The sequence below is a fragment of the Ursus arctos genome, unplaced genomic scaffold (genome assembly GCF_023065955.2).
Source record: "Ursus arctos isolate Adak ecotype North America unplaced genomic scaffold, UrsArc2.0 scaffold_25, whole genome shotgun sequence".
In the NCBI taxonomy this organism is placed as follows: Eukaryota; Metazoa; Chordata; class Mammalia; order Carnivora; family Ursidae; genus Ursus; species Ursus arctos.
The window spans coordinates 29,816,925-29,938,056 of record NW_026622930.1 but is presented as its reverse complement, the minus strand read 5'-3'; the positions used below and the strand labels follow the sequence as shown (position 1 = coordinate 29,938,056).

At 39.9% G+C, this 121,132-nt stretch overlaps 3 protein-coding genes across 6 annotated transcripts; 1 reads left to right on the top strand and 2 right to left on the bottom strand.

The window, feature by feature from the left end:
• Positions 1-2,150: 2,150 nt before the first annotated feature.
• ADAM21 (ADAM metallopeptidase domain 21) lies at positions 2,151-4,352 on the top strand. The gene has a single exon (XM_026491019.3). The coding sequence runs from the start codon at positions 2,151-2,153 to the stop codon at positions 4,311-4,313; it is 2,163 nt and encodes a 720-aa protein (XP_026346804.2). The 3' UTR covers positions 4,314-4,352.
• Positions 4,353-4,525: 173 nt separating this feature from the next.
• Positions 4,526-118,916, bottom strand: MED6 (mediator complex subunit 6). 4 transcript variants are annotated; one of them, XM_026519631.4, is made up of 8 exons: positions 118,812-118,916; positions 113,548-113,707; positions 112,406-112,497; positions 110,370-110,452; positions 109,941-110,049; positions 108,315-108,430; positions 98,629-98,656; positions 93,789-98,016 (listed from the first exon to the last, which is right to left on the bottom strand). In XM_026519631.4, the coding sequence occupies exons 1-8, from the start codon at positions 118,831-118,833 to the stop codon at positions 97,886-97,888; spliced, it is 741 nt and encodes a 246-aa protein (XP_026375416.1). In that variant the 5' UTR covers positions 118,834-118,916; the 3' UTR covers positions 93,789-97,885. The 4 variants fall into 4 exon arrangements, with proteins under 4 accessions (XP_057174715.1, XP_057174713.1, XP_057174716.1 ...); XM_057318732.1 differs by lacking the exons at positions 93,789-98,016; positions 98,629-98,656 and adding an exon at positions 4,526-5,013; XM_057318730.1 differs by lacking the exons at positions 93,789-98,016; positions 98,629-98,656 and adding an exon at positions 57,684-60,223.
• ADAM20 (ADAM metallopeptidase domain 20) lies at positions 57,684-60,068 on the bottom strand. Its single transcript, XM_026519691.4, has one exon. The coding sequence runs from the start codon at positions 60,066-60,068 to the stop codon at positions 57,888-57,890; it is 2,181 nt and encodes a 726-aa protein (XP_026375476.2). The 3' UTR covers positions 57,684-57,887.
• Positions 118,917-121,132: the final 2,216 nt, after the last annotated feature.

Below are 121,132 nucleotides of genomic sequence, written 5' to 3'. Positions count from 1 at the left end.
CAGGTCAACATGTCCTCCCTATCTACCAGCACAGCAAATCTAGAATAAATAATAAACTTAAATAATACATATCAAAAAGGAAAAGATGAAGCCTACTTAGTTGACTAAGTCTGTGATTGAAAGGCAATCAGAATGTATTTTCAGCTGACACTATACATAAATGAGGAAACTCAGAATATTAGGGATGTGTAAATGCAATGTCCGGAAGAATGAAGAAAAGAGCAATAAAACATAGGAGGGTCTAAAATATCAGCTGACTTCTGGTCTCCATTTCTTAGGGTGGGGAGCCAGGACAAACCATTCCAGTTTTTCACACACATTGTTTTGAGATTTTTTTCCCCCTGCAGTAATGTATGGTAGTTTTGATATAGAAGTGGAAAAAGTACGTGACAGAATTAATCCAGGTTTTGTTCTGTTTGTTTGAAAAAATTCAGCCTCACAACTTGTTATTGGTAACAAAATAATTACATAAATAATTGAATTTCAGAAAACTTTTGTCAAGTCTTTTATATAGGAGTTATAATATTTCAGGGCATTTCAAATTTTCCTGTGTAGTGGCTAATTTGAACACTCTTGTATTGATGACTTTCATAAATCGCATTGCTAAAAACCTCCCAAGGGTTTATGGAGGTCTATATACTAAGAGTCCCTAAATCATAACCTTTATTAGCCTTAGATTAATCTGGTTCAGATCATATTATAATGGTCTGATTGCTTGTCTGTTTTCCCACAAACTCAGTGCTTCTTAGTCTCATTTTTGTCACTCAGTTGAGACTAGATGAAGTCTAAAGACACTCTCCTTAGCAAAAGGGCATAAAACATTTAAAAATATTAAGTAAAATCTTACAGGCCCCTTAAAGCTCATTCTTGCTCATACCACAATTTCTGAATTTTTTCAAACAAAAATTATCAAAACTAAATTGGTAATTTATTTAATGCCCTCTATTTTTATTTTAGATCCCTAGTATCTAGCACAATGTCCTGTACTTCATATGCGCCAAACACACAAATACTTGTTTAACGCATATAGAAATGCGTAAGTGTTGCTAGCCACAGTGCATGCCAGGTACAGAAATTACCCACTGTCAAAAGCTGTTGGTAAATATATTTGAGCAAACACTAAGAATTTTCCCTGGCAATCCTAAAATTCCAGGCACTCTGTGACTCTGCCCCAAGAAGACAAGTGTTCCTCTTCCCAAGCCTTTAAACTTTATAGATTCTCATTTTCTTTTCATGAGGCATTTTCTTTTGTCTGATATTCTCTTACAGATAAGTGTTGTTCTCCCCATTCTTTTAAAAGATGCCAGCTTTTTATGAATCTTTTTCCTCTTCTAAAAATAATAATCAAATACAAATACATTTAAAGTAGCATTCATCTATAATCCAAGTACTCCAGCACCCTCCCCACCCTTTTTTTCATTGTATAAAGAACTATACTAGGCATTATAGAGCATACTAAAATGAGTTAAAATCATAAATCCAGCACTCACTGTCCTTGCAGTCCAGTAGAGTAAAGAAGGCGAATACAGCCAGGAGACAAGTAAATAACTTGCGGTAAAGAATAAAGCAAATAATAAGACCAATGCAAACTGACATAATAACTGTGACTGTTTTGGATCTCTCCAGTTTTGATAGTCAAAAAGGGCAAGTATCAATAGTTATGCAGGGGCAACAGTCATAAATCAACATGGTCTTGGGCAGCTTGAGATATAGAGGCGTCCTACTCTAGTTTTGCTTTAACTTTTTATTGTGGAGACTTTCCTACCACCTACATGGATTGAGATAATTGTATAATGAAAACCCAAGTACCTATCATCCGACTTTCACAATTATCAACACATGGCCAATATTGTCTTATCTACTATACCCCTCTAAATTCCCACCTCCATTTATTGAAAGAAAATCCAAAGCATTTTCTTAATTCATTAATTGCTTTTTTGCCATTTGATTCTTTCCCACTTTCCTTACCCAATCCCACCACCTCCTCACCTTTTTATTTTCACTTTCAGCACTGCAGCTCTGATGCCCAACTCTGCCAGGACACAGATCCTTAAAGGTCAGCTCTACACAATGACCAATTTGGAGCAGCCAGACCAGCAGTGCCTCATGCTTTTTCTCTGGACAGATGGCTCTGTAATGGCAGCTCCATAATGGTGGCTGGTGAGGCTGAGGTGCTCATGAGAGTCGTTCTCCTGCTGTTCTGGGTTGGAATATCTCTGTCCCCTTCTGGCTTCTCTCAAGCTGGGCCCTCCCGATACCTCAGATCCCCAGAAGTGGTGACCCCCATGAAAGTGACTGGTAGGGGCAGAAGTGCAAAGACTTCAGGCTGGCTCTCCTACAGCCTGCAGTTTGGGAGCTGGAGACACGTTGTCCATATGAGGGTCAAGAAGCTCTTGGTTTCCAGACACCTCCCGGTGTTCACACACACGGACCAGCATGCCCTCCGCCAGGATCAGCCTTTTGTTCCTGATGACTGCTACTATCATGGTTATGTGGAAGGAATCCCTGAGTCCATGGTTGCCCTCAGTACCTGTTCCGGAGGTTTTCGGGGAATGCTACAGATTAATGACCTTGCTTATGAAATTGAGCCCATCAGGTACTCTACCAAATTTGAACACTTGGTTTATGAGATAAACACTAATGGGACACAATTCCCGCCTATGAGATGTGGCTTAACAAAGAAGGAGATAGCACTCCAACAGCTGAAATTTGAAGAGGTTAAGAAGTCAACTTTGAAACAAAATTCTAATGATAAATGGTGGACCCACTCATGGTTTCTGGAGCTGGTTGTGGTGGTAGATCACAATTTCTTAATTTATTCTCAAAGCAACTTCTCAATGGTGCAGGAGGATGTATTTCTTGTTGTCAACATAGTGGACTCCATTTATCAACAGTTGGGTACTTATGTGATTTTGATTGGGATTGAGATTTGGAATCAAGGAAATATTTTCCCAATGATAAGCATAGAACAGGTTCTGAAGGATTTCTCTCAGTGGAAACAAATCAATCTTTCCCAGCTACAGTATGATGTTGCACATTTTTTCATAAAAAATTCACTTATAAGTGTACTTGGTATAGCCTATGTTGCAGGAATATGTCGTCCTCCTATTGATTGTGGGGTTAATAATTTCCAAGGAGACTCCTGGTCTCTTTTTGCCCTCACTGTAGCCCATGAGTTAGGCCATACTTTGGGTATGCAGCATGATGAAGAATTCTGTTTGTGTGAGCAAAGTGGTTGCATCATGAATGCTATCAGAGTACCAGCAGAGAAATTCACCAATTGCAGTTATATAGATTTTACAAAAACCACTTTAAACCAGGGATCATGTCTGCACAATATTCCACGTCCAGGGGAAGTCTTTATGTTGAAGCGCTGTGGGAACGCTATAGTTGAAGGAGAAGAGGAATGTGACTGTGGATCTATAAAGCAGTGTGAACAAGATCCCTGTTGTCTGTTGAATTGCACTCTGAGGCCTGGGGCTGTTTGTGCTTTTGGGCTTTGTTGCAAAGACTGTAAATTTGTACCATCGGGGGAACTCTGTAGACATCAGGTCAATAAATGTGACCTTCCAGAGTGGTGCAATGGGACATCCCATCAGTGCCCAGAAGATGGATATGTGCAGGATGGGATTCCCTGTGGTGACAATGCCTACTGCTATCAAAAGAGATGTAATAGCCATGACAAACAGTGCAGGGAGATTTTTGGTGAAGGAGCAAAGAGTGCATCTCAGAGTTGCTATAAAGAAATCAACTCCCTAGGAAACCGTTTCGGCCACTGTGGTAGAAATGGCACAACATACCTAAAATGTAATACCTCCGATATCTTTTGTGGGAGAGTTCAGTGTGAGAATGTGACAGACATTCCCCATCTGAGAGATCACTCTACTTTGAGGCAAACTCACATCAATGGTGTCACCTGCTGGAGTATTGACTATCATTTAGGAATGGACACACCTGATGTTGGTGAAGTAAAAGATGGCACCATGTGTGGTCCAGGAAAGATCTGCATACACAAGAAGTGTGTCAGTTTGTCTCTCTTGTCACAAGTCTGCCTGGGTGAGACCTGCAACATGAGGGGGGTCTGCAATAATAAACATCACTGCCACTGTGGCTATGGGTGGTCCCCACCCTATTGCCTGCACAGAGGCTATGGAGGTAGTGTTGACAGTGGCCCAGCATCTGTCAAAAAAGTTTTCTTGCTACTAGTTGTGAGTCTTATTTTGTCTGTTTTGTTTTTACTGTCAACTGCTGTATTTATGTACCTTAGAAAACCTTTTTGCCCCAAGGAGACTAAGGCTCAGTCTTCAGGTTAGGAAAATGCCTCTAATTTAATATCCCATGCATAAGTTTTAGTCTCTTGGCAGTGGAAATGTTACTACATGCCTGAAGCTGAGGACATTTTTGACAGTATACAGAGAAATGCAGGGACCTTCCCTTTTGTCAGTATCAGAAACATCAGAAACATTGCCATTAAGCAAAGGTAATTCCTAACACCTTCCTATCTACTGTTCATTGTTTTAAGCAGCAAATAAAGCTCCATTTCCTCCAAATTAGTCCTCTTTCTGGTTTTTTATCTTTTTGTTTTGTTTTGTTTTTTGTGAGCACAAATATGACTCATCAGAAAGGCAGGAGACAGGCATCTGAGGATCCAGACTTCATTTACTTCCAAAATAACTTCTCAAAGGTCCAGAAAATGTATTTCTTGTTGTTGACAAGAACTTCCTGTTCCAGGGGCGCCTGGGTGGCTCAGTCGGTTAAGAACTTGATGTTCCATTTATCAGCAGTTGGGTACTTATGTGATTTTGACTGGGACTAGGATTTGGAGTCATGGAAATGTTTCCCCAATGATAAGCACAGAACAAAGAGACTGCCAAGTTCAGGTCATCAGGGGGAACTCTGTAGACATCAGGTCAATAAATGTAACTCTCCAGAGTGGTGCAATGGGACATCCCATCAGTGCCCAGAAGATGGATATGTGCAGGATGGGATTCCCCGTAGCGACAGTGCCCACTGCTATTAAAAGAGATGTAAGAAGAAGAAATTACTCATATGTTTCTAACATTCTGCTCCAAAATCTGAAAAGGGAAATGATAATAATGTTTATTCCACCCAACCTCTTGGGTTTATTTGATAACCAAAAGAGAGAAAGAAATGAATTTTTGTTAAAGTGTAAACAAATTGTTCGTTTAATAAAAACTCCTGACCCTATTCCTTCTGTGCTTCCTAGCCAGTGTTGTCTGCTCTCTTTGCTTTAATTTGGCAGTTTGGGTATGCTTGTGAGGTATTTGCTTTGAATATCAGAATATTATCTCTATGAGGTCAAGGTTGTTTTTATCTGTTTTGCTATTATATCCCAATACCTAGAACAATGTCTAATACAGAATAACTATTTGATGAATGAAGTAATTAATTTGAATGGATTAATTGCATTAAATTAATTAGGAAAAGGAAAAGTAATACTTTTGTCTTTTTTAATTAATTAATTAATTTGTTTTAATTCCACTAGCCAAGGTATAGTACAACCTTAGTTTTCCATATAACATTCAATGATTCGTTAGTTGAATATAACACCCAGTGCTCATCATATCGTGTGCCCTCTTTAATTCCCATCACCCAGTTACCCCATCCCCCCACTCACCTCCCTTTCCACAACCCTTAGTTTGTTTCCCGGAGTCAAGAGTCTCATATGGTTTGTCTCCCTCTCTGATTTCTTCCCATTCAGACAAATTGGGGACAAAAACTGGGCAGTACTAAAGGGAGCTTATAAATGCACATATTTTAAATATTCAAAGCAGTTCTCGCTCAAAATTCAACTGTGAATATTTAAAATATGTGCATTTATAATGTTCCCTTTGGTACTGCCCAGTTTTTGTTCCCAATTTGTCTTCTCCTCAGTCTATTCTCAGTGTTTTTGGAAATCCTTTCTCTTGAAAACACATGTCTAATCAGACACCTTCTGTATATGGTCCAGATAACTTCCGAATGCCACTCTTTGTAAATGGAGTCAAACAACCTTTCTGATATCATTTTCCATTGTGCTCTGCACATGTTGCATCCTCTGGCTATTTTCTATTTTGAATACTTGGCTATGTCACGACTGCACATCTATACATGTAATTCCCATTCCCAAAACAAAATGCTGTTTACCACCTTCCCCCATTCCCTTGCCCTAGGAAACTCCTATTTTTCTCTCAGTAGAGGTCAAACATCTTATCTTTGGAAAAGCATTTCCTTGTGAAACATTAGGTGTTCTACTTGTGTGCTCCCATCACTTTGTGGTCATCTCTTTAATGCACTCCAAGAATAGATGAGGAGAGAGTCTAACAATGTATCAGCCAGAGAGAGAAAGAGAAAAAGGCTGTCTAGTGCAGCCATAGAAACAGGGAATGATGAACCAAGAAGACAATCTGATTAAATCTGGCTTTAGAAGATAAGTCAGAGAAAGATTCACATGTTTTAAGCATATATACCCATATAGAGACAAAAGGCAACTGCTCCCATTTATTGATTCTCTTTTGAAATTATTTTTGTAAAAATAACAACATCAACAAAAAAAGGTTAAATTTGATTATAGTCAAATGTATTGATCTAATATTCTATTTAATGGGTTTTATATTTTTGCTTACGATTACTTTAAGAGAATCCTTTTTATTTTCTGTGATTATGTTGGCTTCAGTTGTATATTTAAATGTAGAATTTATTTTGTTATAAGGAATGAAATAGGAATCCAACCATATGTTTTTTCAATTGGCTAGCCAATTGTCCCGATTTATTTTTTTTGAATAAGCCATTGTTCACTGTTTTACTGGTAAATTAAGATTCTGCGTTATATTTTAAAATTAATTTGTTAGAGTCACATTATTTTACTTGTATATTTTTACAAGAAGTCACACCTGCAATATTTCTAATTTAAGGAAAAGTTGCATTGTTATTTTATGTTAGTTGAGTTCACTGGGGCTGGATCAGTCAATTATTTCAAGATTAGTGGGGAGAACTTAGCCTCCTTAAAACAAACATATATTGTCTTACCTATTGTCTTAATTTGGGTCCTCCAAAAAGCAGACACTGAGACCAGGATTTAGGTAGAGTTAGTTTATTTGGGAAGCACAACAAGGAGTATATTAATGAGCAAGTTTCCACTGTGGTGTCATCCCCTGTGAATTCTCTAAGAAGTCATGTGAAACATGCTTGGAATATTCCCCCGTGGTGCAGGAGAAAGCACTCAGGAAGAGAAGTGAGATAAAGCTGTTTTACTTTATTTCATTCGTGTGTTCACTGGAGTAGCACTTTCAATTTTCTTTAAGAACTTTTCCTTTGCATTCACAACTTCACTGTTCGGCATAATAGGTCTAGCTTTTGGTCTGTCTCAGCTTTCAACATGCTTTCCTCACTACGCCTAACCATTCCCAGCTTTTGATTTAAAATGAGAGACGCGCAACTCTTCCTTTCACTTGAACACTTAGAGGCCATTGTAGGGTTACTAATTAGCCTAATTTCAATTTTTTTGTGTCTCAGGGAATAGGGAGGCCCAAAAAGAGGGAGAAAGATAAGGGAGTGGATGGTCAGTGGATCAGCCAGAAAACACAAAACATTATCAATTAAATTCACCATCTTAAATGAATACGGGTTCATGACACCCCAAAACAATTACAACAGTAACACTGAAGATCACTGATCCCAGATCATCATAACAAATATAATAATGGAAAAGTTTAAAATACTACAAGAATTGGGGCGCCTGGGTGGCGCAGTCGTTAAGCGTCTGCCTTTGGCTCCGGGCGTGATCCCAGCATTCTGGGATCGAGCCCCACATCAGGCTCCTCCACTGGGAGCCTGCTTCTTCCTCTCCCACTCCCCTTGCTTGTATTCCCTCTCTCACTGGCTGTCTCTGTCAAATAAATAAATAAAATCTTAAAAAAAAATACTACAAGAATTACCAAAATGTGACACAGAGACATGAAGTGACCAAATGCTGTTAGAAAAATGGTGCTGACAGATTTGTTCAGTGCCGGGTTGCCACAAACCAATTTGTTAAAAAAAAGAAAAGAAAAGAAAAGAAAAGAAAAGAAAAGAAAAGAAAAGAAAAGGAAGGCAGTTATCTGCAAAGTACTGTAAAGAAAAGCAAACAAAGAAAATGAAGTATGCCTGTATACATCCCAAATCTTGCTTCAAAGCTATGTTAACTCTTCTCTTTACAATACAGTATGAAAATAATATCATCTTGACACTCCTCAGAACATCACGCTGGTCCACCGTATTGATGGAAGCATGCTAACCAAATCTAGAGAACAGGAAATGGCAAGTATTGTGAATGCATGTCAGAATATGGGAGAAAAGCTCCATAAATATGTAGAGGCCTGCTACACTGGGGATATTTTTAGGGGTACAACAGTATGGGAGCACACTAAGACATTCCCTTTGAGCTAAAGGACAAATTAATAAAACTCAAATCTCCTACCACTGATAGAGAAGCATAGAGCCTGATAGGTAAGTCACTCTGGCCCTGCCTCTTCTCCTCTTCTGCTTCCTTCTCTTTTTCCCCTGACATTCTTTTCCTTTTTCTCTTTGATTTTCAGTATTCATTTGAAAATAAAATTGTGAAATCACTTATAAAAATTTCTAGGCCTTAAAAAAATTCATCAAGGGGCGCCTGGGTGGCATAGCGGTTAAGCCTCTGCCTTCGGCTCAGGGCGTGATCTCGGCGTTATGGGATCGAGCCCCACGTCAGGCTCCTCCGCTGTGAGCCTGCTTCTTCCTCTCCCACTCCCCCTGCTTGTGTTCCCTCTCTCGCTGGCTGTCTCTATCTCTGTCAAATAAATAAATAAAATCTTTAAAAAAAAATTCATCAAAATGTTCCTGAAGATTTCAAATATATATAAAAGCTAGAAGAGTATAATTATGAGCTCCCACCAGCCAATTCAGCACACATCAAGATTTTGCCACTCCTGCTTTATTCCAATTTTGCTGTTGAAATATCTGTAGAACAAGTCCTAGATTTTATGCTCTTATAGTCCAATTCACTTCAGTATGCATATCTAGAATATGTTCTTATATTTTATGTGAAGTGGTAATAAATCAAATACTATATTATTTGAAAACAGACTATAACAAGTTAATGATGTATATTATAAACCCCAGAGGAACAACTAAACAATTTTTAAAAAGAGTTATTACCCTAAAGATACAGACATAGTGAAGAGAAGGGCCATGTGCACACCAATGTTCATAGCAGCATTGTCCACAATAGCCAAACTGTGCAAGGAGCCAAGTTGTCCTTCAACAGACAAATGGATCAAGAAGATGTGGTCCATATATACAATGGAATATTACTCAGCCATCAGAAAGAACGATTACCCAACATTTGCATCAGCATGGGTGGGACTGGAGGAGATTATGCTAAGTGAAATAAGTCAAGCAGAGAAAGACAATGATCATATGGTTTCACTCATTTGTGGAACATAAGGAATAGCAGGGAGATCTGTAGGAGAAGGAAGGGAAAAATGAAAGGGGGGGTAAACAGAAGGGGAAATGAACCATGAGAGACTATAGACTCTGGGAAAGAAACTGAGGGTTTTAGAGGGGAGGGGAGTGGGGAGGATGGGCTAGCCCGGAGACGGGTATTAAGGAGGGCACGTATTGCATGAGGCACTGGGTGTTACACGCAAACAATGAATCATGGAACACTACATCAAAAACTAATGATGTACTGTATGGTGACTAACATATCACAATAAAAAATAAGTAAAAATAGGTATTAGTAGTAAGCCAGTAGAGAAGACAAAATAAATTCAAAAAAATATTCAACCAAAGAAGGCACAGAAATAGAAAAAAAATGTTATGAAGGGCAAATGACACAAACAGAAAACCAATAGCAAGCTGATCACATTAGAGCCAGCTATAAAAATAATTATAAAAAATTTATATAGCCTGAATATACCAATTAAAGGTAGAGATTATTAAACTGGTTTAAAAAGTAAGGTGTATTCATACGGTGTCTACAAGAAACATTCTTTAAGCAAGTCATATAGATTAAGATACTAGGATGGTAAATGTTAGCTACATAAACACTAATTGTAAGAAAGTAGAATTGCTGGGGCGCCTGGGTGGCTCATTTGTTAAGCGTCTGCCTTTGGCTCAGGGCGTGACCCCGGTGTTCTGGGATCGAGCCCCACATCAGGCTCCTCTGCTGGGAGCCTGCCTCTTCCTCTCCCACTCCCCCTGCTTGTGTTCCCTCTCTCGCTGACTATCTCTCTCTCTGTCAAATAAATAAATAAAATCTTAAAAAAAAAAACAAAAAACGAAAGTAGAATTGCTAAATTGACATCAGAGGAAGCTGACCCGAAGGCAAAAAAATACTGTTAGAAATAAAGAGAGACATTTCATAATGACAAAAAGGGTCACTTTATCAAGAAAACATAACAATCCTAATTGCATAGGCACGCAATAATAAAAATACAATAAACATAAGGAAAAAATTGGCATATAAAAGGAGAAATACATAAATCCATTATTTGTGGATTATTTCAACACTCCTCTCTCCCTAATTGATGGAACAAGTAGATAGAAAATCAGTAAAGATATAGAAGCCTTGAGTTGCAGTATCAACCAACTTGACTTATGTGCCATTTATAAAACATTACACCCAACAGTAGCAGAATACATTTTCTTAAGAGAGAGCATGTGCACACAAGCAGGGGGTGGTGGAGGAAGAGAGGGAGAGAAAGAATCTTAAGCATGCTCCACATCCAGTGTAGAGCCTGAGGCAGGGCTTGATCTCGAGACCCTGAGATCACGACCTGAGCTAAAATCAAGTCAGTCACTTAACCAGTCGCTTACCTGACTGAACCACCCAGGTGCCCCAGAATACACATTCTTTTCCAGTGCACGTGGAAAATTCACGTGCTGGTCTACGAAGCAAGTCTCTAGAAATTTAAGAGGTTTAAAATTACACAAGGAATGTTCTCTGAACAAAATGTAAGTAAATTAGAAAACCATAACAAAAATATATTGGGAGAAACTCACCCAAATATATGGACATTAATCAACACCCCTTTACTTGTGGGTGACAGGAGAAATCATGAGGGAAATTAGAAAATATTCGAACTGAATGAAAATTAATTTATTTATTTGAGAGAGACAGAGAGCACCAGTGGGGGGTGGAGAGGGAGAAGGAGAAGCAGACTCCCTGATGAGCACAGAGCCCAATGTGGGGCTCAATCTCAGGAGTCTGAGATCATGACCTGAGCCAAAGTCAGATGCTTAACGACTGAGCCACCCAGCTGCCCTGAAAATAAACTTACTACATGTCAAAATTTCTGAAATGTAGCTTAAGCAATACCAATACAATTTCTAGCTACATTTTTGTAAATATAGACAAGTTAATTCTAACATATACATGGGAGGACAAATGAACCAGAATAGCCAAAATAATTTTGAAAAATGAGAGACTAAGTGAGGCTCTCCCATCACAGCAGCAGCATGGAGTGGCCCATCAGGAGGGAGAGGAGAGAGAGGTAAGATGGTGGAGGAATAGGGGATACTAGTTTCCTCTGGTCCCTGGAATTCAGTTAGATATCTATCAAATCATTCCAAACACCTGTAAACTCAACCAGACCTCTGCGAAAAGAATTGCTGCAATTCTACAAATAGAAAGAGGACCACTTTTTGCAAGGTAGGAGGTATAGAGAAGTGATTCCGAGGCCATACACAGGAAGATAAACCACGGGGGGGGGGGGCGGGGGGGGGGAGCCTCCATAAACCAGGTACCAGAAAGTGATATAAGCAGCGGAGCACAAAATCAGAACTTTTAGAAGTCTGCTCCAGTGAGGGACTTCCCTTCCTGAAAGGCACTCAGGTGGCAAAGCAGGGCAGAATCATAGTTGGGACAGTGTGGTCTTAGGATCCCAGGGGTCACAGAAAGAATGGGGGTGCCTGAGTGCGGCAGAGTTCCTAGGCATCAGAGCAGGGAAGCTGGCTGCAAACAGCAAGCCCAGGTGTGGGCTTTCTACTTGGTGTTGCCTTAAACCATGAACTGCAGCCTGATTGGGTCACTGCTCTCTGAGAAGGGGCCCAGCAAGAGGCAGAACTGCAGCAAGATGCCCCTCCCACTTCCCTGGGAGGAAAGTCACAGGTGCATGCTACAGGAGTCTACTAAGTTTGGAGACTCGGGGGTGGGGGAATGGGATAGACCGGTGATGGGTAGTAAGGAGGGCACGTATTGCGTGGTGCACTGGGTGTTATACGCAACTAATGAATCATCGAACTTTACATCAGAAACCGGGGATGTACTGTATGGTGACTAACATAATATAATAAAAAATCATTAAAAAAAAAAAGTTTGGAGACTCGAAACAGGGTCCCATGCCTGAGATAAAAATGGTTGGTCACAGGCTGGGTGAACACAGAGTGTGGACAGAAACCAGGGAGACAAGTGTGATTGACTGCTTTTCTGTGAGGGCACACTGAAGAGTGGGGGGTGTGAACATTGAGCTCTGGGGCTGGAGATCAGGGGGCAGCCATTTTCATCCCCAAAATCGGTGCTGAAAGCCTTCAGGGAACAAAAGCCACGTAGAGCAATCAGAAGCCGCTTACTTAGCCTGGCCCCCTGGCAACAGTGGTGCGGTTGTGCCGGTGCAGACACCTGAGAATCAGCATAACAGGCCCCTCCCCCAGAAGACCAGCAAGAACATCCGGCTAATACCAAGTTTACCAATCACACAGAACTGAAAAACTCCAGCGCTAGGGGAAAATAGTATAAAGAATTTGTGGGTTTTTCTCTCATAATTTTTTAGCTTTTCAGTTAAAATTTTTTTCCTTTTCAGCTAATTTCTTGTTTTAGCAACTCTTTAAGTCTTTTTTTTTTCAAAGATTTTATTTATTTATTCGACAGAGATAGAGACAGCCAGCGAGAGAGGGAACACAAGCAGGGGGAGTGGGAGAGGAAGAAGCAGGCTCATAGTGGAGGAGCCTGATGTGGGGCTCGATCCCACAACGCCAGGATCACGCCCTGAGCCGAAGGCAGACGCTTAACCGCTGTGCCACCCAGGCACCCCCTTTAAGTCTTTTTTAATCTTCATTTTTACATTTATGTTTTCATTTTTTGCTTCCTTTCATTGTATTCTATTTTTGTGTATATATAAGTTTTTCTTTCCAATTTTGGGAGTTTCTTCTAACAGACAAAAATACACCCATGATCTAGTTTATTGTTCTGTTCTGTTCACTTTGTTTGATTTTATGCTCCCTTTTTCTTATTTGGTTTCTGATCTCTTCTGATCTGTTTATAGTCTCTATTTTTCTGTGTTGTTGTTGCTATTTTTGAATTTTGTTCTTTCTTTCATCAGGTCTCCTCTGGACATCATGACAAGATAGAAGAATTCACCCCAGAAAAGAGAACAAGAGGCAGTACTCACTGCCAGGGATTTAATCAATATGGATATAAGTAAGATATCAGAACTAGCATTCAAAATAATAATTATAAAGATACTATCTGGCTTGGAAAAAGGCATAGAAGACACTACAGAATCCCTTACTGGAGATAGAAAAGAACTAAAATCTAATCAGGTTGAAATCAAAAAGGCTATTACTGAGATGCAATAAAAAAAAGAGGCTCTAACTTCTAGGATAAACGAGGCAGAAGAGACAGTCAGTGATACAGAAGACAAATGATGGAGAATATAGAAGCTGAGAGAAAGAGAGATAAACAACTAGTGGATCACGAGGGGAGAATTCAAGAGATAAGTGATACCATAAAGTGAAACAATATTAGAATAGTTGAGGCCCCAGAGGAAGAGGAAAGGGGGGAGGGCAGGAGGTTTATTTGAGCAAATTATAGCTGAGACCTTTCCTAATCTGGGGAAGGAAACAGGCATTCAAGTCCAGGAGGCACAGAGACCCCCCTCAAAAATCGATAAAATCAGGTCAACACCCCAACATATAATAGCAAAGCTTGCAAATTGCAGAGACAAAGAGAAAATCCTGAAAGCAGCTTGGGACAAGAGATCCTTAACCTACAAGGGTGGAAACATAAGGCTGGCAGCAGACCTATCCACAGAGACCTGACAGGCCAGAAAGGGCTGGCATGATATATTCAGAGTGCTAAATAAGAAAAATATGCAGCCAAGAATACAGCCAAGTCTGTCATTCAGAATAGAAAGAGAGATAAAGAGCTTCCAAGATAAACAGAAACTAAAAGAATTTGTGATCACTAAACCAGCCCTGCAAGAAATATTAAAGGGGATTCTTGAAGTGAAGAGAGAACCTAAAAGTAACATAGACCAGAAAGGAACAGAGACAATCTACAGAAACAGTGATTTTACAGGTAATACAATGGTAACTAAATTTATCTTTCAGTAGTTACTCTGACTGTAAATGGGCTAAATGTTCCAATAAAAAAACACAGCGTATCAGATTGGATAAAACAAAACAAAACAAAACAAACAAAAAAAAAAAGACCTACTGATATGCTGTCTACAAGAGACTCATTTTAGACCAAAAGACACCTCCATATTGAAAGTGAGGGGGTGGAGAACCATTTATCATGCTAACAAACATAAAAAAAAAAAAAGCTGGGGTAGCAATCCTTATATCAGACAAATGAGATGTTTAAACCAAAGACAGTAATAAGAGATGAAGAGGGACACTATATCATAATTAAAGGATCTACCCAACAAGAAGATCTAACAGTTGTAAATACTTTTGCCTCTAACGTGGGAGCAGCCAATTATACAAACCATTTAATAACACAATTACAGAAACACATTGATAATAATACCATAATAGTAGGGGACTTTAACACCCACTCACAGCAATGGACAGGTCATCTAAGGAGAAGATCAATAAGGAAACAAGAGCCTTGAATGACACACTGGACCAGATGGACTTCACATATAAATTCAGAGCATTTGATCCTAAAGCAACAGAATATACATTCTTCTCGAGTGCACATGGAATATTCTTCAGAATAGATCACACACTGGGTCACAAATCAGGTCTCAACCAGTACCAAAAGATTGGTATTATTCCCCGCATACTTTCAGACCACAGTGCTCTAAAACTTGACCTCAATCACAAGACAAAATTTGGAGGGAACACAAATACATGGAAGTTAAAGAGCATCCTACTAAAGAATGAATGGGTCAACCAGGAAATTAAAGAATTTAAAAAATTCATGGAGACAAATGAAAATGAAAACACAACTGTTCAAAACCTTTGGGATGCAACAAAGGTGGTCCTAAGAGGGAAGTATATAGCAATACAAGTCTTTCTCAAGAAACAAGAAAAGTCTCAAATACACAACCTAACCTTATACCTAAAGGAGTTGGAGGAAGAACAGCAAATACAGGCTAAGTCCAGCAGGAAAAGAGAATCAATAAAGATTAGAGCAGAAATAGAAACCAAAAGAACAGTAGAACACATCAACAAACCTAGGAGCTGGCTCTTTGAAAGAACTAACAAGATCGATAAACCATTACCCAAAAGACGACTTATCCAAAAGAAAAGAGAATGGACCCAAATAAATAAAATCATGAATGAAAAGGAGAGATAACAACCAACACCAAAGAAATACAAACAATTATAAGATAATACTATGAGCAACTATATGACAACAAATTAAGTAATCTGGAAGAAACATATAAACATAAAAACTACCAAGACCAAAACAGGAAGAAATAGACAATCTGAATAGACAAATAACTGGTAAAAAAATTGAAGCAGTAATCAAAAACCTCCCAAAAAACAAGCGTCCAGGGCCAGATGGCTTCCCAGGGGAATTCTACCAAACATTTAAAGAAGAATTAATACCTATTCTTCTGAAGCTGTTTCAAAAAATAGAAATGGAAGGAAAACTTCCAAATTTCTTCTATGAGGCCATAGATCCCAAAACGAAACAAAAACCACCTTGATCCCAAAACCTGACAAAGACCCCACCAAAAAGGAGAATTACAGACCACTATCCCTGATGAACATGGATGCAAAAATACTCATCAAGATACTAGCCAATGGGATCCAACAGTACCTTAAAAGTATTATTCACCATGACCAAGTGGGATTTATTCCTGGTCTGCAAGGGTGGCTCAACAGCCACAATCAATGTGATACATTACATAAATAAAAGAAAGGACAAAATCTGTATGATCCTCTCAATAGATGCAGAGAAACCATTTGACAAAATACAGCATCCTTTCTTGATTAAAACTCTCCGGAGTGTAGGGATAGAGGGAACATACCTCAATATCATAATAGCCATCCATAAGAAGGCCACAACAAATATCATTCTCAATGGGGAAAAACTGAGACCTTTTCCCCTAAGGTCAGGAACATGACAGGGATGTCCACTCTCACCACTGTTGGAAAACATAGTACTAGAAGTCCTAGCCTCAGCAATCAGACAACAAAAGAAATGAAAGGCATCTACATCAGCAAAGAAGAAGTCAAACTCTCACTCTTCGCAGATGACATGACACTCTTGGGAAAACCCAAAAGACTCCACTGAAAAATTGCTCGAACTCATACAGGAATTCAGCAAAGCCGCAGGATACAAAATCAATGCGCAGAAATCAGTTGCATTTCTATACTCTAACAACGTGATTGAAGAAAGAGAAATTAAGGAATCGATCCCATTTACAATTATGAAAACCGTAAGATAGCTAGGAATAGACCTAATCAAAGAGGTAAAGGATCTGTACTCTGAAAATTGTAGAACATGTATGAAGAAATTGAGGAAACACAAAGAAATGGAAAAACATTCCAGGCTCACAGATTAGAAGAATAAATATTGTCAAAATGTCTATGCTACCCAGAGCAATCTACACATTCAGTGCAATCCCTATCAAAATACCATCAACATTTTTCACAGAGCTGGAACAAATAATCCTAAAATTCGTATGGAACCAGAAAAGACCTCACATAGCCAAAGGAATATTGAAAAAGAAAACCAAAGCTGGTCGCATCACAATTCCAGAATTAAGCTATATTACAAAGCTGTAATCACCAAGAGCGTATGGTACTAGCACAAAAACAGACACAGATCAATGGAACAGAATAGAAAACCCAGAAATGGACCCTCAACTCCATGGTCAACTAATCTTTGACAAAACAGGAAAGAATATCCAGTGGAAAAAAGACAGTCTCTTCAATAAATGGTGTTGGGAAAAATCAACAGCCCCATGCAGAAGAATGAAACTGGACCATTTCCTTACACCATACACAAAAATAGACTCAAAATGGATGAAAGACCTAAATGTGAGACAGGAATCCATCAAAATCTTAGAGGAGAACATAGGCAGCAAACCTTCCAACCTCAGCTGCAGCACCTTCTTGCTAGACGTTTCTTCAGAGCCATGGGAAACAAAGCAAACATGAACTACTGGGACTTCATCAAGATAAAAAGGTTTGAGAGGGTGGAGTTAAGATGGCGGAGGAGTAGGAGACACCGTTTTCAGCCGGTCCTCCGAGTCGAGCTAGATAGGTACCAGACCAGCCTAAACAACCACGGAACCAGCCTGAGACGCAGGAAGACGCATCTGGATCTCTACAAATGAACATCTCCAGCGCTGAGTATTGAGGTACGAAGCGGGGAGCCATGAAACTGTGCACAGATATCGGAAGATAAACGGAAGGGGGAGGGAGCCGCCGTGTTCGGGTGCCGGGAAGCGGTAGCCACTTGCACGGGAGAGCGGGCGGGGCTCGCGGACGGCACCCGCAAAACAGCAGACTGAGACCGTGAGCCGGGTGCACGCGCGCCACCAGGCATCTCGCGGAACACCGGAATCCCGGTGCGCTCACGGGATCTAGACTGAGACCGGGAGATCCGGGAGCGGGCGCGGGGCGGCTGGCGGCATTAGAAACACAAAGGACAGAGACGCGCCGGCCCTGGAAGTGAGGGCTGGGACGCCGGGTGTGGGGCGCACATCTCGGGACGCTGCAGGGTTGAGCAGCACCAACAGAAACAGAGTTAAAGTGGCCAGAACATTAGTAGAGAACGGGCCGCAATCCCTCTGTTCGGTGACAGAGGCTGAGATTCGGCCGCTGCTGCTCTGACTCTCAGAAGAGGCACAGCAAACCGCCAGGGAAAGCCGCCAGAGAACAAAAGCCTGGAAATACCGGCTCAGGGAGTGCCCATCCCCATCCCCCCTCGCAGGGGACGCGGAGACTCTACCCAAACAGGGCTGCCTGAGTATCGGCGCAGCAGGCCCCTCCCCCAGAAGGCAGGCTGAAAAATCAAGAAGCCCACAACCCGGGCGCCTGGGTGGCGCAGTCATTGAGCGCCTGCCTTCGGCTTAGGGCGTGATCCCGGCGTTCCGGAAAGGAGTCCCTCATCGGGCTCCTCCGCTGGGAGCCTGCTTCTTCCTCTCCCACTCCCCTGCTTCTGTTCCCTCTCTCGCTGGTTGGCTGCCACATAAATAAATAAATAAATAAATAAAATCTTTAAAGAAGAAGCCCACATCCCTAAGATCCCTATAAAACAAGGGGCACGGCCTGGGACCCAGTCAATAATTTGGGCTCTGGACAACCCCGCAACCTCTCCTCATCAGAATGACAAGAAGGAGAAGCTCCCCCCCCAGCAAAGAAAAGACAGTGAGTCTGTGGCCTCTGCCACAGAAATAATGGATATGCATGTAACCAAATTATCAGAAATGGAATTCAGAGTAACGATGGTCAAAATGATGAGTAGAATTGAAAAAACTATTAACGAAAAGGTTACTGAGAATATAGAATCCCTAAGGACAGAAATGAGAGCGAATCTGACAGAAATTAAAAATTCTATGAGCCAAATGCAGGCAAAACTAGAGGCTCTGACGGCCAGGGTCGCAGAAGCAGAGGAACGGGTTAGTGAATTGGAGGATGGGTTAATAGAGGAAAAAATGAAAATAGAAGATGGTCTTAAAAAAATCCACGCCCACGAATGTAGGTTACGGGAGATTACTGACTCAATGAAACGATCCAATGTTAGAATCATTGGCATCCCCGAGGGGGTGGAGAAAAACAGAGGTCTAGAAGAGATACTTGAACAAATTGTAGCTGAAAACTTCCCTAATCTAGCAAGGGAAACAAACATTCGTGTCCAAGAGGCAGAGAGGACCCCTCCCAAGCTCAACCATGACAAACCTACGCCACGTCACGTCATAGTGCATTTCGCAAATATTAGATGCAAGGATACAGTATTGAAAGCGGCCAGGGCAAAGAAATTTCTCACGTACCAAGGCAAAAGCATCAGAATTACGTCAGACCTGTCTACACAGACCTGGAATGAGAGAAAGGGTTGGGGGAGCATATTTAAAGCTCTTTCAGAGAAAAACATGCAGCCAAGGATCCTTTATCCAGCAAGGCTGTCATTCAGAATTGATGGAGAAATAAAGACATTTCAGAATCGCCAGTCACTAACCAATTTTGTAACCACGAAACCAGCCCTACAGGAGATATTACGGGGGGTTCTATAAAAGTAAAAAGGCCCCAAGAGTGATACAGAACAGAAAGTCACAGCCAATACAAACAAAGACTTTACTGGCAACATGGCAACATTAAAATCATATCTCTCAGTAATCAGTCTTAATGTAAATGGTTTGAACCATCCCATAAAACGCCACAGGGTTGCAGATTGGATAAAAAGAAATGACCCATCCATTTGCTGTCTACAAGAGACTCATTTCAAACCCAAAGATGCATTCAGACTGAGAGTAAGGGGATGGAGTACCATCTTTCACGCAAATGGACCTCAAAAGAAAGCTGGGGTAGCAATTCTCATATCAGATAAATTGGATTTTAAACTACAGACTATAGTTAGAGACGCAGAAGGGCACTATATTATTCTTAAGGGAAGTATTCAACAAGTGGATATGACAATTATAAATATATATGCCCCCAACAGGGGAGCAGCAAGATACACAAGCCAACTCTTAACCAGAATAAAGAGACATATAAATAAAAATACATTAATAGTAGGGGACCTCAACACTCCACTATCAGAAATAGACAGAACACCCTGGCAAAAACTAAGCAAAGAATCAAAGGCTTTGAATGCCATACTCGACGAGTTGGACCTCATAGATATATATAGAACACTACACCCCAGAACCAAAGAATACTCATTCTATTCTAATGCCCATGGAACATTCTCAAGAATAGACCTTGTTCTGGGACACAAAACAGGTCTCAACCGATACCAAAAGATTGAAATTATCCCCTGCATATTCTCAGACCACAACGCTCTGAAATTGGAACTCAACCACAAGGAAAAATTTGGAAGAAACTCAAACACTTGGAGACTAAGAACCATCCTGCTCGGGAATGACTCGATAAACCAGGAAATCAAAAATCAAATTAAACAATTTATGGAGACCAATGAGAATGAAAATACAACAGTCCAAAACCTATGGGATACTGCAAAGGCAGTCCTAAGGGGGAAATACATAGCCATCCAAGCCTCACTCAAAAGAATAGAAAAATCTAAAATGCAGTTTGTATATTGTCACCTCAAGAAGCTGGAACAGCAACAGAGGGACAGGCCTAATCCACGCACGAGGAAGCAGTTGACCAAAATTAGAGCTGAAATCAATCAAGCAGAAACCAGAAGTACAGTAGAGAAGATCAACAGGACTAGAAGCTGGTTCTTTGAGAGAATCAATAAAATTGACAGACCACTGGCAAGACTTATCCAAAAGAAAAGAGAAAGGACCCAGATTATTAAAATTAGGAATGAAAAAGGAGAGGTCACGACGAGCACCATTGAAATTGGAAGGATTATTAGAAATTTTTATCAACAGCTATATGCCAATAAACTAAGCAATCTGGAAGAGATGGAATCCTTCCTGGAAACCTATAAACTACCAAGATTGAAACCGGAAGAAATTGATTCCTTAAACAGGCCAATTAATTATGAAGAGATTGAGTCAGTGATAAACAACCTTCCAAATAACAAAACTCCAGGCCCGGACGGTTTTCCTGGGGAATTCTACCAAACATTCAAAGAAGAAATAATACCTATTCTCCTAAAGCTATTTCAAAAAATAGAAACAGAAGGAAAGCTACCAAACTCATTCTATGAGGCCAATATTACCTTGATCCCCAAACCAGGCAAAGACCCCATCAAAAAGGAGAATTACAGACCAATTTCCCTAATGAATATGGACGCCAAAATCCTCAACAAGATACTTGCTAATAGAATCCAACAGTACATTAAAAGGATTATCCATCACGATCAAGTGGGATTCATACCTGGGATGCAAGCGTGGTTCAATATTCGCAAATCAATCAGCGTGATACATCATATCAACAAGAAAAGACTCAGGAACCATATGATCCTCTCAATCGATGCCGAAAAAGCATTTGACAAAATACAGCATCCTTTCCTGATTAAAACCCTTCAGAGTGTAGGAATAGAAGGTACATTTCTCAATCTTATAAAAGCCATCTATGAAAAGCCTACTGCAAATATTATTCTCAATGGGGAAAAGCTGGAAGCCTTTCCCTTAAGATCAGGAACTCGACAAGGATGCCCACTCTCGCCACTATTATTCAACATAGTACTAGAAGTCCTTGCAACAGCAATCAGACGACAAAAAGGGATCAAAGGTATTCAAATCGGCAAAGAAGAAGTCAAAATGTCTCTCTTTGCAGATGACATGATACTCTATATGGAAAACCCAAAAGAAGCCACTCCCAAACTATTAGAAGTTATAGAGCAATTCAGTAACGTGGCAGGATACAAAATAAATGCTCAGAAATCAGTTGCATTTCTATACACGAATAACGAGACCGAAGAAAGAGAAATTAGGGAATCCATCCCATTTACAATAGCACCAAAAACCATACGTTACCTTGGAATTAACGTAACCAGAGACATAAAGGACCTATATTCTAGAAACTATAAATCACTCTTGAAAGACATTGAGGAAGACATAAAAAGATGGAAAGATATTCCATGCTCATGGATCGGAAGAATTAACATAGTTAAAATGTCCATGCTACCCAGAGCAATCTACACTTTCAATGCTATCCCGATCAAAATACCAAGGACATTTTTCAAAGAACTGGAACAAACAGTCCTTAAATTTGTATGGAAACAGAAAAGGCCCCGAATCTCCAAGGAACTGTTGAAAAGGAAAAACAAAGCTGGGGGCATCACAATGCTGGATTTCGAGCTGTACTACAAAGCTGTGATCACAAAGACAGCATGGTACTGGCACAAAAACAGACACATAGACCAATGGAACAGAATAGAGAGCCCAGAAATGGACCCTCGGCTCTTTGGGCAACTAATATTTGATAAAGCAGGAAAAAACATCCGGTGGGAAAAAGACAGTCTCTTCAATAAATGGTGCTGGGAAAATTGGACAGCTACATGCAAGAGAATGAAACTTGACCACTATCTCACACCATACACAAAAATAAACTCCAAATGGATGAAAGACCTCGATGTGAGACAGGAATCCATCAAAATTCTAGAGGAGAACATAGGCAACAACCTCTACGACATCGGCCAAAGCAACCTTTTTCATGACACATCCCCAAAGGCAAGAGAAACAAAAGATAAAATGAACTTATGGGACTTCATCAAGATTAAAAGTTTCTGCACATCCAAGGAAACAGTCAGAAAAACTAAGAGGCAGCCCACGGAATGGGAGAATATATTTGCAAATGACACTACAGATAAAGGACTGGTATCCAAGATCTACAAAGAACTTCTCAAACTTAATACACGAGAAACAAATAAACAAATCAAAAAATGGGCAGAAGATATGAACAGACACTTTTCCAATGAAGACATACAAATGGCTAACAGACACATGAAAAAATGTTCAAAATCATTAGCCATCAAGGAAATTCAAATCAAAACCACACTGAGATACCACCTTACGCCAGTTAGAATGGCAAAAATTGACAAGGCAAGAAACAACAATTGTTGGAGAGGATGTGGAGAAAGGGGATCCCTCCTACATTGTTAGTGGGAATGCAAGTTGGTACAGCCACTCTGGAAAACAGTGTGGAGGTCCCTTAAAAAGTTAAAAATTGAGCTACCCTATGACCCAGCCATTGCACTACTGGGTATTTACCCCAAAGATACAGACGTAGTGAAGAGAAGGGCCATATGCACCCCAATGTTCATAGCAGCAATGTCCACAATAGCTAAATCGTGGAAGGAGCCGAGATGCCCTTCAACAGATGACTGGATTAAGAAGTTGTGGTCCATATATACGATGGAATATTACTCAGCTATCAGAAAGAACGAGTTCTCAACATTTGTTACAACATGGACAGCACTGGAGGAGATAATGCTAAGTGAAATAAGTCAAGCAGAGAAAGACAACTATCATATGATTTCTCTCATCTATGGAACAGAAGAACTAGGATGATCGGTAGGGGAAGAGAGGGATAAAGAAAGGGGGGGTAATCAGAAGGGGGAATGAAACATGAGAGACTATGGACTATGAGAAACAAACTGAGGACTTCAGAGGGGAGGGGGGGTGGGGGAATGGGATAGACCGGTGATGGGTAGTAAGGAGGGCACGTATTGCATGGTGCACTGGGTGTTATACACAACTAATGAATCATAGAGCCTTACATCGGAAACCGGGGATGTACTGTATGGTGAATAACATAATATAATAAAAAATCATTAAAAAAAAAAAGATAAAAAGGTTTTGCATGGCAAAGGAAACAGCTGACAAAGCCAAAAGACAACTTACAGAATGGCAGAAGATATTTGCAAATGTCTTATCAGATAAAGGGCTAGTATCTGAAAATCTATAAAGAAATTATCAAACTCAACACCCAAAACCCAAAAAACCCAGTCAGAAAATAGGCAGAAGACACTGAACAGACACTTCTCCAAAGAAGACATACAAATGGCCAACAGACACATGAAAAATGCTCAACATCACCAGTCGTCAGGGAAATTCAATTCAAAACCACAATGAGATACCACGTTACACCAGTTCGAATGGCAAACATTAAAAAGGCAGGAAACAACAAATGTTAGGGAGGATGTGGAGAAAGGGGAACCCTCTTACACTGCTGGAGGGAATGCAAGCTGGTACAGCAGCTCTGCAAAACAGTATGCAGGTTCCTCAAGATGTTAAGAAGAGAGCTACCCTATGACCCAGCAATTGCACTACTAGGTATTTACGCCAAAGATACAGATGTAGTGAAAAGAAGGGGCACCTGCACCCCAGTGTTCATAGCAGCAATGTCCACAATAGCCAAACTGTGGAAGGAGATGAGATGCCCTTCAACAGGGGAATGCATAAAGAAGATGTGGTTCATATATACAATGGAATATTACTCAACTATCAGAAAGGATGAATACCCACCATTTGCATCGACGTGGATGGAAATGAAGGGGATTATGCTAAGAAGATAAGGAACAGCACAGAAGACCATAGGGGCAAGAAGGGAAAATTGAAGGGGGGGAATCAGAGAGGGAGACAAACCATCAGGGACTCTCAACTTCGGGAAACAGACTGAGGGTTTCAGAAGGGAGGGGGCTGGGTGGATGGGGTAGCCAGGTGATGGGTATTAAGGAGGCATGTGTTGTGATGAGCACTGGGTGCTATGCGCAACTACTGAACACTTGAACACTACATCAAAAACTAATGATGTACTATATGGTGGCTTCTGAACAAAAGAGAAAAAAGAAACACCAAACTGGGGGCACTGGTGGCTCAGTCTGTTAAGTGTCTGCCTTTGGCTCAGGTCATGATTCCTCAGGTCCTGGATAGAGCCCCTCATAGGGCTCCCTCCTCAGTGGGGGTCAGGGGGATCTGCTTCTCCCTCTGCCCCCTCACCCCACTCACGGTCTCTCTCACAAATAAATAAATTAAAATCTTTTAAGCATATCTTCTGCCCATTTTATGATTTGTTTGTTTCTTGTGTATTGAGTTTGAGAAGTTCTTTGTAGATCTTGGATACCAGTCCTTTATCTGTAGTGTCATTTGCAACTATATTCTCCCATTCCTTGGGCTGCCTCTTAGTTTTTTGGACTGTTTCCTTAGCTGTGCAGAAGCTTTTTATCTTGATGAATTCCCACAAGTTCATTTTTTCTTTTGTTTCTCTTGCCTTTGGAGATGTGTCATGAAAAAGGTTGCTGTGGCCGATGTCCTAGAGGTTGCTGCCTATGCTCTCCTCTAGGTTTTTGATGGATTCCTGTCTCACATCAAGGTCTTTCATCCATTTGGAGTTTATCTTTGTGTATGTGTGAGAGAGTGGTCAGGTTTCATTCTTTTGCATGTAGCTGTCCAATTTTCCCAGCACCATTTATTGAAGAGACTGTCTTTTCTACTGGATGTTTTTTCCTGCTTTGTCAAACATTAGTTGCCCAAAGAGCCGAGGGTCCATTTCTGGGTTCTCTATTCCGTTCCATTGGTCAATGTGTCTGTTTTTGTGCCAGTACCATGCTGTCTTTGTGATCACAGCTTTGTAGTACAGCTTGAAATCCAGCATTGTGATGCCCCCAGCTTTGTTTTTACTTTTCAAAACTTCCTTGGCATTTCGTGGCCTTTTCTGGTTCCAAAGAAATTTAAGGGCTGTTTGTTCCAGTTCTTTGAAAAATGTCATTGGTATTTTGATCATAATGGGCAGAAGATATGAATAGACACTTTTCCAATGAAGACATACAAATGGCTAACAGACACATGAAAAAATGTTCAAAATCATTAGCCATCAGGGAAATTCAAATCAAAACCACACTGAGATACCACCTTACACCGGTTAGAATGGCAAAAATTGACAAGGCAAGAAACAACAATTGTTGAAGAGGATGTGGAGAAAGGCGATCCCTCCTACATTGTTTGTGGGAATGCAAGCTGGTACAGCCACTCTGGAAAACAGTGTGGAGGTCCCTTAAGAAGTTAAAAATTGAGCTACCCTATGACCCAGCAATTGCACTACTGGGTATTTACCCCAAGGATACAGACGTAGTGAAGAGAAGGGCCATATGCACCCCAATGTTCATAGCAGCATTGTCCACAATAGCTAAATCGTGGAGGGAGCTGAGATGCCCTTCAACAGATGACTGGATTAAGAAGTTGTGGTCCATATATACAATGGAATATTATTCAGCTATCAAAAAGAACGATTTCTCAACATTTGCTGCAACATGGACGGCACTAGAGGAGATAATGCTAAGTGAAATAAGGCAAGCAGAGAAACACAATTATCATATGGTTTCTCTCATCTATGGAACATAAGAACTAGGAAGATTGGTAGGAGAAGAAAGGGATAAAGAAAGGGGGGGTAATCAGAAGGGGGAATGAAGCATGAGAGGCTATGGACTCTGAGAAACAAACTGAGGGCTTCAGAGGGGAGGGGGGTGGGGGAATGGGATAGGCTGGTGATGGGTAGTAAGGAGGGCACGTATTGCATGGTGCACTGGGTGTTATACGCAACTAATGAATCATGGAACTTTACATCAAAAACCGGGGATGTACTGTATGGTGACTAACATAATATAATAAAAAATATTATTATAATTAAAAAAACAGAAAAAAAAAAGTAAAATCTTTTAAGCAAGTAAAAAAAAGAAAAAGAAACAACCAAAATGTTTTCCAAAGAACTCTATAGTTTTCCATCCCCACCGGCCATAGATGAGACTTAAGTTGCTGCATATTCTCATCAGCCCTTGGTTTTGTCAGTCTTAACACCTTTTTTTTCCATCCCAGTGGCTATGTAGTGGTATCTTAATGTGGTTTAAAATGTTTTCTGTATTTGAGACAGTCGACACACTAGGTTACATTACTTTCAGGTGTACACTAGGGTGATCGAACTTCTCCATACGCCCCCCCCCCCCCGTGCTCCCCACAACTGCAGCTACCATCTGTCACCACACAGCGCTATCACAACATCATTGACTAGATTCCCTATGCTGTGCCTTTTCTCCCCGTGATTTATTCATTGGTGGACGGTAGATACTGGTGCTGAGTGCAAATGCAGGAACACAGGTTTGACAAGGGCGTAGTAAACAGGGGCTCAGATCTGTCGTGGATGAAGATCCAGACTACTCTACCACATACGCCCCCTGGACAAGAAGGTAAGAGAGCTCCAGAAAAGACAGACAGATTACAACGGCACAGAGTGGCACCCTTGTTGAGTCTGTCTTGCCGTGTCTTTCCCCGTCCCTTTGGCGCTATTCTCACCTGTACTGCGTATTTTCCGAAAGGAATTGGATCTGAGGTCTGAGGCATTTACACAGCACGAATGTACCACATGCCCCTTATGAGACCGTCTTCTCCTTCTCTTGCACGATATCTGAAGCGACTGCTTCCGGTTTCCTTTTGTGTAAATTTTTTCTCTGTACATGTATCAGACAGTCAGTTCCACCCAGTACTTGACTGACAGGCTGTGCTCAGGCAAGTCCTAAGATTTTAAATGTGAGTTACTGCGACTTCAGTAATCAGAGGCCTTAAGCAATGATGTATCAGTCAGTGATCCACGGCTCCTCCTGTGACGGTTTCATTTCTAATAAACACACCACGCCAAACTCTTTCTACTGGAATACCTCAGGTTTAGCATAGCCCAAGAGTAATAATGAGTAACGGCACGTATTAAGTGCATCACATGTTCCAGGCCCTTCCTGGGTGCTTTCTTTGGATCGATACAAAATCCTGGCCAAGTGCATTTCATCTCCCAGTGTAGCATGGACCTTGAAACTCTCACGGCCTAAGACCTTGTTCAAGAGTGCTACTTGGCAGGCGGTAGATCTGTTTGCACCCCTGGGCCTTGACGGAAAAGTTCTTACTGTCCTACCGTATCTTCCAACTGTCCCTTTGAATGCTATTTGTTTACCAGGAGCAACAAAATGAATAAGTAACAGAAATCTAGTATATAACCAATTGGGAAGTGGTCCAATAACCGGTTAAAACAAGTGCATCCCAGTGCAAACAAGATTTGCTCCACGGGCATCTGTAAAACACCGGAATCCACATCTTAATGTATTGAAGAGTCTCTACTTTCATCTATAGGAATAGGAAGACTATGACTAGACAGGAAATGTTACATAAATTTAACCCCGCAGACCTCAAGTTAAATTGGCAAGTGATTTTATTTTAGGGTGACAACCTCAGAGTAGCTTTAGGATTATGTAATCATTGGAGTGATTCTCGTCATTTCTCCCAGTACATGCCAATACGATTTTCTCCTTCTGGCTCATTCCAGTCAGTATTTACTCGCGTGGAGGTCATTCTGCTTTGTTAGCCTCTTCTTCTGCCTTCATTCCTAAACGAAGAAAGACACCAGTGATGCCTGAAGTCACTAAAGCAAGTATGCGAATAATCAGTAGAAGTAATGCATGGTTAATATTACCAATTATTTTGGCTTGAAGGCCATATTCTCTGTCAGGTGGAGGGCCACTATCTATACTACCACCTGCTCCCCTCTCTTCACAAGATGGGGGTTTCCAACCTCTCATACAGTGACAATGTTTCTTGTTGTTACACACCCCTCGGAAATTACATGTCTTGACATCGCAGTCAAACCCCAGGTCTTGAACAAAAGTACAATTCTGTTGAAAACAGTATCTTCCTGGGCCACATGTGGCTCCATCCATGACAAGCCCCATTTCTGGCAGATCTGTCCCATGGTGTGCATCGTATCCAAAGCATAACTCTTCCTTAACATCACGTACTATTATATGACGAAACGTAGTGTGGTCACCTCCACCAGGAATTTCTTCGACATCACGACAGTGCAGCAATCCACAAAGAACATCATCAACTTCACATTTCACAGGTTTTCCTCCTCCTCGTATCAACTTCACCCCACAGTTCCCAAATCGGTCACCTATTACATTCAATTTTTCATAGCATACTGGTGCTGCATCTTTTATTTGGTAGCCAAAGAGGGATTGGCACTGCATATCACGATCACTGCAGTTTCCTCTCACGCAGACAGCCAATGCTGAACATGGGGTTCCATCCTGGGTGTAAAAGTCATTAGGACAATTATGCGATCTCCCATCACAGTATTCTGGGAGATCACAAATACCAAGCATATCTCTGCAAAGCAATCCGGGTTGAGCATATTTGCAGTTAACACAGCAGGGTCCTCCATTGCAATCACTGCCAAGGGAGAGGATACAATTGCTCTCGCAACACTTATCTGTAGAGCACTGTTTTAAGGAGCCACAGTCACATTCTTCCTTCTGATCTACAGTCAGGTCACCACAACGACCAGTTACATAAGGATAATTGGTGTATGGTACATTTGGTATGCTCAAACAAGGATCCCAGATAGTGAGCTTGTGATGTATTCTGTCGTAGGTACAATTGCTCAGCATATCCAAGAAATCAGGCTCAGGAGCCATGACGCAGTGCTTTCTTCGAAAGCATTGACAACCGGGTTTATCATGCTCGATGCCCAAATTATGAGCTAGGGCATGTGCTGCAACAGACGCACACCAAAATATGTGATATCTTGCCATATATACATACGACACGCCCCAGTTGGGGTTGCACACTCCATTGTATTGGCCATAATATGAGGTCCCATAGAGCTTATGTCCTGTAAGAAGCATTGAAGTATCATGAGGAATAGATTCATACCAACCCCAGTATTTCCACACACCAAAATAAGACAGCAAGTCTTGAATTCGTATGTATTCCTCATAATCCATCATGTCTACTCTATCCCATATGCACAAAACACGTATGTTGACATCTAAGAGAGTTGGTTTGTAGATGGTATGTATTATGTTGTTGAAAATCACTACATTCTCTACTATACGTGTGATATTAGTGTTCAACAGAAATAATGAGTGAGAAACTGTGTAGTGGATTTTTAAGTATTTCTTATGTGGCCACCACAAATACACAGGGGCTGCTCTAGGAGTTCCGGCAAGGACTGCCTCTTCGTATTCTTGATTTGTATCTTGCTCTTCAATCGTACACCTTTCAGCCTCTGACGATCTTCTTTCTGACACAAGCAGAGAAACCACATGCTCAAATTCGGAAGAAGCCTCCAGTGGTTTTATTTCATAAGTGAAGTCATCCACCTGCAGCATGCCGCGCAGACCCCCGTAGCAGGTGTCCAGTGTGCCCATGGAGCCGGGAACCCCTTCCAGGTAGCAGTAGTAGTGGCAGTCTCGAGGGACAAAGGGATAGTCATCCTGCATGGCGCCCTGATCATTCTCGGTGATAACAGGAAAATGTCTGGGCAGCAGGTTCTTCTTGATTTTCATGTGAAGCACATGTCTTTGGCCCCTGAAGTGAATCTTATAGGAGAGCTGGCCTTGTCTCTCAGTTCCACCCACCCTGTGGGACACCTTCCTGGGGATCACAACCTCAGAGGAAGTGAAGCGCCATCTTGGGAGGGCATGGGAGCAGCAGGCTGGGGACAGGAGTAGCCAGAGCAGTGGCAGCCAGTGATCACCTGTCAAGTGGGCCCGGGCCCAGGCTGGCCCCATGAGTGAAGGAGCCTGTGACCACAGAAGATGCAGTTGGGTGGGAGGTAGGTTAGATGATCCCCCAAACAGCAACTTTTCTAGCAGTGGGGTCCTGCGGAGAGCAGAGAGGGACTGGGGTCACAGCCTTCCCAGGGAGGGGGTGGGGAGTTATTACCTAATAATGGTGTGCTCATCAGGGGAGGCTGTGCTCAGTGAGTTGGGCATCCTAGCACAGGGGACCTAGGGAAGAGAAAAAAATGGGAGGAATTGGGAACAGTAGTGTGTATACCTGGGCCAAAAGGTCCTATGGTCTCTCAGACAGCGAAAGAATAAGTGCATCTGGTGGTATTTTCAGTGAGGGAAGGACTGTTCTTTCTCAACCCTAAATGGCATAAGGTATCAACGGCAATTAAAACAGAGGATGGAGAGGAGAGTGGAAGCTTCTTCAAGAAATTGTTTTTTTTTTTATTGTTACTGTTTTTTAATTATGGTAAAACACACATAACATAAAATTTACCATTTTAACCACTTTGTGTGTACAGCATCGTGGTATTAGGTACATTCCCACTGTTGTATGACCGTCCCCACCATCCATTTCCAGAACTCTTTTCATCTTGCAAAGCTGAGACTCTGTTGCCATGAAACACTACCGTCCCACGCCTTGCCTCAGCCCCTGGCTCCCACCATCTATGTTCTGTCTCTGTGATTTTGACTCCTCTAGGGACCTCCGATAAGTGGTATTGGTCCTTTGAGAATGGCTTTTGCACTGAGCATAATGTTTTCAAGGTTCATCCATGTTGTGGCAGGTGTCAGAATGTCCTTCTTCTTTAAGGCTGAATAATATATAGTCCATTATCTGTTCATCTCTGGATCGGCACATACCTTTTGGCTATCATGGATAATGATACTATGAACATGGATGGGTAAATATCTCTTTGAATTCCTGTTTTTAATTCCCGTGGGTAGACACCCAGAAGAGGAATTGCTGGGTCATATGGTAATTCTATTTTTAGTTGTTGAGGAACTGCCATCTGTTTTCTTTTTTTTTATAATAATATTTTTTTATTATATTATGTTAGTCACCATACAGTACATCCCTGGTTTTTGATGTAAAGTTCCATGACTCATTAGTTGCGTATAACACCCAGTGCACCATGCAATACGTGCCCTCCTTACTACCCATCACCAGCCTATCCCATTCCCCCACCCCCCTCCCCTCTGAAGCCCTCAGTTTGTTTCTCAGAGTCCATAGCCTCTCATGCTTCATTCCCCCTTCTGATTACCCCCCCTTTCTTTATCCCTTTCTTCTCCTACCGATCTTCCTAGTTCTTATGTTCCATAAATGAGTGAAACCATATGATAATTGTCTTTCTCTGCTTGACTTATTTCGCTTAGCATTATCTCCTCTAGTGCCGTCCATGTTGCAGCAAATGTTGAGAAATCGTTCTTTTTGATAGCTGAGTAATATTCCATTGTATATATGGACCACATCTTCTTAATCCAGTCATCTGTTGAAGGGCATCTCGGCTCCCTCCACGACTTAGCTATTGCGGACAATGCTGTTATGAACATTGGGGTCATATGGCCCTTCTCTTCACTACGTCTGTATTCTTGGGGTAAATACCCAGTAGTGCAATGGCTGGATCATAGGGTAGCTCAATTTTTAACTTCTTAAGGGACCTCCACACTGTTTTCCAGAGTGGCTGTACCAACTTGCACTCCCACCAAGAATGTAGGAGGGATCGCCTTTCTCCACATCCTCTCCAACAATTGTTATTTCTTGCCTTGTCAATTTTTGCCATTCTAACTGGCGTAAGGTGGTATCTCAGTGTGGTTTTGATTTGAATTTCCCTGATGATTTGAACATTTTTTCATGTGTCTGTTAGCCATTTGTATGTCTTCATTGGAAAAGTGTCTGTTCATATCTTCTGCCCATTTTTTGATTTGTTTATTTGTTTCTCGTGTATTGAGTTTGAGAAGTTCTTTGTAGATCTTGGATACCAGTCTTTTATCTGTAGTGTCATTTGCAACTATATTCTCCCATTCTGTGGGCTGCCTCTTAGTTTTTTTGACTGTTTCCTTGGCTGTGCAGAAGCTTTTTATCTTGATGAAGTCCCACAAGTTCATTTTTTCTTTTGTTTCTCTTGCCTTTGGAGATGTGTCATGAAAAAGGTTGCTGTGGCCAATGTCGTAGAGGTTGCTGCCTATGCTCTCCTCTAGGTTTTGATGGATTCCTGTCTCACATTGAGGTCTTTCATCCATTTGGAGTTTATCTTTGTGTATGGTGTGAGAGAGTGGTCAGGTTTCATTCTTTTGCACGTAGCTGTCCAATTTTCCCAGCACCATTTATTGAAGAGACTGTCTTTTTTCCACTGGATCTTCAAGGAATTCTGAGGCGAGAATTAGATTCTCTCATACTTTACAACAATTGAGTGCACTTGGGATTATTGGTGGGAAGAAAGAGGAAATAGAGGTCATGAGTAGAATAATTAGCGTCTGTAGCAATCGTTTCTTATAAAGTTAACCTTGTATATTCCTTATGTCCCAGCGATCCTGGCCCTAGGAAACTACCCACAACAACTAGTATATGAATGTCCAGTGCAGCGGGATTCATGAATTTATTCCACAAACTGGGAATAAACAACCAGCACTTAACAGATGAATGAATAAACAAACTGGCATATTCATCCAGTGGAATAATTCCTCTTAAATCAGAACTAACTTGTGATCTGTGTAAGAACATGGATTTATCTTACACATATGATGATGACAGAAAGAATCAGACCTAAGGAACTTAATACAGGATTTATTTTGAATCGATTCTGGAATAGTCTAGAATGGGCTTAATTTAGGAGACTAGCATTTGTTTTAAGGCTTTTTATTTACTTTTTGAGAGACAGAGAGAGCAGAGCATGCGGGAGAGAACACAAGTGGGGAGGAGGGGCAGAGGGAGAGGAAGAAGAAGACTCTGTGCTGCGCGGGGAGCCAGACTCGGGCCTTAATCCCAGGACCCTGAGATCATGACCTGAGCAGAAGGCAGATGCTTAACAGACTGAGCCACCCAGGTGCCCCTGAGACTACAATTTAAATCAGTAGTTTCCTGCTGTGGCAATGGAGGAATGGAGGGAAATTTCCTGAGTGACAGGAAACTTGTGTATCTTGATGGGGGGGTGCTGTGGATTGAATGTTTGTGTCCCTGCAAAATTCATGCGTTGAAATCTTAAACCCCAGGGTGATGGTAGTAGGAGGTGGGGCCTGTGGAAGTTCATCAGGTCATGAGGGTGGAGTCCTCAGGAATGGGACAAAACCACTTACAGAAGCTTTCAATCCTTCCCCACCTCTATTTCTCCCACGATCTTGTTCTATCAGAAGCAGGTGCTCTAGTCTTGCTACCAAAACTTTTCCAGGATTGAGCTTCTGTAGTTTCCTTCTCTCTCATTTCTTGGGACAGGTGTTTTTCATTGTTAATCATCCCTAGAATAGGAGCAAATTTTATCCACCGAGTTCAGTTGCAGACAAGACTTTTTGAATGTACCTTTCTTAAGACAGGGGTGTCTCCCAGTCAGAATGGCTAAAATTAACACATCAGAAAACAACAGATATTGGTGAGTATGTGCAGAAAGACTGTTGGTGGGAATGCAAACTGGTGCAGCCACTCTGGAAAACAGTATGGAAGTTCCTCAAAAAGTTAAACATAGGGGCACCTAGGCAGCTCAGTCAAGTGAGTGGCTGACTCTTGGTTTTGGCTCAGGTCATGATCTCAGGGTCCTAGGATTGAGCTCTGCATCAGGCTCCATGCTCCGTGGGGAGTCTGCTTGAGGATTCTCTCTGCCCCTCCTCCCACTCCCACTCTTTCTAAAATAAAATTAGTAAATCTGTTTTTAAAAAGTTAAACTCTATGGTCAACTCATCTTTGACAAAGCAGGAAAGAAAATCCAATGGGAAAAAGATAGTCTCTTCAATAAATGGTGCTGGGAAAATTGGACAGCTACGTGCAGAAGAATGAAACTTGACCATTCTCTTACACCATATAGAAACATAAACTCAAAATGGATGAAAGACCTAAATATGAGGCAGGAATCCATTAAAATCCTAGAGGGGAACACAGACAGTAACCTCTTCGACCTCAGTCACAGCAACTTCTTGCAAGACATGTCTCTAAAGGCAAGGAAAACAAAAGCAAAAATGAACAACTGGAATTTCATCAATTTAAAAAGCTTCTGCACGGCAAGGGAAACAGTCAACAAAACTAAAAGGCAACCTATGGAATGAGAGAAGATATTTGCAAGTGACATAACAGGTAAAGGGTTGGTATCCAAGATCTATAAGGAACTTCTCAAACTCAACATCCAAAAAACAAACAATCCAGTGAAGACATGGGTAGAAGACATGAACAGACACTTCTCCAAAGAAGACATACAAACGGCCAACAGACACATGGAAAAATGCTCCACATAATGTGTCATCAGGGAAATACAAATCAAAACTACAATGAGATACCACCTTACACCAGTTTGAATGGCTCAAATTAACAAGATAAGGAACAATATGTTGGCAAGGATGTGGATAAAGGGGAACCCTCTTACACTGCTGGTGGGAATGCAAGCTGGTACCGCCACTCTGGAAGATAGTATGGAGGTTGCTCAAGAAGTTAAAAATAGAGCTACCCTATGCTCCAGCAATTGCAGTACTAGATATTTACCTGAAGGATACAAATACAGTGATCCAAAGGGGCACACACACCCCAATGTTTATAACAGCAATGTCCATGATAGTAAAAATAGGGAAAGAACCCTGATGTCCATCAACAGAGAATGGGTAAGGAAGATTGGGAGATATATATATATATATATATATATATATATATATATATATATATATTGGAATATTATTATTCGGCCATCTGAAAAAGAAAACTTACCATTTGCAAAGATGTGCATGGAACTATAGGGTATTATGCTAAGTGAAATAACTCAATCAGTGAAAGACAATTATCATATGATTTCTCTCATATATAGAATTTAAGAAACAAAACAAAGGATCATAGGGGAAGGTAGAAAAATATGAAATAAGATGAAATCAGACAGGGACACAAACCATAAGAGACTCAACTATAGGAAACAAACTGAGGGTTGCTGGAGGAGAGGGAGTGGGAGGATGGGGTAACTGGGTGATGGGCATTAAGGAAGGCACATGATGTAATGAGCACTGGGTGTTATAAACAATTGATAATTCACTGAACTCTACCTCTGAAAGTAATAATACATTATATGTTAATTAACTAAATTTAAATAAAATTTAATTTTTAAAAAAAGAAAAATGAAGAGAAAGAAAATTAAACTACCCTATTTGAAGATTTATTACAAAGCTACAGTAATAAAGACAGTACAGTACTGGCAAAGGGAAAAACGCACAGATCAGTGAAACAATAGAGTCAAATTGACATATACAAATATCACCATATGATCTTTGATGAAGTTGCAAAACCAATTCAGTGGAGAAATCTATTTCAACAAATGGTGTTTTAACTTTTAAACATCCTTACACAAAAAAAGTGAACTTTGACTTAATAATCCTTACACCTTCTACAAAAATTAACTCAAAATGGATCATAGATTTTAATATAAAATTTAATCTGTCAACCTTTTAGAAGAAAATGTAGGAAAATCTTCGTGTCCTGCAGTGAGGCAGAGTTCTTAGAATTCACACCAAAAGCAACAGCCATAAAGCACAGGTAGGACTTCACCAAAATAAAAATCTTTTGATCTATGAAAGACACTTTCAAAAGAGTGAAAAAACAAGGCAAAGTCTGGAAGAAAATATTTGCAAATCACATATTCAGTAAGGGACTAGTATATAAAGGAATCTCAAAAGTCAACAAGAAAAACAACCACCAATTTTTAAAAGAGCAAAGGACTTGATAAAAATACTTTATCAAAGAGCATAGAAAGATAATATTATTGTTTACTGTTTAAGATCATTATCTAGTAAAGAAATGTACATTAAAACTCATGAGATACCACTACACACCCATCTTGATGGTTAAAAAATAACTGACTATATTAAGTGCTAGTTGAGGATACGAAGCAATTGGAACTCTCATTGTTGGTAGAAATGTAATTGTACAGTCTGGAAGATAGTTTGGCAGTTTCCTGTAAATTTAAACATTTACTTACTATGTAACCCGGCAATCCCACTCCTGGGTGGCATTGGAAAAATGAAAGCCTATGTTTACACAAAATTCTGTATACTAACTAATGCTCTTGGCAGCTTTATTTGTAATAGTGAAAAACTGGAAACAACCTAGATTCCACTCAAACAGTGAATAAACAAATGGTGGCACATCTATACCACAGAATACTACTCAGCAACAAGAGGTGTGAACTCTTGATACAGTCAAAAACTTGGAGCAACCTCAAAGATACTATGCTGTGTGAAGGAAGTCAGGTGCAAAAGCTTACACACTGTATGATTCCATTTATATGACATTCTGGAAGAGACAAAATGACAATGACAGAAAATAGATCCCTGGCTGGTGGGAGTTCTGGTTGGAGGAAGGTATGACTATAAATAGCAAAAGGGAGGTTTGGGGAGGTGGAGTTGTTCTGTATTCTGATTGTGGTGGCAATTGCAGGAATCTCTACATATGTTGAAATTCATAAAACTATATACTAAAATAAAGTCACTTGCATTGTATGACAATTTAAAACTAAAAATTAAAAAGAAATCAATGTGGGGCAACCGGGTGGCTCAGTTGTTAAGCGTTTGCCTTTGGCTCAGGCCATGATACTGGTCCCTAGATTGAGCCCCACATTAGGCTCCCTGCTCAGCAGGAAGTCTGCTTCTGCCTCCCCTCCTCACCCCCTGCTCCTGCTTTCTTGCTCTCTGTCAAATAAATAAATAAAATTTAAAATAAATAAATAAATAAATAAACAGATAAATAAATATCAATGTTATTCACTACATTTACAGAATAGAGGAGAAAAATTCTAAAAAAAAAAAAAGAAAGAAAGAAAAGAAAAATTCTGTAATTGCCTTAATGGATGCAGCAAAACTATTTGACAATATTTAACCCTCATTCATGATTAAAACTGTCAGCTAACTAACTAACAAAAGGATATTTTCTCAACTTCAGAGGGCATGCATGAAAAACCTACAGATAATATCACAATAATGGTAAAACACCAAACATTTTCTGTATGACTGAGAGCAGGGCAAGGGAGTCTGCTTCCCCACTCCTATTTATCATTATACCTGTGGTCTTAGACATGCAATAGGCCAAGAAAAAGAAAGGTATAGAGACTGGACAGGAAAAAATGAAACTCACTTTTATTTTGCTTTTTTATTTTTCTTTAAAGATTTTATTTACTTATTTGACAGACAGCAAGAGAGGGAACAGAAGCAGGGGGATGTGAGAGGGAGAAGCAGGCTTCTTGCTGAGCAGGGAGCCCGATGTGATGTGAGGCTTGATCCTAGAACCCTGGGATCATGACCTGAGCTGAAGGCAGACGCTTATTGACTGAGCCACCCAGGTGCCCTGGAACTCACTTTTATTAATGAAGATACAATTGTATAAACTGAATTTATAAAACAAACAAATAAACAAACAAACTACCCAAAAACCATATAGAACTAATGGGTAAATTTAACAAGGTCACATGATATAAGGTCAATATGGAAACAAATTATATTTTATGTAGAGCAACTATTTGGAAAATAATGTTAAAACAATATCTGTTAAAGTGGAATAAAATTTTTAAAAACACAGGGTTGAATTTAACAAAATATGTGTAAACCCTGTACAATTAAAAATACAAAAAATACTGGGAGAAATTTTAAAAGACCACAATAAATCCCTGGTTGTGGATTAGAAAACTAGATATTGTTGAGGTACCAGGCCATTCTGAACACCCACGGAATCAGCCTGACATGTAGGAAGATACACCTGGACCTATACAAATGAACATCTCCAGTGCTGAGTATTGAGGTACAAATCGGGGAGCCGTGAATTTGCGCACAGATATCGGAAGATAAACGGAAGGAGGAGGAAGCCTCCGGTTTGGGCACCAGGAAGCGGTAGCCACCTGCACTGGGGAGCAGGCAGACTCACGGACCGGCACTGGCACCTGCGAGAGAGGAGACTGAGACCGTGAGCCTGGGAACGCGTGCGACCAGTCTGAAAACCGGAGCTCCACAGTGCGCAGGGGTGGCTGGCAGTGGTGGCTGGCAGTGTTGGAAACACAAAGGACAGAGACATGCCGGCCCTGGAAGTGAGGGCTGGGACGCCGGCTGTGGGGCACACATCCCAGGACGCTGCAGGGTTTAGCAGCACCAACAGAAACAGAGTTAAAGTGGCCAGAAGAGCTCAGTGGAGAGCAGACTGCAATCTCTCTGTTCTGAGACAGAGGCTGGGATTCGGCCACTGCTGCTCTGACTCTCAGAAGAGTCACAACAAACCACCAGGGAAAGCTGCCAGAGAACAAAAGCCTGGAAATATTGGCTCACATTGTGTCCATCCCCATCCCCCCTCGCAGGGGACCGGGAGACTCTACCCAAAGAGGGTTGCGTGAGTATCAGCGCAGCAGGCCCCTCCCCCAGAAGGCAGGCTGAAAAATCAAAAGCCCACATCCGTAAGGTCCGATAAAACAAGTGCACACTGCCTGGGTCCTGGTCAAAAATTTGGGCTCTGGACAACCTCACAACCTCTCCTCATCAGAATGACGAGAAGGAGAAATCCCCCCCAGCAAAGAAAAGACAATGAGTCTGTGGCCTCTGCCACAGAACGGATGGATATGGATATAACCAAATTATCAGAAATGGAATTCAGAGTAACAATGGTCAAGATGATGTGTAGACTTGAAAAAAGTATTAATGAAAATATTAACGAGAATACAGAATCTCTAAGGGCAGAAATGAGAGCGAGTCTGGCAGAAATTAAAAATTCTATGAATCAAATGCAGCCAAAACTAGACGCTGGGATGGCCAGGGTAAATGAGGCAGAAGAATGAATCAGTGAATTGGAGGATGGGATGGTAGAAGAGAAAGCTAAAACAGAAAGTTGGCTCAAAAAAATCCAATCTCAAGAATGTAGGTTACAGGAGATTACTGACTCAATGAAACGTTCCAATGTCAGAATCACTGGCATCCCCGAGGGGGTGGAGAAAAACAGAGGTCTAGAAGAAATATTTGAACAAATTGTAGCTGAAAACTTCCCTAATCTAGCAAAGGAAACAAGCATTCATGTCCAAGAGGCAGAGAGGACCCCTCCCAAGCTCAACCATGACAAACCTACGCCACATCACGTCATAGTGCAATTCGCAAATATTAGATCCAAGGATACAGTATTGAAAGCGGCCAGGGCAAAGAAATTTCTCATGAACCAAGGCAAAAGTATCAGGATTACGTCAGACCTGTCTACACAGACCTGGAATGAGAGAAAGGGTTGGGGGGGCATTTTTAAAGCTCTTTCAGAGAAAAACATGCAGCCAAGGATCCTTTATCCAGCAAGGCTGTCATTCAGAATTGATGGAGAGATAAAGACCTTCCAGACCTGGCCAGTCACTGACCAATTTCGTAACCACGAAACCAGCCCTACAGGAGATATTAAGCTGGGTTCTATAAAACCAAAAAGGCCCCAAGAGTGATACAGAACAGAAAGTTACAATCTATAGAAACAAAGACTTTACAGGCAACATGACATCATTAAAATCATATCTCTCAATAATCACTCTCAATGTAAATGGCCTAAATGCTCCCATAAAACACCACAGGGTTGCAGATTCGATAAAAAGACATGACCCATCCATTTACTGCCTACAAGAGACTCATTTTGAACCTAAAGATACATCCAGACTGAAAGTAAAGGGATGGAAAACCATCTTTCATGCCAATGGACCTTAAAAGAAAGCTGGGGTAGCAATTCTCATATCAGACAGATTAGATTTTAAACTAAAGACTATAATTAGAGATACAGAAGGGCACTATATTATTCTTAAAGGATGTATCCAATAAGTGGATATGACAATTATAAATATCTATGCCCCCAAAAGGGGAGCAACAAGATACACAAGCCAACTCTTAACCAGAATAAAGAGACATATAGATAAAAATACGTTAATAGTAGGGGACCTCAACACTCCACTATCAGCAATAGATAGATCACCTAAGCAGGAAATCAACAAAGAAACAAGAGCTTTGAATGCCATACTAGACCAGATGGACCTCATAGATACATATAGAACACTACACCCCAGAACAAAAGAATACTCATTCTATTCTAATGCACATGGAACATTCTCCAGAATAGATCATGTTCTGGGTCACAAAACAGGTCTCAACCGATACCAAAAGACTGAAATTATTCCCTGCATATTCTCAGACCACAATGCTTTGAAATTGGAACTCAATGACAAGGAAAAATTTGGAAGAAACTCAAACACATGGAAACTAAGAACGATCCTGCTCAAGAATGATTCGATAAACCAGGAAATCAAAAATCAATTTAAACAATTTATGGAGACCAACGAGAATGAAAACACAACAGTCCAAAACCTATGGGACACTGCAAAGGCAGTGGGGAAAATACATAGCCATCCAAGCCTCACTCAAAAGAATAGAAAAATCTAAAATGCAGTTTTTATATTCTCACCTCAAGAAGCTGGAAGAGCAACAGAGGGACAGGCCTAATCCACGCATGAGAAAGCAGTTGATCAAGATTAGAGCAGAAAATCAATGAATTAGAAACCAGGAGCACAGTAGAGCAGATCAACAGAACTAGAAGCTGGATCTTTGAAAGAATAAATAAAATTGACAGACCACTGGCAAGACTAATCCAAAAGAATAGAGAAAGGACCCAAATTAATAAAATTATGAATGAAAAGGGAGAGGTCACAACCAACACCAATGAAATTGGAAGGATTATTAGAAACTTTTATCAACAGCTTTATGCCAATAAATTAAGCAATCTGGAAGAGATGGAGGACTTCCTGGAAACCTATAAACTACCAAGACTGAAACAGGAAGAAAATGATTCTTTAAACAGGCCAATTAATTATGAAGATATTGAAACAGTGATAAAAAAAACCTTCCAAAAAACAAAACTCCAGGCCCAGACGGTTTTCCTGGGGAATTCTACCAAACATTCAAAGAAGAAAAAATACCTATTCTCCTAAAGCTATTTCAAAAAATAGAAACAGAAGGAAAGCTACCAAACTCACTCTATGAGGCCAATATTACCTTGATCCCCAAACTAGGCAAGGACCCCATCAAAAAGGAGAATTACAAACTGATATCCCTGATAAATATGGATGCCAAAATTCTCAACAAGATCCTAGCTAATAGGATCCAACAGTACATTAAAAGGATTATCCATCATGACCAAGTGGGATCCATACCTGGGATGCAAGGGTGGTTCAACATTCACAAATCTATCAGTGTGATAGATTATATCAACAAGAAAAGAGTCAAGAACCATATGATCCTCTCAATAGATGCAGAAAAAGCATTTGACAAAATACAGCATCCTTTCCTGATTAACACCCTTCAGAGTGTAGGGATAGAGGGTACATTCCTCAATTTCATAAAAACCATCTATGAAAAGCCTACAGCAAATATCATTCTCAACGGGGAAAAGCTGGAAGCCTTTCCCTTAAGATCAGGAACACGACAAGGATGCCCACTCTCGCCATTATTATTCAACACAGTACTAGAAGTCCTTGCAACAGCAATCAGACAACAAAAAGGGATAAAAGGTATCCAAATCGGCAAAGAAGAAGTCAAACTGTCTCTCTTCGCAGATGACATGATACTCTATATGGAAAATCCAAAAGAATCCACCCCCAAACTACTAGAAGTTATAGAGCAATTCAGTAATGTGGCGGGATGCAAACTCAATGCTCAGAAATCAGTTGCATTTCTATACACGAACAATGAGACTGAGGAGAAAGAAATTAGGGAATCCATTACATTTACAATAGCACCAAAAATCATACGTTATCTCGGAATTAACCAGAGACGTAAAGGATCTATATTCTAGAAACTATAAATCACTCTTGCAAGACAATGAAGAAGACACAAAAAGATGGAAAAATATTCCATGCTCATGGATTGGAAGAATTAACATAGTTAAAATGTCCATGCTACCCAGAGCAATCTATACTTTCAATGCTATCCTGATCAAAATAACAATGACATTTTTCAAAGAACTGAAACAAACAGCCCTTAAATTTGTGTGGAACCAGAAAAGGCCCCGAATCGCCAAGGAAGTGTTGGAAAGGAAAAACAAAGTTGGGGGCATCACAATGCCGGACTTCAAGCTGTACTACAAGGCTGTGATCACAAAGACAGCATGGTACTGGCACAAAAACAGACACATTGACCAATGGAACAGAACAGAGAATGCAGAAATGGACCCTCGGCTCAAACTAATGTTTGACAAAGCAGGAAAAAACATCCAGTGGAAAAAAGACAGTCTCTTCAATAAATGGTGCTGGGAAAATTGGACAGCTACATGCAAAAGAATGAAACCTGACCACTCTCTCACACATACACAAAGATAAACTCCAAATGGATGAAAGACCTCGATGTGAGACAGGAATCCATCAAAATTCTAGAGGAGAACATAGGCAGCAACCTCTACGACATCGGCCAAAGCAACCTTTTTCATGATACATCCCCAAAGGCAAGAGAAACAAAAGATAAAATGTTATTTATGGGACTTCATCAAGATTAAAAGTTTCTGCACAGCCAAGGAAACAGTCAGAAAAACTAAGAGGCAGCCCACAGAATGGGAGAATATAGTTGCAAATGACACTACAGATAAAGGACTGGTATCCAAGATCTACAAAGAACTTCTCAAACTCAATACACGAGAAACAAATAAACAAATCAAAAAATGGGCAGAAGATATGAACAGACACTTTTCCAATGAAGACATACAAATGGCTAACAGACACATGAAAAAATGTTCAAAATCATTAGCCATCAAGGAAATTCAAATCAAAACCACACTGAGATACCACCTTACGCCAGTTAGAATGGCAAAAATAGACAAGGCAAGAAACAACAATTGTTGGAGAGGATGTGGAGAAAGGGGATCCCTCCTACATTGTTGGTGGGAGTGCAAGTTGGTACAGCCACTCTGGAAAACAGTGTGGAGGTCCCTTAAAAAGTTAAAAATTGAGCTACCCTATGATCCAGCCATTGCACTACTGGGTGTTTACCCCAAAGATACAGATGTAGTAAAGAGAAGGGCCATATGCACCCCAATGTTCATAGCAGCAATGTCCACAATAGCTAAATCGTGGAAGGAGCCGAGATGCCCTTCAACAGATGACTGGATTAAGAAGTTGTGGTCCATATATACAATGGAATATTACTCAGCTATCAGAAAGAACGATTTCTCAACATTTGCTACAACATGGACGGCACTGGAGGAGATAATGCTAAGTGAAATAAGTCAAGCAGAGAAAGACAATTATCATATGATTTCTCTCATCTATGGAACATAAGAACTAGGATGATCGGTAGGGGAAGAGAGGGATAAAGAAAGGGGGGGTAATCAGAAGGGGGAATGAAACATGAGAGACTATGGACTATGAGAAACAAACTGAGGGCCTCAGAGGGGAGGGGGGTGGGGGAATGGGATAGACCGGTGATGGGTGGTAAGGAGGGCACGTATTGCATGGTGCACTGGGTGTTATACACAACTAATGAATCATCGAGCCTTATATCGGAAACCGGGGATGTACTGCATGGTGACTAACATAATATAATAAAAAATCATTAAAAAAATAAAAATAAAAAATCATTATAAAAAAAAAAGAAGTTAAAAATTGAGCTACCCTATGATCCAGCAATTGCACTACTGGGTATTTACCCCAAGGATACAGACGTAGTGAAGAGAAGGGCCATATGACCCCAATGTTCATAACAGCATTGTCCACAATAGCTAAATCGTGGAGGGAGCCGAGATGCCCTTCAACAGATGACTGGATTAAGAAGTTGTCGTCCATATATACAACGGAATATAACTCAGCCATCAGAAAGAACGAATTCTCAACATTTGCTGCAACATGGACGGCACTGGAGGAGATAATGCTAAGTGAAATAAGTCAAGCAGAGAAAGACAATTATCATATGGTTTCACTCATCTATGGAACATAAGAACTAGGAAGATTGGTAGGAGAAGAAAGGGATAAAGTAAGGTGGGTAATCAGAAGGGGGAATGAAGCATGAGAGGCTATGGACTCTGAGAAACAAACTGAGGGCTTCAGAGGAGAGGGGGGTGGGGGAATGGGATAGGCTGGTGATGGGTAATAAGGAGGCCACGTATTGCATGGTGCACTAGGTGTTATACGCAACTAATGAATCATGGAACTTTACATCAAAACCAGGGATGTACTGTATGGTGACTAACATAATATAATAAAAAAATTATTATTAAAAAAAAGAAAACTAGATATTATTAATATGTATTCAGTTCTTCCCAAATCCATCTACAGATTCAATGTCATGCCAATAAAAATCCCAAAAGACTTTTATGTAGAAATGGACAAGCTGATTTGAATACTTACGGAAATGTAAATGACCTATATTTGCCAAAGAATGTTGAAAGAAACTAGACAATAACCCTCAAATTCTCTTATGCCCTTCAGCAGCTAACTCTTGACTCCTTACCTTACGCAGCTACTGATACGATTTCTGTCACTATGGAATATTACCCATTTTAAGATTTCATAAATTCAAATAATATGTATTCTTTTTAGTCACTTTTTTTTCACTCAGCACATTTTTTAAGTTTAATTTAAATTCCGGTTAGTTAAAATACAGTGTATACTAGTTTCAGGTGTAGAATTTAGTGATTTAACACTTCCATACAACACATACATGCATTCATGATACTGTACGTAAATTATACATGAATCAAGTTGATTAAAAATCATGAATTCCATACGTGGAATTTAAAAGACAAAACAGAGGATCATAGGGGAAGGGAGGGAAAAATAAGACAAGATGTAATCGGAGAGGGAGACAAACCATAAGAGACCCTTAACCATAGGGATCAAACTGAAGGTTGCTGGAGGGGAGGAGGGTAGAGGGATGGGGTGACTGGGTGATGGGCATTAAGGAGGGCACATGATGTAATGAGCATTGGGTGTTATACACAACTGATGAAAATCACTGAACTCTACCTCTGACACTAATAATACACTATATATTAATTAACTGAATTTAAATTTTAAAAATGAGTTCATATTAACATTTTCTTTCAAAATGACAGATTATAAAATTTTATTTGGCTTCTTTGTTTACTTGACTGTTTTCACCTGTTTCCCCACCCACCTCCCCTCTGGTAATCATCAGTTTGTTCCCTATAGTTCAGAGTCTGTTTCATGGTTTTCCTCTTTCTCCCCCCACCCGTTTGTTTGTTTTGTTTCTTAAATTTCACATATGAGTGAAATCATATGGTATTTGTCTTTCTCTGACTGACTTATTTTACTTAGCATAGTACCCTGTAGCTCCATCCATGTTGTGGCAAATGACAAGATTTCATTCTTTTTTATGGCTGAGAGACCACCACACACCTGCCAGAAAATTGAAAATTAACAATACTGGACACAACAGGTGTTGGCGAGGATGCAGAGAAAGGGAAACCCTCTTAAAACTGTTGGTGGGAATGCAAATTGGTGCAGCCACTCTGGAAAACAGTATGGAGATTCCTCAAAAAGTTAAAAATAGAACTATCCAGCAACTGCCGCTACTACACATTTACCCAAAGGATACAAAAATACTAATTTGAAGGGATTCACGCACCCCAATGTTTACAGCAGCATTATCAACACTTGGCATATATTTTGAGACTCATCCATGCTACTTATTCATCAAGACTATGTAGAACGTGCATAAACAAAGACACACAGATCAATGAGACAGAAGAGGGAAAAAAAAAGAGGGATTCAAGAAAGAGATCCGTACATAAATACTCCATTGACTTTATGGCAAATTTGCCAAGGTAATTCAATGAAGAAATGAAAATCATTTTAATAGTGACGCTGGCACAACTATATATTCTTATTGGGAAAAAAAGTGCCACCATTTTCCATAGTGTAGAGAAATAAACTCAAGATGCATCACAGATGCAACTATAAAAGTTAAAACAATAGGACTTCTCAAAAAATAGGACTTCTTAAAAAATCAAGATAACACTAGGATAAGCAATGACTTTTAATACAGTGTATAAAGAGCATTAACCTTAAAATAATTTGTAAATGGATTTAATCAAAATTAAAATTCTCTGCTCTTCTAAGGACATTGGTAAGAAAATGGTTGGGAGAAAATATTCAACTACATGTCTATAAAAATACTTTCAAAAGAAGATATAAAAATAGTTAACAAACACATGAAAAAATATTCAACATCATTAGTCATCAGAGAAATGCAAGTTAAACCACAATCACATACCATTACAGACTCACTAAATTGGTAAAGATTAAAAGTCTGATGGTACCAGGAGTTTGGGGGATACAGCAATTGGAGCTCTCATCCATTGCTAGTGGGAGTGTAAATTGCTACAACCACTTTGCAACACATTTTTTGGCAGTTTCTTGTAAAATTAAATATACACTTATTGTATGTCCAATAATCCTCCTCTTAGATGTTTACCTAGCAGAAATTAAACACATGTTCTACAAAAGACTTGTATATGAATGTCCATTGCAACTTTACTCATAAAACAGCCAAAATACCAGAAACAACCCAAAGATTCATTAACAGATGGCTGAAAAAAAAGTTTTGTTACTAACACAATAAAAAAAGTTTTTTAAATTAACAAAAATAAAAAGAATCATGTAATGGAATACTGCTCAGCATAAAAAAGGAACAAACTACTGCTACAAGCAACAACATAGATGAATTTTAGAGAACAGCAAGACTCAAAAGAATAATACTATTTGAATTTATATGAAATTCTAGAATAGGCAATGTTGTATAGTGACAGAAATCCTATCAGTGGCTGCATAAAGCAGAGGATAAGAGGACTGACTGCTAAGGGGCACAAGGAAATTTGGGGGGATGGCATTGTTTTACATCTTGATACATGTGCATACATGTGTCAAAACTCATCACCTGGCTACACTTAGAAAGGGTGCATTCATGATACTGTATGTAAATTATACATGAATAAAGCTGGTTAAAAACCATGAGTTCATATTAACATTTTCTTTCAAAATGAAAGATTTGAAATTTTTTTTCACTTGATTGTTTACTTATAACTTTTTTTCTCACATTAACTTTGCTATTTTTGCTTTATCCTATATCATATATCAAATATGTTCAAAATAATTATACCAACATTACTACTAACAATAAGACAGTGTTTGAAAGTCACTTGAAACAATTCTTTTATATGTATGGTTATGTCATCAACATGATATGCATTAAGTTTGTTTTTTTCAGTTTATTTTCCATTTTGAGTAATTTGTATTTTGGGAATCAATTTTTGTTTAAATGTGATTTACAAGATCCTAAACTGAAAGCATATAAACGATGTTCTTCCAATAAGTATTACTTCTATCCTAGATTCTCCCTTATTTTACTTTCTACTCCCCTCTAAGTAATCACGTTATTAGCTTTTGATTTATTTATCCACCCTTTTTTTGCAAATATAAACAAACGAGTGTGCCATATTCAAATCAATCCTCTTTTTTACAAAAAAGAGTAGCAGCATATTATATATATCATGGATCTGGCTTTTTATCCCTAAGAACAAGTCTTGGAGATCATGTCATATCACTGTAAGGAAATCTTATCTGTTTTTAAAGTTGTATGTATCCACTGTGTGGAAATACCATATTTTATTCAATCACTCTTCTATGGGTAGGCATTGGTGTGGCTCTGAATATTATGCTATTATATGCCGTAAACAACCTTATACCAAAGTTATTTCAAAGTTTTGAATATATCTTTGTGATAGAGTTCCAGAATAAGAATTGCTGGGTCAAAGACTAAGTGCACATGTTTTTTCCACTGAATATTAACCAATTCGACTCCATAGAGGTTCCACCAGTTTCCATTGCCCCTTGCACTGTATGGGAATCTATGTTCTCCATAATCTCACCAACAGAGTATGCTACATTTGGCAGATTAAAGAAGGCTGCAAATTCTTTGACATTCCACCCCTTGAGATGTAAAGTCTATATAACATCCCTGTGATGGTTAATTTTATGTGTCATCTTGACTGGGTTAAGAGATGCCCAGACAGCTGGTAAAATATTATTTCTGGGCGTGTCTGTGATGGTGAGATTAGCATTTGATTCTGGAAGAGATTAGCATTTGAATCAGTAGGCTGGGTAAAGAAAGTCACCCCTCACTAATGCAAGTGGGCATTATCCAATCACTGAGGACCTAGATAGAACAAACAGGCAGAGGAAGGGTGAATTTGCTCTCTCTGCTGGTGCTGAGACATCCATTTTCTCCTGCCCTTGGAAAACAGTGCTCCTTCAGATTTGGATGGAATCTTAAACCATCAGCAACACTGATTCTTAGGCCTTTAGACTTAGAATGATGGGGCACCTGGGTGGCTCAGTCGTTAAGCGTCTGCCTTCGGCTCAGGGCATGATCCCAGAGTCCTGGGATCGAGCCCCACATCAGGCTCCTCTACTGGGAGCCTGTTTCTTCCTCTCCCACTCCCCCTGCTTGTGTTCCCTCTCTCGCTGGCTGTCTCTCCCTCTGTCAAATAAATAAGTAAAATCTTTAAAAAAAAAATGAATGAATTATACCACCAGCTTTCCTTGTTCTCCAGATTGCAGATGGCAGATTATGGGACTTCCTGGCCTTCGTAATCATATAGGCACATATCCTACTGGTTCTATTTCTCTGAAGAACTCTAACACAGATTTGATACCAGGAGTGGAACAAGGATTTGAGGAACAGAATTTTATGGATGAGTTTTCTGAATTGGTTCTAGGGGTTTCTGAAATTGGCTCTCTAATCTGATTAGATTTAAAGACTATTTCCAGCAGTAAAGAGAACACTAATAGTCCATGGTGAGCTGTCTATAGAGATACATAAAATATCTGCACTGGATACTCCTGATAAACTACTATATGAAGCAAAGAGATAAGTGATGCCGCATATGATACTTTTGAATATTTTTGGAAAACTAAGGGATTATGCCATTGGTTGGTTACCTCTAAAATTGCTGGACAAATAGTGAAAGAAAAAGATGAACTCAGGGATTCCAATTCTCAGCTCAAGCATCCCATAAATGACCTAAGAGCTCTTATGTATGTCCTGAAGGAGAACCTTAACTCTTGCAGCCACAGGGCTGAAACTGGTGAAAATCAAACACAGAATCTCATCTTGTGATTAGCTGAATTATAATGTAAGCTGAACTCCCAGCCTCACAAGGTGTCTACTGTTATAGTGAAGGCATTGACTGGGGAAGAATGAGATCCTGTAAGTTGGACTGTGGACATATGGGAAGACTTTGATGAAGCTGGGGACGTTGAGCCCCTGTATTCTGATGAGTCTTCTTTGCCAGGGTAAGAGCTTTTTCCACCCCCAGTGGAACTGGTCTCCCCACCTACAGTGGTAGCAGCTTCTCCAACTACATCTGAGGGGTTAACCTGGCATTACCTGAGGAAACAGTAATGAACTCCTCTGAGATAACCACCATACAAGACAGTGCTGATTCTCCTCAGGACCCATCCTCACCACCCCACTTTGCTTCTAAACCTGTAACTAGAGTCAAATCCCAGAGGACCCCTAATGGTGAGATACAAAACATGAGGAGGTACAATACACTCCAAAGGAACTATTTAAATTTTCCAATTTATACCAACAGACATCCAGGGAACATGGATGGATACTGAGGGTATGGGATAACATGAAAGAAGCATAAAGTTGAGTCAGGCTGAATTTATTGATATGGGCTCATTAAGAAGACATTTTGCATTTAATGATGCAGGGAAGTTAGAAAGGGCTCTAATAGTTTGTTGGTTAATTGGCTGAAGCATGGATGAAAAGAAGGCCAATCATGAGCCAAATGTAAATAGTTGACCTGCCTTATTTTAAGATAGAGGAAAGGATTCAGAGGCTTAAGGAGACTGGAATGTTAGAGTGTGCTTGTCATTTAAGACCTACTCACCCACACTGAGGGTCCGGAGAAATATCTTTCACTTATACTCTGAGAAATAAATTTGTGAGGGGAGCCCAGCATCCTTGAAGAGCTCTGTGATGGTTCTTCTCTGTAGGCTAGACTTAAGAGTGGGAGCCACAGTCATTCAATTGGAAAACCTTAAAGTATTGAGAAGATATGGATCCCAGGGCAACAGGGGCCAAGGGGCAGCACTAACCACTAAAGATGAGGTAGGCATGGTTACCAGAATGAACAAGAGTCAAAGCAGCAATCACAATAGACTGACTCATGCACACCTGTGGTGTTGCCTAGTGAATCATGATGTTCCTAGAAGTGAAATAGAAGTTCTCATTTGATCTATCTTAGCAAAAATTTCTATGTCAAGTCAACAGAAAGTCTAACTCAAATCATAAAAGCAATGAATCACAGTCCTTCAATCAGTTCCCAAGTTGAATCAGTTTAGAGACCAAGAACCTCTTGAATGAATGTGAGGTCAGGTACACTTTAGGAAGGCCCCTGATACAGCAATGAAGATTTATATGGTTAATCTTTCTCCCAGTCTTCCCCAGAGGGACGGATGGCCTTTTAAGGGGTGTACATTAGGGAAAAGTCATACCTTTCAGAGACTACTGGACACTGGCTCAGAACTGACACTGACTCCAGAAGATTCATAACGGCACTGTGGCTCTCCAGTCAGAGTAGGAGAGCTTGTGAAGGTCAGGTGATCAATGGGTTTTTTAGCTCAGGTCTGTTTCTCAGTAGGTTCAGTGGCTCCCTGAACCCTTCCTGTGGTTATTTGCCCAGTTGTAGAATGTATAATCGGAATAGACATACTTAGCTGCTGGCAAAATCCTTACATTGGTTCTTTGACCTGTAGAATATGGGCTATTATGGTGGAAAAGGCCAAGTGAAAGCCATTTAGTACCACATCCCTAGAAGGATTACAGAGATTAGTGCCACCATTTGAAAGATGCAGGGGTAGTGATTCCCATCACACTACCACTCAACTTTCCTATTTGGGCTGTGCAGAAAACAGATAAATCTTAGAGAATGACAGTGGATTATTTTATTGTAAGCTTAATCAGATGGTGACTCCAATTGCAGCTGCTGAAGGGGCTTCATTGTTTGAGCAAATTAACACATCCCCTGGTACCTTGTATGTAGCTATTGATCTAGCAAATGCGTTTTTCCATAAGGCCCGCCAGAAGCAGTTTGCTTTCAGCTGGTAAGGCCAGTAACACACACATATATATATCTCTTTAGGGTTATAGCAACCCTCCATCCCTAGGCCATAATTTAGTTTGCAGGGATCTTGATTGTCTTTCCCTTCCACAAGATATCACTCTGGTCCATTACATTGATGACATTATGCTGATTAGACCTAGTGAGTGAGAAGCAGCAACTTCTCTAGGCTTACTGGTAAGACACTTGCATATCAGGGTGGAAAATAACTCTAAAATTCACTTCTACTTCAGAATGTTTAGGGGTCCTGTTATGTACAGCATGTTGAAATATTCCTTCTAGGGTGAAGACTAAGTTGTATTTGGCTCTCTTACAACCAAGAAAGAGGCACAATCTCTTTGGATTTTAGAGACAACATATTCCTCATTCGAGTGTTATTCTAGTCCATTTACCAAGTGACCTGAGAAGCTGCTAGTTTTAAGTGGGGCCCAGAAGAAAAGGCTCTGCCATAGGTCCAGGCTGCTCTGCAAGCTGCTCTGCAACTTGGGCCTTATGATCCAGCAGATTCAATGGTGCTTGAAGTGTCAGTGTCAGATAAAGATGCTGTTTGGAGCCTTTGACAGGTCCCTAGAGATGCATTGCAATGCAGGCTTTTAAGATTTGGGGGCAAGACTCTGCCATCACCTTCAGATAACTACTTTACCTTTGAGAAACAGCTCAGCTCTTGGCCTGTTACTGGGCCTGAGTACTGACTGAATGTTTGCTCATGGGCCGCCAAGTTACCACGTGACCTGAGCTGTCATGAACTGGGTGTTCTCCGACCCACCAACCACAAAGTGGGCTTGCAGACCAACACTCCATCAAATAGAAGTGATATACATAAGATCAGACCTGAGCAGGTCCTGAAGTAAGTTACATGAAGAAGTGGCCCAAATGTCCAAAGTCCCCACTCTTGCTCCACTGCCATCTCTCTCCCACCCTGCACATGAAGGGTCACGGGGAGTTCCCTGCAATCAGTTGACAGAGGAAAAGACGCAGACCTAGTTTACAGATGGTTCTGCCTGATATGTAGGCACAGCTGGATGTGGTCACCCAGGGCACTGCAGTCCCTTCAGGGACAGCCCTGAAGGCAGTAGTGAAGGGAAATCCTCCCAGTAGACAGAACTTTGTGCAGTGCACCTGGTTTTTCACTTTGCTTGTAAGGAGAAATGGCCAGATGTGGAATGACATAACAGTTCATGGGCTGTGGCTGCATGGTCAGGGACTTAGAAGGGGCATGATTCAAAAATTAGTGACAAAGAAATTTGGGAAAGAGGTATGGTTTCACTCATTTGTGGAACATAAGGAATATCAGGGAGATCGGTAGGAGAAGGAAGGGAAAAATGAAGGGGGGGTAAACAGAGGGGGAAATGAGCCACGAGAGACTATGGACTCCAGGAAACAATCTGAGGGTTTTAGAGGGGAGGGAGGTGGCGGGATGGGCTAGCCTGGGGATGGGTATTAAGGAGGGCACGTGTTGCATGGAGCACTGGGTGTTACACGCAAACGATGAATCATGGAACGCTACATCAAAAACTAATGATGTACTGTATGGTCACTAACATATCATATTAAAAAATATATATATATGTATATGTATATGTATATATATATATATATATGAAGGAAGGCAGTCACAGACCACATATTATTGTATGAGACATTTTTATGAAATGTCCAGAAGAGACAAATCTATACACAGAAAGTAGATTAGTGGTTGCCAGTGGCTGGAGTTGGTGGGGAACAGGGGATGAATGCTGGAGTTGGTGGGGAACAGGGGATGAATGCTAAAGGGGACAGAGTTTCTTCTTTTTTTATTTTTAATGTAGTTTCTTTTTCAGTGTTGAAAATGTTCTCCTTTTTTTGATGGTGGCACAACTCTGAATAGACTAAAAACCATTAAATCGTACACTTTAGGTGAAAAAAAAAAAAGAAATGCACCCCATAGTTTTCATTAATCTCCATGTGTTATACGGTAGTTTACATTTACTTCATTTAGATAATAAACATTTGGTACAATCAAAAAAAAAAAAGGTATGTGGATAGACCTCTCTGAATGAAACATGAACGTATTTGTGTCCCATGTGAATGCTCACCAAAGGGTTACCTCAGAAGAGGATTTTAATAAGCAGACAGAATATGTACAATGGAGTATTACTCAGCCATCAAGAAGAATGATATCTTGCCATTTGCAACGATGTGGATGGAACTAGAGGGTGTTAGGCAAAGCGAAATAAGTCAGTCACAGAAAGACAAATACCATATGATTTCACTCATATGTGGAATTTAGGAAACAAAACAGATAAACATAGGGGAAGGGAAGGAAAAATAAAATAAAACAAAAACAGAGAGGGAGGCAAACCATAAGAGACTCTTAACTATAGGAAACAAACTGAGGGCTGCTGGAGGGGCGATGGGTGGAGGCTGAGGTAACTGGGCAATGGACATTAAGGAGGGCACTTGATGTAATGAACACTGGGTGTTGATTCCATCTACCTCTGAAACTAATAATACAGTATATGTTAAATAAATTGAATTTAAATTAAAAAAATAAGTGGATAGAATGACCAGTCAGCCTCTTTCCCCAACCCGCCCACCATGACCCAATGGGTTCATGAACAAAGTAGCTATGGTTATAGGGTGGCACTTACACTTGGGCTCAGCAACACAGACTTCCACTCACCAAGGATGACCAGGCTACGGCTACCACGAATTGCCCAATCTGCAGTGGCAGAGACCAATATTGAGCCACCAGTATGGTATCATTCTCTGGGGTAATCAGCCAGCTACCTGCACATCAGAAGGTGATTCATTATATTGGACTGTTTCCATCATAGAAGGGGCAACGTTTTATCCTTACTGGAGTAGACACTCTGGATACAGACTTTCCTTCCCTACACACAGTAACTTCTGCCAAAACTACCATCCATGGACTTACAGAAAGCCTTATTCACCAATGATAGTGTCTACACAGCATTGCTTCTGATCAAAGAACTCACTTCACAGCAAAAGAAATGCGGCAATGGGCCCATGGTCATGGAATTCACTAGTGTTATCATGCTCCCCACCATCCTGAAGCAGCTGTCTTAATAGAATGGGGGAACAGCCTTTTCAAGACTAAGTTACAGTGCCAGCTAGGAACCAATACCTTGCAGGGCTGGGGCAAGGCTCTCCAGAAGGCTGTATATGCCCTGAATTAGTGTTCAATATATGATGCTGTTTCTTCCATAGACAAGATTCATGGGTCCAGGTATCAAGAGGTGGAAATGGGAGTGGCACCACTCACTATTAACCCTAACGACCCACCAGCAAAATTTTTGCTTCCGCTTCCTATGACTTCATGGTTTGCTGCCTTAGAGGTCTTAGTCCCAGAGGGAAGAATACTTCTGCCAAGAGACAAACAATGATTCCACTGACTGGAAGCTAAGATTGCCACTTGGCCACTTCGGGCTCCTCATGCCTCTGAATCAACAGGCAGTGAAAGGAGTTATGATGATGGCTGGGGTGATTGATCCTGATAACTAAAGGGAAACTGGACTACTACTTCACAGCACGGAAGCCAGAGTTAAAAGGTAGGGAAAAGTGTCTGGAATATAGGAGATCCCTTAGTGTGTCTCTCCATACTACCATTTCCTATGACTAAGGTCATTGGAAAAATATAACAACTCAATCCAGGCAGGACTACTAATGGCCCAGACCCTTTAGGAAGGACGGTTTGGGTCACACCACCAGATAAAGAACTATGATCAGATAAAGTACTTGCTGAAGGCAAAGGGAATAGAGTGGATAGAAGATGGTTATAAATACCAGCTGCAACCAGGTGACCAGTTATAGAAACAAGGGCTGGAAGGATCATAACTCTTTTCTCTTTATTTTGTTATCAATGTATTTGTATTCATATTTCCTATTGTCTTCTTTCCATTTTCCTCTTTCTTTCCTTATTCCTTAATCATGTGGCATGGGATAATTATATTTATATCATAGTATTTGGGTATTATTAATTTCACATCATAGTATTTAAGTTATAGGATATCAAGAAGAGTAAAAATAACTCAAGGGACTTACATCTTCTTCTGGAGAAGGGGTAAATACGTAAATGCCATATCCTATTGGTTCTGTCTCTCTGGGGAACCCTAATACAGATACCATTCCAGGATGGACTGTATGCACTGAACCAGAAATCTTTTCTTGGGTCTGGGAACAAAGGACTGGAAGCCAGAGTGGCACCATATACCACTATTCCCTATGACCCACTGGGGTGGTCTGTGCTTCTTGCCCCCTTCAACTTTGCAGGTTCTGCAAAGGGGTCACATTTTCACCAGGGGACAGAGCTAGAGTCCCAATGGAATTCTTGGCTAAAGCTGCCACCTGGGCATTTTGGGCTCCTGTGTCCCTTTATCAATAGCATGAAGTGGTGTCACAGTCTTGGCAGGTGTAACTGAGCCTAATCATTTAGAAGAGGTAGGGCTGCTTTTATATCATGGAAATGCAGGGAATATGTGTGGAACCCAGGTGATCTCCTTCAATGTTTGTTGGTATTCTCTAGCCCCATTGTGACTGTAAATAGATAGATTCAGCAACCCCAGTCTGAGAATGGTGACTAAACACTCAGGTGCTTTGGAGACAAGGACCTGAGTAATGACACAGGGTTATCATCCAAAGCCAGCAGAATACTATGTAAAGGTGAGAAGAAAGACAGTAAGTATCAGTTTCAGCCCCAGTGCCAAACATAGTAGTAGGAACTGTGCTTCATCTCATTAACTTCCCTCTTACAAGGTACCCCACAGGCAGAGATGCCTATTAGAATCCTGGATGAGCTGTTCCCAGAACATATATGGAAAAGCAGATCAGAGCAGTGCAAAGACTAGACTGTAGACTATCCAAATAGGCCACTTTGATTCTTCTTCAGAGAAAGTTTGCTGAGCAGCTACAGGGATTACAATCAGCAGAGAGCCTCCAGATGTCAGCTCTTTGGGAAAGCCTGTTACAGAGAAGTGTGGCTAACCTCTTGCCATTCCTAGGGCACTCCAGATACAGTGTATGAGCAAGGGAAAGTATGAAAACCAGGCCATTTTCACCCAATTCAAGACAAATCTTTCAGGCAATATTTTTCCAGAGCTCACTGCTGGGTTGGCCAAGACTGCAATGCAGTACCATTTCTCATCTACACAACTGACTCCCTCACCGTTTAACAGTGGTTGGTCCCTATCAAAATCTTGCACTCTAAACTCTAACTCAGTGTCTGCTTCTAGAGATCTCAGACTATCACAATGAAATGACTAGTGAAAGCATTGATAGCCTTAGGGCTAGGGGAACACAGGGAAAGAAGGTGGGTTTATCAGAGTGGTGGTGATTCAAGGAGTCTGGTGTAGGGAGGAAAAGCATTTAACCCTCTTGAGGTCTCCGGCTTGGCCTGAGAATTAGCAGGAGAAAAACGCACAAGTTTATTTAATGTAAGTTTTCCATAACATGAGAGCCCTGATAAAGAGAACAAAGACCCAGAGAAAGACCCTCTGCAGAGCAGGGACCAAGGCCTTTAAGGAGCACAAGTGACAGCTGCTAGGCAGAACTCAGAGGAGGACCTGCTAACCTCAGAGCTATAAGTCAGACCTCTGAGGGTGTCAGTGACCAATCAGTGCTGGTACTTCTCAGCAAGAATGAAGGGGCCTAAAGAGCCAACAAAACTGGAGTCCAAAACCAAACAGGGCTACCAGAGTGCATGGCCCCAGCCAAAATGACAGTGAGAGTAACTTTTAGAGCACGGGAAAGTAAATGCTAGGTTACTTCTTCTGCTCCCTTTAGGTACAGTTACCCTGAAAAGAATAGGCAAAACAGAAATGAGGTCTGCAGCAGCACATCCGGGAGTACAAAGGTGGGAGGAGGTTTAGAACTGATAGACATCAGCTTAAAGACGTCTCTCTGCTGTGACTTTGCCCAGAAAATAAAGAGACAACCTCCAGGAAAAAAAAATGAAGTTTTAATATGGCTTATAACACTGAAGAGTAAGAAAGTACATGCTAGAAATCCTTTGGTGTGGTATTAATGCTTATAATCCTGATGTGAAGGATCCTTAAATTTTTCTTTAAACAGTCAGACATGCCCTAATGTTTCTCTACTATTGAAAGAAGAACTAGGGATTTGTTTAATGAAGCAGGAGACTTAGCTTTCCTCTTCTTCCCTCTCTCTTTTTTTTTCTGGCTTACAAAGTACACGAAGGCAAAATAAAACGAAAGCAGTAAAAGGAATAAGCCACAATAATGACAGGTAACCCAACATCGCCTTTGCTTCTACCAATATCACGGGCTTCCCGGGAGGTGGCCCACTGTCAATACTGCCTCCATAGCCTGCGTGCTCGCAGTAGGGAGGCTCCCATCCACGGTTGCAGTGGCAATGCTCTTTATTATTGCAGACTCCGTGCATGTGGCAGGTCTCATTGGTCTGACAGTCTCGTGGTGGATAGGTCGTATTAACACACTTCTTGTGGATGCATATCTTTTGTGGACCACACACTGTGCCATCTTTCACTTGACCAATATCAGGTATGGACATGCCTAAATGATAATCAGTGCCCCAGCAAGTGGTGTCATTGAAGTGAAGCTGATGCACTGTAGAATGCTGGATCAGAGTAGGAATCACTCGCACATTTTCACACTGCACTCTTCCACACAGAATATCAGGGGCCTCACATTTTACATATATTAGGTCTGTGATACCACAATGACCAAATCGATTTCCTTGGGTGTTGATTTCTTTGTAGCAATTCTGAGATGCACTCCTTGCATCTTTGCCAAAAATCTCCCTGCACTGTTTGTCATGGTTATTACATCTCCCTTCATAGCAGTAGGCATCGTCACCACAGGGAATCCCATCCTGCAAATATACATCTTCTGGGCATTGATGAAATGTCCCATTGCACCACTCTGGAAGGTCACATTCATTGACCTGATGTCTGCACAAAGTCCCTGATGGCAGGAACTTGCAGTCTTTGCAACAAATTCCAAAAGTACAGGTAGCTCCAGGCTTCAGAGTGCAGTTCAACAGACAGCAGGGATCATTTACACACTGGTGTACAGTCCCACAATCACACTCCTCTCCTTCTTCAACCACTAGGTTCCCACAGTACTGTACCCTAAAGATATTCCCTGGATGTGGAGGTGAGTGAATACATACTCCACTAGTGAGACTAGTGTCCCAATACTGGGCATAACTGCAATTGCTGAACCGAGTTGTTGCCACCTGGGAGGGATACATTATGCACCACTGAAGCCCACACACACATTGTTCAGTATCATGAGACATACCCAAATTATGACCAAGTTCATGGGACACGGTAAGTGCAAAAAAATACAGACTGTCTCCTTCAAAAACATCAACTCCACTGTTAAAAGGACGCTGGCATATTCCTCCAACGTAGGCAATTCCAAGCTTTATGCCAAAATATTTTTTAATGAAAAGATGGGCAGTATCATGGTGCAGTCGGGCATCAAGATTGAAAAACTTCCAAATAGCAAAATCCTCCACAAGCTGCTCCATGTTATCGGTGGCAACTAGGTTTCTTTCACTCCAGATTTCAATCCCGGTCAAAATTATATCAACCTCCAAGGGGTAATATAAGATATCTATTATATTGACAACATCAAATACTTCACGCTGTACTACTGTCACATTACTTTCATAGTAAAGGAATCGAAAATGGTCCACAACTACTACCAGCTCAAGAAACCGCAAATGGGTCCACCAGCCCATGTAAGAACTTTGCATCAGAGTAGAATTATATGATGCCCTCAACTGCAAATGGCGTGCTATTTCCTCTTCTGTTAACCCACATCTCATAGGTGGGAACTGTGTATCATCACTGTCTATCTTATACACCAGGTGTTCAAATGTGGCAGAAAACCTCATTGGCTCAATTTCATAAGCAAGGTCATTAATCTGTAGCATTCCTCGAAAACCTCCAGAACAGGTGCTGAGGGCAACCAGGGACTCAGGGATTCCTTCCACATAACCATGATAGTAGCAGTCATCAGGAACAAAAGGCTGATCCTGGCGGAGGGCATGCTGGTCCGTGTAGGTGAATACCGGGAAGTGTTTGGAAACCAAGAGCTTCTTGACCCTCATGTGAACAATGTGTCTCTTGCCCCCAAACTGCAGGCTGTAGGAGAGCCAGCCTGCACCTTTCATACCTCTGCCCCTGCCAGTCACCTTCAAGGGGATCACCAATTCTGGGGAGAAGTGCTGGGAGGGCCTTGCCTGAGAGTGGCCAGAAATGAACAGAGGCATTCCTACCCAGAGTAGCAGAAGAGTGACCCTGATATGCACCAGGGCCTCACTCACTGCCATTACGGAGCTGTAATTATGGAGCCATCTGTCCAGGGCAGAAGAGGGCAGGGTGTGAGGCACTGCTGGTCTGGCTCCTCCCTCTGAGCTGCTTAGGGTGCAGAGCTGACCTTTATGGATCTGTGTTCTGGAAGAGGTGGACCATCAGAGTTGCAGTGCTGAAAGTGAAAATAAAAAAAAGAGCTAGGATGGAGTTGGTGGGGTAAGGAGAGTGGGAGAGAGAGAAGAAGGGGAGGTAAAAGTGATTCTTCAGTTGGAATGTGGCTTGAATTAATAAAATGCCTGAGATTGTCATATACATATATACATATACATATACATACATACATACATACACACATACATACACACATACATACATATATACATATACATATACATATGTATATAGGCAGGGGGTGGGGGAAGGACAGGTTTCCAGAGGAAGAGATAAAGGAGGTGTGTCGTAGATGGATAACGGTTGAAACTGGATGGTGGATACAAAAAATTACATACTCTTTTCTAAACATGTAAATTGGCATGAAATTCTCCATATTAAAAAGACTGACCATCTGACTCCCAGATTGCTCCTCCTCCCAAAAATCTACCAGTACCCTGCTATCTTCACCAAGCATGTGGACAACCCACCCATACCCCACAATTCTTCTTGTCCCTTTATTCAGTTTATTCCACCTCTCCTTTCCTGTGCAGACATCCTATCTAGCCCCCATTCTGTCTGACATTAGCAGTCAAAGTAATCCTTCCTTAAGGGACTTATTAATTTTAGGAGACCCCTTCAAAACAAGCCAAATTTTTATTTTATAATGCATTCTTATCTGTAGAAAAACTCTGGACATCCAAAGAAAGGCAGCCATACTGATGGGAAAACAGGAAATGGGCTGCTATTTCAGGGCAGGGCAAATAGCCCAAATGCCCCCAAACACAGCATGCAGGCAGCAGCCTTCGCTCCACCCAGCCCAGCTGCACCATGTTTTCAATCACTAAGAGATTCAGATGTGTAGATATACATTCTAGTCTATATTTTTTCATGGCTGGTGAGTTAGCTGAATTCTCTGGAGAAGGCTGGATTGAGGAGCTTATACCTAGAGTCAGTTCATTAAAATGTTCAAAAGGCCACAATTCAAGTGGACTTACGTCATTCCTGTTGAAGACATAAATTTTTAGCTCAGGTAAAAGTTAACTTTGCTTATTCACTGACTTTTAGTTAAAAGTATCAATGATTTGTTTAATATTTGAAAGCAAAAATTAAAATAAATTTGGAGACACATCTGAACACATACTGGTGACATGAGTATTCTACATAAGGACACAAATGGGATCAGTAGTATAGAGTATGGGAAATATCTTCAGCATTATAATGTTGAGAATACCTGTATACATCTGGATACTTTTTTGGAACTAATGGATGGCTACTGGAAGCCAAGAATACTAGATGGATCCTCTTAGGGAAAGCATCGCTGGTGGAGGTGAAATCCTAATTACTGGATTTCCTCTCCATTTCTCTCTTCATGATATACTTGGTATATGATAAACAGATCTGGGAATATTAAAATGAGAGAGTGTGATTTGAAAGAGGACTATTAAAGATAAAGCATTATAAAGAGGAAAATAACCTATATTAAGCTTTGTCAGAAATATGATCTGGTAATAATAGAAAAGTTCATTGCTGAGAATCTTTGAGACACGCAAGTCTGTCACCATTGTGTGGCTCCAAAAACAAGCCCTGAGGGAAGAGTGCATGACCATGAATTATGTAAACTGATATCACTCCAAAGCCCTTCCTTTCTACCATTACCAGCACTTCAAGCAGTGTGAGATTTTCCTCTGCATGAATTCTTAGCTCTTCTATTTCCAGCACTATTTCAAATTTCTCAAAACCCTTATCTTGCCAAGTCTCCTCTCAGGCTCAATCACAGCCTCAATTTCACTGTTTCTCAAACTTAGGTCACAAACCAAACAGGGTCACAAAATCAATTTAGTGAGCCACAACTAACTGAAACAATACTAAATGTCAGGGTGCAACAGTACCACATATCAGAGAGCTTCACACAGATCAGTGTCACCTGCTGTTACCTGTCACCATAGAAGCTCCAGCAGCATTCTACTGACACTTCTTATGCTGATTATCAACTATTTCCTGAACTCCAAAACTAAAATTTATACTTTGTCTATGAAGCTGGAGATGGGAATCTGCACATTATATTTCCATTGTTATTTGGCTTTCTTAAGTTTTATCAATAAGGACACAAAAGAGAGAATAAAAGGCAAAAAAAGAGGACAAGGGATTTGTAATTACTTATTTGCCTGCTACTTTCATGAATCCCCAGCTCTGGTGCCTTGCTCTGGTAGTGAGAGTTGGTTACCACATTCCCAGAATCAGCTCCATCAAGACCTAACAAAGGTATGAGTACCCGATGAACAGTGTGCCCTCCTCAGAAGTGTGAGTACAAGATGTTCAGAACCATTCTCCAGTACCTGGCGCAGCCCACACCAGCTGTGTCCCTTTTTCAGATGTTCCAGGCACACCACAAAGAACCCTGATACAGGCCCCACATGTGTACCAATTGTCTCTCTGATATCTGAGTCACAATTTTGGAGGACCTTCTTCCAAGTTCCTAAGGAACCACTACCAGCTCCTCACACGAAGTACAGCTATTATCTCTACAGAACCCCTTTTCTGATTTCCCGTTACCAACATGACCTGAGCAATGCCCTGTCTTCTACAGTCCAGATCTATCAGGCCCATTATGAAAGTATCTAGTTATGATAACCCCAGCCTCTTCCCTTTTATCCCCCAATCTTAGGGGTAGGGCTTCTTCTTGCAACTCGTACCTCTATGTACCTCAGTGTTCTCTTTCCATCTTTTCGGTCCTCTAAAATCTTTTCAAGAGTTTCTTTATATTAAATACTCTTGGTGGGTTTTTCTTTTCTGGACTAGATCTTGACAGATACAGAACTTAGTACCAAGAGTGCTGCTAAGAGAGACAGACAAAATGGGACTCCAGGATTGGTATGGGCAGGTCCGTGGCTTTACACACTGCTGAACTCCTGTCCAATGGGGAATGGGCATGCAGTGGCATCACAATGAATTAAATTACCACCCAGTGTTTATTATGATGAAGTGCACAATTGAAGCAAATGTGTGGGGGACCAAGGGTGATGATGACAGTTAAGTACCTCAAGGACTGTTCTACCACAGAATTTGCACAGTGAAGCTCAAGGCTCTAAACTCTCAGCTCAGACAGCTGATAATGGTAGACCTAAAAGAATCCCTCATTTGTTTTAGGCACAGAGTCAGTCTTACAAAAAAAAAAAAATCAAACTTTACTTGTGGAGTTACAGAATCACAATGTAAGTTGAATACATAGATTTGCCAGGACTCTAGTGGGAAAGTTAGGACATTGATTGAGAAGGGAAAAAACCTTGGCACTTGCAAAGAAAAATTCCAGGTAGACATGACTGATTTTGAGTATCTCGATCCTTCCAAGTATCCCTGAGTCTCCTTTACCAGAAGAAGCCAGACTCCTCCCATCTGAAAAGCTTAGCCACCTAAAGCTTAAGACCCCAATATTATCTCTTCTGGGAAAGTTACCCTGCAAGGAGATACCTAGTCTCCTCAAGACGTACTCCTACCATCCTTTATTGGCTCTAGATGCAAATCAGAATCTAATTCAACATGCTCCAGAGAAACAAATTCAGTATCCGAACTGAGAGGAAGGAACACCTACTCCAAAATAATATTTTACTAACTTATATTGGCAAAAGAAAGTGGGGGAAACAAACGACATTAATAGTAGAAAAGATAAAGTAGTTACAGAGATAAAGATTCATTTAGTATGATAAAATTCAACAGAGATGGGGCACCTGGGTGGCTCAATCGGTTAAGTGTCGCCTTTGGCTCACTTATGATCCCAGGGTCATGGGATCGAGCCCTAAGTCGGGCTCCCTGCTCAGCAGGAAATCTGCTTCTCCCTCTTCCTCTCCCTCTGCCCCCCTCCCAGGCCCCCCTGCCCCTGCTCATGCTCTCTCTCTCAAATAGATAAATAAAATCTTCAAAAAAAAATTCAACAGGGATTTTTATCTATTTATTAAATAGCTTCAAAATATATAAAGAAAACATTGAGAAATCAAAAAGGAGAAATACAAAAATCCAAAATCTACTTGCAGATATTAACATACTTCTCTCAGCGACTGAGAAAAATCAGACAAAAAAATTAGTAAGGAAATAGAAAATATATGCAAGGTTAATCAAATTAACCTGACACACATGAAACAGTAGAGTCAACAATTGCAGAACACCTATTAAGTTCAACTGCACATGAGATATTTAGCAAAGTAGATAATATCCATGGTCATAAAGGGAGTCTCAAAATGGAAAAATAAAAATTGCATAATGTATATTCCTTAACTCCAGAACTTTTAAAAATTGTATAGGAAAAAGAGCTAGAAAATAGTAATTTGCTTCAAAATTAAAGAACGGCCTTTTAAATATGCCATGGTTCAAATACGACCAAAATGTTTAATTAAAAATATTTTGGTCTGAATGAAAATACAACATATTAAACTTGTAGAATGCAGTTAAAGAATGCTTACATGGAAATTTCTGGATTTCAAGGTATATATTAGAAAAGGAGAGAGACTGAAAATATTTTATATAGCTAGAAAGATAACAGCTAATTAAACTTTACTAGTAGGTAAAATTTAAAAATAAAGATGGGAGTACAAAACAATAAAACATAAAAAACATACTAAAAAGGGGTGCCTGGGTGGCTCAGTCGTTAAGCGTCTGCCTTCAGCTCAGGGCTTGATCCCAGCGTTCTGGGATCGAGCCCCACATCAGGCTCCTCCCACTCCACCTGTTTGTGTTCCCTCTCTCGCTGGCTGTCTCTATCTCTGTCAAATAAATAAATAAAATCTTAAAAAAAAAAAAAAGAACTAAATTGAGAAAACATAAATTGCCAGTAAGCATTCCTATAATAGCTTCTATTTTTTTTCATTTTTAAAGATTTTATTATGTTATGTTAGTCACCATATAATACATCATAAGTTTTTGATGTACTTTTCCATGATTCACTGTTTGTGTTAACACCCAGTGCTCCATGCCATACATGCCCTCCTTAATATCCATCACTGGGCTAACCAATCCCCCCACGTCTCACCCCTCTGAAACCTTCAGTTTGTTTCCCAGAGTCCATAATCTCTCACGGTTCATCTCCTCCTCTGATTCCCCCCCTCTTCAGTTTTCCCTTCCTTCTCCTAATGTTGTCCATGCTATTCCTTCTGTTCCACATATAAGCGAAACCATATGATAGTTGTCTTTCTCTGCTTGACTTACTTCACTTAGCGTAATACCCTCCAGTTCCATCCATGTCGATACAAATGATGGGTATTCATCCGGTCTGATGGTTGAGTAATATTCCATTGTATATATGGACCACATCTTCTTTATCCATTCATCTGTTGAAGGGCATTCAGCTCCTTCCACAGTTTGGCTCTTGTGGACATTGCTCCTATGAACATTGGGGTGCAGGTACCCCTTCTTTTCACTACACCTGTATCTTTGGGATAAATACCTAGTAGTGCAATTGCTGGGTCATAGGGTAGCTCTATTCTTATTTTTTTAAGGATTTATTTATCCATTGGAGAGAGAAAGAGCGTGAGTGTGCACACGAACAAGGGGAGGAGGGGCAGAGGAAGAGGCAGAAGGAGCGACAGAGAAGCAGACTCCCTGCTGAGCGCAGAGCCCCAACATGGCATTGCTGACCCCATGACCCTCAGAGCATGACCTGAGCTGAAATCAGGAGTCGGATGCTTAATTGACTGAGCCACCCAGGTGCCCCTGTAATAGTTTCTATTATAAGATAATAATGAAAATTTAAACATGGGAATAAATTCAACAGTAAATTTGAAAATTTAAGCAACGTGGGAAAATTCCTTGGAAAACCAAACTAACAAAATTAACAAAAATAATAGAAAAACAAAATAGTTCTACATTATTGAACCTGTGAATCTATATGGGCATTGAATATACATAAAAATATAAACTAAAAACAATACACCTTTTCACCAAATCTCTGGTATAGGGGGTTCTCAAAATGTTTTTGAGGTAATACAAATGACTGGAAAGTGATAAATCAGAGATATATCCTAATCAAGCCTTACTAATTAAGCTTCAACAATAACTTCAACAGTAGTAACCTAAGAGCAATAACTGAATGTTTGGGAATTACAGACATCTGTGCCATGATCAAATGGTTCAAAGATACAGGGATAATGATAACCAATCACACCCATATTTAACTCGCCTGTTTTGCATGTGCAAGTGGTTTGATCTTGAAGAGTTACTACTAATTTTCCTAAACTAGGCAGGGGTAATTATACTTACACCTGCTATTTCAGTTGTGATTTCTTTACTAAACAACCCAACACAACCAAATCTATTATGTAGCTAGTTATGAAGGTTTGAAAGCAAAAGATAAATCGTATGAACTCTAAGATATGAAAAAGTAAACAGTGCATATATTAACAAAAATAAATCTGATGAAAATATATTAGAAGATAAGGTGAATAGAAATGTTGGATCACTATATTGTACACTTCAACCTAATACAATACTGTACATTAATCATACTGGAATTAAATTTTTTTTTTTGAGAAAGAGCAGGGGAGGGGCAGAGGGAGGGGGAGAGAGGGAATTTTAAGCAGGCTCCATGCCCAGCACAGAGCCTGATTCGGGGGCTTGATCTCACGAGCCTTAGATTACAACCTGAGCCAAAATCACGAGTCAGACAGCTTAACTGAGTCACCCAGGTCCCCCGGAATTAAATTTTTTTTTTAATTTAAAAAAAGATGACAAGGGAAGTATTGACAAAGATAAAGAGGTATTAATCAAGGTAAAGAAGAATATATTTAAGAAGGATCATTCCAGGGGCGCCTGGGTGGCACAGCGGTTAAGCGTCTGCCTTCGGCTCAGGGCGTGATCCTGGCGTTATGGGATCGAGCCCCACATCAGGCTCTTCCACTATGAGCCTGCTTCTTCCTCTCCCACTCCCCCTGCTTGTGTTCCCTCTCTCGCTGGCTGTCTCTCTCTCTCTGTCAAATAAATAAATAAAATCTTTAAAAAAAAAAAAAAGAAGGATCATTCCATAGTATTTCATAAGCACCTAATAGCAGAGCTTCAAAATATATGAAGCAAGAGTTGAGAGGTCAAAGAGAAGAAATAAAAAATCCAGGATCATATTTGGAGATATTTACTCAGAACAAGCAAGTAGAAAATAAGACATAGACTTAAAATGACATTAATCAAACTGACCTAATCGATACATATGGAACACTGTAGTCGGAACACTGCAGGATACACATGCATTTTCAAATGCATGTAGGGCATTTACCAAAACTGATGATATTCATAGCCATAAAGCAAATCTAAAACAATACAAATTGTACAACAGATGCACTTCTGGTTTCTGCTCTGGCATGTAAAAAGCTTACAAGTCATAACTCCCACCTACACAAAGATAAAAAGGCTAAAGAAACTGAAAAAAGTCAATGACCTTTCTTAGGTGCATCTGACAAATGAGACTGCAGGACAGACTGGGGCGGCAGGCTGATACAGAGGATATGGATGAGCTTCTCTGAAGCAGAAGTGGCTGGAGCCAATGAGACTTCAGTGGTGACTTCGGTGAATTCCTGGAGTGGCGACTAACATCATTATTAAAAACTCTTGGGGACTCACTCCAAAGGCAGTCTCTATACTGTCATAAATCTAATCTCCAAAAAACCTACCAGGTACTCATAGTAAAGATCAGGGGGGGAAAAGTCACCAAATGCTTGATCAAGAAGAGTCGAGAAAAGTGACTTTTGGAAATATGGTGAAGGTAACAGTAACCATCTTGAAACACACCCAGAGTGTCCTCAAAACAAAGGTCTAACCAGCAAGGGGAAGACTTCACCAAAGCCTTATTCAACTGAGGGAAGTAAAATTACCCAACTCCAGCCCCCTCTTGCCCTCCTATGTCACCTCAGTTTGGGGATGGGGAGATAGGGGAACTTAAATGCCAGTGTGAACTTCAGAGCCGAGGGACACAGGACCACTACTAGACAGAGACCTAATCTCAGACCAAAGAATGTTTCCCATCTTCCCACTCCTTTCACCACATCAAAAGGGCTTCTGTATAAGTGAATTACACCTGAAAGAACTATAAAACTATAAAACACAGACTCTAAGAAGCAGTTTCTCAGGAAATCCTAAGACAATATGGGAGACAAAAACAGGGACACCAGAGGAAATTGAAACTTCTGACACTTGCAGCTACAGGTAAAAGTAAACACAGCCGAACTACTGGTCAAATAAACACTAAAGCCCTATCTACCTCAGTATCTATTGCCCAGGTACATCATGTCTGGTTTTCAACAAAGAATTACAAAGCATGCTAAAAGGCAGGAAAAAAACACAGTCTTATGCTGAGCGAAATAAATCAATCAGAAAAAGATAATTATCATATGGTTTCACTCATACGTGGAATATAAGAAACAGCACGGAGGATCATAGGGGGAGACAAACCATGAGAGACTCCACTATAGGAAACAAACTAAGGGTTTCTGGAAGGGAGGTGGGTGGGGGGATGGGGTGGGGCATTAAGGAGGGCATGTGATGTGATGAGCACTGGGTATTTTTTTTTATGATTTTATTTTATTTATTTGACAGAGAGAGAGACAGCCAGTGAAAGAGGGAACACAAGCAGGGGGAGTGGGAGAGGAAGAAGCAGGCTCCCAACGGAGCAGGGAGCCCGATGCAGGGTTCGATCCCAGAATCCTGGGATCATACCTGAGCCAAAGGCAGATGCTTAACCACTGAGCCACCCAGGTGCCCCGAGCTCTGGGTATTATATGCAACTGATAAATAACTGAACGCTACATCTGAAACTAATGATGTACTATATGTTGGCTAACTGAATTTTTAAAAATATGGAAAACGACCTCAATGACCAATAACAAGAGTGTGACAAATGTCGAAAAAAACCTTAAAATGCAAAACAACCTTATCACTGGAAAGGAAGCTTTCCATTGTACTCAACACTTACTAGAGGACTTTATCTGGTTCTAGGTTCCACATTTATTTTTTTTAAAAGATTTTATTTATTTATTTGACAGAGATAGAGACAGCCAGCGAGAGAGGGAACACAAGCAGGGGGACTGGGAGAGGAAGAAGCAGGCTCATAGCGGAGGAGCCTGATGTGGGGCTTGATCCCAGAACGCCGGGATCACGCCCTGAGCCGAAGGCAGGCGCTTAACCGCTGTGCCACCCAGGCGCCCCTAGGTTCCACATTTAAAAGCTATATACAAAAGAATGAAACTTGACCACTCTCTCACACCATACACAAAGATAAACTCCAGATGGATGGAAGACCTCGATGTGAGACAGGAATCCATCAAAATCGTAGAGGAGAACATAGGCTGTAACCTCTTTGACATCGGCCACAGCAACTTCTTTCATGACACGTCTCCAAAGGCAAGGGAAGCAAAAGAAAAAATGAACTTTTGGGACTTCATCAAGATAAAAAGTTTCTGCACAGCAAAGGAAACAGTCATCAAAACAAAGAAGCAACCCACAGAATGGGAGAAGATATTTGCAAATGAAACTACAGATAAAAGGCTGTTATCCAAGATCTATAAAGAACTTCTCAAACTCAATACACAAGAAACAAATAATCAAATCAAAAAATGGGCAGAAGATATGAACACTTTTCCAATGAAGACATATAAATGGCTAACAGACACATGAAAAAATGTTCAAAATCATTAGCCATCAGGGAAATTGAAATCAAAACCACCTTGAGATACCACCTTACGCCAGTTAGAATGGCAAAAATGGAGAAGGCAAGAAACAACAATTGTTGGAGAGGATGTGGAGAAAGGGGATCCCTCTTACACTGTTTGTGGGAATGCAAGTTGATACAGCCACTTTGGAAAACAGTGTGGAGGTCCCTCAAAAAGTTAAAAATAGAGCTACCCAATGACCCAGCAATTGCACTACTGGGTATTTACCCCAAAGATACAGATGTAGTGAAGAGAAGGGCCATATGCACCCCAATGTTCATAGCAGTGATGAGGTTGTGGGATATAGATGAGGTTCGGCGGGGTGGAGTCCGGAGCCAACGACCAAGAAAGAATTCTTGAAACGTCTTTGGTGCAAAATGGTGGTTTATTGAAGCACGGGGACAAGACCCATGGGCAGAAAGAGCTGCTGCCCCGGGGTTGTGAGGGGTGGCTGATTGTATACTATGGGGTTGGGGAAAGGTAAGGAAAAAGGGAGGTTGAGAAAGTACTTTCATACGTTAAAGAAGACTCAGAGGATACTGGAGGCCTTGCCATTGTCAAGTTAAGGTTGTGTACCCCTCTAGTAAGGCATTAAACATGAAGGTAGTTGGGAACTTCCTGGAGGCTGCAGATTATAAGGACATTTAATTGTATCTATATTTCCTTCTGGAAGCTAGGTTATTAATAGAAATGCTTTGTTCTTGTAGATCGCTAAGACATTTGTAAACTGAGGGAGATTCAAGTGTTGCAGGATTGTGGTCTCCATAGGTTAACTATTTCTTTTTCCTTTAGGACAGCCAGGAGTACCCGAGGAATGTCACATACATCCCACTGGGGTTGCAGGGTGTCAGTTTCTCCTTTGTCCTCAGCTTGCCTTCTGTTCCCTCATCAGCAGCATTGTACACAATAGCTAAATTGTGGAAGGAGCCGAGATGCGCTTCAACAGACGAATGGATAAAGAAGATGTGGTCCATATACACAGGGGAATATTACTCAGCCATCAGAAAGAACGATTACCCAACATTTGCAGCAACATGGACAGGACTGGAGGAGATCATGCTAAGTGAAATAAGTCAAGCAGAGAAAGATAATTATCATATGGTTTCACTAATTTATGGAACATAAGCAATAGCAGGGATATCGGTAGGAGAAGGAAGGGACGAATGAAGGGGGGGTAAACAGAAGGGGGAATGAACCACAAGAGACTATGGACTCTGGGAAACAAACTGAAGGCTTCAGAGGGGAGGGCGGTAGGGAACTGGGATAGGCAGGTGATGGGTATTAAGGAGGGCACATATTGCATGGAGCACTGGGTGTTATACACAAACAATGAATCATGGAACACTACATCAAAAACTAATGATGCACCGTATGGTGACTAACGTAACACAATAAAAAATAAAAATAAAAAATAAAAAAATGAGAACAACAACCCTGGAACTTGAGGAGGGAATATCTCAGACCTAGGGGGTCTGAGAGCGACATTAAAGATTTTTATCTTTCAGAACTTCCACTGGAAACTTCCTCATGAAGGACATTGTCCTACTGCAGCTCTGCCAAGCTCCTGCAGGCATCTAAAATTCAACGAGCTACTGAGTCTGCCATCCCCTACGAGACAGCTCTGGCCATGATGTGACGACCTTACCTTTCCTTACCTTACTGAGAAATCTATTGGAAAAAACAGAAGTGGCCCCAATTCCTGCACTGTGCAAAACACCTGACAACACCTTCAGATGCCTCCTTCACCCCCACTCTATAGCTATCACTGATTCTTGGAGGTGGGGGAATACCACCTAACTGGTGGGGTAGACAAACAGGACAAATCGGAGAACTGTCTTTAGTGCCTGCAAACACAGGACTATATTAAATTATTTGAACTGAATGGAGAAACATCGGGCTTATCAGCTACTAGAAAATCATCCTGGAGGTACTCTCAAACTATACTCTCTGATTGACTTAAGTGCCATGTGAAAGGACCTTAAAATGGTAATCAACATTTTGGGGGCATTTTGTGTACCTCTGTGGTATAATTTTTGTGTATACCAGGCGTAATTGGCCTCTCACCTGAACACGTTCATCTTAGGGATGGTCCTAAGGGGTCTCCAAGTGCTAAGGAAACATGACCAGTAGGCCATGTAGCCCTCAAATGATGGCAGAGCTTTCTCCAAAATGAAGATACTCTCCTTCATTTGGGGGATAGATTGCCAGAGAAATAATTGACTCACTTCTGCACATATTCAAGACAGCTTCCACACAATGCTGAGAAATTTGTTCCAACTTTTAGCTAAAGTGAGCAATGACACCACCAAAGCACTGGAAGACAAGAAAATCCACCAGTTGGAAATGTTTCCTGGGAGGGCCCAGAGGGCATCACCAAATCGTTAAGGAACAGCTGGGGAAAGGGACACCAGCAACCCTGAGCAGCTCAGTAGTAGCTATCTTCTGGAAGACTGGGCTGATACTGCCACGGACCTGGACTCCGGCTCTCACTGGAAATGACAGAATTCCAGAATGGCAGGGGCCACAGGGCAGCATTGAGACATCAAAGGCAAAGCGTTTGTAATTAATGTATCATTGATCAGATTGGAATGTCCACCCAGGAACCTTTCAGCCACAGGATGATGTCTACTAGAACGCGATATTGCTGCAAGCGAGACAGATGGGAATCCATGAGGGCAAGCACGATCTGTGCGAGCAAAAATCTCTCAAGAACCATCCGCTAACCAAGATGTTAGCGACCGCAATGGAAAACCGTGACCCCCTCACCCAGTTGCCAGACCTGGACCAGTTCTCAGACCCGGACCCATTGACTGAAGTGGAAGCACGAGCACCTCAAGCAGAGACTCTGAAGGCAACCATGCACGTATTCATAGAACCCATTCCCTCACTCCTTCCTCAAATGATACTCAGATCCTGGAGCAAGGGAACTACTCAGATCTTACCAGCAGTTCTCAGATACAGGGTCTGAGCTGCCACTGATGACGAGGCAGACAAATGTGATGGTGAAGGTCCATTAGCGTGGGGGCAGACGGAGGCAAAGTAACAAACTGATTGCTGGCACAGGTCCTCCTCACGACCTATGCCGTGCGTGTTGTCCTCTTCCCAGCTCTTCGCTGAAAACGCAGCAGATCTACTTAGCAGCTGGCAGAATGCTCTCACGGATTCCCTGACAGAGGGAGGCGGGCTCGCCATAGCAGCAAAGGTCAAGTAAAATCCCCTCCAACTGCCGCCTCCACCAACACAGGAGCAATATGCAAGTAAGGCAGTAACAGAGATCACGTTTACCTGAAGGACTTGAGAATGGTGGGCCATGTTTCTTCCTATTGCAGATCTTTGTGTGGTCCCTGAGAAAACCTTCCTGGTTATGGCAGTTGCTTGTTCTGTGACCTCATCAGGTCACCCTTCAGGGGAGTAGTCTACTACAGGCAGCACAGCTGATCAACAGTCTCCAGTTGTCTTCCCTTTGTGGCTGTGGGAAATTTGCCCCAGGCCATGGTCCTCTTGGGAAGCTCCAGCCAATGTCTGAGCACCGCGGCAGGGAACAGGGCCACTACTGCCCAAAGTAGGAGGCTGTAAAGGGTCACTCTGCCTCAGGGGCTCCCCGCTGGCCTGGATGAACGGGATTCACACCTACTCTGATGTCTGAGGCTCTTCCAATGCGATCCTACCTTTCCTCTCTCCTCAAGCAGGAGAGGTATTGTGGCCCAAAGGCTCTCTTGGTGTCCTCGTACTCCTATCCCTTTATCTTTAGAGATGTTTCTTCCATGAACCTCCTGAAGGTCTAATCCTGTCCTGACATCTACTTCTCCAAACACAGTGGTGCTGACAGTGATCTGACAAAACAGCAAAGATGGGCTTGGGGCCATGCTCAGTCAACACTCAAGCTGGCAAGGAGGACTCTCTCTTTCCCAGAGGAATGTGAAGAAAAGATAATCCCTAGCACAAGGTGGTCAGTAGCCCAACAACTGTGCCCCTTTGCAGACAGTGCCCTCCCTCCAGCCCCTGGCAACCACCAATCTGTTCTCTGTCCCCATTGTTTAACCTTTTCCTAATCGTCACATTAAATAGAGTCAGACAGTCTTGCGGTCTATGGGTCTGACTTCTTTCACTCAGCATAATCTAGAGATCCACCCACGTTGCTGCATGAGTAACTGACTCCTCCTTATTGCTGAGTAGCAGTCCATTGTGTGGCTAGACCACTGTTTGTTGACTCATTCACCGTTGATGCGCATTTGGGTTGTTTCCAGTTTGGGGCTATTACGAACAAAGCTGCTGTGAGCATCTGCATACAGGTCTTTGTATGGACCTGTGTTCTCCATGCACTTGGAGAAACATTTAGAAGTGGGATCGCGGAGTGTATAGTCCAGTGTATGTTTACCTTGATAAGAAAGAGCCAAACTACTACAGAACACTTATGAAAGAAATTGAGGAAGACATAAAAAGATGGAAAAACATTCCATGCTCATGGATTGGAAGCATAAAACATTGTTAAAATGTCTATACTGCCTAGGGTAATCTACACTGTCAATGCCATCCCTATCAATATACCATTGGCATTTTTCAAAGAGCTGGAACAAATAACCCTAAAATTTGTATGGAACCAGAAAAGACCCCAAATCACCAAGGGAATGTTGAAAAAGAAAAACAAAGCTGGGGGCATCACATTGCCTGACTTCATACTTTATTACAAAGCTGTGATCACTGAGACAGCAAGGTATTGGCACAAACACAGACACACAGATCAATGGAACAGAATAGAGAACCCAGAAATGGACCCTCAAATCTATGGTCAACTAATTGTTGACAAAGCAGGTAAAGAATATCCAATGGAAAAAGGACAGTCTCTTCAATAATTGTGCTGGGAAAACTGGACAGCCGAATGCAGAAGAATGAACCTGGACCATTCTCTAACACCATACACAAAGATAAACTCTAAATGGATGAAAGGCCTCAATGTAAGACAGGAATCCGTTAAAATCCCAGAGGGATACATAGGCAGTAACCTCTTTGACACTGGCCACAGCAACTTCTTGCAAGACACATCTTCAAACGACAGGGAAACAAAAGCAAAAATGAACTTTTGGGACTTTATCAAGATAAAAAGCTTCTGCACAGCAAAGGAAACAGCCCTAAAAACTAAGATGCAACTCATGGAATGGGAGAAGATATTTGCAAATGACATTACAGATAAAGGGCTGGTATCCAAGATCTATAAAGAACTTCTCAAAGTCAACACCCAAAAACAAATAATCCAGTGATAAAATGGGCAGAAGACATAACAGACACTTCTCCAAAGGAGACTTACAAATGGATAACAGACACATGAAAAAGTATGCAATACCATTAGCCATCAGGGAAATTCAAATCAAAACTACAATGAGATACCACCTTACACCAGTTTGAATGGCAAACATTAACAAGGCAGGAAACAACAAATGTTGGCAAGGATGTGGAGAAAGGGGAACCCTCTTACACTGTTGGTGGGAATGCAAGTTGGTACAGCCACTTTGGAAAATAGTATGTAGTTTCCTCAAAAAGTTAAAAATAGAGATACCCTATGACCCACCAATTGCACTACTGGGTATTTACCCCAAAGATACAGGTGTAGTGAAAAGAAGGGACATATGCACCCCAATGTTCATAGCACCAATGTACACAACAGCCAAACTGTGGAAAGAGCCAAGATGCCCTTCAACAGGTGAATGCATAAAGAAGATGTAGTTCATATATACAATGGAACATTACTCAACCATCAGAAAGGATGAACACCCACCATTTGTATCGACATGGATGGAACTGGAGGGTATTATGCTACGTGAAGTAAGTCAAGTAGAGAAGGACAATTATCATATGGTTTCACTCATATATGGAACATAAGGAATAGCATGGAGGACATTAGGAGAAAGAAGGGAAAACTGAAGGGGAGGAAATCAGAGGAGGCGATGAACCATGAGAGATTATGGACTCCGAGAAACAGTCTGAGGGTTTCAGAGGGGAGGGGGATGGGGGGATGGGTTAGCCCAGTGATGGATATTAAGGAGGGCACATGTTGTAATAAGCACTGGGTGTTATACGCAAACAGTGAATTATGGAACACTACATCAAAAACTAATGATGTACTGTATGGTGACTAACATAAATAATAAAAAAAGAAAGAAAGAAAGAAAAACAGAAAGCAATACAGTAATAGTGGGGGACTTCAAGACCACACTTCCATAAATGGATAGATCACTAAGACAGAAGATCATTAAGAAACATCGGGCTGAAACTACCATCAGAGCAGATGGGTTTAACAGGCAGTAACAGAACATTCCTCCAAAAGCAACAGAACACACATTCTTCTCAGAGCACATGTAACATTCTCCAGGATAAATCATATGTTAGGCACAAAATATCAGTCTTAATAAATTTAAGATTGCAATCATACCAACCATCTTTTCCAACCACTGCTGTATGAAAGCAGAAATCAATTACAAGAAGAAAAGTAGAAAAATCACAAATATGTGGAGATTAAACAACATGCTACTGAACAACCAATGAGTCAAAGAAGAAATCCAACGAGAAATAAAAAAAATATCTTGAGACTAATGAAAATGGAAATAAAACACGCCAAAACATATGGGATGCTGCAAAAGCAGTTCTAAGATGGAGGGTCATAGCAATAAAAGCCTGCATTAAGAAACAAGAAGAAATCAGTGCTTGGGTGGCTCAGTTGTTTAGCATCCAACTCTTGATCTCAGCTCAGGTCTTAATCTCAGAGTCGTGAGTTCAAGTCCTGCACCTACTTAAAAAAAGAAACAAGGAAAATGTTAAACAACCACACTTTCCACCTCAAGGAACTAGAAACAACAACAACAAACTAAGCCCAAAGTCAGCAGAAAGAAGGGAATAACAAAGACCAGAGCAGAAATAAGTGAAACACAAACTAAAAAGACAACAGCAAAGATCAATGGAATGAAGAGCTGGTTTTTTGAAAACTTTAAACAAACTTTTAGCTAGACTCACCAAGAACAAAAGGAGGACTCAAATAAGTAAAACTAGAAATGAAAGGGGAGATGTTACAACTGACACCACAGAAATACAAAGGATCATAATAGATTACTATTGAACAATTATATGCCAACAAATTGGAAAATCTAAAAGAAATGGGTAAATTCCTAGAAATATACAACCCGCCAACACTGAATCATGAAGAAATAGAAAATCTGAACAGACCAATTACTAGTAAGAAGATTGAATCAGTAATCAAAAACCTCCCAACAAAGAAAAGCCCAGGACCAAATGCCTTGACTGGTGAATTCTACCAAACATTTGAAGAATATCAACCCTTCTCGAGGTCTTCCAAAAACAGAAGAGAAGGAACATTTCCAAACTCATTATACAAGGCCAGCATTACCCAGTATCATAACCAAACAAGGACACTACAAGAAAAGAAAATTACAGGCCAATATCTCTGATAAACATAAACGGAAAAGTACTCAACAAAATATTAGCAAACTGAATTCAACAAGACATTAAAAGGTTAATACATCATTATCAAGTGAGATTTATTCCGGGGTAAGTCAGACAGAGAAAGATAAATACAGTATGATCTCACTTATATGTGGATCTAAAAGAAACTCATTGATACAGAGAACAGATTGGTGGGGGTGGGTGAAATGGGTAAAGATCAAAAGGTATAAACTTCCCGTTACAAGACAAAATAGTCCTGGGGATGTAATGTACAGGATAGTAGCTGTAGTTAACAATGCTGTGCTGCACATTTGAAAGTTGCTAAAAGGGTATATCTTAAAAGTTCTCGTCACAAGAAAAAACATTTCTAACTATGTGCTATGAAGGAGGCTAACAAAACTTATTGTAGTAATTATTTTACAACATATGCATATATCAATTTATTATGTTCTACACTTCCAACTAATGCAATATGTCAATTATATCTCAAAAAAGAAGTAATAAAGATCTTAAATTGATTATTTCAACTTCCACCTCAAAAAATTAGAAAAAGTCAAACCGAAAGTAAACAGATGACAGAAAATAAAGATCAGAATCTAAATCAATGAAATAGAAAACAAACAAAAAAAATGAGAGGAAAACCAAAGCTGACTTTGTGAGAAAAGCAATAGTATTCACCTACCTCTCATCATACTGATCAGGGGAAAAAAAAAAAAAAGAAAAAAAAGAAAAAAATTACCAATATGAAGAATGCTTAAAGGACAATGCCACAGATTCTATGGTTACTGAAAGGATAATAAGTGATAATTATAAACAAGTTTGTCTGTTTTTTAAAAAGATTTATTATTTTAGAGAGCGAGAGAACAAGAGGGCAGGAAAGGGGCAGAGAGCAAGGGAGAGAGAGAATCTCCAGCAGATTCCCCACCGAGTGCACAGCATGATGGGGGCAGGGGGGCTCAATCCCATGACCCTGAGGATCATGACCCGAGCCAAAATCAAGAGTTGGATGCTCAACCAACTAAGTCACCCAGGAGCCCCAAACAACTTCATGTGTATAAATTAGACAACTTAGGGATGAAATGGACGCATTTCTTGAAAGACACAAACTATCAAAGTTTATACAAGAAATGAATAGTCTAAATAGCCCTGTATCTTTTAAAGAAATTGAATTTATAATTTAAAACTTTCCCACAAAGAAAACTCCAGGGCCACACTGATTTCACTTCTGAATACTACCAAAAATATAAGGAAGAAAAGATAATTCTATACAAACTCCAAGAAAATTGAAAAGGAGGGAATATGTCCCAAGTTGTTCCTCATAGCCAGCATTACCCTCATGTGAAAACTACATAAAAACATTACTAAAAAAAAAATTCAGACCAATGTCCCTCATGAACATAGATGGCAAAATCCTAAGAAAAGTTTAGCAACTGAATTCAAGTATAATATATCATGACGAAATGAAGTTTTTCCTATGAATACAGGATTGATTTGAAATTCAGTGTAAGTTACCATATTAACAAACCAAAAATGAATCATCATATGATCACATCAAAAGATCAGGAAAGTCATTTGACAAAATCCAATATCCATTCCTAATAACTTTAAAAAAACTGGCAATAGAAATAACTTTTCAACATGATAAGGGAATCTATGGAAAAAAATCTAGAGCTAATGGTAGCTTTTAATGGTAAAAGACAAAGTATCTTCCCCCACCCCAAGATCAGGAACAAGAAAAGAATGTCTACTCTCACAACTTCTTTTTTTTTTTTTTAAGATTTTATTTATTTATTCGACAGAGATAGAGACAGCCAGCGAGAGAGGGAACACAAGCAGGGGGAGTGGGAGAGGAAGAAGCAGGCTCATAGTGGAAGAGCCTGACGTGGGGCTCGATCCCATAACGCCAGGATCACACCCTGAGCCGAAGGCAGACGCTTAACCGCTGTGCCACCCAGGCGCCCCTACTCTCACAACTTCTATTCAACACCACACTACTAAAGATTTTGGCCAGTGCAATCAGGTAAAAAAGAGAAATACATGGCATCCGGATTAGAAAGGAAGATCTAAAATTATCTTTATTTATAGATGAGACTTCTAGATCTTTATGTAGAAATCTGAGGGAATTTACAAAAAAAACAGCTACTAGAACTAATAAATTAGCTTAGCAAGCTCAAAGGATACAAGATGAATATACAACCATTTTATTTTTATATACTAACAATGAGCAGTTGGAAGTGATATTTATTAAAGAATACTATTACACAGCAACAATGCATATTTAGTACTTCGCAATAATTCTGACAAAAGTCGTGAAAGATCTATAACTGAAAACTACAAAATATCACTGAGAGAAATTAACAATAGCTTAAAAAAGTGGAGAGACCTTATTCACTGATCTGAATAATTAACATCAAGATGTCAATTTTCTCCAAAATGATCAATAAAATCCAACATTTTTCCAGCAGACCTTGACATGCTTATTCTAAAATTTACCTAAAAATGCAAAGGATCTAAAATAGCCAAACTAACTTTGAAAAAGAAGCTGGAGGACTACCACTACCTGATTTCAAAACTTATTATAAAGGAACAACACTCAAGATAGTGGGGTATTTGTGTAACAACAGGCAAACAGATCAACAGACCAGGACAGAGAGAAGAGAAATAGACCCACACAAATATGGACAACTGATATTTGACAAAAGTGCAAAGGCAAATCCCTGAAGAAAGGACAGTCTTTTTAACCAATGGTGCTGGGACAACTGAATGAAAAACAAAAGAAGTACTTCATTCAATACCTTGCACCACATAAAAGGTAATCCAAAATGGATCATGGACTAGCATGTAGCATGTAGCATGTAAAACAAAACTATAAAACTTCTAGAAGAAAGCATAGAGGAAATCTTTTAAACCAAAGGTTAAGCCAAGATTTATTAGATATGGTGGAGAATACACAATATTCATAAAAATAACAAAATAAATTGAACTTCATCAAAACTACAAAATTCTCTTCAATAAACTTTAAGAGAATGAAGAGACAAGGCACAGACTGGAATAAAATGTTTGCAAAGTATATATGTGCAAAAGGACTATTCAGAATATATAAGAACTTCAAAACTCAGTAAGAAACAGCCCCTCAAGAAATGGACAAAAAAATCTGAAAATACACTTAAAGAAGATACAAAGACAATTAGCAGCACAGGAGAAGACGCTCAACATCACTAGTCGTAAGAAAAATGCAAAGTAAAGCCACAATGTGCTATTATTATATACTTATTTGAATGGTCAAAATAAAAAATACTGGCCATGCCAACTGATGGCAAGGATAGAGGGACTGGAAATCTTAAACACTGCTGATGGAAAAGTAAAATGGTACAACCACTTTGGAAAACAGTCCGGCAGTTTCTTAAAAAGTTAAACATCCACTTATTATATGATCCAGTCATTCTACTCATTAAGTTTTTACCCAAGAGAAAGAAAGCTCAGGCCCACACAAAGATTTGTGCATGAAGGTTCACAGCAGCTTCGTTTGTGATAGTTCCAAACTGGGACAAACCAAATGTTCATTAACAGGGGAATGGATAAGCAAATTATGGTATATACATACAATGGAATACTATGTGACAATAAAAAGGAGTGAACTATTAATGTGCACAAACACATAGATAATTCCCAAAGTCATCAGTCTGAGTCAAAGAAGCCAAGAAAAGAGTACACACTGCCTACCTCCATTAACATAAAACTCTAGACGAGTTTTATATTAACTAACCTATACTGGCAAGAGCAGATCAATAGTATCCCAAAAGGAAGAATTACTGAGGGACAGAAGGAAACTTTTGGGGGTGGCACATATGTTCACTATATTGATTGTGGTGATGATTTCACAAGTGTATACACTTGTTAACACTTAAACACACAAGTTATATATGTGCAGTCTGTTGTAGGTCAGATAAACCGCAATAAAACTGTTGGGTTTTTTTAAATAAAATTGAAAAGTAACAAGGTGATGGGTGCCTGGGTGGCTCTGTTGGTTAAGCATCTACCTTCGGCTCAGGTCGTGATCTTGGGGTCCTGGGATCAAGCCCCACATCAGGCTCCCCGCTCAGCAGGGAGTCTGCTTTTCCCTCTTCCTCTGCTGCTCTCCCTGATTGTGCTCTCTCTCAAATAAATAAATAAAATCTTTTAAAAAATTAAAAAATAAAAGTAACGAGGTGAAAAAAATACACTGTATTAGAGAATTCACTCTCTCTCTCTCTCACACACACACACCCTATTTAATATTTACCCTAAGAGTTTAACAAAAAGCAGCAACACTCTCTTAGTCTTTTTAGAAGAAATCCAACATGCTTGGGCCCAGCCCGAGTGGTAATTCAGCAGAAGGATCCTGAGCCTGCAGCACTGGCTGATCCTTCCACCTGTCCCTTAGGGGATCACCTACAGCCTGCTCTTGGAGGTTCATACCCTTGTCCTTTGTCTATAGCCTAAGAAGCACTTGGTTTCCAGAACCTACCAGTATTCCCCCACACAGAGCTGTGCGCCCTCCACACAGATCAGTTCTTTATCCAGGATGACTGCTGCCATCATGGTTATGTTGAGGAGCCCCCTGGAGGAGCTCCCTGACTGTCCTCAGGACCTGTTTAGGGACCTTGCGAGGGATTTCGATAGATAAATGACCATAAGGCACTCTACCACATTTGAAAGCTAATTGTATATGACAGGTAGCAATGAGATTCAATTCATAGCCATGAAATACAGCTTACCGAGATGACAACATCAGAAGCTGGCATTCAAGGTAGAGAATTCACAACTGCCCCAAAGTTCCCACAGCTGATAGACCCACACTGGCGCTTTGTGGGGTCGGTTATAGTGGTGGACAACCGTAGTTTCAATTACTCGAACAGAAATGTCTCAAAGGCAACAGAAGATATGTTAAATGTGATCAATTTAGCAGATTCCCATCTGTCCACATGTAGGCCTTCACGTTTCTTTAATTGGGGTTGAGATTTGGAACCAGGCAAATTTATCAATGTCGAACAAGTCAACTCCTTGACAGTTTCAGTGACTGGAAAAGTGTTCATCTTTATCCTCCTTTGCCACATGATTCTGGGCATCTTTTTGTGGCCTAGGATTTTTCTAATATATTTGGATTGGTTTAGATCTCAGGAGTATGTTACTGTCATTTGGGGCCAGCAGTTTGTAAATTCTTCAAAGAGGATCGCTTCCATTTTATAATAGTCATTTGCTCACCAACTGGGCCATAATCTTGCTATGTCTCATGTAAAGGAATTTGGTTTATGCAGGAAAAAACACTGCATTGTGAGTGCCCATAATACAACACCAGTGCTTTTAGCAACTGCAATTATGGAAGTTATTTTAACCTCATTAACCACAGGCGAGTCTATCTGACGGATACACCTGCTTCTTGAAATGTTATCCCATTGGAACAATGCAGTCACAAGGTAGTGGAAGATGATGAAGAGTCTAACTGCGGGTCAGAACGTCGGTGCAGAAAGGATCCTTGCTGCGGCTCCAATTGTAAACTGAAAACTTGGGCGGTCTTTGCTTTTGGGCCTTGCTGTATAAAATATAAGTTTGCTTCTCCCAGAAAGCTCTGTAGAGTACATATCAGTGACTGTGACCTTCTTAAGTGGTGCAGTGGAAGCTCAAGGTGATGCCCTGAGGATGCCTTGTGGTAACAGTGCCTACTGTTAACCCAAAATGTGCAAGAGTCACAATAAACAACGTCTGTCAATATATTTTGGCCAAACAGCAAGGAATGCCTCCGAGCTGCTATAAAACAATTAATATGCAAGGAGATCATTTTGGCCATTGTGGTATACAAGGTTTATAACATATAAAACATTCCCGCCTTCAAATATTTTGTGTGGGAGAGTGCAGTGTGACAATGTAGAAACAATTCCCCATCTTAAACAACACAATGCCATAATTGAGATATGTTAATGGTACCAAGTTTGGGGAACCAACTACAACTTTGGGAGGGATATAGCTGATATTGGACAAGTAAAAGATGGCATCTTCTGTGGTCTAGGCAAGACAAGACATAAGATATGTTTAAGAAGGAGCCTCGTCAATCATTTGATCCTCAACTATAACTGCAAATTAGAAAAATGTCATAAGGGAGAAGTATGCAACAATGAAAAACTGCCACAGCACCTATGGGTGGGCTTCTCCCTAGTGTGAGTTTACAAGCTATGGAGGAAGCTCAGACAGTGGCCTAGCTCCAAGAGGCAGACCCCTTCACCCACTATTAATAATTCTTGACACAGTAATTCTACTCAAACTCTTTTTCCCTGCCTCTATAGCTTATGCTTTTATCAGAATACTATTTTTAATAGAGACCCTACTCAAGAAAATATCCTTAGAACTTAAAAAAAGAAATAGCAGGATTACAAAATATTCACTGGTTCCAAGAAAAACATCTTTGGAAAGGAAAGCCACTGCCCGGTCATTGTCCAATCGTTGTCCAATGACCCACAGTTCACTAATTTAGAAAGTCTGATCAAAGGCAAATTTTCTTGGTTCTTTATGTTTAATTAAAAGATTGATAGCCAGTTAACTTCTGAAATTAAATGTTTTTTGCCTTTCCATTGTTAAGTACTCAGTTCCTTCCATTTAAGGTACGGTGGCACTCAGGAGGAAACCCTGAAAATGTGTCCCAATGCTTTCATCATATTAACACTGTGGCTACCTCCTCTAACCAGGCAAAAGGGAATAACTGTGTGGCATAATCATGGAGACAAAACATTAAATGGTACAGGCTCCCTTTGTCATATCTGAAGGAAAAATGGTACAGGAAATCAGAAGAAAGAATGGGACAAATACACAAAATAGCCAGAAAAGAGACCAACAAAAATCCTTTATAAAGAGATATAAAAAGGCAAAAGTCATGGAGTCAAAGGAAAGCAAGGAAAATCTGCTCTCTGTTTTCAGGGTTTTCATGAAAGCAGGTAATTTTTTCATGAAAAAATCTCCAGTGAATTATTTTACAAAGGAATCTGGTAAGGAGAAGTGTAGTCTAAAATACAAATAATATATAGGCCAAATGTTATAGTTACTATCCTGCTAAAAAGGAAGCCTGGAGACCCTAGCTGCCTTTAGCACCCAGTTAGATGTTTCTGGGTAGTGGTGCTGATGAATTACCTTTCAAACATATTGTGTGTGTGTGTGTGTGTGTGTGTGTGTGTGTGTGTGTGTGTGTAGTGCCAAGTACACTCTACAGAATTGTGGGGACTCTCCTCCCCTTAGCTAGGTACATAAATGTGAGAATACAAAATTACACTGGCAGGATAAATGCTATGAAGACAGTGTGCACAGAATTCTTGGAAGCATGGTTATTGGAGCAGAGGGGAGGAGATCAGAAAGGTCCTCAAAAGTAAGGACAGCTGAATTACCTCAGCAAGAACAGTGATAATGAAAATAGCTCACCCTTGTGGGGGTGCTTACCAAGTATCAGGTTCTAATCTAAAATAATATTTTTTAAAAGATTTATTTACTTTAGAGAGGTGGGGAGAGGAGAGGCAGAAAGAAAGGGAGAGAATTTCAAGCAGATTCCTCATTGAGAGCGGAACAGGATACAGAGCTCAATCTCATGACCCTGAGACAATGACCTGAGATGAAATCAAGAGACGGCCTCTTAACCAAGTGAGCCACCCAGGCACCCCTAATCTAAAACAATATTAATTAACTCATTTAACTTTCACAACCTTGACAGGTTGGTATTGCTATTATCCCCATTTTAGAGTTGGAAAAATCGAACACAGAAGGTTTGGATAACTTAGTCAAGGACACAGCTGGCAAAAAGTGACGAGGCTTTGCTTTTAGTCATTAAGCTAAGAGTAAGAGTTTAAAAATCTGCAAGGTCAAGAAGACAGTGCCTAGACTGAAGTTCTGCCACTTAGAAGCAATAATACCTGGAACACACTTTCAGCTCCACCAAATTTTACTTCCTTGATTGCAACACGGTTAGGAGTAGCTTATAAGGTTGGTGCCAACATTGGAGACAGCATGTTGTGAATGTAAAATACAGGTAAAAACCTGTGAAATATCCGTCCTAGAGTAAGGATGTTAAGGACAGTGGTGTTGCTCAAATTCCAAAGGACAGATGCGGCCACGGTTTTTAGAGTGGAGTTTTCTGAGGCATCCTAAAATATGCCAGTCAGAGTACACATGGACATGATTGTTCATCCGTTCAGCCTTTTGTTCGATAAATATTTACTGATGTTGGGCCCTATGAGAAATGTTGGGGAGACAGCAGTGAATAAGACTGACATTGCTGGTGGAAGTTAAAGCCCAGTAGAGGAGCCAGACTTTAAACAGATAATTAAGTATAACCACGTGAAGAACGCCCAAAAGAGAGTGAGGGCCTATGAAAATGTATAAACTAGTCTGGGAGTCAGAAAAGGCTTCTGTGAGGACAAGGCACTTGATTTGCGACATGAACATGAAGTAAAAATAAGCAAGCTGGGAGGCAGAATGTGCAAATCCCATTCAAAGGGTGCACTATCTGCAGGAAATTATCATCAGCATTTGACAGAGTGGATCACATCCTCCTCCTCGAATTGCTTTCTTCATTTGGCTTTCAGAGGTTCACCTCACTAGCTGCTACTTCTCATCTTCATCGCTATTCTTTCTTATCCGCTCCAACTCTAAATGTTGGAGTGTTTTAATGGACATTTTTTCCCCTTTTCTACACTCATCCTGTTGGTGATCTCATCCCTTTCATGGTATTAAAGACCATATGGGGCGCCTGGGTGGCACAGCGGTTAAGCGTCTGCCTTCGGCTCAGGGCGTGATCCCGGCGTTATGGGATCGAGCCCCACATCAGGCTCCTCTGCTGTGAGCCTGCTTCTTCCTCTCCCGTGAGCCTGCTTCTTCCTCTCCCACTCCCCCTGCTTGTGTTCCCTCTCTCGCTGGCTATCTCTGTCTCTGTCGAATAAATAAAATCTTTAAAAAAAAAAAAAATAAATAAAGACCATAGATACACTGATGAGTGTGTGTGTGTGTGTGTGTGTGTGTGTGTAGATAGATATCTATTTATATATATCCAGACTGGCATTTCTTTAAAATCCAGATTCATGCCTCTGACTACTTGGCATTACCACTTGAATGTCTAACTGGCATCTCAAAATAAATATGTTCAAACTGAGTTCTTTATCTCCCCCTCCCAACCTCACCCCTAAACCTGCTTGTGCCAGTTTTCCTCATCACAGTAACAGTTCTATCCTTTGAGATGCTCAGAACAAAAATCTTACAGTCATCTTTGATTCCTCTTTGTGTCATACCTCACACATCCAATCTGTCAGCAAATCCAATCTTCAGAATATATACAGAATCTGATCACTTCTCACCACCCCCACTATCATCAGACTAGTCAAAGCTACCATCATCTCCCACCTTGATTACTGCCATAGACTCCTAGCTTGTCTTCTGCTTCCATCTTATCCACATCACTCAACTCCCACACAGGGACAGAATGAATTGTTACAATGTAAGTCGTATCAGATCATATTATATATCCTATCATCACTTTGCTCAGAATCCTCCAATGGTTTCCCATCTTATTCACAGAAGTCTACAGAATGTTCTACAAGGTCCTAGCCAATACACCTCCTGCCACGAGTACCCGCCTCTCCCTCCTCATCTCTCTGATTTATCTCCTACATATTCTGCCATTTTTTTCATTCCATTACAGCTGTTCTCCTTGCTGATGCACTAACACGCCAAAGCATACTCCTCCCTCAGGATCTTTATTCTTGTTACTTGTTACTCCCCTCACCTGCGCTGATTGGGGTTGGGGGTGTAAATAATTGGTCACAAATTCAGCAGAGAAGTCTGATCCAGATATATACATTTATGAGTTTCCAGCACACAGATGGCAACTAAAGTCACAGCAGGGTTAAGACTTCCTGTGGAAAGTAGAGGGAACAGAGAAAAGGGCCCAAGAGTGGGGGACACTGACAAAGAACAGCTCACAAAGGTAAATGAAATGAAGCAAGCAGAGAGCCAGTAAGGTAAGGACAGATGGATAAACAGATGAATGAATGAATGAATGAATGAATAAATAAAGGAAATTATGATGCTGCAGAAAGCAAGGGCAGAAAATGTTTCTAGGGAGTAACTAGTGTTGAAGGCAAGGCAATCTGTGCCTCAGGTAACCTATGACTGACTACCAAGAGAGATGGGGAAATTATCACACCCAGAAGACTTAGTACCTAAACATCCCATCCTACCCCCAAATCACCAGAGGAAAAACCTCATTCACTGACACACACATATTAAACAGAAGTTTAACCTGAGTAAATATATTGTTTGATATAGATCTGCAATTACAAATATGAACAACCATGATTCACTGAGTAAAAAAAAAAAAAAAAACACAACAGAGAAATCAACAAAACCATGGTGAAGTCACCTTGGCCACTCTGGAAAATCTATAGCAGTCTTTAAAGTTTAACAGATACCCTTAGCCCAAGTGATTAACTAAACTTTCTTTGTATATCTATAGATCACGCATCCTTTCCCAGAAAAAGCAGAGGACTTCTGTACTCACAAAACAGAAACCAGACCCCCTTGCAAGACCCCCGGGTACCAAGGAACCAGACCCCTCTGCACAATCTCCAAGCACCGAGATAACGTCTGTAGCTGGCGCCATTAAATCTGCATGTAATCAAGGAATGTTATGGACCCTTGCACTGCCCTAAACCCCTTTAATAATCCTTGGGCTTGGCAGAAACCTTGGAGCTGGCCTTTGGACAAGAGTCCACCTTCTCCCCATGTGGCCAGCCTCCTGAACAAAGCTCATATTCCTTTCCAGTCGAAACTTGTCTCTTCAGTATTGGACTTTTCAGCAACAGGCAGCCGAATCTGGGTTTCGGTAACAATGGTTCTTTGAAAAGGTTAATAAAATGAATGGAATATTAGCAACACTGGTCAAGAAAAAGAGACAGAAAAGATAAATGATAACTATCAAGAATGGAAAAACGGGGACCACCGCAGATCCTGCAGACATTAAAAGATCACAGAATATAGGCAGTATAAAACTATAAACTCTAAAATTCACACGGAATCTCAAGAGATCCCAAATAGCCAAAACAATCTTTGAAGAACAGTTCTGAGGCCTCATACTCCTGATTTTGAATTGTGCCCCACAGGGTTAATGAGGTAAAAATTAGAAGAAAACTTAAAGCTTATTTTTCAGAGAAATGTTTCGCCCTAATCAGCTAGCTACTGTTTCTTTTCAGACCCCACTACCAAATACACCAGCCTTCCCTGCAGTAGCCTGGACTCAAGGTCAACTAATATGGTTCCAGCTTATGAACTAGCAAGGCCTACATTCCTTATCCTGAATAGTCTTAGACCACAGAACAGACTGCCTACTAGCAAACCAAGAACTATGTAACCTAAGCCAAACTAAACCAGCTTAAGCTCAGCCATTACATCAATGCCTGCACAGATGAGCCAAGAAGGGTTCCAGTTCCTCTGCTTCCTTATGTTAAAAGTCTCGGGGCGCCTGGGTGACTCAGTCGTTAAGCGTCTGCCTTCGGCTCAGGGCGTGATACCGGCGTTATGGGCTCGAGCCCCATATCAGGCTCCTCTGCTGGAAGCCTGCTTCTTCCTCTCCCACTCCCCTGCTTGTGTTCCCTCTCTGGCTGGCTGTCTCTCTCTGTCGAATAAGTAAATAAAAATCTTAAAAAAAAAAAAAAAAGATAAAATCTTAAAAAAAAAAAGTCTCCACCCTAAGAGGAACACAAGCTTCGTTAACGTAACATATGATGCGTAGAGTCATGTTTTCTAAGTAAGCCTGCGCAACTTTACACCTGCCTTTACATGCCACGACAAAGTTCCCCTTTCTGAATATTCATCCTAAACCGTAAATTTTAAAAAACCCTGCTCACCCTCTGCTCGGGGAGTCACAGCTTTGGAAATTATTCCCCATGATCTCATTTGCTGCAAATAAAGATTACTTTATGTGACAACTCTACCTGGTGCAATATCTATCTGAAACTCACCAAGGAGCGAACTCTCATTAGTCCAGTTATAAATTCAAAACTTACTACAAAGCTATAGTAATCAAGTGTGTGACTGGCATAAAAATAAACATACAGATCAATGGAATAGGGAGCCCAGACCTTCACATAAGCCTTCATATATGTAGTTAAATGATTTTCAACAAGAGTGCCACTACTATTCAATGGGGAAATGAGTCTTTTCAACTGTATATCCACATGCAAATGAATCAAGTTGTAGACCCTTATCTAACATCAAATATAAAAAGTCACTCAAAATGGATCACAGGCCTAAACTTAAGAACTTGAAGTATGAAATACTTAGAAGAAAATGCAGGGGAAAATACTTAATGACACTGGATTTGGCAATGATTTCTTCAAAATGACACCAAAATTAGAACTGTGCCCCATAGGGGTAATGAGGTTAAAACTTGCCACCAGTAAGACCCCTACTGACATCCCTTCTTCTTCACAGGAATGTTAAGTTTATCTTTTAGAGATAAACAACAGGAAGAGCTCCACAGGCCTAACCAGTTTGAGACTGACCATACCAGAGCAGGTGGACCATAGAGTGTCTGACAGTTACCTCTACCTCATTATACCATTAAACTCCACCCGAGGAGGAGCACAAGCTTCATTAACATAACACAGGATACATGTATAGGCATGTCTTTGAAGCAGCCTGTACAACCTATGTCCACCTCTCCATGCAATAACAAAGCTCACCTTCCTATTCATCCTAACTCTAAATAAAAGAAACACACTCACCCCCCTGGGAAGTTATTCCCTGTGATCACCTTATATGTTACATACAAAGTTTCCTTTGTGTGACAACTCCACCAGTGTAATCTTTATCTGTAACTCACCAAAGAGCAAACTCATGTTAGTTGGTCACAAAAATCACAGGTAACGAAAGAATAAACTAGACTTCATCAAAATTAAAAACTTTTATACATCAAAGAATACTATCAACAAGGTGAAAAGCAACCCACAGAATAGAAAATATTTACAAATCATGTATCTGTCAAAGGATTAATACCCAGAATACATAAAGAACTCCTAAAACTCAACAACAAAAAACCTAATTAAAAAATGTGCAAATAACTTGAAACATTTCCTGGAAAATATAGTTACCCTATAATTTTGTGAGATTATTTTTAATAAAATACTTCAATTTAAAAAAAGATACACAAATGGTACATGAAAAGAAGCTCAACATCCCTAATCATTAGATGGGTGGAATACTGTGATTCTAAATAAGAAATATATTTTTTTCATGCCCTTCCTGGCACAGAGCTCTTAAAAACCTTGGGATTTCCTAAGTGAGGAGAGCCATAAAGGTGCCTTTTATGTTATGAGGTGACTTCTGGAATGCCCTGAGGTCACCTGAGGTTGAGGGCTGGTCACCTGAAGAACCAACCATGTGGCTAGAGGGTTGGGATTTTTCAGTCCCACCCCCACCCCACCTCAAGAGTAAAAGGGATGGAGAAAGTTCAATCGCTAATAGCCAATGACTTAACCAATCATCTCAATGTAAAGAAGCCTTCATAAAAGCCCAAACGGACAGGGTTCAAGGAGCTTCTGAGTTGGTGAACACGTGATGATTTGGGAAGAGTAGCACATCCAGGAAGGTCATAGAAAGCAGCTCTGTACCCCTTCCCACATACCTTGCCCTACACATCTCTTCCAACTGGCTGTTCCTGAATTATATTATCAACTTTCATAAAAAACTGGTAATCTAGTAAGTAAATTGTTTCTCTGAGCTCTGTGAGCCACTCTAGCAAATTAATCTAACTGGAAGAGGAGGTCATGGGCACCTCTTATAGCCAAGCAGTCAAGAGACCCAGGAGAAAACCTGGACTTGTAATTGGCATCCAAAGTGGGTAGTCTTGTAGACTGAGCCCTTAACCTGTGGATGTGACACTGTCTCCAAGTAGATGGTGTCAGAACTGAGATGAACTGTAGGACACCCAGCTGGTGTCTCAGAGAATTGCTTGGTGGTGTGGAAAAAATACACACATTGGAATTGATGTCAGAACTGTATGAGGTAAATGCAAACCAAACCCACAATGAGATACCACTTCACATCCATTAGGATGGCTAATTTCAAAAAAACAAAACCAAAAACAAAACAAAAAAACTCCCAATAACCAACAAGTGTTGATGAGGATGTGGAGAAAACGGAACCCTTGTACATGGTTGGCTGGAATGTAAAACGATGCAGCTGCCACGGAAAACAGTATGGCAGTTCCTCAAGAAAACACAATTACCATTTTTGGGTGCACACTCAAAAGAACTGAAAGCAGGAACTCAAACATATTTGTACATAAACATCTATAGCAGCATTATTCACAATAGTCAAAATGCGGAAACTCAAATGTCCACTGACTGAATGAACAGAATGTGTGTGAATACACACATACATACATACAATGGAGTATTACTTAGCCTTAAAAACAAAATTCTGACACTTACTTGAATATAGATGAACCCTGAACACCTTAACTAAAATAAACCAGACACAAATAGACAAATATTGTATGATTCCATTTGTATGAGGCACCTAGAATAGCCAAATCCATAATGACATAGTAACGCTGGTTAGCAGGGTCTGGGGAAGGGGCAAAGAGGAGTCACTGTTTAATGAGTATGGAGTTTCAGTTTGGGATGATGAAAAAGTTCTGGAGATGGATGGTGACAGTTGCATAATAACATGAATGTACTTAATGCATCTCAACTACATACTTAAAAATGGCTAAAATGATAAATTCTGTTATTTCTATTTTACCACAATTTTTTTAAAAGGTATAAGACTGAAAGGAAATAAAACTCTTTTTATTCCCAGGTGACATTATGGATGTAGAAAATCCTAAGCAATGTACAAAAAAACCTACCAGAACTAAAAATTCAATTTAGCAAAGTAACAGGCTACAAGGTCAAATATACAAAAAAACACAACTATATGTCTATATACCAAGATAAAATGTAAATTAAGACAATTATCATGTGGTTTCTCTCATCTATGGATCATAAGAACTAGGAAGATCGGTAGGAGAAGAAAGGGATAAAGAAAGGGGGGTAATCAGAAGGGGGAATGAAGCATGAGAGACTATGGACTCTGAGAAACAAACTGAGGGCTTCAGAGGGGAGGGGGGTGGGGGAATGGGATAGGCTGGTGATGGGTAGTAAGGAGGGCACGTATTGCATGGTGCACTGCGTGTTATACGCAACTAATGAATCATGGAACTTTACAACAGAAACCAGGGATGTACTGTATGGTGACTAACATAATACAATAAAAAAATATTATAATAAAAAAAACAAAAAAAGTTTTAAAAATCTTTTATAACAGTATCAAAAAAACATGTCTCAGAATAAATTTATTATTTTTTAAAGATTTTATTTGTCAGAGAGAGACAGAGAGCACACACAAGCAGGGAGAGCTGCAGGCAAAGGAAGAAGAGAAGCAGGCTCCCTGCCAAGTAAGGAGCCCGATGCAGGACTCAATCCCAGGACCTGGGATCCTGACCTGAGCCAAAAGCAGATGCTTAACCAACTGAGCCACCCAGGCATCCCTCAGGATAAATTTAACAAAATGTACAAGACCTGTATTCTCAAAACTCTGAAATTAAAGAAAACCTAAATAAATGGAGAAATATAGCATGTCTGTGGTTCTGAAGATGTGATATTGCTAAAATGTCAGTTCTCCCCAAATTGATCTATAGGTCAATCCCCACCAAATGGATCACATTCCTGAATGTGAAATGTATAATAATGGGGCTTCTAAATAGACATAGGAGCACATCTTCATAAACTCAATGAAGAGAAAAACCTCAAATAAGACACAAAAAGAAAAGATTGATAAACTGAGCTACATTAAAATTAAGAACTTCTACTCATTTTTAGGCTACGATCAATAAAAAGGCAAGCCAGAATGGAAAAGATACATTTAAACACAATACATATAAGGGACAAAAGACTCTTAACCAAAACATACCAAGAACTATTAAGACTCTGTATGACGAAGGGAAAAAAAAAAAAACAAGAACACCCAGAAAAATGTGCAAAAGACACACTTCACAAAAACAGGTATTCAAATAGCCAATAATCATGAAAGGATGCTTAATGTCATCAATACCAGGAAATACAAATTTCAGCTTCAATAAGGTATCACTGTACACCCATCAGAATAACCACATTTTTCTTTAATTGATAGTATCAAGGGCCAACAAAGATGGGGAACAACAGGAAGTTTCATAAACTGCTGATTAGAGTATAAACTGATAGAGCAACTCTGAAAAATAGTTTAGCATTATCAATGGAAGTAGTATAAAGGCATACTTGTGACCCAGCAATGTGAGTAAGACAGTAACACGAACACATGTACCCTGGTTTCCTAGGGCTCCCAAAACAAAGTACCACAAACTGGTGGCTTAAAGCAATAGACATTTATTGTCTCAAAGTTCTGAAGGCTAGAAGTCCAAAATCAAGGTTGTCAGTTGGGCCATGCTCCTCCTGAAAAGGGAAATTTTTCCTTGCTTCTTCCTAGCTTCTGGTGATTCGCTGATAATTTCTGGAATTCCAAGGCTTGTTAGATGGATCACTCCAGTCCTTCATCTTCACATGGTGTTCTCCTGTTGTCTCTTCCCATGGCCTTCTTTTTTATAAGGACATCAGTCATACTGGATTAGGGGTCCAGCCTAATTAAGATTAGCATGACCTCATCTTGGTTAACTACATATGCAATGACCCTATTTCCCAATAACGTCACATTCTGAGGTACTGGGGGATGGACATACAATTCAGCCTATGATATAGGAAAGTACAAGAATATTCATAAAAGCAGTTTTTCACAATAACCAAACACTGTAACAATCCAAATGTCCACCACCATTAAAACACATTTTTAAAAGCTGTGACATATTTATGTAAAGGAATGCTACACAGAAATGAAAAGAACTACAATAACATGAAACAACTTTGATGAACCTCATAAAAATAATATTGAACAAAAGAAAACATACATGAAATACTGAATCCATTTATATCAAAAATAAAAAGGCAATCAAAACCATACAATTATTTGGAGAAGCATGGTTACATAGTAAAAATTTAAAGAAAACAAGTGATTAACCATAAAACTAGGCTAACAGTGATCTATGATCAGAAGGACAAGAGTTGCGATTAGAAGAGGACATAATGGAGATTCTGGGGTATCGGCGAGGCTCAACTTCTTCACCTGCGTGATTTACACAGGTATAATGAGCTGTACTCTTATTACTTTGTGTACTTTACTGTAAGTGGTATTTATTTTATAATATAGTTGAAAGAAAAGCTGTGCTGAAAAAAACTGGAAAAATACTTGAAGCAAATATGACAAAGAGTATCTTTATGTCTCAAGTTCATGCTGAAATAAATGGAAAATAAGCAAAGTGCAAAATTTTATAAAATACGTTGCCCTTTATGTGAGGGGAAATGAGAAAATATCTATTCCTTTGTAGAAAAGAAATCTAGTAAAGGTAAACTAGAAACTATCTGGTTATTTTGGGGAAGTAGGAATGGAAAAGACAGAAGAAATGAATGCAGGTGAGGAAGAAGGGGTGTGGTACTGAGAATCTCTTTTGGACAGCTCTGACATTTAGAACCACATTAGTTATCTCATACAGCTCAAAACAATACTACAACGACAACAAAGCAGAAAGAATCAATAAGATGAAGCGGAAAACTAAACTGGAATTAAAAACAGAACCAAATGTAATGAACCATTTAATAAGTGAGTAATGTAACCACTATGAAGAGGAAAAAAAATTAATCCAAGTAATTTTTAAACACAGTATATGAACTATATATATAATCCTTGAGCCAAACAAAAAGAACCCTAAGCAAATACTGAACTCTTACAGGTCTCTTTTTTGCATTATTATAGGTTAGCAATTCTAAAACTTTGTTATTCTAGGATTAAGCAAATAAATAACATTACAGAGAACAGAAACCAGAATTCTCATCAATGTGGAAGACAGTTACAAATATGGAAGAGAACAGTGAACCCAGTGGTCATGAATGCAACTGATGGTATCAGTGTGAACAGATGGCTTTTTATACATACAACAAACAGATACTGATGTGTGTGGATGTATTACGTATTCATTCACACATGTATGTATGTATCTATTTCTTAATTGTCAACTGAGAAGGCCTAGAAGCAATGACACCCCAGTAGCAAATGAGCATATGTAGCACACAGATCTTGGGTTTCCAAATGCATTTTCCACCAAAAGTACCAGGGATCCTTAGAGAAACGGCTGTCTCCAGGGTTAGAATAAGCCTGAAATATGTTATTGTGCTAACACATAAAGTAAATGCTCAATAAATGACAGGGTCATTTCAAAAGGACACAGGAATCAGCTTGAAGGGACCCCCATTGGCCCAATCTGAGAATGTGAGCAGCAATGTAAATAATGATAGTAAAGAAATATAACTTGTTGAATATATTAAAAATCCAGGAGTCCACAAGTCCACAACGGTATAAATAAGCAGGGAAGAAAAAGCTATTCTTTATAGCAAAAAACAAACAAACAAACAAAAAGAGAAACCAAAAAAACCCCAACAATAAATGTAGAAGAACTGATGGAAGTAGAAAATGGACATTGGGCAACCATCATAGTAATAAATGATCCAGAGGAAAATGATCAATGGATGCTAACTACTGGGTAAGAGGTTGAGAGTAATAGGATATTTACAGAGTCTTACACTATTTCCCCCACAAGATACCTATAAATTACAGAAGGAAAAAATAGTAACTTTACAGTGGAGTAATCTAACAAACATTACTTTAACCAAGTGATCAAAGTTAACATCACTAGAAATGGGGCAAACTGACAGCATGTGGCTCCATAAGCACCTTTTTGTGGTATTACTGACAAAAACGCGTGAGGTGAATTTAATCATGAAAATATATCATACAAACCCAAACTGAAAGACAGTCAACAAAATAACTGGTCTAAACCCTTTAAATATCAAGTCATGAAAAACAAGGAAGATTAAAGAATTGTTCCAGATCAAAGCAAACTAAACACACAGGGCAACTAAATCCAATGCATAATTTCAAGATATTCTTTTGCTGTGAATTTATTATTTTGCTGTAATTTCTTGGCACCACTGGCAAGATCTAAATAAAATCTACAGATTAGATAGTAGTACCATGCCAGCTTAATTTTGATAATTGTACTGCGGCTATGTAAGTGAATGTCCTTGATTTTAGGATATGCAACAGACTCTCAATATGAAATTAAAGGTGTAAGTATATGTATTATATATATACATATATACATATATAGAGAGAGAAAGCAAATGACAGTAAAAGTTGAAAGAAATTAAAGAATAAAACAAGTGTGGAAAGATGTTAATATATGAGGAATTTGGGCAAAAGATATATATGTAGGAACTTTTTATACTATTCCTGCAAATTTTCTAAAAGCTTGAAATTATGTAAAAATAAAAAGCTAAAAATCTTACCACATAAAAAATCAGACATTTCATAAAAGCAAAATCAAAGATGAGAAATTATTCAATCACTTAAAACGTTTTTTTGCTACTTAATTGGCACTAAAAACAAAAATGCAACGTTCACTGGTAGCCAGATTCTGGAGAAGTTGGTAATGTCATACTTCACTGTGTGAATAACTGGTTTCCAAACCTTTTGAGAAAAACATTTGACAATATGAACTTAGAGTTAAAAGAAAAACAGAGAGAGAGAGTACAGATTCCAGTGATTCTACTGGTGGGACTCTATCCTAAAGAAAAAACACTAAAAAAAGCCATTATACACAAACGTAATCATTACAGCCTTACGTAGAATACAGGGAGAGTTTGAAGAAAACAGAATCATTCACGAGATTATTCAGTCACTAAAATAAATACTCTATTAAAACTAAGTAAACATGGAGAAGTACTTACAAAAGACATAGTAATACTATACAAGTAAAATTGCATGAAGAGAATAATTACAAGCTACAGTTTTAAAAATAACTATGCACAAAGAAACTTCACAGCACTGTTACAGTATTTGTAGGAGGAGGTTTTTCCCTTTTCTTTATCTTTCAAATTGTAACTTTATTATTTTAATACTGAGAAATACACAATAAAAGAAAATGAGTTTAGTTACTACCTTCACATTGATCTTTTATGTTTACAAAGTGCATCTGGAAACATTTCAGCGAGAGAAATAAAGGGAAAGTCATGAGAAAGTGATTTATACAAATACCTTTATTTTGTTTTTAGATGTAAGCAGTATACATTTGAGTAAGGAAGCTTCTCAAGTCCGATAGGGGAAAGGTTACAAAACATACATAAAAAATATTCATATCAAAAGCATGAGGATCCTTACATCTTTTTTTTAAAGAACAAGCACATTCATACAAATGGAAGGGTTGTGACAAAGAATTTTAAAGTTCAAGAGTCTGTCACAGTAATGAGGTATCAATAATGTGCAAGAGGAGTCTTGCAAGCTTCTCTCCTATCCATTGCTCACTGAAGTCTCATTCGTTTTTCAGGGGGGCCTTTGGTGCTCACTATCTGTTGGACGTTCTTTGTGGTCTCCTTCTCCTCAGATTTTACAGTTTCTGGTATAGGTTCTGCCTCTTTCTTTGTCTGATCCACTAGACATCAAAAGCAAATATTTTTTGGAGGGAGAGGAAGGCGGAGGGATGAGATCAATTTAGACAACAGTAATGTGACTAGTTTAGGCTCAAATTCATTTAGAACTGCCTATCTCAAGTTCTAAATTTAGCTGTTTTATCAGGCAGATATATAAGAACCTATTTACAAACCTAAAAACCTGATAACCCAGGCAAATTTGTGATCATGGAGAAAAACACGTGTCATTTAAATAAGACACTACCCATAAACAAGATACATAGTCTCTCCCAGGCTGAACAGATACTTCAATACCTATTTTCAATGATGAAACAGAACACCTCCTTTCACACTGAGATCTGAACTAAAAACAAACTCAAATCACCTTGGCTTCTCCACATCTCCTCAATACTTACTCTTCCCACTCCAACTGATCTTTTAAATACTCGTATCACTACCACAAAACAAAAGCACCATCTTTTGGCAGTTCAAGAGATCTCAAAATTAGGAGTAACAAATTACCATGAGAGTCTAGAAGGACAAAAGGACCACAGCTCATCTTATGTGCTATAGTTGTTACTGAGTTAAACAGACTGGTTTTATTTCAAGTTTCGTAAGAATATCAGGAATCATACCTGGGACAGGCTTTTCTCCAGACTTTTGCTATAATTAAAAAAAAGGGGGGGGGGGAGAAAACAGGGGAGGTCAGCAAAGTTTTCTTCTTCTTGACTTCATAATTCTTATTAAAATTACACCTTCATTCAAATTATATCAAAAATGACTCCACCATGGACTCTGGAAAACAAACTGAGGGTTTCAGACGGGAGGGGGGTGGAGGATTGGGCTAGGCTGGTGATGGGTATTAAGGAGGGCACGTATTGCATGGAGCAGTGGGTGTTATACGCAAACAATGAATCATGGGACACTACATCAAAAACTAATAATGTACTGTATGGTGATAAACATAATAAAAAATTTTTTTTAATAAATGACTCCATAAAGAGGAACTACTATTCACGTACCATAAAAAGTAAATTTATCATTTTCTCTACTTATCCCCTTGTTCCAGAAAAGACACAAAACTAAAACTAGAACAAAAGAGTCAAACATAAACAATCCTCTCTTGAACATCTATCTACAGAGCCCTCTGTCTCTGCACCCATGCTATAATGTTTCACAAAAAGTAGCTAAGTAGGATCCAATGGGAGAGAACAATGGAGTCTTTCAAGACTCCAGAGGCATATTTGTTTAGGGGATATGAGCTTGAAGAAAGCAGAATAAAATACAGATGAACACCCCAACTTACAAAGATGGCAGGTATGGGTAGCAAAGAGGAAAAAGGTATTTTTCTATGAATATAAGGCTTCTGACAAGAGTACTATTAAAAATCAAACTACAGGGGTGCCTGCGTGGCTTGGTCGGGTAAGCATGGGGCCTGCTCAGTGGGGAGTCTGCTCCTCGCTCTCCGTCTGCCCTTCCCACCAGCTCATGCGCTCTCTCGCTCTCTCTCAAATAAATAAAATCCTTAAAAAAAAAATTTTTTTTTTAAATCAAACTTCAGTAAAAAAATGATAGGGATATTACGAGTCAGGAACAAGGTCAGATCCTCCATTCTGTACAGCAGTTCTTTTATTTGATTACACTGTCATCTCCCTTTTCCTATTACCCAACTTAAATGCTTTAAAACACTTTCCCCCTCCTCCCTCCTCAAGGCTCACAACCTACCCTTCACTTGCAGCCAATGACTCTATATTCTACGTTTTTAAAAAAAGGATGTCAACACTCCAATTCCCCTCCCATCTATCTCCTTCAAACTCATGATTCCTTTTCCTATAAATGCACACATAAATACACATCAGAAGAAAAATGTTCTCTTCATTTTTAAGGTTAATGTTTCCAGGCATTTTCTGAATTTACATGGCCTCCCTAAGCTTTCTCATCTATTCCTATAACTAAAGACTACAAAATTTCCTGATATCACATGTTCCAGATTCATGCTACGACTGCCTACTAGCCTGTTTCAACTGCAAGTTCAAGGAAGTTACATTTAGTAAGATGAAAACTGAGCTCCATATTATTATCCGTTGTACAGAAAAGATTAACATAGAAAGCCTGAGGCTGTTATCCTTAGAAAAGCCAGCTTGCAAGGCTGGCCCTTGCTGATGACAGTGAACCTGCTGATGACTAGGAATTTTGGAATGTTCCCATCATTCCCTGATAGTGGTGTCTCACTGTTTGTAGACTGTACAATGTTGTTTAGGCTTGACATTTACTTCCCTTCCAGGAATGTGAATTTTGGTATGAGCTAGACAGAGTACCTACATGATGAACTCCTTCCCCTCTACCCAAAAAAACATGGGCACCAAGTCTCTTTAATGGACTTCCTTGAGCAAAAATACCACATACATGTTGCCTCAATTTCATTGTTGAAAGAAAAATGCACTTTGTGTAATCCCTAATGGGAAAGAGAGGATATAAGGAAGCCTGCACACGGGCCCCTCTGAACTCTACTTGTCTTCTACCTTAAATCTGGCTGTATATCCTTACTATGTCATTGTAATAAATCCAGTGGGATTTATTTTTTAATAAATCCTTTAAGCAAATCTCCAAACACGAGGGTGCTCGTGGAAACTTGCAACATAGCCACACTATCACACATCTTACGAATGTATTAGGATTTAAACATGTCTAAAATAATCTGAGGGAACAAAGAGTTTTTCTTACTTTGTAACAGGAGAGGAAATACATGGCATAACTGAGGAAGTGAGGAATTGAGAAATTGAGAGGGGGTTCTCTTCTACTGCTAGCACTAGAACCATCTGAACTATAATGGACACTGGAATGTATCTGGACATTTGAATAATGTTATTATGTACCCAATCCACTCCCTCATCTTTTCTAGTGAATAGTGTCAGACAAACTAGTAGGATATGGTTTCTACTGCTAGCACCAGAACCATCTGAACTATAATGGACACTGGAATGTATCTGGACATTTGAATAATGTTATTATGTACCCAATACACTCTCTCATCTTTTCTAGTGAATAGTGTCAGACAAACTAGTAGGATATGGTTTCAGATAGGAAAACAGAATGGGGCAACTTTCTGACAAAATTTCATCAGTAACCTTGAGATAAACCTAGCTGAATACTATGGTGTTCTAGCAGCTTCTGAAAACAGCACTGAAAAAACATTCATGGTAAAAGGCCCTGAACTCCCAACACACCAGTATCAGTGTTAACTTTCAGTAGTAACGAGAATTAAAATATGGATAAAGGAATTCCAAGGAAGCAGGCAGAACTTTTCTAATATTCTCCTGAGCACTTCTCATAGGGGCAACCCAGAAGCTCAACTGTCAAATACAATGGTTAAGTCCTGAGCTACAAATAGTTCTGGGAGACACAATGGGTAAAAAGGGAGTTCATAGAAGACTTCAAGTAAACCAAGAATCTATGTTCCTCTCTAGATCTGAGGAGAAATGTTTTAGGTAGAAAGAGCAGAGGGATTAACAATTCTAGAAAAAGCCATCTTTCTCCTAGTTCTGTTACATAGAGTTGGATACTCTCTTTGGGAGCTGGCTTTGGCCCTTGGATGGTTAAAAGATAGGTGGGGTTCTAGAAAATGACAACTGAAGTAGGATTACAGCTAAACCTTTAAAACAAAAATGGGGGCGCCTGGATAGCTCAGGCAGTTGAGTGTCCCACTCTTGGTTTCAACTCAGGTAGGGATCTCATGGGTCGGGAGATCAAGCCCTGCGTCAGCCTCCATCAGCCTCCACACTCGGTGGGTACTCTGCTTGAGATTCTCTCCCTTTCCCTCTGCCCCTCCTCCCTTTCATATGTGAATGCGTGCCCTCTCTCTCTAAAATAAATAAATCTTTAAAAATAAATAAATAAAAAGAAAAATGTAAAAAAAACGCCACTGAAATGATATGGACTCTACAACCTGCTTCAAAATAATCGGGAGGAAGTAGAGAAAGAAGATATAAAACAAGACTGGCCACGTTTGATTGCTGAAGCTAGGTGACAGGTACATGGGGTTTTGTTTTTAATTATTCTCTTTACTTTCATATGCTATTTTAAATTTCTGTAACTTTCTATAAAGCAAAGTGTTTTTGTTTTAAGATTCAAGAGAGTCGGAAGTTTTCTACATTGTCCAGCCTAGCTCATCAGGATAGAAAAGCATGTGGGATTTCAGGCAGGAGTCCTAGCCAGAAAAAAAGAGGTCATTCAGCTGGAATACCTCAGAACCCAAACACAGCAGTAAGTTACTGATATTCTGGAGAATGGTCAATGAAAATAGAACCCTTAACAACAAATATTTAAGCCACTAATATTTAAGTCACAATCTTTCTTTTTCTATATTCTAAATTTTGGTTATCAATGAAAACCAAGTCTAAAACTAAGCCTGATCCAAATCGGCAAAGAAGTCAAACTCTCACTCTTCGCAGACAACATGATACTCTATGTAGAAAACCCAACAGGCTCCACCCCAAAATTGCTAGAACTCATATAGGGATTCAGCAAAGTCACAGGATATGAAATCAATCCACAGAAGTCAGCTGCATTTCTATACACTAACAATGAGACAAAAGAAAAGAGAAATTAAGATGTCGATCCCATTTACAATTGCACCAAAAACCGTAAGGTACCTAGGAATAAACCTAACCGAAGAGGTAAAGGATCTGTGCTCTAAAAATTATAGAACACATATGAAAGAAATTGAGGAAAACACAAAGAAATAGAAATACATTCCATGCTCATGGATTGGAAGAACAAATATTGTTAGAATGTCTATGTTACCCAGAGTAATCTACACATTCAGTGCCTATCAAAATACCATCAACATTTTTCACAGAGCTGGAACAAACAATCCTAAAATTTGGATGGAACCAGAAAAGACCCGGCATAGCCAAAGAATGTTGAAAAAGGAAACAAACTGAGGGCTTCAGAGGGGAGGAGGATGGGGGATTGGGATAGGCCGGTGATGGGTATTAAGGAGGGCACATATTGCATGGAGCACTCGGTGTTATACACAAATACACAAATAATGAATCATGGAACACTACATCAAAAACTAAGGATGTACTGTATGGTGACTAACATAACATAATAAAAAATTATTAAAAAAAAAAATTGTGGAAGCATCACAATTCCAAACTTCAAGCTGTATTACAAAGTTGTAATCATCAAGACAGTATAGTGCTGACACAAAACAGACACAGAGATAATGGAACAGAATAGAGAACCCAGAAATGGACCCTCAACTCCCTGGTCAACTAATCTTTGACAAAGCAGTAAAGAATATCCAATGGAAAAAGGACAGTCTCTTCAACAAACGGTGTTGGGAAAACTGGACAGCCACATGCAGAACAATGAAACTGGACCACTTTCTTATACCATACACAAAAATAAACTCAAAATGGATGGAAGACCTAAATGTGAGACAGGAATCCATCAAACTCCTAGAGGAGAATACAGGCAGCAACCTCTTTGACCTAGGCTTCAATAAATGGTGTTGGGAAGACTGGGCAGCCACATGCAAAAGAATAAAACTAGACCAGTATCTTACACCATACATAAAGATGAACTCAAAATGGATTAAAAACATGAACATGAGACCTCAAACCACAAAACTCTAGAAGAAAACATAGGCCATAAGCTCCTTGACATCAATCTTGGAGGTAATTTTTTGGATTTGACACCAAAAGCAAACACATCAAAACCAAAAATAAACAAGTGGGACTACATCAAACTAAGAAGCTTTTTTTTTTTTTTTAAAGATTTTATTTATTTATTCGACAGAGATAGAGACAGCCAGCGAGAGAGGGAACACAAGCAGGGGGAGTGGGAGAGGAAGAAGCAGACTCATAGCGGAGGAGCCTGATGTGGGGCTCGATCCCATAACGCCAGGATCACGCCCTGAGCCGAAGGCAGACGCTTAACTGTTGTGCCACCGAGGCGCCCCCAAACTAAGAAGCTTCTGTACAGCAAAGGAAACCATCAACAAAATGAAAAGACAACCTACAGAATGGGAGAAAATATTTGCAAATCCTGTATCTGATAAGGGGTTAACATCCAAAATACATATAAAGAACTCCTACAACTCAACAGCAAAACAAAACAAAAACCCCAAACAACTCAATTAAAAAATGGGCAGAGGAGGTATGCCTGGGTGGCTCAGTCAGTTAAGCATCAGCCTTTGGCTCAGGTCATGATCCCAGGGTCATGGGATCGAGTCCTGCATCAGGCTCCTTGCTCAGCGGGGAACCTGCTTCTCCCTCTGCCTGCTGCTCCCCCTGCTTGTGCTCTCTCTCTGACAGATAAATAAATAAAATCTTAAAAAAAAAAAAAAAGGGAAGAGGAACTGAGTATTTTTCCAAAGACATACAATTGGCTAACAAGTAGCATTAAAAGGTGCTCAACATTCTAATCATCAGGGAAATGCAAATCAAAACCAGAATGAGATATCCCTTCACACCTATCAGAATGACTATCATCAAAAAGACAAGAGGTTACAAGTGTTGGCGAGGATGTGAAGAGGGAACCCTGATACACTGTTGGTAGGAATATAAACTGGTACAGCCAGTATGGAAAGCAATACAGAGGAGTCCCAAAAAATTAAAAATAGAAATACATGATCCAGCAAGCCCACTTATGAGTATATATCCAAAGAAAATGAAAACAGGATATTGGAGATAACTGCATTCCCACGTTTCCTGCAGCATTACTCAACAATAGCTAAGATACAGAAACAACCTACAATCTGTCAAAAAATGAATGGATAAAATGTGGTATGAAACTGAATATTACTCAGCCATCAGAAAGTAGGAAATACTGCCATTTGCAGAAAAAAAGATTAATCTTGAGGGCATTATGCTAAGTGAAATAAGTCAGAAAGAGAACGTGAAATATTCTATGTATCACTTATACGTGGAATCTAAAAAGGCCAAATTCATAGAGAGTAACATGATGATTATCAGTGGCTTGAGTGGTTGGCAGGGGAAATGGGAAGGTGTTGGTCAAAGGGTATAAATCTCCAGTGAAAACATGAATAAGTTCTGGGGATCCAATTACAGCTTGGTGGTTATAGTTAATAATACTGTATTATATACTCAGAAGTTGCTAAGAGAGTGAACCTTAAATGATCTCACCACAGTAAAGAAATGGTAATTACGTGACATGATGGAGGTGTTAGCTAATGCTACGGTCATCGTTTTGCAATACATAAGTGTATCAAGTCAACGCACTGTATACCTTAAACATACATAATGCTGTACACCAGTTATATCTCAATAAAGCTGAAAACAAAGTTTACTACTAAGTATTCTTTAATGCTATTGTTAATGGAATTGCTTTCTTAATTTCCTTCTCAGTTCATTGTTAGTGTATAGAAATGCAACTGATTTTTTTAGTGATTCTCCAGCCTGAAACTTTTCTGAATTTGTTGGTTAGTTCTAACAGCTTTTTAGTGGAATCTTTAGGGTTCAGTATGTATAAGATCATGTCAGGGATCGTGTAAAGAGACAATTTTACTTCTTTTCCTATTTGAATGCCTTTTCTTTCTTTTTCTTGCTTAAATTCTTTGGAAGAACTTCCAGTACTATGTTGAATAGAACTGCGCAAAGTGGGTATCCTTGTCTTGTTTCTGATCTTAGAGGAAAAACTGTTTTTCAACCACTGAGTATGTTAGCTGTGGGTTTATCATATATGGTCTTCATTATGTTGAGGCATATTCTTTTCGTATCAAGTTTGTTGAATGGTTTTTATCATAAAAGGGTGTTGAATTTTGTCACATGCTTATTCTGCACCTACTGAGATGCTTGTGTGATTTTTAACCTTTGTTCTGATAATCATCAGTTATCAGTATACCATCAAGATTGATTTCAGTATGTTGTATCATCCTTGCATTCCAGGGATAAATCCCACTTGATCATGGTGTATGATTCTCTTAACGTGCTGTTTAATTCAGTCTGCTAGTATTTCGTCGAGGATTTTTGCATCTGTTTTCATCATGGATACTGAACGTAGTTTTCTTTTCTTGTAGTGTCTCTGTCTGTCTTTGGTATCAGATAAATGCTGCCCTCATACAATGAATTTGAAAATGTTTCCTTCCTCTTCAATTTTTGAAAGAGTTTGAGAAGGACTGGTGTTAATTCTCTTCAAATGTTTGGTAGAATTCACCTATGAAGTCTTCTGGTCCTAGACTTTTCTTTGTGGAGAGGTTTGTGATTACTAATTTAAACATCCTACTCATTTTTGGTCTGTCCAGATTTTCTGTTTCTTCATGCCTCTGAGTTGGTAGGTTGTACATTTCTAGGAATTTCTTATAGGTTTTCCAGGTTTTTTTAAGGTTTTCCAATTTGCCAGCATATTATTGTTTATATACAGTCTCTTAATGATCCTTTCGTTTCTGTCTCCTCTTTTATTTCTAATTTGATTTGAGTCTGTTAGTCTAGTTAAAAGTTTGTCAATTTTATCTTTACAAAACACCAACTCTTAGTTTCATTTTTTTCTAGAGTTTTTCTAGTCTCTATTCATTTGTTTTTGCTCTTATCTTTTTCATTTCTTTCCTTTTGCTAACTTATATGTGAAAATTAAACAATACACTGCTGAACAACAAATGGTTCAAAGAAAAAATCAAAAAGTAAACCAGAAATTATCTGGAAAGAATTAAAAATGAAAACACAACATACCAAAACTTATGGGGTGCAAAAAGAGCAGTACTAAGAGTAAAGTTTATAGTAATAAATGCCTACATTAAAAAGGAAGAAAGCTCTCCAAGCAATCTTAAGTTTACAGCTCAAGGAACTAGAAAAAGAACAACAAACTAAAGATTTCTGGTTTCTGAGAAATCTGTCCATTATTATGAGTATGTCCATTAATTAATGTGAACATTAATATGTCCATTAATGCTCTTTCATATTTCTGGTTTTGTGTGTTCTGTTCCCATTTTCTACATCAGAACTGTCCAAAAGAAACATGTAAGCCACAAATGCAACCTGGTACTTACATCTTTTTACTCCGTACCCCATCCCTCAACTCTTTGAACCCAGTATGCATTTTATACTTACATCACAGCTCAATTTACACAGGCTGTGTTTCAACTGTTCAATAGTCACATGTGCCTAATGGCTACTGTACTGTGCAGGTCTTTCATACCCCAGCCTCCCTCATATATACTATGTACTGGCTGAATGGTCAACCACACCAAACCTCCTATACTGTCATGGTTATTCATATCCCTATACACACTATAATTTCTTTATTTATTCAACATACACTATTTTATCTTCAAATGCAATTCATGAGAGTTCTCTAAATTGACTTTCCTGTCCCACATTCCATTCTGTCCTCCACTCCTGTCACCACATGACCATTCCAATAGCACACAGTGGAGTCAGGGAAAGGGGAAGGGGAGCCCTGTTCTAAAGTCATCTTAAAGTGTGAAAAATCTCATTTAATCTAAAACCAACCTGAAAATCTTAGTCCCCCTCAAAAGAAAAACAGTATATATGACCTGGTGTGTACAAGGCCCTGTAGATGTCTGTATCAACTGAGACTAACCAGGAGAATAACCTATTCACATATTCCGTCTCGTACCTACTTCACTTCAAAAGCTCACTTAGCAGAATGGCAGGTGGATTTGTCATTGCTATTACGCTAAATAACGTAATAGAATTCATATAACTTAATCATCAATATGATGTAACTCTATGTATTACTCCTCCATTTATTATGCCAAACCCTCTACCTCGAAGTGTTCTTTTTGTTACAAAAGTTTTCTGTTTCTTAAGTTTACTTATAATCTCTACACCCAACATGGGGCTCAAACTCACAACACCAAGATCAAGAGTCACATGCTCTACCAATTTAGCCAGCCAAGCGCCACTTGTTACAAAAGTTTTAACTAGTCTATCATTTAAGGACTTAGATATCTACTACACCAGGCTGAAAGGCAGCATACAGAGTAAAAATAGCATGAGTTTCAGATTCTAGTTTAGTTAGTTACCATCTATGACACTTGCAGCAACTTTGGAATGAGAATGTGATATATAAGCAGTCCTTAGTTTCTGAAGATTCAAACAGAAAATAAACTTAAAAGCACAGAAGTGTTAATTCCATTCCCTTTACCCACTGCCTCCATTAAGTCTTTGAAAACCTTTCCTTTGATTCAGAGACCCTTTTTTCCCCCAGAGACCATTTTTAACTAATGAGGAAAGTCACTATTTTTAGGTCACAACTGCATCAGTTCTCAATTAAAAATAAATATTCCAGGAAAAAGTGTCAAATCAAAATTAACCACATGCATTCTCATTACCTGCACAAATTTAGGTGGAAATTTCTGTCTAAGGTCTAGGAGTAAAGCATCCACACGTTGTCTCTGAAAAATAGAGCTTGGTTCTTCTTTCCTTTTGGCTTTAGGTTTGACTTTATCTATTAAAATATGAAGTCCAAATCAAAACACTGCCTAATTAGTTTGGTGGCTTACATTTTACAAATCTTTGTCCACCATGAATATACTCAAACATCATTATTTTTTTTAGCAAGTCCTAGGTTTTATTTATTACTATTACTATTATTATTATTATTAACATATAACATATTATTTGGTTCAGGGGTATAGGTCTGTGATTCATCAGTCTTACACAATTCACAGTGCTCACCATAGCACATAAACATCATTATTTTTAATGGCTACTATTCCAAAGATTATCCCCCAAAATAAATTAAACACAACAAATAGGAACCAGTGTTCTTAACTCTTCCCTCTTAAATGAAGTTAACATTTTAAAAACTGATTAAGTCTTTTAAAGATACTTCAGTTTTCGTATGTAAGCATAGACAGACATTAAGAATTTTAAGGCTAACATTTTCCATAATTACCTAAATCACAATCCAGATTATGGATTTGAAATTATCTTGTGTATGTTTTAAGTGTATTAAATGGTCTTCCCACAAAACCTAATAGGTACAAATGGAAATGCAATGTTCATAAGCTCAAGTTATCATACTCAATTATGAAGACTATAATTCACCGAAAAAAACAGGACAAACCAAACAACAGCAGATCATAAAGATAAGAAAGAAAAGAACTTGCAAGAGAAATTCTGAAATTAATCACGTGTGGAACTTTCCCCAGAAGGGAGCTGTACTGGGGGACTATCTATAAATGAAGAGTTGCCAGTTTAAGTTTTATTCCAAACATTTCATTAGAATAGGGCAAACAGCTCTTGAAAGAAGTTTATTCAACAGATGCAGACTTTCCTATGTCAAATGTTGCTGCCTGTACCTATTAAGAATAAATATAACTATATCTGAAAGACCATTCATTCCACAAGTCTGAATTCTATTCAAAGGCTACTTTTCCCTCAGTAATTTATTGAGTTGCTATTTCTCAGAGAAAGAAATTCAAAATATAGGTATACTGCTATAGACACATTTCTAGAGCACTTCTACTGTAAAATATGGTGCAGAAGCAGGAGACTAGCATCTATGAAAACCAGGGGACCTCGCATCACAGCAGGTAATAACATGGAAAGATGAGAAAACAGACTGGTCATCTGGAGATAGGGCTATAAAAGCATATCCCCTACTTTGAAGATGGGAGATTCAGGTTCCAGATTTCAAGATGACTCAACAGTTAGGTAAGCAGGATACATACATCATCATGACTCATTTCTCATCACTGATATCCTCTATATGTTCCAAGTATTTTAAAACCTTGACTCAACTTACCAAAGATTACCAGTTACCTACAAATTAAAATTTCTACCTGTTCCTATGGGAAAGCTAGTATTACCACATCTAGTTACATGAATCACAGCTACAAAAATATCATTCTATGAAGTCTTCTTTCTAAATCAATAGTTTTTTTCCTATAGAAAACAGCTTCATTCTCAGAATACCAAAAAGTGTTCTTAGGTGGTCTAGGTGTTCTACCCACCTTGTTCTTCATGATCTTTGAAGTGCCACCAATACCCTTTGGAAGGATGATATCGACAGTATGACATAGCTTCATCAAAAGCTGACTGAATGCCATGCACTGCAGTAAGCTTGTAAAAAGAAAACAAATTCTGAATGTCTCATTACATCAACTAAAATCTCCAAAGTAAATACTCACAATATTACATATGCAAAGACAGTAATTTTCTGTTTCATTTTGGTTTTTTTAGAACTTGAATAGCTATAGAGCTGGGGCTGTGATGTATACTTTTAACATGGACTTGGCCCATAGAAACCAATGTTCGAGACATTCTCGTAGTCAACTCTTCATGCCAACATACACAGGGAGAAAAGCTTCTGTCTGATTCTTGGAAACAAGGTAGCTCAATTAAAAGTTTTGTTTAGTGTTTCAAGAATGTGAAATACTTACCACCCTAGAGTTTATAACTGACCCCAAGTCTGGTGCTTGATAGATCACTCCAGCAATGATATAGTAATCAGCCAGTGGGATAACTAAAGCAGTGAAAATACAAACATTCATGATTATAGCTACGCACACAAACTGCTAAATAGATTCTCATAAAAAGAATGACTAAAATTTGTTATTTTCCCATGTTAAAGCTTAAGGCAGGGTTTGGCAATTCCTATTTTTGTAAATAAATTTATACTGGAAAACAGCCATACTCATTCTTTTATATTATTATCTAAAGCTGCTATGACACTAGTTGAGTAGCTGTTACAGACACCCTAAGGCCCACAAAGCCTAAAATATTTACTCTCTAGACCGTCACAGAAACAGTTTGCCAACTAAAGCAGTGCTTCTCAAATGCGAATGTGCATCTGAATCACCTAAGTATCTTGTTAAAGTCAGATTCTTACTCAGTAGGGACAGTGCATTTCTAGTAAGTTCCCAAGTGATCCAACGCTGCTTTTAGTCACCTACACTTCGGGGAGTAAAACCTCAGAGTGAGAGACTTAGGGCTTATGGTGAATATATCAGATGCACCGAACTTGCCAACGTATCCCATTCCTGGGTCCTAAGGAATAAAACAGCTGCTAGTGAAGCTGGTACCACCTTTGTCACTTCCATACCTTGAACCCTCTCATCATGGAAATCTTGTTCCTGGTCTTGCCTTTGTTCTAAGGTTCTTTTTTTCTGCTGGGAAGGGATTTTAGATCATTAGATTTTGAAATTAAATGTGGATTCTTAACTCTGGAACCACAACTTCTTTAGCAAGGCATTCTCTGAAATCAATACCAGGGTGAAGGTTTTTCCTAAATGTCTTGATGAGATTATCTAATGAGGAGATGGAGCTGGTCATCTCCGGAATAGGAACTAGCTCGCTGATTCAAAGTCGAATCTGAATTCTATACTCTTCAGTGTGATTTCTAAAGCAAGTTTATGTTTGGTAATATAAGGTAGGTAAGAATTTCGGTTGAATGTGTCAATGAGGATTTTTTTTATTTTTATTTTTTAAGATTTTATTTATTTGACAGAGAGAGAGGCAGCGAGAGAGGGAACACAAGCAGGAGGAGTGGGAGAGGAAGAAGCAGTCCTCCCACTGAGCAGGGAACCCGATGCAGGGCGCAGGGCTCGATCCCAGGTCCCCGGGATCACGCCCTGAGCCGAAGGCAGACGCTTAATGACTGAGCCACCCAGGCACCCCTCAATGAGGATTTTTAATTGCTCCTCTATGAATTTAGTGCAACTGCATCTACCATGCATTTTTTAAAAGAATTAGACTCAGTGGCTTGAGAGAAGTTACGTAGGATGCTCGAGGTTCCCAAAAACTATCCTCACAAAAGAGGCGGCTTCAATGTAGTGAGTTACTACTTTGTTAGTGCTTGGAGAGTTGTCCTTGAGCACCTCGGAAGACTCCTGGTCTCCAAGCATGTGACTAGTATAACTGGGCTTTTGAAACATTTCCTAAGTAGTAAATTTATGCCTGCTGTATTACTGTGCCTAGACAATTTGTACAAATGATATGATTATAGTGGAAACCTCATTTCCTTCTGAGAGTCTGAAATTTTGGCAGGCAAAGGATGTCCACAGGATTACCCCTCAAAAAAAATTCTGAACTTTGAGTATCAAAAGGACTTTCCTAAGCAGACATATGATATGTGTGTGTGGGCTGCCAGAGGAAGGATGCACTTGGTGTAGCCCCTTGCAGAAGGGAAAGCAAAGGAAGCTTATACATGGATTCCTACAGATCCCACTTGATATGGCTTTTTTCCTTATTGATCTGTCTGTGGATCCTTATTGTGCTGCCATAACAAACCTTAGGTATAACTAACATACCCATAGGCTGAGTCTGCTCAGTTCTCTTAGCAAAGCAATGAACACGTATGTGGTCTTGGGGACCCCCAAAACCAGAACGCAATCCAAAAAGCAGAATATGCAGCTCAGAAAGTTAGGTAAATCATAGTATTTTAAGAAGAAAATTACGCCGAAGTTTACATTTTTACCTTGGGTAGGGGACTGCCGCTGTTGCTTCCGAATAATAAAAAGAATGGGCTCTTGAGCGTGTAAAAGGATATACTCCACTCCAACCATCTGACTGAAAACAGAACACAGACATCCAGAGATCTATGGCTGCCCTACAAACAACTGTGTAGAACAGTCAGATTATTATATAAAAGTAGAACACTGTAAATCAAATTAAAACTGCCTATGTTTGATATTAAAAACTGGCTGTCCAATAAAACTGGCTATTTTCCCAGGCAGGCAGAATATAAAGACGTGATTTTTAAACAACAAAGTTTCTCTACAAAAATCCACGATAAACTTAAATCTGAGTATTTTCAATCATGAAAGTACACTGAAAAGTACACATTTCAAAAAAGACAACTAAAATACGGCAACGCTTCCTGAGATGTAAAATCTAAAAATACATAGTACATGAAGACCACGCATGTCTTGACCATATATTTCAACTACATATTCTATCCAACAAGAAAACATCAAAAACCTTATTGCTGCCTCTGACAAATTTTTTGACCTGACAGACTGTTTAAAAGCAACCGTAAGTTGTCTTAATAGTCGTAAATATTTGCCTCTTAAAAGCTATTTAAAATACCTCAGAAATTTAATTTTAAGAACCCCTCTCTGATGTTTAGGTGACAAATGAAAAACTGTATTACACAAGTGTTTCAGAAACTTTTGTTATACCAATAAGTTTTTAATTACTTAGCATCCAAAGTCTGAAGAACCTTACTTTGCAATTGTCAAGCTAAGATTCTGTCATACGAAGAAAAATCTATTATAAGCCAGACTATGGTTTAAGACATTAAATTTGATGTTAAAGAGACCATAAGTATGGTCACCTGGTAGAGAACAATTGCACTGCTAAGATCTCTAATTGGATCTGCATCTAAACCTCAGAGCTATATTTTAACAGGATATTAATATATGAAATTATACAGAAAAGCCTTCCTAGGTTATAAGTGACTACTGATAATTCCTTTGCATGTCAAATTTGTATACACATCCCCAAAAAACTCCAGTTCTTCCAAAACTTCTACTCTGTACTTCACTATCATAGCTTGAAAGAACCATCGATTTCAAAATCTCTAATGGGCAAAGATAAAAACTTCTTATAATAACTTACTTTAAGTGTTCTAATGTTAGCCTCTGCATTTTGACCACCTCATTATTACATGTCCTGTCGTAAAAAGGATTACTTCTTTCTGAAAAGTAATCCAGGACACTTCCACTGTTCAAAATGGGGATCCAGGAACTGTCAACCCAAGAGATTCCCAGCAGATTATCTAAAAGAAAGAAACAAAATGATAAAGGATGAGAAAAAAGAAAAACCAATCCAATATTTATTATGCATCTAATGCAGGAGGCACTATGAATTTAAGAATGGCATGGATCCTAACCTACATAATCTCATGGAAGGGCTAAGTGTGCAAGAAAGCAATGACAATGACATGGTAAGTGCTATAACAAAGGTATGAATAAATGTGTTACCAGAGCACAGTAGAAGGAGAATACCTTCCCTGAGGGAACAGGAATGATTTTTCACAGGGTAAGGAGGAGGTGGGTTTTGGAACTACATGTTAAAAAATAAATAGAAGTTTACCATGGACCAAAAAAAGGGGCAAATTAATTCCAAGCAGAGAGAATGCGCATACAAAGTAGAGAAATATAGACATATATGGTTAGAAAATAATTTGATTAGGTGAAGTTATAGGACTTGAAATCTAGAAAAATCTTGCTCAAAAAATTGAAAACCCTGAGTTTTTATATGTTCAAAAATTTTCAAACATACATGCCAAAGAAAACATTCACAGCCACCAGTTTCAGACCTCCCAATTAGGGACAGAAATAAGTTAGGAAGCTATTAATACAGAGGAGATAATGATGCAAAAGTTATGAAGCAAGTGAGAAGTAGAATGCCCTTAATTACAGCCATACAATTTCATATTTTGCAATAGAATTAACTCTTTAATATTTCAAAATGCAAAAAGAAAAAAAAGACATGGTGAATAGAACTAGATAGCTTTATTAATGAGCTTTTATTGGCTACTGACTGCAATAATGTTCCATATCACTGACAATACTAAATCCCATTAGGTGTAAGTTATGAACAACAAAATGCCTATTAATACTAGTTGAAAAAGGAAGAATTGAAAACTTTAACCTCTCCTAAACTGTAACTGCTTCTGGCACCTTTGAAAAAGTCAGACCTAATTCAAGGCAACAAGCAGTTCTAAGGGAAATTAATCAAATGAGAAAAAGTAATTTTATAAAACCAAAATGCACCATGTATATTGTAAAACAAAGGAAAAAAACAAACAGATGAAGTATGTGAATGATCAAATAATCAATATAGACCATTAAGATGGTTCATCATAAATATATCATGCCATAACCAAATATCTAACATGCCAGGAAATAACATTTTCAGAAAAAGACAGATTTTTTTTTAATGAAAAGTAACTAAGGATAATCATTACTCTCAGTTTTAAACACTACAGTTCAGTTAATAAAGTAGTTTTGTTCGAAGCAACTTTCTTATACATTTTTTTTATTTCCTTAGGAATAATTATATAAAAGCATTTGTGGGGCGCCTGGGTGTTTCAGTTGGTTAAGCACCTGCCTTCAGCTCAGGTCATGATCCCGGGATCCTGGGATCCTGGGATCGAGTCCCACATAGGACTCCCTGCTCCACAAGGAGCCTGCTTCTCCCTCTGCCCTCTGCCACTCCCCCTGCCTGTGCTTTCTCTGTCAAATAAATAAAAAGAAATCTTAAAAAAAAAAAAAAAAAGGCATTTGACAATTATAGGTTTGTTTCTCACATAATGGAAACTATGTCTACATAGTTACAATATTACAGACCATTTCAGCATAGGTAGAAGAATAATCTGCAGAAACGAATAAATATGTAATTACAGATTCTACCTACCAACAATTATGGAGTCAACAGCTATGGGCATAGGTGATGAGGACCTGGTGGAAGGCAACGGCAATGCACAGGAAGATAAGGACGAAACTGACATTTTTAGGGAGAAAACAGACAATTTCCTGAATGACCAATGATAAAGCCAGAGAACTTAGGAACCAATAACTCATTTAGTAAAGAAACGATAATGATTTTGGCTTTGATATATTGAGTTTATTTTTTTTAATGATTTTTTAAAATTTATTTGCCAGAGAGAGAGAATACAAGTACGGGGTCGAGGGGAGCAACAGGCAGAGGGAGAAGCAGGCTCCCCACTGAGCAAGGACCCTGATGTGGGACTCGATCTCAGGACCCTGGGATCATGACCTGAACCAAAGGCAGATGCTTAACTGACTGAGCCACCCCAGTGTCCCTGGATGTACTGAGTTTAAATATGGAATCAGACTCTAGGAATTTAGGAGGAATTATAAATTTTTTCTGCTACAAGTGACTGTTCAGTGTATTTTCCCTATAATTTTCTTCACCAAGCTGTATTCTGATCAGCAGTCATGTCATATTTTCCCCATTTTGTAAACTAATCAAAGAGGAAAAATCAGGCAAGTATGGCCTATGAGACCAATACAAACACAATATTATTCACCACTTCTGAACACTGTGCCAGGCACTACTTTAACCACTATACCAAACAATACTTCAAGGAGGTTGGTACTTATATAGATACTATATCTATGTGCTAGATTGTATACGTGAAATGCTTTTAGCACACTGTAATAACCAAGTAAATGTTAATTATGATGTTGGTGGCAGTGCCAGTAATCAATTTATTTTAAAATTACAATGACCAAATTTACTTCTAGCTTAATCAAAGCTGTTCTAGCTTGTACCTCTCCCCCCCAACCCAGTTTATGACTTTTTTAAAAATAGAAATCCCTTTCATTCTCAAAAAGGTGTGAGTTTAGAAGATAATTTTGTCAGGCTAAGTTGAACTCATTTCAAATGTCAGTATCTCTACAAAGCCTTTCTCTACTTTGCAAGACAGAATAATGGCTTCTTTCCCTATGTTCTCACAGCATTTTTTATACTTTTATTAATACTCTTCATATTGTAACCCAGAAATACACATGTGTTCCCATGAAATTTGACTTTCCCATGAATTAGACAACTGGGGCTATGTTTTACTCATCAGGAACTTGCACAGGACCAGATGTAAAACAGTCAGCAAATGTTTATTAATTTATTATTGAAGGCCAAGGACAAGTTACTCTACTGGTCATAGATTTACACATACACAAAAATCCAAGGATGTTCAGTTATAAAATGATTAACTGAGATTACAAGGGTTGTATGTGGCTGAGAAATAAAATATTATCCGTCCCATTTGGGGACTACCTGTGACCACAGCCCCATTAAGAGAATATACTTCTGGGGCGCCTGGGTGGCACAGCGGTTAAGCGTCTGCCTTCGGCTCAGGGCGTGATCCTGGTGTTATGGGATCGAGCCCCACATCAGGCTCCTCTGCTATGAGCCTGCTTCTTCCTCTCCCACTCCCCCTGCTGTGTTCCCTCTCTCGCTGGGTGGCTCTATCTCTGTCGAATAAATAAATAAAATCTTAAAAAAAAAAAGAGAGAATATACTTCTAAGTCAAGCCGACTCTAACCACTTCTTACCACCTCCACTGCGGACCACCACCCTAGTCCCAGCTACCTCCAAATTTCCTTGCATTATAGGAATGACCTTGTAACTGGTCTCCCTAATCTCACCTTTACCTTCCTACACTGTTCTTAGCAGCCAAGATGATTCTTAAAAACAGTAAGTCAGATTATGTTCATCCCCTCTGGTCAAAACCCTCCAGTGGCTCTCCAATTTACCCAGTGGAAAAGCCAAAGACCTTACCATGGCTTGCAATCCCTATATGATCAAGTCACCAATTCTCTCTCTGACCTCATCTCCTTCCCAACTCCTCTCTTCACTCGGCTTCAGCCACACGGACCTTACTTTTCTTCTAACACACCGACATGCCCCCACCTTAGAGCCTTTGCAATGAGGGTAACAAATCTAAGTAAAACATTGTGAAAGGTAAGTATCTGAAAACGCTCTGATGGACCTAATGTTTCTTTTTTAATCAGCAGCAAGGAAACATGTCAACATAGCCTAAGTACAGCTTTCTATCAGCAAGTAATGAAATTAGGCACTTGAAACTCTCACACTGAAAAACAAACATAAAAACACTGCACAGAAATGCTGAAGATCACTGGACATTCTGAATAAATATAAATGAGAATATATTTCTATTAACTGCGCTAGACTCCAATTTGGTTAATAAAGAAAAAGGCATCTCAAAACACTTCGCTTTAATAATCAGGTATAAACAAACAAAAATAACCCTACGTAAAAACGATAAGGAACTATTGTAGTTAAACATCTTTTGAGGAAAGCCCTTTTTCTTTAAACTGCTGGGGGTGAGAGGTCTTGCAACTAGGTATAAAAATTCACACTTCCTTTAAGGAAAAGTATACAAAGTTTCAAATGGAAAGAAATACAGGTTGAGAGTCTCATACAAGTGCAAGAAGTTTTGTGGAAGCCACCACCACAAGAGTAAAAAAACAAAGATATTCATGGGCGCTCTCTCAGTCTCATGAATTTTTCTCACTCTCATAAAAGGTTACTTCCATGACACCTCCACCCAACCTGGAGAGACCTGGACAGTTTGGAACGAAGTTCTCACGCTTCAAGCTGTGTTTTAACCGCCCTTCGTTCACTCTTTGGTATCCCAGCGCACAATTCCTAGGCTTTTTTTTTTTTCCAAATTCACTGACAAAGATGTGTGTACGTGTGCTGAAAAGAGAATGTACGGCCTATCTGGTACAGAGATCAAGTAGCTAAGGGACTGTGTCTCCCTGTATTTATTCACTGATTCAACAAATACCTGAGGTACCTTTACAATTCAGCTGTGAAAAAGGACCGATCCCTGCCCTCAGTAACGCTGGGTGTTCGATGCAAGGTATTACTGACTCAAAATAAATCTAACAGAAGAAAATTTTATGGATTCATGCCCAAAGACGCGAGGGGCGCAGGGTCAGGAATAAGGCAGCTCCCACGCGCAGTCCCAGGAGATGAACCAAATCACGTCATCCCACCTCCCTCTCTGCCCAAAAGTCGTCCCTTCGCCCGGACAGAACAGCCCCAGTCTTGTGGAGGTGTGTGTGTGTGCAACAATACTGCAGGTCTGAGGGCTCGAAGCCCAGAGCTTCTTCCAACCCCTTCGTCTTGAAGCTTAGTAAGAGACCCCTGAGGAGCCAGGGAAAACAAGTTTTCGCCAGATTAGAGCCTTGGGTTGTCCACAGAAACCATTCATAAACGCTTGGGAGTCATCACAAAAGAACCTGAATCTTGACCCCGCGAGCTATAAACCCCCAAACCAGGCCCCAACCAATCAGGAAACAAGGAGTAACACCGCCAGTTACCTCGGATATCAACCGCCGCCATAATTCCAAAAGCGCTCGCAGGTTCTCCTTCCGGCGTGCCGTAAACGTAACAACTCCGACGACGGAAGGGGCGCGCGGCGGACCGCAGGGTTGGTCAGGAACGTAAGGAGGGGAGGAGACTGAGTAGCCTGGGGGGAGGCCTGGAAAAGGGAGGAGGGTAGGGGCGGGGCGTGGAGGAGGAGCTGAGACCGGGAGGAGGAGGAAGCGGAGAGAAGCCCGGTTGGGGAGGGGAGGCGGGGCTGGGAAAGAGAGGGGCGGGGCTGGGCCGGAAGGTGAACAGGAAGCAGAGAGGTGAGGACGGAGGCTGCGAGGTGGGAAAGGGTGGGGAGGAGGGAGCGGGGGCGGGGAGGAGGAAGGGAAGAGGCTCCGATTAAGCACTCGGGTAAAAGAAATTTGCCGACCTTGAGGAAAAAGAGACTGAACGGAGTCCTGCCCCTCTCCCACCACTGAGAGATTCAAAAATTGGACCTTGATCTTTTGTGATCGTTAAAAACAATAAGGCATTCTGATTATGCAGAGTTGCTGGGGAGCATCTGCAATTTTAAAAGCTCCCTCAGGTGTATACAAAGGGCTGTTAGATTTAGGAGCTACTCTGTTCTTCATCCTGCCTCAAATGTGGGATGCTACAGAACTAAGCAGAAACAATTTGAGAGTCATTAGCTTTTAAGTGACTAAACCCATTAAAAGTCTAAACCCATTAAAGAAAATGTTAGATGCCTCTGAGACAAAAATTTTCAAGAGACAGGAAATGTTTCTGAAGTAAGATATTACGAAGATTAAAAGAAAGGGAATACCTCTGGGTCCCTGATTAAGGATTTAGTGTCTGCATTCCAGGTAATCTAGGGGAGGAAGCAAGCCCGCAAAGGGAATAATTCTGTGGTATGGGGAAGCCATAGAAAGCCTCAGAAAGATTCTCAGGCTCCAGTGTGGCCCCATAAAAGCAAAATGATGAGGGTATCTACAAGCAAGACACTGATACCGAGAAGAGAAACTCCAAATCTGAAGGAGCCCTGTGTACAGGGATGAGGTGTGGGTGCCTACATCTTCTCCAAAACTTATGTATTATGAGGGTTCCCCCAGAATTTAACCACAACCCAGGAGCAAAGGGGGAAGACCATGAATTTACTGTGATTTTTCACCTCATATACTGGAAATTCAAGTTTTTAAAATCTAAGTGGAATAAAAATAAACTGTGTTGCTTTGTCACATTTCAACAGAAGCATGCACATGCCCAGAGCAGAGTTTTAAAAAGACAGATTTTTTTCCAGGAGGAAATTTTCAAGAGGGACGGGTGGCGGGCTTGGTGGAGAGGGCATTCCAAAAAGGGGGAACATCATGTCCAACAAACAGAAGTGTGAAACATTAAGCTTTTTGTTTTGTTGGTTTTGTTTTCTTAGATTTTTATTAGGAGAGGAGATTGGGAAAAAGAGCACCAGAACATGGATCTGCAGATAATAAAACACATGATAATCATCGTAAGCCAGACCTGAGAGCTCAGCCTTTATCTTGTAGACAGTGGGAGAAATGCAATTGCGCTTCCTTTTTAGAATACTCAAGGAGTATGAGTTGGAGGCATTTATAAGACGTAAAGCAGGGAGTCCATTTAGGAGACAACTGCAAATTAAGTGACATCTACACTCATACAAAGGCAGTAGAAGCTGAGGGAGAGAAAGGATTACAGCTATTTAGGAGATAGAATGAGAAGGGAATTAGTGACTAACAGATGAGCGTGAGGGAGAGAGAGAAAATAAAAATGATTTCCAAGATACTGATTTATAAGACTAGATGCCGTTAATCAGATTAGGAATGACAACAAGTGAGTAGGTGAAAAAAGGGATAATGATTTATTTTTTAACATGTCCATATCAACGTTGTACATGAAGTCTCCACAAGGCAATCTGTACACTAGGGTTTCCCAGCCTCTGCACTGTTGACATTTGGGGCCAGACAACTCTTTGCTGGATGCATGGAGAGCTGTCCTGTGCCCTAGTAGGATGTTTAGCAGCATCCCTATCTTCTCGGGTTTTTTCCGGTTTCCTCAGGGGTCTCTTAGAAGCTTCAAGGGGTGGGAAGAAGCTCTGGGCTGCAGTATTGTTCTACACACATATCTCTACAACAATGTTGGGGCCGTTCTCTCCAGGTGAAGGGACGGCCTTTGGGCAGAGAGGGGGTGATATGACATGATTTGATTCATCTCTTGGGACTGGGCATGGGAACTGCCTTACTCCTGACATTGTGCCCCACAAGTTCCTGGGCATGACTGTGAAATGGAAATGGATTTATGAGAAGTGACAAGAAAA

Coding starts and splice junctions, on each gene's coding strand:
- ADAM21 (XM_026491019.3), top strand. CDS start 2,151: ATGGTGGCTGGTGAGGCTGAGGTGCTCATGAGAGTCGTTCTCCTGCTG.
- ADAM20 (XM_026519691.4), bottom strand. CDS start 60,068: ATGGCAGTGAGTGAGGCCCTGGTGCATATCAGGGTCACTCTTCTGCTA.
- MED6 (XM_026519631.4), bottom strand. CDS start 118,833: ATGGCGGCGGTTGATATCCGAG. Junction 113,708..118,811: donor GGCGGCGGTTGATATCCGAG/GTAACTGGCGGT, acceptor TCTTTCTTTTAG/ATAATCTGCTGGGAATCTCT. Junction 98,657..108,314: donor TTCCACCTAAATTTGTGCAG/GTAATGAGAATG, acceptor TTTTAATTATAG/CAAAAGTCTGGAGAAAAGCC.